Source organism: Crocuta crocuta, unplaced genomic scaffold (assembly GCF_008692635.1).
Source record: "Crocuta crocuta isolate KB4526 unplaced genomic scaffold, BGI_CrCroc_1.0 scaffold24, whole genome shotgun sequence".
NCBI lineage: Eukaryota > Metazoa > Chordata > Mammalia > Carnivora > Hyaenidae > Crocuta > Crocuta crocuta.
In genome coordinates this window covers 1,483,652-1,592,162 of record NW_027530974.1, presented here as the reverse complement: position 1 = coordinate 1,592,162, position 108,511 = coordinate 1,483,652, and the positions used below count along the sequence as shown (strand labels likewise).

The 108,511-nt window shown below is 38.6% G+C and overlaps 1 protein-coding gene and 1 long non-coding RNA gene across 2 annotated transcripts; one reads left to right on the top strand and one right to left on the bottom strand.

Annotated features, from left to right (window-relative positions):
* Window positions 1–12,438: 12,438 nt before the first annotated feature.
* On the top strand, window positions 12,439–90,307 carry MYLK4 (myosin light chain kinase family member 4). The gene is made up of 11 exons (XM_077770005.1): window positions 12,439–12,597; window positions 70,087–70,165; window positions 73,875–73,980; window positions 76,243–76,336; window positions 76,410–76,519; window positions 77,685–77,826; window positions 80,850–80,920; window positions 81,723–81,851; window positions 82,467–82,619; window positions 85,990–86,068; window positions 90,246–90,307. Exons 1-11 carry the CDS (start codon window positions 12,439–12,441, stop codon window positions 90,291–90,293), a joined length of 1,170 nt encoding a protein of 389 aa, XP_077626131.1. The 3' UTR covers window positions 90,294–90,307.
* LOC144236417 (uncharacterized) lies at window positions 40,302–65,516 on the bottom strand. The gene is made up of 4 exons (XR_013336533.1): window positions 65,468–65,516; window positions 64,766–65,042; window positions 62,708–62,843; window positions 40,302–40,544 (listed from the first exon to the last, which is right to left on the bottom strand). It is a non-coding gene; the product is annotated as an uncharacterized LOC144236417 (long non-coding RNA).
* Window positions 90,308–108,511: the final 18,204 nt, after the last annotated feature.

The following is a 108,511-nucleotide window of genomic DNA, read 5'->3' as shown; positions in this document are numbered from 1 at the left end:
AATACATAAATATTTGCACTGGACTTATATCCAGAATATATAAAGAATTTTTACAATTCAATAATAAGACAAAATCACCAGTTTTTAAATGGGGAAAAGGTATAAAAGAATACTTCACAAAAAAGACATATATGAATAGCCAAAAACACATGCCACATGCACAGGGACATGCAAATTAAAGCGGCAGTGAAATGTCACTGCATTCCTGCTAGAAGGACTGAAAAAAAAAAGACTGACAATGCAAAACATTGGTAGACAAGAACAAGTGGTACTCTCATGCATTACTCACGAGAGTATGAAATGGTATGACCATTTTGGAAAATCATTTGGCAATTTTCTTAAAAAGTGAAACATACCCTTTCCCCATGACCCAGTAGTTCCATTCTTAAGGGATTTATCCAAAAGAAATGAAAACATGTCTACAACATGTCCACAAAATGACCTGTATGCAAATGTTTATGGAAGATTTATTAATAATAGCCACAAACTGGAAATACCCCATCAAGAGATGAACGGAAAAACAAAATTTGGTTTAGTCATACAAGGCAATTCTACTCAGTAAAAAATAAACTGCCAATACATACAACAAAATAAATAAATCTCAGAAACATTATGCTTCATAAAAGAAATCAGACACAAAATAATATATATTGTATGATTCCAATTATGTGACATTCTAGACCAGGAAACTAATCTATAGTGATAGAAATCGTATCAGTGACTACCTGGGGCAGAGGGCTGGGGATTACTGATAGTGACAGAGTATTAGGGATTTGGGGGGATATTGATAGCAGTATGGTGTAATTTATTGAGGAGATGGTTACACAGGTGTATATATTTATAAAAACATCAAGCCATACTGGTTTTGGTTCTTGGAGTTTTGTTTTGTTTTGTTTTGAGACAGAATAAGAATGTAAGCAGGGGAGAGTGGGAAAGGAATCTTAAGAAGATTCCACGCTCAGTATGGAGCAGAGCTCAATCCCATGACCCTGGGAGCATGACCTGACCAAAAATCAAGAGTTGGACACTCAACCAACTGAGCCACCCAGGTGCCCCATCAAACTGTACCCTTAAAATGAGTGCAGTCTATTTCTGTAAATTTTCTCTCAACAATGCTGATTTTTAAAAATATGATGAAATCCTATTTCATGCCCATGAGAATGACTAAAATTCAAATGACTGACAATATCAAATGTAAGTGAGGATGTAAAGCAACTGGAACTCTCACATGTTGTTAGTACATTGCTGGTGGAAACGTAAATGGTACAAACACTTTGAAAAACCTCTTGGTTTCTTATAAAATTAAACATACACTTACCCTATGACCTAGCACTTGTGCTCCTAGGTATTCACCTAAAAGAGATGAAAACCTGTTTATACAAAAGCTTTTAGAACATTTATAGAATCTTTATTCTTAACAGCAAAAACTCCAAACCAAACTAAAACAAAACAAAACAAAACAAAAAAACACCTGGAAACAATGTGAATCAGAAGGTGTAGGGATAAACAAACTGGTCAATTCCCACAGTGAAATACTACCTGGTAATAGAACAGGATGAACTACTGATATATGCAACAACATACAAGATTTTCACAAACATCATGTTGAGTGAAAGAAGCCAGACACAAAAGAGCATAGGATATGGTTTTATGGGGTGAGGATGACAGTACTCAAGCTTGGGGTCTGCCCAAGCTGAGGGGTCTACTAGACCTTCCTCCATTAAGCTGGAACTCCCCAAAGTGCAATACCCTGATGGTGAGAGTAAACCAGAAGTAAATCTAACCCCATAACTACTCCTGTGAGACCATGGAGAGGGTTGCCTCAGCACTGAGCAAAAACAGAGAGACGATAATGTTAAAAGTGCCTAGCTTTGAGCAATGTGCCAGCAGGCTCAGTTTTGTGAAAATTTGCAGCCTGGCCATGCATTCCTGGGTTGAGCCTCAAGCCAAAAATTTGTTAACTCCTGAATTTCTGAGAAGTGCTCCCAAGGCTTAGCAAAGGGACAGACAGACCTTCTCTAGAGAAAAAAAAAAACATTTTGGATAACCTATGAGTCAAAGAAGAAATTAGAATGGAAATAAGAATATATTTCGAGCTCAAGGATACAAAAATATTACATTTCAAAGCCCGATAAATGTGTCTAAAACAATATTCAGAAACAAATTTGTAGCCTTAAATGCATATATTAAAACAGAAATAAGGCTAAAAACCCTATAAGGACTTTTCTTAAAAGAAAAACTTGGTTTAATCTTACTCAAGAACCATAGGTGGAAAAATCTTAAAAATAAAATATTAAGAAATCTCATTCAGTAATATATGAAAAGGATAATAAGGAATAACCAAGTTAAGATATTCCAAAAACTCAAGGTTGATTTTACAGAAGATCAATAATGTAAATAACCACATTAATGGATTAAAGGAGAAAATCATGCAATCATCTCAAAAGACACACAAAAATAAAAGCACTTAATAAAATTCAACATCCATTTATTTAAATGGAAAAGCGCTTAGAAAAGTAGGAGTAAAAGGGAACTTCCTTAATACAATCATGAGAATCCACAAAATTCTACGGTGAAGATTAGTCTTAACTGTGAAATGGTAAAATCTTTCCTTTTGAAATCAGAAACAGAAACAGGATGTGTGCTATCATCATTTCTACTCCATGTTACGTCTGTGTTCATGGTTACCCACATCATCAATGTCACATGGTCATTGAATGATATTGACCGTCTCCCTTTTTCCAAAAAATCCTTACACATTTTATTTCTTCCTCTGACTTCATAAGACTTCTAGGGAGAAGGCATCTGTAATACGTAACTGTCAAGCACGGTTTTTATATTATTAAAAACTATTTTAAAAATAATTTAATTAATTAATAGTAATAAGAAGATACATTAAAAAGCTACATGGCAATAAAAAATGATAGCAAATTTAATAAAGAATGAGCAAAGAAATATGTACTTAATAAAAGACAAAGAAAAAATTATATACATATATGAAAATGTTCTCAGCTCTTCAGTAGACAGAAGTGCAGTATAAACAAAAAATGGCATATTATTTACATCCACTAAACCAATAAATATTATTGTTAAAGATGTGGAGCAACAGGAACATTCTTACAGTGCTGGCAGGAGTCTATATTGGTGTATACATTGAAAATATACATTATGCATACATAGTAATATTCATATAAGTCCCACACTGAAAATAGCCAAAATGTTTATCAATAGTAGTGTACATGCATATGTTTTATACTATTTATACACTGATATATTGCACAACAATGAAAAATGACAAAGACAGCTATCCTCAGTAATATGATGAATCACAGACAGCTTTAACTGAAGAAAAAATACACGGTAATACAAAAAGTATGAATACATTTACATACAAATCCCAAACTGGCAAAACAAAACGATGTATTTCTTGTGCACACATAAGTGGCAAAACTACAAAGAAAATCAAATCAATAATAATAAATTCAAATTAGTGGTTAATTCAAGAAAGAGGACAGGGGAGTGCAATTTTGGGGTACTGGTAATAATCTAGTCTTGGGGTCATTTATAATTATTTCTTATCTGTATGTAAAGTTGTATGTAGTTTCTAAATATGTATATTCCAGTGAAATAAAAATATATTTCAAGTTAGCATAACTTCACTTTGTAGTCATAGGCTGGAAAGGCACTAACATACAATAACAGTCAGCGATCTTATAATGTGGCTAAGAAAATTTAGATACTTGTGAGTATTTTTCCTCCTTAGGATTTAAGTTTCAAGTGTTTCAACTGATATCTTTTATTTTTAAATGAGATTTGGTAATATTATTAATAACAATACTACCAACGATAACAATATGAAGTCTCCAATGCATAAGCCTTTTTTATCTCATTTCTTATATCTAAGTGACCCTGTAAGGTAAATGTTATCTTCATTTAACAGATGAAAAAAACTGGGCTCAGAAAAACAGAGCAATTTTTCTGAGTTCACACAGCAAGTAAATCTCAAGCGCAAGAGTAAGCTGTTTTCAAAGCACATGCTTTACTCACTAGGCTGTCTCTTTACTATGGCATTTATTATTTTAATTGCAATTTTTCATATTAAAAAGAAAATACATGTTTTTAGAAAAATTGGCAATTCTTGAAAAGCACAAGCCCTCATTCTCATCCCTACTCTAGAGATAACCATTGTTAATATTTGGAGTAGCAACCTTACCCATTTTTCCAAATTGTGTATCTATCTGTATTACCAATCATTTATATGTTTATAGAGTATCTTTTTTTAGTCAGAATTGGAATCTTACTGCATATTCTATTCTATAATCTGCCCCTCCTCCTTCACATTCATTTTTTCTCATATTGTTAAGCATTCATATTGTTAAACATGTGACTTAATGGAAGCATAATATTCTTTCTCATGGAAGTACCATATCTATTTAACCAGCTTGTACTTTTCTTTCAGTGTTTAAATATAATAAATAATGTCATCATGAATGATTTCAAAGATTTTTTTTGTTTACTATTTTATTTCTTTGGGGCAAAATTCTTAGGAATGCAGTTGTGCGTCAGAGGGTATGGCCAAATTACCCTCCATAAAGATTAGAGAAATTTCCATTCCAATCAGAAGTATATGAGACTGTCCATCCTTCTATGCCCACCCAGAGAATGTTTCTGTATAATGCCATTTTACCATTTTGCCAGCTGCTATGGTCCTTTTGCACACACACACAAAATCAATGCTTTTGAGCATATAGCATAAAACCCAAGAACCTGTTATGAACCATTACATAATAACTACATTTATTTTCTACCTAAAAATACAAGTTTTACCTTTAACAGGAAATAACACATCCCTAAAAGTATGTGACTTTTTCAGCCATCTCCCCATCAGCTACTAGTACCCTCTGTACTGCAGTATTTTTCCCTATGGAAAATTCTTTGCCTGAACCTTACCCTCTTGGGAAAAGCAGGCCAACATTTGGTCAGAAGAGCATGACTTGGGCTTTGCACTTCTGTAATTTCATGCCCTGTTACTATCATAAGCTTCTCCTAGCTCCTGAAATTCACTTCTAATTTAGAAGGTAGAAAAGCATTCCCAAGAATGTAAACATAAATATACTTCCTCCAATTCCCACAACAAAGAAAACGATGATAAATGCTGTAAAATGGAGTTTTTAAAAATTGGGCATGACCAATTAGACTTGCCCTCGTTGTTTAGAATAGATAGTCACACAGTAGCATGAATTTTACCTTGTAACAAGCATTTTATTGTGTTTTTTCATTTTCATTTTCATTTTTTCATTTTCAAGGGTCAAATAATGGGAGGGAGATACATATAAGGAATGGGGGAAGGGGAAGAAAGAATCCTATGGCATTGAATTGGAATTAGAAATATACAGGTATGAACTCATGATTTAAAAAAAAATATATTTCTAGCTGTGTCCATGAAGGAGCTAGAAACAATGACACCCCAGAAGCAAAGAACATTCCAATTGCCTTTGTCTTAATTTCTAAATATCATTCTCTAAAAGAAACCAGGGCTGCTTTGAGAAATGGCAGATTATAGAAATAGAGTCGGAAATATGTGACGTGAGTCTTAAACATCTTGTTATGCCAAAAAGTAAGCAAATACTCAAAAAAATAACAGTGGCATGTCAAAAGTACACAGGAGCTCTCTCAGAAGGGACCTGAATTAAAGAAATCTGGAAAAATCTGAGCATTAAAATGAATGATATAGGGAATATACATTCATTTTTAAAAATCCACAAGTTCATGGTGATACTAAAAAGCAACAGGGACCCAAATGGGGTTGAGCTGTTCTCTTACAAGTGAATACCAAGTAATAAATGTAGAAGAAACAATAGAATCAGAAAATCAGTGCTTAACAATTCCTGTGGTAATATTTGATACAGGCAAGAATAAACACTGAACTCATAGGATGATAGATTGTTGGAAACAGGATATCCATAAATTCTCAGAGTTACTTATTAATTACAAAAAGAAAAAGGTTAAGATTACATTGGAGAAAACTGGCAGATGCCACCTTAATCAGATCACCAAATTACATAACGGATCATGCTACAAGCTGCACCATGTGATGTCTTCAGAAAGACACAACATTACTTGTATAGTTTTCATGCCCAGTGGTTTTCCCAGTTTCAAACATGAAGAAACAATGAAGCAATTAAAATTGAGAGATATTTTGTGAAGAAATTGGTCTGGAGTCTCCAAAAATGTCAATGTCACAAAGGGTTAAAAAAAAGAAAAGACTGCGTGATTGTTCCATGAATATATAAAAGTAGACTAAAAAGACATGCCAACTAAATGTACTGTGTGATTTGTGAATGGATCCTGTTATGTGAGAAAGTGTCTTTAGTCTCAGGAGACATATGGTAATGTATTTAGGGATAAAGGTTCATGTGGTCTGTAACTTACTCTCAGAAAAGAGAGACAGCAATATAGAAAATGTAACATTTGGTGAATCTCTGTGAAGGATATATGGAGATTTATTGTTCTATTCCTGTAAATTCTCTGTAGATTTTAAGTTTTAATAAATAAATCAGAGGATGGGAAAAATATTTAATAAAAATTATATGAATTTCATGTCAGCCTTGGAAATTTATTTATGAATAGTATTTTTACAATGTACTGTGTTCCTATTGAATTTCACATGTATTGTTTTATCCACAATATATTTACTCAGTGATGTGCATTTACATTTTATACAAAAGTAAGAAAGAATATAACTAGATGAACAAATTGTGAATCCATCACAGAAGTAATGAACTAAAACATTATTTAATATTTCTGAAGGAAATTAATTTTTAAATGGCTCCATCTATATTTTATCTAGTTTTTAAAAACCTTCCTGTTTTTTATTTTTATTTTTTATTGCACAGAATTTAGCTACTTATTCACTGTCACTTGGAAATATTAGGGGCCTAATATCAAACTGAGTTGTAATACATTGGGATGTTCCTTTTAGTCTCCTTGCTTTAAGTATTCTGAGTATAAAATGAGATAGAATTTAGTTTTTAATTACCATTGATTTTTCTATTAATTACAAAACCATGAATTTTGTGTATTCATTCCAGGAGAAGAGTGAGAATCTTGACTTCCCCCCCCTTACCATTCTCATTTCCCTTTCTTTGCCCCCAGGTATCCCAACAAATTTGGGTATAATTGGATCCCAGCCTTGGTCATCTGGAAAAGCTTGGTCACCATAAATGTTCAGTGGTACTTTGTTCTTTTTGTCTTTGAACAAGTTTACTTTTTATTAATCATATTACTAGGTTTTCTTTTATAATTACTTTATTGAAGTTTAACTTACATATAACATTCACCCACTCTTAGTATACAATCCAGCAATTTTTTAGGAAACTTCATGAGTTGGATAATTACCACCACAGAACAGTTTTTTTAACATTTCTATTGCCCCAATAAGATTTTGTTTGCAGCTAATTCCTTTTCCTGCTCTCAGATCCAGGCAACTACTAACCTCCTTTTTGGGTCTAGAGTTGGCTTTTCTGGACATTTCAAACAAATGGAACTGTATAGTATGTGGCCTTCATTTCTGGCTTTTTTCGCTTAGCACAATGTTTTTGCTTATCCAGATTGTAGCAGGGATCGGTACTTCATTCCTTTTTATTATTGAGTAGTATTCCATTTGAATGGATGTATCACATTATCTCTTTCTATTCACTGGACCAATTGATGGACATTTGAGTAGTTGCCAATTTTTGGCTATTGTGAATAATGCTGTTATGAACATTCATGAGCAAAACCTTGAGTGTTCATGTTTTCATTTCTCTTGGATAGATACCTAGAAAAAAAATTGTTAGGTTACACAGGAGATAGTTTTTAAAGAAATTGCCAAACTGTTTTACAAAATACCTGCACCATTTTACTTTCCCACCAACCTGTATGATGAGGTTCTGGGCGTTCCACATCCTTGCTAACATTTACTCTTATCTGTCTTTTTAATTATAGCTCTTCTAGTGGGTGTAAAATGCTTTCATTGTCATTTTAATTTGCCTCTCCCTAATGACTGACTTTGAGCATTTTTTCTTGTGCTTTGTAACGATTCATTTATGTATCTTCATTGATGAGATGTGTTTCCAATCAATTGTCCATTTTAAACAATTAGGTTGTTATTATATTGTTGATTTGTAAGAGTTTGTTGTGTATTCAGGATACAAGTCCTTTATCAAATGTGATTTCACAATATTTTCTCTAGGTTTTTAGTTTGTCTTTTCATTTTCCTGTGCTATCTTTTGAAAAGCAAATTTTGAATTTCAAAGAAGTGCAATTTACCAATTTTTGCTTTTAAGGTTCATTCTCAGTGGTGGTTTTTGAAAGGAAGAAATTCAATAGTTATGTATATAACAGGGATATCTTTCATTTGTATTTTGATATTTGTGAAGATTGCTCCACTTTCATGTATAACTGTTCAAGAGGCCTTGTTCTGGAAACATTCAGAATGCTGTGTATAAATAGAAATGATAAGCATTATCCATCCTTGTTTGAATGCCAACCAGTACATAGTCATTGGCAATGCACTCTTTGTGTGGCTCTTTCGACAGTTTAGTTTCTTGTTAGTTAATGAAAATGTCCCTTGAAAAGAATTGCAATTCCCAAGGCTCTGTGGAATGTGGTTTTTCTGAGGTTGGCACTTTTTTTAAAGGATTTATGTCTCCAATATCAAGGATATCCAGGAAAAGTATCACTGAATCTGTGGATAGCCTTACTTTGAACTTTTCCAGGCAGAGGAGCATCTTTAAGAGATTCCATTTATTTTATGGGTATGGACTTAGGGTGCTGAGACTAGGTAGATAAATCATAATGGGCATGCATATATTAACTGGTTTTTGTTTTGTTTTGTTTTGGTGGTCTAGTATTATACCAGGTTGCTTCTCTGTGCTATCATAAGTTGGAGATAGTATAACATAGCAGAATGGACTACTGTCATCTAATGTTAGAAGACAAGTAGCATGAATTATTTTAATTGGTTTTTATTTTTTATGACAAATAGACACCATTTAAAAGCTCCTCTCTGGTAGTCAACAAATATTTATTGAATACGTATTGTGCAAGGTACTATCTACATGTGATGACTTCCACATTTTTATCTCCAACCTGGCCTTCTTCCCTGAAGTCTAGATTTCTATTTCACAACTTATTCAACTTGAATGTCTAATGGACCTGTCAAAAACTGAGCTCCTGATTCCCCTCACCCCACTCAACCACCACCACAAAAAGTTGCTCCCCCTCATGTCCTTCCCCATCTCATTTAATGTTAACTCTCTCCTTCAAATGCTCAGGAAAAAATTTGGTTGACACCATAGACCCAATTCATCACAAGTTCTAGTGGCTCTAAACAGAATATGAAACCCAGGATGAGATTCCTGCATAGAAAAGGGACATTAGGGAAAAAACTCAGAAACTCTGAATGAAGCAAGGAGTTTAATATCAGCGTTAGTTCATTAATTGTGACAGGTGTAAGGTGCTAAAAACAGGGGAAATTGGGTACAGGGCATTAGGAAACTTTTTGTACTATCTTTTCAGTTTTCATCTTTTTTTTGTAGATCTAAAACTACTCTAAAATAAACCAGTTTATTAAGAAAAAAAAAAAAAGAACAAGGTGCAGATTCTGCTGTTTTCTGGTTCCTTGGAACCTGTGGCTGGTTTGCTGGAACAGAGGGGATGGAAACTCTGATCTTGTTGTTTGGATGGTCTAGGTGAAAATTATAGTCGAATCAGCAGAAGGCCACACACATTGTTTTCTTTGGCAAGAGATTTGTCATTTTATCAGTTTATCATTTTTCACAGTTTAACTACCCTAAGCAAAATTGACAGCCTCAAATCAATGGCCATTTCATAACAATTTTGTTGAATAATCTGTCTTTAACAAATGCCTAATTTTGTTTAGTTACTCCTCCAAAAGGACAGTTCTCCAATCCTAGAAAAACACCAGTTTTCCTTTATAAAGATTTTGCTATAATTTTTATGTCCTACTCAAAATGGAAACATGTATTTTTATATTGTATAGAACACATTGATCTGAATTAAAAATAAGAACTTTTTTCCTTTTGGAAAAGTAAGCACTACAGGCTACTGTTGGGCTGGGGAGTGGAGGAATCAGCTAAAACTCCGAAGAGGTGAAAATTTTCCAGGTCTTGAAGAATTGTATGATTGTCTGTATTACTAGTTCTATTTTCTAAGCATCCAAGGTTTCAAAAGATCTCTCCTATTCTAGTTGTGTATGTTCAAAGTATCACATGTACAAACAAAGGTGGCTGTGGGATTCCCACACCCAGAATCCTCTTGGCTGGGAATGAGCACTTAAGTCATCACGAGTCTAAAAGGGGTAGAAGAACAGGGCCAAAGACAAATGCAGTTTGGTAATTCTGAGAGTATTACCACACTGATGAGAAGAAAAGGTGAAGGTGATATTTCATCCACTGTTCCCAGTACATCCTCTCCTTACCTGACCTCTGAAATGGAGCCATTGGCCTTGAAAAGCCTGGTGTCTAAAATTAATATTCTTCCCCATCTGACTAAGAAGGCAACAGCTGAGCAACATGAGATCAAGGACCATATTAATTTAAACAGGGGCTCAAAGTGGCATTTGAGAGAGAGGATACTTCCTTTCAGAGTGGACACTTGTCTTTTCAGAAGACTTATACCGACTGAGAGTAAAGACCTTTACCAGAGAATTGTGTAGTCTTACTGAACTCTGTGAAACTTTCTGTTATCTGCTGGAAATCATACTCTGCACTTGAAGTGGTCCAAACCCTAGGATGTCCTCTTATAAATGGTAATTACTCTATTTTAAAACATTGTTATAACCTCTCACACCTTTTTCTCTTTCTATGTTGCCTTAAATAACAAGTTGTACCAAGCTCCATGTACTTAACATTTAATATTTCTTTGCAAAATTATTATATCTTGTATCTGTTTTCTTTTTAATATGTTAATTTTATGTGGCTTCCTGATTCAATGTGAGTACCATCTGCAATTATATATTATAGTTAAGTCATAGTTTGCCTTAGAAATAGCCATGTGTCTGTCTCTTTATTTTAATAATGACTTTTGTTTCAGAGCAATTTGAAGGAATGCTAGTATTGATCTAGGTTGTATTGAACTCTGGTTGATGCAATTCACATTTTAATGTTTTTGAAGTAAGGTGTTTGTGTAGCTAAGTAGAATTTTGATTTTTAATAATTTGGAACTCAAGGTATGTATAAGTTTTACTATATGAGTTAAGAAAATAAAAATAAGTTTTGTGGAGATAAATGCAGATGATATTAAATGGAGCAAAAGCTGGAAGCAATTTTCAGAACATCTCCAGCAGGGGGCCTCAGCAGTCGGCGGTGGGGTACCAGGGGCAAATTCAAATCAATCTCTTTCTCCCCAAGCCCCCTACCATCAAGTGTGTGGACACATACCTGTGTGTAGATCTCTAGTGTTGAAGTAGTATTAGGTGTACTACTTAATTTGTAATGAAAATATTTCAAGGAAAGCACAAGGACTTGACTCCTTGATAACTAGTGGTTAATGACAATGCAAAGAAAGCTTTCTGGGTATTTTATCTGTGTGAGAGGGCTGGAAGGAAATTTCTCCTTCTTTTTTTCTTATGGTTATTTATTTATTTATTTATTTTGGGGCAAGGGGAGAAGCAGAAAAAGTGGGAGAGAGAAAGAGAATCCCAAGCAGGCTCCTTGCTGTCAGCGCATGAGGGGAGGCTCCATCTCGTGAACTGTGAGATACTGACCTGAGCCAAAATCAAGAGTTGGACTTGGATGCTTAACCACCTGAGCCATATTTCTTGTTTAAAATAAACACCAAACATTTCTGATGTAGGCAGAAAACAGCTCTCTGGAAATGGCTCATTTGGTGGAGATCACTCCCCAGAGGAGGACAAAATTCCCAGGAAAACACGAGAGACCCCTCCCACAGGAAGGAGTCCTTCCCTTCCGAGGGTGGGCTGCAATACCAGTTAACCTCAGTGAAACTTTATATTCTATATTTAACCTGGTCACTTGATATAAATCTTATTTTATGCAATGAGGGAAATATTTAGTCACCCAGTGAAAATGAAGTTTGCTTCTTACTGTTTGCTTCAATAGGAAAAGGTGGGGGAAAGTCCTTTTTTCTTTCTAAGTCCTAGAATTTGAAATTTGATATTAACATTAGCATTTCTCTTCCTAATTTTGGATCTTCTTTCCAGTTTAAATAGAAGGGACTTCAAAATTCTCACTGGTCATTTCCCCCAAAAGTCAAATATATGAGTAAGTGATGAGAACTTTTGTTTCCTTTTTTTTTTACAGTCAAGAGGAAGGCACACTCAGAGCTCATGATTGTGTCTTATTTTACAAATCGGAGACAGAGAGAGATGAAAACCACACTCCAGACAGTAACTTAATCAGTCTCACCACCAAGATGTTAAAAGTGAAGAGGCTGGAAGAAATCAACACATGTTATAACAGTAACAAACTGGAGAAAATGGCCTTTTTCCACTGCATGGAAAAGGTTGAGAAAGTGAAATGTTTTCTGGAAGAAAGTTCTAGTGAACAGGATTCAAGATCCGGAAAGAATGAGGTAATTATGTGCTAATTTAGTCTTGTAAAAAGTATCAGCGCTACTTTATCTATTCTTACATGAATCAGTAAATGTAGCCATTTATCAGACTCCTCAAATTTTATTTTTGTCACTTGTGTGAAGAATTAAGGAACGTTTATGGGTAAGAAATTTTCGTTTTGTTTCACTGAAGATTATGTGTTATAGATGATATGACTGAGTCTGGTAAGTAATCTAGAGGCCTTTGATAATGCATCTCTACTAGCTGGATACTCCTCATTGTGGTTAGTGGCTTTGACATTATAAAACTGAAGTTATGGAAACACATCTTTTTTGAGAAGGATCATTTAAAAGGATGGATTTGGCCATGAAATTCAGAGAAGCACTATGAGGGGCACAATCACTCTGCAGAAGAAGTTTCTAATATCCTTAAGACCTTGAGCTCTTCACAGTATAGGTGACATAGCTTTTGACAGTGATGGTCAGAGACAGGGACAAGCAAGCCTTCCCTGAGGGTTATGCCTGTGTCTTCATTTGTGCACAATGAGGCCCTGAACCTGATTCGGGCTACTTTATCTTTGGCGATCAAGATCTTAGCCAAGCGGCTGCCTCATCAGAGTAATGGGATGATGTCTGTTGAGGAAGTTATGTGTGATAATGTATATAAAGCATGTAGCACAGTATCTGTCACCATGGTCAGCATTCGAGAAATGCATTCCAGCAACAATCTGCTCTCCTATCTTGACTTAGTCAGTTGCCACTCATGGATCCATGGATGTGCAGCTCCTGGCCCAGCCGATGGGCCCTCTCAGCATGTCGTCTGTGTCTTGTTCTAGCAATTGTTTTGAACATCTGTCACCTTTCTCTAGGCACCGCTCTTCAAGGTCAAGACCTTGAATCACTCATACTTGGACTCTCGGTTACTGTCCTGGTAACTAGCACAGAATAGGTCCCCAAAATGCCTGTGAAATGAAACAGATCTATGGAGGTGAATTCTGTATTCTGATGAAAGGCTAAGAATGATTATTTTTAAAAATGAGAGCAGGTGATTCTTATTAGGCAGGATTGGGAAACATCCTTCTTTGTTCAGCTACTGTTCTGAGAAGCACTGTTTGGATAGGAAAGACATTTCTAACTGTTCCATGAATAATGAATAGGGGTGTTAAGTATACAAGGCGGAAGAGTCTTTTCATTGTCAGTGAGTATGGAATGATAGAATGTGCCAGAGAGAAGAAATTAGTTGGGTTAAATCTTAGGTTTTTTGAGACCTCCACTTTCCCTATGAGTCAATATCTTGCTCAGTATACACCAAAAAGAAATTTCCACAGGCAAAATTGAAGCCACATATGAAGGACTTCTTCTTTAGGGCTGTTATAACAGAAATAAATAAACAGAAAGATTCCTTTTTCTGTTCATTAATTTCGGTAGGACAGAGAAAACAAAGCAATCTTCTTGGATAACTTTGAAATAACCAACTACTGGTAATACTTGATAAGAATTTGATTATTTTTCCAGTATTGTTTTTCTCTGGGTTCTGTGCTATAAATTTTACAGGTAGGAAATATCTTTGAAGAGTGAGATAGTGCTAAGCTGAAACAGAAACATTATTAGGTAGAATTGTTTTCATGATAAACTACTCCAGAATATTAAAAATCACATGATTTGGAAATTAAGTATTTTAGGATATTTTTGAGGAAGAGACTGAGAATGTTGTTCTTCAGAAACCCTAAAAGAACATCCTTTGCACCTATTCTGGTATCCTGTGTGACGTGGGCCTCCTGGCTTCGCTTCTGCAGTGGATGCTGTGCAGAAGGTGTAAAGGAATGACTGGTTGCTCCCTATGTCCCATTCAGTTTCTTCTTTGTAAATGGCTGAGGGCCCAGAGATGTCAGCAATAAATTTGCCTGTCTCTCTCTCTTGCTGTGGTGGATGGATGGGACACAAATAGGAGACACAGAGCTCTTCTTCTTTCTGTGGCTGCCAAGACCAGAGTGTTGGAGGCTCTGGTTTGCCCAGTCAGTGAGTGCCAGGGTCGGGAGCAGGTTTTGGCAGTGAGTGGGTGGAGAAGGGCATTCGAGCAGCTCAGATGTCTGCAGATATGTAGACAGAGCTAAATTGACATGTCTCCATCTTCTGCTGTGGCCCCAGTAAATCTTCACAATATCAGTCTTTTCTCTCCAGGGACTGTATAAAAAAATGCCTGTCATAATTTGCCATAAGTGGAGAAGGCCTATTCTCCTTTCTCTTCTTTTCTTTCTCTTTTTGAGGAGATTAGCATTGCTGATCACAGTAGAAAACTTGACTGTGGTGCATTAAAAAGAATTTACTCTGAATTTCAGATACACTAGTGAGGTGGGAGCTTTGTTTTAAAGGTTTGAGGTTAATTTCTTTCTAGAAGACTCTTTACTCCCTAGTCCAGGCTCATTAAACTCAGATTCATTCTCTTTTCCTGCTCTTAACCAGATTTTTCTATCTCACTTATTTTCCCTCCACTAGATTAATTTTCTTTCTTTTCCTCTATTTTTTGTTGAAGTTGCTAAATACCACATCTTCTGCTTTTCTACTATGTTTTGTTCACTTTCTTTTTCTACTTCCCTTCTTATTCTGTTTTCTAATGACTTTTCATATTGTATTATATTCTAGAGGGTATTAAAAATCACCTAAAAACGTAGAATTTTAAAAACTTAGCAGATATACCATAATAAGTCAGTTCTAAACCTACATATTATAGTGTTGAAATCAAGTAAAACAAAAAAAAAAGAATCTGCTGTATATGAGGGATGAGCTTACTAGCTATTGTGTATATAACATTAACTCATAAATGATAAATGACTCTCATAACTCTAAATAGTTTAACTTATATATAATTAAATTCAAATTTTCTTCTTTTGTGAGTTCTCTATTACCCATATAAATAGCCCCCTGCTATGTTTTCCTCAGATATAATTTACTGTTTAGCGCGCACGCGTGCACACACACACCACACACTTTGTTTGTTTAATAAAAGACAAAAGGGCCAGCCTAGCAGAGTTCCACTCTTCTGCTTCATTCTGTCTGCCTCCCTTTGCCTGCCTCTATTTATTATACATACCTACTTTTTATGCCCAAGGTTATCTATGCTCACATCCTTGTCCTTTGGTTTGCCCCTGCCCTCCCGAATAACTCTGGTTCCAATTCTCCATCTGAAAGGCTTTGTCCCAACCAGGGGAGGAAGGCAAGCCTGTGGGTGTAGAAAATAAGAATGGCCCTAACAGAGGTGGAATGTTTAAATGCCTGGTGCAAATGCTCTAAAGAGCAAACAAAATAAAATATTTATTGACAGGATGTGAATAGGATAGAGTGGGTGGGAGCAGTGTGGATCTCCCTGTTTTGATTGCAGTTGGTGTGCTTAATAGCAGGAGGCATTTCCTGACTAACCACTGTGAAATTGTACCATCAGTGGTGTTCATAATGACTTACTTAGATATCAAAATAACATAGCTGAGGGTGGAGGTTTTGTGATTTTTAAGGTTGCATTTCCCCACCCCCATCTCTTTACTCCTCGCCCACAAGGGCAGGAGAAAGCTCCCTGGCAGTGGCCCGGCCATCAAGGCAGATGCCAGTTTCTGTGGTGCTAATCGTCCTTGAACTGGGGACAAGAGAATTCAAGTTGGTGTCAACTGTCACCAGCAGATCTCTCTCTGCCCCTGCAGCTGTTTCAGATCTGTCACACAGGCCATCATATTTTTCCTTTTAAAGAGGCAGATTACCTGTTGATCGCATAACTGGAAACACGTATCGCAGGACCCTACAAGAACCTCTGCAATTTGGCAACGCCTACTCCTCAGAACAGAGCATGTAATAAGCATGTGCTTGGAAACGTGCTTATGCTAGATTAGAGGAGGGAAGGAGCATATAAGCCAAGTGACTGCTATAGCTGCTCCCAGAGAATGGACTTAGCACTTAGAAGAAAAGGCATCTGGATTGTAGGTAGTGTGTGCCTTATCTCATCTTCCCTTCTCTGGCGTGTGTTCCGGTCCATGATGACACGAGAAGGTCACAGACAGGCTCCTGCTCTTGAGGACACACAGGTAGTAACATCACTTTTAACTACAACAGATTCATTTTACTGTTTTATTTACTGTTCTATTTCCAACCAGGGAGTGGTGCTTGCCAGAGGAGACGGAATGCATGTTCCGTCTTAATCCTTGCCCGAGACTACTGCCTTAGGAGGGGTTGGGATAACAACAGTGGCATGTGGCACATTTCAACATTCCAAACACTTGCCCCAACTTTCGGGGAACCTCAAAGCGGCCAGTCCTGGTGCATGTTAAAGTTGGCGATCTATTTTTGTTTTGAGAACTGAATAATGTCAACATCTCTTCATTGCCTTACTATTATATGACTTAATAACAAAATAAAATAACATAAAAGCAAAACTTCCATCCCCCTTATCATGTCTACAGCAAAAGCAGCATCTGAAGAGTGATTGCCTCCCCAGGGAGAGCTAGCTCGCATAGCCTATATGCTCTTTCTTTTGAACTGTTGCCCGATAATGCCTTTCACATGATGCCGCAGCTATTCCAGGAATGGAATTCAGCCAGGAGAATAGTATAATTCTGAAAGAAGAGAAATAATTCAGATTCTAAGGATTTCAGCAGTTCCCAAGAGAGGGTTTCTGCATCTGGGGAAACAGCTCTTTCCAAGGATATAATTCTTTTATCAATTAGCCTAACGTACATTCTTTTCAATGCAGTGTAAACCAGTTTGGAAGATACTGTAGAAACCAGCCTGTGTCATAGGAAGGGGATATACAGCAGTGTCCCTCAGCTTTGTTTCATTACCATCTACTCCTCTTACAGTGATTTCAGGCTTTTCTCCCACTAGTGGAACCCTTCCCGTGAAATCTGAACACCACAGGTATACTATTACCTGTTTACATATGATAGGTCAGCCTGTGCTTTATACATAAAAGGAATAAAGTTTTTTTTCACCCTACCTAAAGATTTATACTCCTTCATTAAGAATGCATGATTTATAGTTTAAAAAAATGTATCCAGGGGACTTGGCAATATATCTGTATACCTGTATGCAAATGCTTTTTTTGTATTTATTCAGTAAGAAAACACCAACTCAGCATCCTGTGGGGTTGGAGGACTCAGAGCACTGGGGGTCAGACTTTCATAATGGCCCTTTGCCTTCTTCTGTGGGACACTGACACAATAAGTATTTCAGGGATCATTAAGTTCACTTTCGGAGGAATTGCCAAACCTTGGAATGGTTTATTGTCTGATCTATCTTAGTTGAAGACAAGGTAAAATAGATGAGAGAAAGATGGATAGACAGGAACTGACTTTTTTTTTTTTTACGTAAGACATCATAAAACATAAGTCTCTTTAGTTCTGACCTAATAGCACTGTTAGGTCTGTGTTTTCAGACTTGGTCACTGTTGTCCAAGCATTACTCAATTTTGGCTGCTTAACAGATTTCCTATGGGAAATACCATGAGGGCTTTCATCTTCTATATGGAAAAGAATGAGTTATTCACCCAAGCTCTGAGAAAGTAGCCCTTATAGTATTTCCCAATGACAAGGTCAACAAGATATATGGGCTAATTGGGAGTGTGGTGGGTATGTATTTCAAAAAGCTTTTGTAACTTTTTAACTGTAAGGAAAATGTCTCTTAAGTCAGATTTTATAACATACCAACTTACTTTTTTTCTCCATTGCTAATGGTTATTTAGAAATATGTACAACCTATTGTCTTAGAAATTTCTACAAGCACAGAAGTTCTAGGAACTGCCTTTTATAGGGGCATCAGAGAAGCCTATCTGTAATATTAATGTACTCAGTCTCCATTCAGAACATAAAACAGTTGAAAGTTTTTTTTCAGTACATTAGGTACAGATACTTGCCCATGTAAAGGGTATCCCATGTTCTGGGTGTCCTGGATCAAACACACAGATGAGTCATATTGTTTGTGTCAGTTCAGGTTCTCAGAATAATTAAAATTATGATAGTTTTATGTTATTAGGTTTAATATGAGAAAAATCTTATTTTCTCTAAAAGCTAAAGTAGTATAGTAAAAAATATAAATATTGCAAATCAAGTCTGTGTTCCTAAGTAAGAAAATGCATAACATATTGATAGTGAAATTCCTAAATACAATTGATCAAGCTTTGCCCTTATCCATTTATCTAAAACATTATAGTTGTAAAAAAGCATATTTATATATTAGTATTTCCTAGATTTAAGTTTTTCACATATTACCTTCATGGGTTTTGCTATATCTGTATACTACTTTAACCCCTATCAATTAGTATTTTCACAATAACAAATCATGTAAAATTTTAAAAAATTTTAATATTTATTCATTTTTGAGAGAGAGACAGAACATTAGCAGTGGAGGAGTAGAGAAAGAGGGAGACACAGAATCTGAAGCAGGATCCAGGCTCTGAGCTGTCAGCACTGAGCCCGATGTGGGGCTTGAACTCACGAGCTGTGAGATCATGACCTAAGCTGAAGTCAGACGCCTAACTGACTGAGGCGCCCAGGTGCCCCTAAAATTTTTAGCAAAAGCTATGATAGAGTGGTTTAGATATTCAAATACACAATAACATACACAGCTCAACTTTTAAAAATGGTTTGTTAGTTTATAACCTTAAATCACCTCAAATCCCTAGCAATGAGGTGATCCCAAGTCAGTCTCTGGACACCTGGGCTCAGGAAGCTATTTCCACATTTTTGCCCTGTGCCACTTGGTACTTTCGACTCTATTTCTCATTTTCTGCTCAGCATGCAGTGACAATAACAAAGACCAGGAAAACCGGCAATGAGTGGACAGCAGTGGAGAGAAGAGAAATCCAAAGTTTTCCCTCTAGATAGCGGATACACAGAGAATTGGTAATAGGTAAAGTTTATGTAGCATTTTTTATGTGCTTAGACCCGTGTTCTCTACATTGTCGCTCTTGAGATCCCATCAGAAAGCAGAGCGAAGACAGTGTGTAGGTAGATGGTTTATTTTTGGAATTGACTTCAGCAACTAAGTGTAGGGGCCTGGAAAGTGTGAAATAGATAAGGAAAGAAGCCCCAACAACCTCACATTGACAAGCTAATCACTGCCGGGTTGGATGACCTCAGAGCTGCTCACTGGTAGGATGGAGGTGTGGGGAGCATTGATGCACTGGGCCATCCCCACTGGTCAAGAGCTGTCCCATGCGGTGACTAAAATCCTGGCACTTTCTGTTGCATATATGTGATTGTCAGTTCCCAGGGGATGTCCCACACAATGCTTTAACCTCATTTATAACTCTGACTTCAGGAATAGTGTGTGATTTGCTAGTCCATTGCTTATGTGGACATGTTTCATGCTCGTTTGGATACCAGCACAAACCTGCAGTAGAATCCATAGCTCATGGCTCCGTCTACTTGAGGATTCTGATGAATGCAGGTTATTGTGGCATCTCCATGATGAATGGGACACTAAGGGCCTGTGTTCTAGTATGGAGGCAGTGACTCAAAGATTAGGGACCTAAAAACATAGTTCTTAAGGGATCTTGGCAGTCAGCCCATCCAAATCCTTCTTTGAAGGGGGGACTCAAAGTCCAAGAGAGGTAAAATGGACTTGCCTAAGATTCATTATGTGGAGGGTCAATTCTTTCTTGAAATCAGAATTACCTTCCAACTGTGTTTTTCATGCTGCGTTTTACATGTTTTGTTTTATTTAAGCCAGCTTTTTGCACAGAGGGGGCGTGCAGCACTTTGCATGGTCACTACTAAGGTGGCCATTTCCCATGTGGACACGGCACAGCAGCTACCTGGGTCAACGGGCCCAGAGCAAGGCAGCGTATCGAGTCCTGCAGGCCTGCCTCAAAGGGTGGCTGGCCATCAGCCAGGCCTGCTGGCATCTTGGCACCACCTCTTTCTAGGCAGGAGCATTCTGCTTCTTAACTTTCCAGAGCCTCAGGCACTCCCTCTACGAACAAGTCTTCCAAAGCTTTAGCTCGGAGTTAGGAATCTGAGCAGCAAGGAGCCCTGTTAGAAGACTCAGGTTGTGGGGAGACTCGGTAGCTCAGTCAGTCGTTGGACTTCAGCTCAGGTCATGACTTCAGGATTCGTGGGTTTGTGCTGACAGCTCAGGGCCTGGAGCCTGCTTCGGATTCTGTGTATCCCTCTCTCTGCCCCACCTCTGCTCGTGCTCTGACTCTCAAAAATGAATAAACATTAAAAAAAAAAAAAAGAAGACTCAGGTTGTGACTGAGCAGGTTTATGCTCCTGTCAGTGGCTAGGTGTCAGGAAATTCTGAAACAAGGCGGAGGAGACCAAGCTAGAATAAATGGTGTATGAGCCCAACCTCAGATTTTTCTACTAGACCTCTAGCGTGTAAAGATGAATTATAGAGACAAGATTTCTAAGTGTTTTTTTCTTGTGTCCTTAAGAAATGACTCTACCTTCTGTGCAGTATAAATGTGTTATAATAGTTTTTCCCCACATCCAGCCATTCAATTCTAAGTTGAGTTCTGCTCTACCGTTTATGGAGTGCCAGCATGCAGGTATACCCCTGGAATTTTTTTTTTTTTTAAACTAAGACTCAGGGATAATCCCCATCCATTTTTTTTTTTTAATTACTAGGAGAGAGAGAGAGAGAGAGAGAGAGCGTGAGCAAGGGAGGGTCAGAGAGAGAGGGAAGCACAGACTCTGAAACAGGCTCCAGGCTCTGAGCTGGCAGTCAGCACGGAGCCCGACGCCGGGCTCGAACCCACGAACTGCAAGATCATGACCTAAGCAAAAGTCGGACACTTAACCGACTAAGCCACCCAGGCGCCCCTACCCGTGGAATTTTTAACTGTAGAGTTCTGATACGTGGGGCATAATAAGCAACCTCTGGCACGTGTTGCTGTCTTACTCAATTCCAGAGCAACTGTCATTCTTGGGGCCCACTTCTGTATTGGATATCTTTGTCTCTAGCATATATTTGGTCTACAGATTGGTTGCAGATCTGAAAGGGGTTTTGAGATTTCTTGGGCACAAGAAGAGGGAGGAAATAGCAGGAGCTGAGTATTTTATTTGGAGCTTCTAAGTGTCCTAGACCCTGCCAGAGGTCTTTGTTTGCCTCTGAGTCCCTTAAGCCCCTTCAGTTCTCTGGAGAGGCTTCAGAAAGTGCTCATTCTCCATTCTGGCCTATACTCTAAGGAAGGGTCCAGCAGCCACGGTGCCCCAGAAAGAGAAGCAAGGGGATGGAACAGGCAAGGGGAACACATGGTGAATCTATACTGTTCAACACTGTCTTTCACTGGAATATCATCCAATAGGCCAGAAGTTCTCAAAGTGAAATTCCTGGACCCCCCTGGGGTCCCTAAGAGTCTTTCAGAGATCTACAAATTCAAAACTATTTTCATTATAATTTGAATATCTGTGCCTTTTTCACTGCATTGACATTTGCACTGATGATGAAAAGGCAGTGGTGGGTAAAAGTGTTAGCACCTCAGCACAAAATAAGGCAGTGGCACCAACGTGTCCCAGGAATCATAGCATTTTTCACCACCAGACACTCAAATGTTTTGTTTTGTTTTATATTTTAAAGAGCCAGTCTTCCTTAAAAATGTACTTGATGAAACAGGAATGTAAATGTATTTAATCAGCCTGTATCAAAGTCACTTAGATCTTCATGCCTATATTCCGTTTTAATTTACTCAAAGAATTGCTGAGTTTCTACCGCACAAAGACACACGATTGATTCTGTGGGGAGTGTCCCCAAATCGTTGCAGGATATGATTCTAGTTTGGAAGGCAGATGCCCGAAACCCAAAGACACACATAGTTTCACTTACTGATGGCTGATGGTGTCAGAAAGAGGCAGAAACTGACAAAACAAGATCATTCATAAGATATACATTTAGGTTGCAAAGGGCTCTTTTCTGTTCAGTCTGCGTTCCACATACTAGAGATGTTAGGATCTCTCTTAGACCACTTGGAAATCTCTAGGTATTTGGAAACTTAAAAATGAATAATGACCTGTGTTAGGTCTTATTTTCTTCCCAACCTTCTAGAATAGGCATGTTGAATTAACATAATAACATAGGTAAGTTTCTCCATTCTTTTCTTTTTTTAAAATTTTAAAAAATGTTTATTTTTGAAAGAGAGAGAGTGCAAGCAGGGGAGGGGCAGAGAGGGAGGGAGACACAGAATCCAAAGCAGGCTCCAGACTCTGAGCTGTCAGCACAGAGCCTGACGTGGGGCTCGAACTCATGCACCGCAAAATCATGATCAGAGCCAAAGTCAGATGCTTAACCAACCAAGCCATCCAGGCACCCCTAGTTTCTCCATTCTCAAGGCTGTGTTTGCATTTGGCAAGTCAGGATTTATTTTAACTTGGGTCTATTTATTTACTTATTTTAGTTAACAAGAATGGAAATGGCCTTTACATGTGTACCAGACCCTATTCTAAGCTGTTTACAAATAAATAAGGACTCATTTAAACCTTGTAGGCACTACCCTGTTTAGCTCTTTGGATAATGATAATGAGTGCTACCATTTATGTTATGTTTATTGTGTCCCAGGCACTGTGTTAAGCACTTGTCATTCATCACCTCAGTTAATCCTCAGTGGTCCAGTGGATTTGGTATAATTGTTACCTCTGTTTTATGGATAAGTAAATTGAGGCTTACTGACGTCAGGTACTTGCCCAAAGTTATGCAACTATATACCATGATATCTCGTGGATTTCCCAATAACATGAAAAGGAAAATTATATTTATTTGTAGAAAATTTAACTGGAATTTAAGAAATTAAACATGAAGTATTTGAACACAAATTGTCTCTGATGAATTTTTGAAGGGCAGTTGGTATTATCTTCACATTATCTGAAATATAGTTCACCTCTGATGACTGTTTTTGCTTGTTTGTTCTATTTCTTTATGCAAATACAGCCAGGCTTGATAAAAACGATGCCCTTTCTTTTGCATGACAGGGAGGCTCTTTTTTGGAACTGTGATGTAACAGTGGCCTCTACTGGAGAGAAGTTGCAAAAGTTACTGCGGCAGTGCAGTGACATAACACCACTTGAGGCTAATCCTTCTGATCCTATGATCAGAAGAAACTGCCTTGTGGCTGCAGTCAGCCATTGTCAGGCATTGGTTCATGAACACAGTGGAAGCCAAGAGAGAGAATACATTGGAAGTATGATTCTCTCAAGCATATAGTAAGGTTGGAAAATCATAATCTAAATTAGCTTACTTTATTGTAAGAATACAGTACCTAATATACAAAATATGTGTTAGTTGGCTGTTTATTTTAATGGTAAGGCTTCTGGTCAACTGTAGTCTATTGATAGTTTATGGAGTGAAAAGTTATATGCAGATTTTTAGTGGTGCAGGGCATAAGCACCCCCAAACCCACATTGTTCAAGGGTCAACTGTATTTGACATACAGAAGGATTTAGTAACATGGGCTTACTAGAACATGAGAGAAGACAGAGCTCATTTATTTGATTGGACACATGTTACTCAATATGTGACAGGAGCCAGGCAATGTGTGACTCATTCAAGCTTGACACAGATAACAATTTACAAAGATTTACAAGTACTATGACAAAAGGGGCAGGAGAGAATTTACTGGTCTGCTGTCCAGTACCCTCATCTCTTGATACTTCAAATGGTGAGTGACTAGACCCATCTTACCTAGCTGTCCGATACCACAAGACAAGCTGCATTCTCCACCTCTCCAGTCTTGTACCCTATTCCCTGAGAACCATCCCTGTTCCCAAGCTCAGAAGACCACACACAGTTTACTAACACAGCTGTATATTACAGTGAAATTATTGGGGGATAAAGGAAGAATGGAAAGTCACCAGGAATAATATCTAACTCTTAAGCTTGTCCACCAGAAGGTAATGACTTCTGATTGAAGCCTATCAGTCTATTTCCAATTATTCTATTTTAATACTGTTTGCATGATCATATCATCTTCTGTGGGCTTATTAATATTATTCCCCAACACATAATGTTGGGAAAATCTCAATGCACATACAGTATTAAAGGCTCTGAGAGGTCCCTTGTTAAAACAACAAAACAGTTTTAACCAGGCAAATGGGAAGCATTCAATAAATGTTAGTTTATATCTGAAACATTAGCATTCTAATTTATCCTGAGCTTTCAAAATTGATCTGACCACTGAACTCTTCTGTTTCCTGACTCACACTCACGTTTCAGGGTGCCCTAAGATGTACCTTGGGGAATGCTAGTTTAGAGAGGACCCATTATTGACTCTGGTATCAAATAGACCCAGATTCAAATCCCCGTGGGGGCTCTTACCACCTGTGTGACCTTAATCATTTAACCAGAACCTCTGTCCTTGGTTTATCAAAGTGGGTCAGAATGCCAACCTTGAAGAATAATTGGGAGAATTAAATTAGCTAAGCTATCTGTTAGCAGATGGATTGGTGCCTGGCACAGAGGTGTGGCCCTCAAATTTAATATCTGTTTCCACTTCTTTATTTTCACCACACCTTGCCTCATTCTTTTTCTTCTATGCCTTTTGAAATCCTTTCTATCCTTCAAGGTCAGATTCAAATCCTCCCACAATTGATTCCTATCTGACATCTTGCCTCCTCCGCATGCCCACCAAGTATGCATTGACTACATCATAGCCTGTGCCATTTGTGTGGATATTTTTGGTGTCCTTTATGGCAATTATTTCACAGGTTGGACCTCTGTTCGTAAAAAAGCAGGGGCTCCTTGCCTTTGGGGATCATTCCTTAGATTTCTTTGTATCTTTCACAGCAACTGTGCAATACATGTCCATTTTCATTTGTGTTCTAGTTATTACCAACACATTTTAGGAACAATTTCATATTTTAAGCCTTAGAAGTAAAGATAATTATTAATATATTTATTTCAAATATTTAAACAAAGTAATGAGTAGAGCCAACCTCCAAATAACAGAGTATTTAGAATAAGGTTGGTGTTGGACATTTTCCCAAAAAGCTTCAAAAGGATGTGCTTGAATGAAATTTTAATCATTTCTAGACTGGCAGAACCAATTTTGAGAGGTCTGTGTGATCTGATGTACTGCAGCATTTTCATTACCCACAGATCAGAGTGTCTGTGATTAGAGAATACCTGCAGTTCTGGTGCTTTTCTGCCTCCTTCTGGAGAAGAAGGCTATCTGCTACCTCTTTCTCTCAAGTCAAAATTGTCTATCAACTTGTACTCTGAAATGCCTCTAGTAAAATTGGGTGAAAATTGTGTATAATTATAACCAAGGGGCATTGCATAGATTCTGAATCCCCTTTTGGAATTAATTATCCAAAAAAGTTAATTTGAATATAGTGTTAAAAATCAATTTAAAACATTTTTTAACATTTATTTATTTTTGAGAGACAGAGAGACAGAGCAAGAACAGAGGAGGGGAAGAGAGAGACACAGAAATCGAAGCAGGCTCCAGGCTCTGAACTGTCAGCATAGAGCCCGACATGGGGCTCAAAGTCATGAACCGTGAGATCATGACCTGACCTGAAGTCAGATGCTTAACTGACTGAGCCACCCAGGAGCCCCTGAATATAGTTTTTATTTTTATTGTTTTCATTTGTTTTATATATTCTATTCTTTGATAGTTGTGCTATTTTATGGATGATGAAGATGGTCATTCACTACAAAACACTATCTTATTACTCAAAACATGATCCATGACTCATCAACATCTCTCGGGAACTTATTAGAGATGTGGACTCTTAGGGCCAACTTAGGCCAACTAAATCGGAATCTCTATTTTACAAAGGTCTCTGGATGCACATGCACATTAAAGTTTGAGAAACACTAGAATATTTGTTACCTCTTGTAATTGAAGAGTTAATTAAAGTTTACCATAAAAAAATTCCTGAAATAAACATTTACTATTGCGCTTATGAATATATGCCTATGTAGGTAGCACATATGTATTTTACATATATATACATACATATATATTCAGGACATATATGTATATATGTGTATCCTCCAAGGGGTCTCTCTGGCTGTTTCTTGGGAACTAGGCAATATCCTTTCTTGAACATTTTAAGAGCACATTTTCCTTGATAAAATAAATATGTCTAATAATAGTTCTTTCCATTTGATTTCCCAGGCAGACAAAACTTGCACTCTGTCCAGTGAGATTCGCTGGGTGAGAGAGCATGTGAAGTGCCAGGCATGGCCTGCCTTCCCTGTGAAGGTCACACTGGTCCTCTCAGAGACGGGTGTGGACATCAAGTTCCTTGCCCACTTGAGAGGTTGTAGCCCTCTGATGAGACTGCGTCATGGAAATTCCTTGGTCTGCTCTTGTCGGCAAAGCAGCAGGCTGTTTAATTGAAAGCCACACATGTGCTGAGTAAAGGACTAATCCGTGAGAATCTGTCTGGTAACTGAGTTACTTCTGCAGGTGCTTTCTAACACGTAACCATGAGCACGTGTGGTGTGGAATGACTAGATCCATCCCATTCTGCTGTTGCCAGTTTTAGGATAGATTTTGGTTCAGAAGCTCTCAGGGTCAAGTGGAAAAGTCATTGGTCTCTGGAGTTTGTGGGTTCATCTGGACTTTGCCACTCATATTAGATAAGTGACCTTGACTCTGAGCATGTTATATAACTCTCTGATATTTGTTTATCTGGGATGACAACCATTGTTTGAAGGCAGAATTTCTCTAACTCTTTTGAAGTTGGGAATCACCTAGGATGCTTGGTGAATGGACAGATGCCTAGCCCCCTGACAGCTACTGGGGCAGGATCTCTGTAAGTGGAATTTGGGAATCTGTGTTTCTAATAACCCTCCAGGGGATTCTTGTAAAAAGTGTGGCCAGCACTGTTTTAGAGAAGATATTTGACTAATATCCAGCTCAATTTCCTCCTTTAATTTCTAAATTTGTTTATATCAGGAAATGCCAATTGGCAACAAAGAAGGTGAGGTTGTATCATTGTTGGGGGTTGGTTAGGCCATAAAAATATATTGGCATTTGAAATATCTAGAAGTGTCTGGGTGGCTCAGTCAGTTGAGCATCTGACTCTTAATTTCGGCTCTAGTCATGATCCCAGGGTTGTGGGATTGAGCCCCGCATGGGGCTCTGTGCTGAGTGTGGAGCCTGCTTAAGATTCTTTCTCTCTCTCTCTCTCCTTCTGCCCCTCCTCCCCACTCATACTCACTCTCTCTATCTTAAGATGAAAACAAAACAAAAAAAGAAATATCTCACTTGAGTACTCATCATCTCTACCTTTTATAGTTAAGTTAGTGTTGTGACCACTTGAGTTTCCATTTCTATAGAATAAGCTGGAAATTATACACACATATTAGATGATTTTTGCTCTGAATCAATACTGCATAAAAGTCAGTTGATATTGAGTTTCCTGACCCCCCTGTTGCTTGTTCAGTCTCTCAGGCACCTTGGTCTCTGAGGATTATAAAATCATGGAAAATTGTGGGAAACTGTAGTTTTTATGTATATATTTCCATTCCACCATAACTCTTTTGTCTTTACATTAGCCACATTTTGTCTAAGATGAAAAACGTTCTGTAGGATTAAAAATTTGGTTCTCTCATACCCAGTGAGAGATTGGAGAAGGCTGGCTTCTTCACAGTTTGGTGGAAGATATAATAGGTAGTTAAGGTAGCAAAAGAGGATTCGCCCAGGATAAAACCAAGAGACTAAAAATAATGAGAAAAGAAGAAATATATAATAAAAACTTTAAAGAAGAATTGAGTTGAAAATTGTTTTGCATGATGTGCAAGCAGGTAGAGGGATCTGTTCCTGTCTAAATAATTATAATAAAGTAAGCCTTCTTTGAATGTACTTGAGACACTGAATGAAATTCAACCCCAGGGTTATTAGCCCTAAACATATCCACAAATAGATTGAGAGAGCATTTGGGGACAGAGGGTCAAAGAAGGTTGTATGTGAAAGAATGTTTGGAAGGAACAGCCAAGGTCAGGTGGAGTGAAGCCCAAACCTTCTTCAGTGTGAGGTCACTCTCAGCAGAAATGAAGCATCAGTGCAGCCCCTTTGGTCATTCCTGCAAAACCCTCTAGATTTTCAGTTTTATGGCATTAGCAATAAAGATTCCACCCACCTCCCAGAATGTCGATTCTACCTCTCCCCAGGGCTCCAGCAACTTCAGGGGTCACTCCACATGGCCTGGCACAGAACAGCATTCCTAGGGTCACTGTGGAGCTGGCCAATAAACTCTGTCAAGACCAGGGTCCAGCTCAGACAGATTCTGGCTGTGTGTGTGGGCCCACGTGGGAACTACTGTCACCAGAAATGCAAGGAAATGTACTGTTCTGCTCAGTCCAACCGGAAAAGATTTATGAAATGCTTCCCGAGTGCCCAGATCTACCTGCTTGGGTCTATAGAGGAGGCCAAAGAAATGGGATTTACAGTGCCCATCATGATTAGCTGTTGGACCTCTATCAATTCCTGTAGCTTGCTGAGTAGGTATTTGAAATATGGGGTTAATAATATTGCTCTCATGCTGGCTGCTATGCAGAATATGTAGGGACTGTGTATAAAACACTTAGCACTATGCCTGATACAACCTGAGCACTCATTAAGTGGTAGCTAACATGAATATTGTTGTTACTGTTACTGTAGAAGCTGATCATTTAGTTGAGATTGAAATGCCTGAGTATGTGAATCAGGAAGAAAACAAGAGCAGGAAATTCAAGTGTGGTTCTTGGGGACTGTAATTCTTGAGGTGAATCCAGCAGGCTGGCCCAGGTTGGCCTCCTGCCGGACGAGCCTGCAGAGGACTGTTTAGGGTTTTCTCTCTTCTCACTTGGGTTTATGCAAAGACGGAGTCACCCACAGGCCACGGGACAAGCTCACTACCACATAGAAGGGACCATGTATTGTTATGATTACCCTCTCTTTGCTGCCACACTCTTTGTTTTACCAATCCCCTTAAAACTGAAACTCCGGGGGTGCCTGGGTGGCTCAGTCAGTTGAGCAGCCAACTTGGGTTCATATCACGATCTCGCGGTCTATGAGTTTAAGCCACAGGTCAGGTACTGTGCTGACAGCTCAGAGCCTGAAGCCTGCTTCAGATTCCGTGTCTCCCTCTCTCTCTCTGCCCCTCCCCTGCTCACACACACTCTCTCTTTCGAAAATAAATAAGCATTAAAAAAGAGAGAGAGAGAAAAGAAAAACTCAAACTCAAGAGCTGAATCTCCAAGTCCTTTTGGAATAAAAACCAATAAAATAGGCCTATGAAACCAGAATCGCAGAGCTTAGAGTTTATTTATTTTGCCACTCTTCACTGGGCACCCCAATGGGTGGGTGTTTGGTGGGTGATGAGGAGTGTGGCTAGAGCGGTGAGTAAAAGAAAGTCTCCCCTCTGCTCCCACAATCTCACAGGGAAGTCATGCCATTAAAAAGAGTGCTGACATGGAGGAGGGCACTTGTGGGGATGAGCACTGGGTGTTGTATGGAAACCAATGTGACAATAAACTATTTGTAAAAAAAAAAAAAAAAGAGTGCTGAGTGTGGAGAGAAGCACGGATGGGGAATTTTACCTAATCTGTAGGTAATTCACAAAGGCCTCTTTGTGTGTGTGGTGCTTTTCAGTTTGCACCTGTAGGATGAGCAAGCATACATTGAGCAGGGCAGCATACAGGAGGTGGTCAATAAAGGTGAATTAAAGAAGGAGGCATAGCAGAAAGATTTGGAGGGGAAGGGCTAAGTGCCCTTCCAGACCCGCCTAACCAAAGTCTAGAGAGAGTAGACCCTCTTAGCTGGTTCAAGTGGAGATACTAGAGGGCAGCCTGTTTCTACCCGTCTGACAGGTCTGATTTCCTGCTAATATCCCTACCATTACTTCGTCACCCCTAAAAGTTAATTCTGGCAGTTCCAGGGCTCATTCCTGGGACTTCTTAGAAATGAAATTATTCTTGGTGCCATTTCCCTTCCTTCTGAAATTACTATTGCTATATTTTTAGTATGTTTTAGGGGAGTAAAAAGCATTACTTACCTCTAGTTTTCCATATAACCACTTCTGATGACTACCCCTTTTAAATGCTTTTTTTTTTCCAGGCTATCCAGCCTGAATTAACTTTTCTTTAAGAAAAGGTCTTTCGTGGTTTATAAATTTTAATGTAAGATGCTAACTGCCAGGATATTTTTGGACCACAACCAGTGATTTAACCAGCCTCCCTTAACAGATGAAACGAGGCAAGCCTGCACTGCACCTGGACACAGTGGCTCTTTCATCATTCACTTTCAAAGTCATGACACCTCCTGGTTTTAACCTCAGGACGTCAAGAATTTTCTTTTAAAACCTGTTTCCTGGAAATAGGTCTTTGCTGTGCTAATGGATAATTTTTCACTTCATATTTTTTTAAGGTGCATAAATTCTATTTTTTTCCTCTTGCAAATAAAAAAAAACAGAGTATGGAGGGGCATGGTAAGAGTCTCCTCTGTATTAAATAGTACAGGCCATCCCTGTCCTGGATTTTTAAATATTTCATTAGCAACAAGGGATTCTTACACTGCCCTATTCATTCCTTGTTCCTCCTCAGACACTGGACTGATTATTTTGATTAAAAGTGCTGAGTAAGAGAATGTGGACTGAAAATTAGCCTCTTAAGCAACCACCAGAGGCTTTAACTGCATAAGGACCTGCTCCTGTGGCTATTTGGTGTCCTTTATTCAATGTCACAATTAAGGAAAACTGGATTTTTGAAAGTTGTCTCCTATCCATGCTTTCTCATCCTTTCTTCCCCTATGCTGGGTAATTCTCCTCAAAGAGGCAGTCACTTCAAGCTGGAAAAGTACCTTTGTGCAAACTTTTGACAAGTGTTCCCTCTAGGGCAGTAGATTTGCAGGAACGTTCTTCTATGTGCCCCATGGGTTGCATCTTGGTCAGGTGACCTCACTTATGAGAGAAGAAAAAGGCATCCCTTCCTTAGGCTCAGCCAAGGGAACACAGTGGCTTTCAGTCCATCTGCTGCCTCCAAGGGCAGCTTTGTCCTGTGTGCAAACCTCTCACTGAACATGGATGTCTTGCTGGAACGTAGAACTTGTTCTTAGTCTGCTGTCCATTCATTCTTGTTGAACTGCAAAGAGTTCATTCCTGAGAATCTAAATCACGCATTTGCAAAAGCTTAGTGGGTTTCCTGGTAAGGCAGTACCTTAGGGAGAAGAAAAGCTAGCATTTGCCAAATGCATCTCCATCTGGATGGAGGTAAAAAGTTGTCTTGGGCCCAGTGGTCCTGATGGGAGAATTGCTTGAGTAACCCCTTCTGGGTTATGTCAATAAAAAAAAAAAAGTCACAGAAACCACTGCCTCTAGGATAGGTTTCAACGGGCTCCTTTGTAGTTTGTCAGAAACTCCTCTCCCAATGGTCTTGGTGGGTAAATGCTGAAAAATGCCCCTGAGGAGGAGCCTCCTAGAAAGAAACAAAATGAGACCTTTGCTTTTCTCCCCAAAGTTATTAAAACACATCTGATGACCTGAAATCTCCAGTCTGGAAAGTATCCAAGGAGGCCTAAAGAGAACCTCCCCTTGAGGGGGTCTGGCCCACTGCTGTAGGCAGGGGCTAGGGTAGGGTTGCCAAATAAAGTTCAGGACCCCCAGTGAAATTTGAATTTCAGATAAACAATGCATCATTTTTAGTATAAGTATGTTCATGTGATATTTGAGACATACTTCTACCCCAAAGTTAGTCATTGCTTATCTGAAATTCAAATTTCTCTGGGCTTCCTGTATTTTTATTTGCACAATCATGGGGTGTGGCCTACAAGTAAAGGCTGCACATGATGTACTTTGTGACTGTGGCTGTGAACAAAAGGCCCTGGAGCCTGGAGAGCCCAGGTGTGAGGGCATTTGGTGGACTGGAACACAGGAGGGAGTGGGGGCACCCAGGACCCATTGCTCGAGGGCACCCATGGGAACCAGCACTGACTTCATTGTCATGCCAGGCACTGTACTAGCCCAATGGGGAGCCCGCCACAGAAAGCAGCACAGCACTAACTTGTAGCTATGGGCACTGTGAATGTTCTCTGGTTCTCTCTCCTTGGAACTGGGTGTGTATGGGTGGAGGAAGCCAGAGAGTCTACTAATTGGGAGGTGGGGGCTTGACTAATTGAAGGTCAAGAAAATACAGGTGTGAGAGGGGTGAGGTACAAACCTCCCACTGTGCAGGTTTGTACCACCTGTGTCTTACATATGAAAAATAATCTTAAAACAAATAGGGGAAGCAAAGCCTGTTGTGTCAGGATTTGCCACCACCCCCAAGTCTGATGCCACTTGTTAGGACTTTGTTGAACTGTGGCACTGGGGTGACTTTTAAAAATCGAGGTATCAGCTCTGCTAATTACTACCCAAGTTGCCTTGGAGTTATGACTTGACTTTTCTGTGCCTCAGTTTACTTGTGTGTGGGATGGAAGAAAAATGAGCATTTAAAAGGCTGAGGAAGCTTGAACAAAGGCAGTGCCAGGCCATTGTTGAGTCCTCAGTAAATGCTAGCTAATAATAACAGCAACAACAAGAAAAAGAGGAGAAGAAATACAGCAACCAGGTCACTTTTTAAAAAAATTTCTTAGCTCTATCCCAGACCCATGAAATCAATATTTCTGATCCTTATGTTTAAGTACAACCCCTAGTGGTTCTTAGGTATTCTAAACTTTTGGAAACACTGACTTTTGTTTTCTATGAAAAAACGCCTGTCCTTGGGTGGCTTCCCACCCACTTATAGGGTAGGTTGTGTCCCTGAGACTCTGGAGAAGAAGATGAACTTTCTAGTGCCTCCCTGCCACCAGCTCTAGGGCAGCCTCTTTCTCTGGCATGCTCCCCACTCTTCTCAATTTCCATTTTTACCCCCAAAAGCCTTGTAGGGCTTCTCAGTGTCTTGCCCCTTCTTTGTGTCTAGACTCTCAGAGTAGTAGAATCTAAAGTTTTGTGTTTGAGGCAGAACAGTGGATCTACTGTATTTTGTTTTAAAGGGTAGCAGTAATTGCCTTTGATTTAGTTAATGGAGCTTGTTCTTCAAGATTAATAAAGACTTCCAAAGAGACCAGAAACAGCCAATTCTTCATGCCCTTGGGGTTCCACCCATCTGCCTACATCTATGCTCTCTAAACCACACAGTGGACTTTACTAGGGCCACATTTCAGGTAACAGAATCTTACATATATTTATAATTCCCAAGTATCATATGCCACAAAATTGGTCTTTCCTGTTGTAAGGTCTTTCCTGTTGTAAGGTAATAATCCTGTTTTAAGATATTTCCATAGAATTTTGTTTTCGCTTGAGTTATCATTTGGTTAATTACATAGTAAAGAAAAGCCAACGATGTGAGATCTACTTTGGTCTCAGGTTCCTTTGAGCCACTCACTCCTACTTTTCACTGTGCTTCTCATCTGTTGTAATGGCCTTACAATTCTGTGCAGGGCTTTTGTGCCCTCTAAGTTGGAGTGAATAATTTTCTCAGTATCTAGGAGAGTGCACCAAGGATGGAATTTACTTAAGCAGATACCTAGCACTGAGATCTGGTTTCACAAAAACCACTCACCTACAGTCTCAAAACACTTACAACTATTTCCTGGCAAATGGCTATGGCTTTGTGTGCCCAGAGCTCCTTCCTTCCTCTCACCTCCTACATCTTCTCTGCTTTTTATTATAGCTGTCTGTAACTTGAAACATTGTACTTTTCTGCAAGTCTATAGTTGTAGAGTCTCAGTACCATTTTTGGACTTTAAAAAGATACAAACTGAGGGCTGATAGGGGTGGGGGGGAGGGGAAGGGGGATGATGGGCATGGAGGGCGCTTGTGGGGATGAGCACTGGGTGTTCTATGGAAACCAACTTGACAATAAACTGTTAAAAAATTAAAAAATTAAAAAAATTAAAAGATACATTTCCTAAATACACTGGAGATGCTGATTTTTTTCCTAGTCTTTTTATAAATGCTTTAGTGTCCCTCAACTCTATGAAACATTTGGTTGTATATGCAACTGATAAGGATAAGAAGTTAACCAAGAGAAGACAGCCCAGCACCCATGGCCTTATTTGCTTCTTGGTAAACTCTATGTCAGTGTCTTGAAGATGAGACCAGAAATGCTGAACCTGGTATATAAGAACAGAATCTTCCAAACACTGAGGTCATTCCATTTTGGAACATGATCATGACATCATGAACCTGTAGCTGGACAAACATTTGTCAGCAATATTATAAAAACAGTTTGAATGAAACACAGTCACATGCCCCTCCGAAGTGTAAAACTCTGATTTCTTAAAATGTTGAATCCTGAGATATGTTGAATTCTGATTTATATTCCCCCAGTACACATGAGATTATTTTTAAAGGTACTTTGAATATCAAGATTTAATTCAAAAGACGTTACGTTCAGCTACAAAGTACATTTTAAATTTTATATTTAGTTTTAGTAAGCTTGAGTTGTGTCATGAGCTTTAACATTAAAAAATTATCTTTCTTAATAGATTATGAGGATTCTCCATGAGGATTTCTCTGTTAGTCTTTATCATCATCAAGACATTAATGAATTTTTCATTTGTCTGGTGCTGTGCTTAGAAAGTTAGGCAGATCAGATTGTTCTCTATGTGTTCACCCCATAAAATGGATTCCCTCCAGATCCCCCCAAAATAATGAACTGTGGAGTAGGTTCAAATGTCTTGGATTACTTAGCAACTGATCATAAAGGTATAAAGGATGGATTTCTGTAGTGTGAGTTTACTTGGCAAAATAAAAAAAAAAAGCTTTATTCTTTCCTCCATAATTTCCTCTATGGCTCTCAATGACCCTTCACACTCCTGTTCTTCAGCCCAGGGTGACTAAGGATCTCTAAATGTCTTTCTGCTTGGTTTCTTCACAGCTGGTTCAAAGTCAGCATACCACTTCACAGCTCCTATAAATCCGAGCTCTCTGGGATTTCTGTTGTTTTCCCTTAACATAACCCTAACCCGGAGCACACCCCACTGGACCCTCAGGAGCAGGAACATCAGGATCTGGGGGATTGTTCCCTTATGTGTCTAGCTCACCAGAACAGGTGTTAGGTGAGAAGGAGAAGTATCATTCTTGGCTACAGGAGGACTAAAGTAGGATAAAGTCACCTTTAAAATTAATGATAACAGAGCCAGTATAAAGAATATCAGGAACTGTCAAAATAACTTTTTGTAGAAGGGCTCAGAAATAGCCAGGTTCCACTGAATGTAAACAACCTAATGAAAGGTGTCTATCTAGCCAGATATGCCTGGAGCCAGAGTCACCCATAGCCCAACCACTTCTATCTGGGTTCTTCTTGAGGATGCAAAAAGCCTGAACTTTATGAGATGTTCTGACTAAGCTATGAATGAAGAACTATGGAAAACTGATTCTAAAACAAAAACAAAAAACATATGCAAACTGTAGGGTGCTAGTGAGAAAGAAAATCTCAGGATAGCCCAGGATGAGGGCAGTCATCCAGTTTTATTGAGATCTTGGCACCTTTTGTACTTCCAAATATTTGAATGCTGAATTGCTTGAGCAAATTCACTTCAAGCTTTAAAATATACTCTTTTTACTGCTTCACATGGATAAGCTTAATTTAAAGCTTTACTTCATCATCTTAAGAATTATCATGTATCACATAACTTTCATTTTTTATTAGAGAGGTAAAAATATGAAAAGTTGGTTTATCATTGAAAAAAATGTGAGTTATTAAATGTAAAAGTGAATTACCAAGGTGATTTAACAGGGTCTCAAACTGTCATGCTAAAACTGGGATGACTCACTCAGAGTTAAAATATTTTATATATAAGGTACATAGAATATTTTTCCATAAAAATCTTCATATTTTTCATATATTTTTATACTTATACATTCCCATAAGAGTCATAAAGTTCTATAAAGTTTTTGGTGAGAAACAGCAGTCCCTACCCTTACTGTCCCCATTTCCCCCTCATCAGAGATAAGCATTTTCATTTGTTTTAGTTGATTCTTTTGTTATTTACCTTCATATGTCCAAATGACATGTATGCTATTTTCATTTCATAGTTAGGTTTCTTTCACTGAATGCTGTAGAAAGATAAGGATTAAGTCTCTCTCATCTCTCACCTCTAACACACACACACACACACACACACACACACACACACACATACACACACCCCTTTTCTCCCAACATAATTATAATTTTTAGTTAAATAAAATTTCAGTGTTTCAATTATTGTGATTTTGAAAATTCTGTTCATGACAGAGAAATGTAGAGCTTCATTGTGTATTTTCATTTCTTGCTCAGCCTTTTCTTTTTCCTGGAGTTATTGGTTGCCTTGATTTCAAAATTTGCTTATAAAAAATGCATTATGAATTCAAAACCAAACTATTAACTTTCTAAATCTTTTCAACAAATCTTTATATATATTAAGTATCCTATCGATTTTATCTTCTTGAAGGAATTTTCCCCAGAGACTTCTGATCAATCTGAACTTTAATCCATTCTACACTGGTTGCCCTCTAAACCTGAAGCACAGTTGATATCCTAGGATTTCTACTCTCCATCACTGTAGAGAGACCCTGTCTCTTAATATTGGGTATCATTTGGTAGATATGCTTTGGTTTTCTTTCTTGTTTTATGACTTTGTTTAGATAGAACACATCTTCTAGTAGTTTCCTGAGAAGTGATGGAGGGATATAATATTTTTGAGATCTTACGTGTCTAAAAATGCCTATTTTACATATGCACTTGGATAATAGTTTATATGCCATATGATTCTAGATTAGAAATAATTTCTTTTCAGGATTTGGAAGACATTGTAATTTGTCTTCCAACTTTCATGTTGCTATGGAAAGGTCCAAGTAAGTTCAGAATTCTGATCTTTTGTATGAGGCATATATTTTTTTCTCTAGCACCTATCAGACCTTCTATTTGTCCCTGATGGTCAGAAATTTCATAATGATAGACCTTGTACACGTGATTCATCCATTGTGCAGGGTATTTGCTGGGCTCTTACATCTTTCAATCTTGGAAACTTTTCTTGGACAATTTAATGTTTCTTTGTTCTTGATCTGGAGCTCCTATTATTTGAATGTTGGATATCCTACTCTAGTCTTCTAAATTTGTTATCTTTTCCTTTCATTTTTATTTTCTATATCTGGTTGCTTTAAACACGACTTCCTTCTTGTGGAAGCTTTTTAAAAATTTTCTTGTCTCCTATATAGTCGTAATTTCCAATAACTCTTTTTAATTCTGAGTGTTTCTTTTTTTATGAATCCTGTTATTTTTACATAGATTTAATGCATTTTCTTATTTCTCTGAGGATATTGATGAGTTTTTTAGAAAGTTTTTTTTTTTCTCTGCATAATCTGTTTCCTCCAATTGATTTGTTTCATTAGTTTTAAATCTCGGTTTTTTATGTTAGGACAGGGATCCCAAAACTTGTTTGCATATTAGAATCACTTAGGAAATCTGAAAAACTTCCAAAATCTAGGCCATATGCCAGACCAATTACACCATAATCTTTGGGAATAGAATTTAGAGATTAGTATATTTGAAGCTTTCCAGGTGATGTTACGGGATTTTGTAGGACAATTTAAGATACTTCTCTATGTTTTCCTCTTTTATCTTAAGATTCAGCTCTTCTGCTTATGCTTGGTTGATTATCATTTATCCATCTGCATCCAGCTTCCAAAAGTCTATCACTGTTATCTCTTTCATTTTTTTACTGTGTATTTGTGTATTTGTCATTTCACAAATCCCTTTACTATTATTTTAATGGAGTTTAAGGAAGGAGCAGAATGTGGGGTTTAGGAAAGAGTATGTTGAAAAGGTGAATTTTGAACGGGAAAGGATAGATTTTCAGGTATATCAGCAGTGATTTCATCTCACTTCATTTATTCTAAAAGGGGCTACTAGTTCAAAATTACCCAAATATTCATTAAATATGACAGCACTGGCATATAGTCAGTTGCATAGTAAAACCTCATGTAGTCAAACTTTGCTAATCTATAATTAGTGATAATGGACTTGGTTAAAGTTTACCTTTGTTCTGTTTGGCAGGAAGAGGATTTGATTTAAAAAATTAGCATAAATAAGATTGTAGATTAGCAACCTAGGTAAGAGAGAAAATATTCGAAGGTATTATTAGAATTTCCATGTGGAAAGAGAAACTAGTTTTTCTGATTACAAATGCTATTTGTTGATGTGAATCTGATATGGCATGTACTTGAATCATACTTTATTAGATATTAAATTGTATTATGGAATTAAAAGAACTGGATTAAAGTTGCACTTCTTTTTAAACAAATTTCATACTTTTTTATTTTTATTTTTTTTTATTTTTTTTTTTTTTTAAATTTTAATGCTGATTTATTTTTGAGAGAGAGACAGAGCATGAGCAGGAGAGGGTAGGAGAGAGGAGAGAGGGAGATGCAGAATCCGAGCAGGCTCCAGGCTCAGAGCCTGATGTGGGGCTTGAACTCACAGTGAGATAATGACCTGAGCTGAAGTCAGATGCTTAACTGACTGAGCCACCCAGGTGCCCCCATACTTTTTTAAAATAAACTTCTCAGGTACCTGAACTTGGAATTGTTAAGAACTTACTCTAATGAAAATAACAAAGACAAACTGTGAAATATAACATGTCATTTATAATTAATAAATCACTAAACACAGGCAAGAAATTCAAGGGCTATAAAATGCCATGCATTTTCACAGTCAATTAATACTAAATTATTTGGCATGTTCAATTCTGTAGCTAGATGGGAAAAATTACTATATTTAATTACTTTCAAATTCACAATTTTACCTGTGAAACGATGGCCCTCTTTTCATACTCTCAGAGATTATTATAAAGTATGGGGAAATTGTGCCTCAGTCTTCCAGTTCCCAAGAATGTTGTTTGTTTTATTTCTTTTTAGTACTACCCATCAATCTTTTCTTCCCTCCCTCAATTATTTTTTTTCTTCTTTCCTTCCTCCCTCCTTTCCTCTCTTCCTCCTTTCTGTCATTCTTCAATGATGAACATTCAATGTGCTGATTTTTATGCATGAAATTGACTAGAGTGTTTTCTCCTGTGAGGATGGATGTAACTCTAGGGTATATTTCAAGATTTAGCTGCACTTGCTGCCCTTTGAAGAGTCTTGTTTGTGAAGAGTTCTGCCTTTCCCTAAGAAGCCCCAACACTTTTGCTCAAAATTAACTTCCCATTTTTGCTCACTCCTTACTAGTATGATCTGTCTGCAATAGCAGTCCACAGTGATGCAGGTGGAACGGTGCACAGAGAACCCCAAGTGGCCTTACAAAGTCACTTTAAGGATTTAATGAGATTAGTGACTTCCAACCTTATTAACATAAAAGAAAAAAGTTCAGACTCATAACAGCAGCTATACTTCTATTATTTCCTGTTGAGAAAATACATGACTGAAAGCTATTTTTATTCAGCAATTCTTTCAAGTAAGTCTGAATTTTACAAACCACACCAGTATAAACAAGCATTTGAACAACAGTCACGCATTCAGTTCATGCTAATTTTTAGCCACTATAACTTAGGAATTTTATGTAGCTTTTAGAAACACAGTTGTAGCTATGGTGGATTAAACACATAAAGATTTAGACCGTCATAATAAAGAAGCCCAGAGGTGTTGATTTATAGCCAAGATCTCTGAAATTCTCTGGCCTTTCCTTCATGGTCCCAAAGTGGTTGCTGGAGCTCCTGCCATGAGATCTGCTTTTCTTGAAGCTTGAAGAAAGACAGGCAATGGAATGGCAAAAAATTTTCTTGCAAGCTTTTTATTCTTTTATGCTTGTATCTCAGTGGCTACCCCATTTGCAAAGGGGGCTGAAGAATGCAGCACATTAGGGGCGCCTGGGTGGCTTAGTCGGTTAAGCGTCCAACTTTCGCTTAGGTCATGATCTCGCGGTTTGTGGGTTCGAGCCCCGCGTCGGGCTCTGTGCTGACTGCCAGCTCAGAGCCTGGAGCCTGTTTCAGTCTGTGACTCCCTCTCTCTCTGACCCTCCCCTGCTCGCGCTCTCTCTCTCTCCTAGAAATAAATAAAACATTAAAAAATTAAAGAAAAAAGAATGTAGCACATTATTAAGCACATGTCTCTGTTAGAAGACGGGAGAGGGATGTTGGCTAAGCAATCGATGACACAGGCTATAGACAACGCTGAGAGTGCATCTGGAATCATGGGCAGTAAGGGAGTTCTCAGTGTGTGGGCTAGATGTACAGGATTTCTTCCATCTCTAATGCTCTTTGATTCTATGAAGCTGACATCTTAGCATTCTGAGCTTAGGGCATTTCTCTGAGGAGACAGCAGATAGTGAAAAGAGCACTGAATGTAGATTAAGAAGGTGTGGATACAAATCTTAACTATTGGCCAGGAACTTGGGCAAATTGATTAACTTCTCAGAAGCTCAGTTTTCCCCTCCAAGAAGGAAATCAAAATGTTTTCCCAGAGGCTCTTTGTGAGGATTGACCGAGATATTGAGAAAGCCCCTTAGTGCGGAGTCTCACACCTGTAGGTGCCCAGTCCAAGTGACTTTGAGTTGAGGAGTGCAAGGTCATGGTCCAAACTGATTTGGGGACAACTGAGGGAGCACGATGTGCTGGAACTCTGCCTTGAATACCATTTAATGGGTGCTGAGGCGGACCCATCAAGAGGCTGTTTCCCAATACGAAATTACTCGACCCCAGAAGCAGGTGTAAATTGGATTGCAGAGGTGTGAGGCCCACTCTATTCTGCATGTCTGTGCTCTGGAGGTCTGTGTAGGTATCTGCTTTATATTTCAGGATTTTCATTTTTTATACTAGTTCGTTTACAGATGTTTGATCAGGTGTGAACTTCTACCAAAAAGACTATAAAAAACCAATTTAACAAGTGAGTCTGAAATGCCATATGAAGGGTCAGACTTTACACAAATTACGTACTGGACTTTAAAAATGAACAAAGTTGCTCTTTCTTTTTCATTTCCTTGAGACACTCCTGGAAGGAAAGTTCAGGAGTTCACATTGCCTGTTTTGGGCTGCTGTCCAGACAGCCACACCTCCTTGCCCTTTCTCATACTATTCTCTTTCCCTGAAGTGTCCTGTTCTTCCTATTCCCCTGGCAAAAACCTATTTATCTTTTAGGGCCTCATTCAAGCCACATCTTTACTTCAAAGCCTTGAACCCAGACAGAAGAAGTTACTCTTTTCCCCATGCTGGTTGCTGTATTACCTATCTTGCATCTTTCCCATAATAACATTAGGAGTTTATTGAGAGCTTACCATAAACCCAGCACTGTCCTAAGTGCTTTACATATGCTCATTCATTTAATGCTCATAAAAACTTGATGAAGTAGCAACTATTATTATCCTATTCCAGATGAAAATTGAGGCACAGAAAGATTAAGTGGTTTATCCAAAATCACATGGCTAGAAAATGGCCAAGTCAGATTTAAACCCAGGTTTTTAAATAATTATAGCACATACATGATAATTATTTAATAATGTACTTATTATCAGTGCCCTTTACTAGGTTATAAAGAATTTTCTATCAGGGGCTCTGTCTTATTCCTCTGAGCATACCCAACATTTTATCTTGAATGAATGGGTACATATTCATATACATATGTATATATACACATGCCAGACTGGGAAAACAAATTCAAACTGTACAGAAAACTCTACAATAGACAGAGATTACTCTATGGGCCCAATTCAGGTTTATCCCTATGCAGTAAACACTGTTAATCATTTCTTGTGCTTTCTTCTAGAAGTTTTTATGCACATTTCAGCATATATACAAATACTTTAAAGATTTATCCAAATAGGATCATGCTTAAACACATCCTTGCTAGTATGTACAAATCTATTTTCAACTTTAAAAAAAAGAAAAAAACAAAAGAAGAGGTGATTCATGATATTTTTATTATAATGCCTTGAAAAGGCATCCACAGACTTAGTGTCCATAAAAATTGTTGTCAATTGGGGCACTTGGGTGGCTCAGTGGGTTGAGCATCCAGCTATGGCCCAGGTCATGATCTCACAGTTTTGTGATTTTGAGCCCCTCATTGGGCTCTCTGCTGTCAGCACAGAGCCTGCTTTGGATCCTCTCTTCCCCACCCCCGTCCCTTTCCTGCTCACTCTCTCAAAACTAATAAATAAATTTAAAAAAATAACAAATTGATGTCATTTGAAATTATTGATCATAGCACCAAATCCAAATTTTAAAATGTTCTAACCACATGATAGTAACCTCAAATTCTTTGAGGAAGAAGAAAAGAAATATGGAAAGAGATCATTATCTAGCTTAAGCAATGGCACTAATCAACAGTGCTCACTTAGAACCCTTTCATTTCTTCGCATTTACAAAGAAGCATTTACTGGAAGTGTTTTTTTATTTTGTTTTTGTTTTTTTGAGAAAAGGAACTGGGGGATGGAGACCTCTGGGCAGAGTGTGAAGGGCTTTAAAATTCATGGCAGCAGGAGTCTTGGGAGCCTGGGCAGTGGGCATGCATTACAAACCATAGGCTCCTGGCTAGTGCAAAAAAGGTTCCATTAATCTTAGATCTGCCAAGGGACTTTAGTTTCACACATGCTCTGAGTTTTTCTACTGTGCAAACGTTTCATCTCCTTCTCTGGCAGGGAAAACGTCTTCATTTTCCATATGGTGCAAACATGTACCTCTTGCAGAAATGGAAAGAGAACAAGAATTTCTGCAAAGGTGAACCAGAGAAGAACAACATATTCGTGATTTTGATCTTTACCTACAGACTGAGCGCTTAAAGCAGGACTAGCTCAGCAGAAAGCTTTGACTCAGATGCCTTGAAGGATATGCTCCTTTCCCCCTTAGCAGAAAATCTCCTGTGCCCAGGCCTCTAATGGAGTCAGGACACCTTAACACAGCCCTTTTCTCTGTTCACGATTGTCTTGTTAGCCTACTTTCTCCTCAGAAAATTACCAAACAGCAAAACATATATTAGCTTTTATGGCTTTAAAAAATTATGGTAAAGTATAACATAAAATATATCATCTTAACCATTTTCAAGCTCTGTGGCTTTTAAGTCCATTTATATTGCTGTGCCACTATCCATCTCCAGAACTTTTTCATCTTGAAAGGCTGAAACTTTGTACCCATGAAACACTAACTCCCCATTCTCTTGTCCTTCAGTCCCCCGCTACCCATAACCACCCTTCTATTTTCTATTTCTTTCTTCTTTTTTTAATGTTTTATTTATTTTTGAGACAGAGACAGACAGAGCATGAGTGGGAGAGGGGCAGAGAGAGAGGGAGACACATAGAATCCAAAGCAGGCTCTAGCCTCGAGCTGTTAGCACAGAGCCCGATATGGGGCTTGAACTCATGAACTGTGAGATCATGACCTGAATCAAAGTTGGACACTTAACCAATGAGCCATCCAGGTGCCCATCTATTTTCTCTTTCTATGAATTTGACTCTTCTACATACCTTGCATATATGGAATCATACACTATTTGTCCTTTTGTGATGGGCTTATTTCACTGAGCAAATTTTCAAGGTTCATCCATGTTATAGCCTCTGTCAGAATTTCCTTCCTTTTTAAGGCTGAACAATATTCCATTGTCTGTATAGACCATGTTTTTTTGATCTATTCATCTGTAAATGGATCCTTGAATTGCTTCCACCTTTTGGCTATTTTGAATAATGTGGCTGAGAACATGAATATACAAATATCTCTGAGTCTTTGTTTTTAATTATTTTGGTATATACTCAGAAAAGGAATTGCTGGATCATATAATAACGCTATGCTTAATTTTTTGAGAAACTGCTACATTATTTTCCACAGCAGCTGCACCATTTTACATTTCCATCAACAGGGTGCAAGGTTTCCAATTTCTCCACATTCTCACCAATGGTTTTTGTTTGTCCATTTTTTTCTTTTGATAGTAGCCATCCTGATGGGTGGTATCTCGTGGTGGTTTTGGCTTTTATTACTTTTCACTAAAAAAATCATTTTTTATTCTGAGTTCTGGTGGGAGTGGCCATGACTTATTTGTGTTTTGAAGAGGACACACAACATTCTCTATTGAATAGTAGCTCAGGGCACATTTGCAAGCCTATCCTTGGGCCTAAATATGGAATACGACCTTTAAAAGGTACTGGCTGGGAAACCCTGCACCACCTGGCTGTGCTGGTCCTTAGTGACCTCCCCAGGGGATTCCTGACAGTTAAAGCTTGTCCTGACTCTTGGGGTGAGGAACTCCCCCTCTCTAACATAATGCCAGTGGCAGCTTTGTGCGAACTCTTATGTAAAAAGGAGAGTGTTCTTCCAAGTGTCAGGGTCATGCATGGACACTCCTTCTATTTCAGCAGTGGCGACAGACTAGATGAAGAGACACACAGAAACCTCCCCTTTGGCAGCAGAGGGAGGATTCAGAGTGAACACAGTTTGTGCAGACACTTGAAAATGCCTGTTGGAGGAAGACTAGATTGAGTTAGTGTTTTTGTTGCTTTTCTTTTTCGAAAAACACTTCCACATTTGTCACTGTATCTTAGTCTCACGGTAGTCTTTGACTCTAGTAGAAAGTAAGCCCATTTGGCAGAGAGAAACATAGTCTTTGAGACATTAAATGCTTTGTTTAGGGCACAGAGTTGGTGAACAGAAATGGGACTAGAACCCAGCATCCAGGCTGTAGACCAATAATCAATTTTGATGGAGATGATCTCATCTAGGAGTTAAAATTTCATGGATTTGAATAGCTTGTTTTCTTCAGGACTTTTTATGACTTGAAGCAAGGTACTCTGTTGAGCAACGGCAGAATAGCTTACACCTGGCCCTTTTGCCATAAAGTCTTGGTGTGAAGGGAGTAGGAATCTGACTTAGTGAAGACAAGCATACCTCAGTGGGGCCTCTTCACCTCAGTGGGTACCACGTAGTACTCCTTGAAATCCTTAGAAATCAGGTTTGGTTAATTATGCTTAAATTAAGTTTAGAAACCATTGCTTATGACATTCATGATCATTAAAATCAACTTCTCAAAATATGAATGCCATAGACTGATGAATATTCTAGGCTTTTGTTGTTGTTGCTTTATATCACTGATGATATTCTTTGAATAACTGGTGGCTTCCTACTGGATTTTAAATGGCCTGAAGTAGACACCCAGGTCTGGGCAGAGCTCATGAGGCTATTTGCAAATATGCAAGCCTATGCATAAATGGTCCCTCTTCTGGAATTTGTCAACTTGAGACCGATGCGACCTACGTGTCAGAGAGAGCGCATGAGTACTTATGAACACAGCAGGTGAACACCATTGATAGACAAAAGGGGACCAGCTGAGACTTATGGCTTCTCTCCACAGAGGTCATCCATCAGCTCAGGTGGCCTCTGATGAATATGAGCCCCAGAACATGATGAAGCTGTTGTTACAGGGGAAGTAGTATCAGTGCTTGCTGGTTTTAGATTACGGTGAGTCTTAGATGTGAATATGGTGATGGTTTTTTTAAATAAACCAGTTAACAGCAGTCCCTCTTCTGCTTTAAAAGAAAAGATGCAGGGTGTCTGGGTGGCTCATATGGTTATGCATCCAACTTCAGCTCCGTTCATGATCTCACCGTTTGTGAATTTGAGCCCCACATTGGGCCTTCTGCTGACAGTTCAGAGCCTAGGGCTTGCTTCAGATTCTATCCCTCCTCCACTTACGCTCTGTCTCGCTTTCTTAAAAATAAATAAACATTTAAAAGAAACTAAAAAAAGATGGAAAAGCTTACTTCATAATGGCCGATTCTGATATGTATTCTGATACTTATTTCTGTTCATAATATATAATCTTTACTTTTATTATTTATGTTGGTATTATATTGGCACAGAAGCACCTTAAATTTTTTTTAACGTTTATTTACTTTTGAGAGAGAGAGAGACAGACATGTGAGCGGGGGAGGGGCAGAGAGAGGGAGATACAGAATATGAAGCAGGCTCCAGGCTCTGAGCTGTCTGTCAGCACAGAACTTGATGAGGGGCCAAACCCACAGATCGTGAGATCATGACCTGAGCTGAAGTTGGACGCCCAAAGGACTGAACCACCCAGGCATCCCCAGAAGCACTTTTTATCAAGGATACTATGTTTGGACGGAAGAGCATTAGTTACTGTGAGAAACAGTATGTTGGTATCTTGCTCTCTGTAACAAAATCTTCCGAGCCTACTTTAACATTATATGCCTTAAATTTTGCCTTATTTGTTTTTAAACCAAAGATATTCAACTTCACGCATTACTTCAAAAATGTTTTTAATTAGTGGATAATGTTACGTGTTGAATGCCTGTCTCAAATGCCATTCCAAAGCATCTTTGCACCTCATAGCTTCTCAGAGAGTATCACCCTAGTAAAGCTTATATACCCAGTTATGTTCATTCCATGGGGCTGATCCCCCACAGAAAATCTCATGCATGACAACCAGAAAACTTTCTTTCTGCATCATACTAAAATGCAGTTTGAAAATAAAAAGAGTCTCTCCCCTCTCATTTTATTTCATCTTTACTGAGACATATGGAAGAGAACATTTGGGAGTAACTCGTAGCAAAGAATATTTGGTATATAGTACCATCTGGGGGTGAAAGCAGGGGTTTGCTAACATATCAAAACACTAACGAAAACCTGTAACTTGCATTCATCAAGAAAATGTCATGCAAAACTCGTTTTATTCGTTTTTCTCCTGGGTTACTAGACTAGCTGGTATGGAAATGCCATGATTTAGGTAAATTCCTGCAATTGAGTTTCTTACCATGTCTTGTGAAAAATTCAGAGGCATGTAAAGTGGATGATGTTGTGGTTAATTACATCAACACCTGGAGATGAGTTAATGCAAGATATGAGAATAAACTTACTACTCTGATTTGAAAAATAAAAGGCTTACAGATTTCCATACCTAGGACATTGTTAGTAACAAATTATTTGTTATGCTGTAAGATACCAGCTGTGATACTATTATAAAATACTCAGCCCTTTGTCCCTTGATTTCATTCTGTTCAACATTTTAAACACCAATTTAAAAAAATACTAAAAAATGTGCTTCAAATCTTCTAAGGAACCACATGGCTTGAGAACTTCTAACAGCACCAAAGTTGAAAGTAGCCTGCAGGAGGGAGGCATCATTTAACACTGGAATTGCCTTTCAGTGTTAGAAAAACCTATAGATGAGGGGAGCATTAACCCAGTGTTTAAAAGTTTATTTTTAAGAATGTACTTTTGATAACTCTATTTAAAGAGTCATTTTCCTGTAAGTGTTGCTCCAAAGGGACTTTTCTTATGAACAGAAATGTCGACAGGATCAATTACTATTTAGGTAAATATTTTTTAAAACTTATTTCTTATTTAGTGAAATATAGTTTCAAGTAGGGAAGATTTTATTTCACTTCTGGAGTGTTCTTTTGAGGACAGGGACAATATCTTGTTTACTTCTCTGTTGTGAAATCCCAGCATGTCTGCAACACATACTACTGAAGTGTGGTGGATTAAACCCAAGTTAACCAAATCTAAAAGAGGAGTCTTGAATGGGGCAACAGAATTCACTTTCCACAAAGTTAAATTTAACTGGGCACCTATGTTTTCATTTGCTAAATCTGACAACTGTAAGCTTTTAGAAAATATCAAAGCGTGGGCCCCACTCGAGAGTCTTGAATACAATTAATCTGGAATGAGAAACCAGTATTGCTATTTTTCAAAAGACTCTCCAGGTGATTCTATTGGTGTTAATTGTTCTCCTGACTTACAAGTGTACAATTTACCTCCATTTCAAGTGAGCTGTTGATCCATAGGTTTGCCGTAAAGTAAGAATCACTAGGCCACCTGGACCTCCCTGCTGTTCCTTAAGACAGTTTTTATTTTAGATGTCAAATACACCAGTAGATGAAAAGACCGGTAGAGTGTTATGAAGGCCAAAGTAGGAAGAAATGTCACACAGATATCAGTTTCTGATTATGCATAACGAATGGGTACCATTAATGGGAGGTCTAAGCTGAAGAAACCAAAGGATCTTCTAAGAGAACAGGAACCATCAGGAATATGATAGGTACATGGCTTACTGAGAGATATTAAGGTTTTAAGATATTTTTAAAAGTGCCATATGAGAGTTGCTCATTTAGAAAGAAACCAGATAGTGTTTTCAAGGTTATGTGCTATGTAGGAAAATATACAGAGGCATAGAAGCCAGAAGGTGAACCCAGGACTTCCTATAAAATAAAGACTGTAGNGGGGGGGGAACCATGGGGGAGGAAACCAGAACTTGTGGTTATGAGTTGGAGTACAAAGTAACAAGCCAAAAGATTAAGTGGACTGGAACATATAGTCCTGGGCATAAACAAAACAACAACCCGTGAGAAGCTGAGAGCTGCCAGAATCCCTAAGTAGGTGAGGAGTAGCCAATTTACCCATGGGCTCCCTAAAGCTAATGAGACTAGTGGCTTAGGTCAAAGCAGGGATACTTTTTGAGATTGGATAATTCCTTCTGTTGTGTTAGCGGAGGAAATGGAAAGGTGAGCCATGATTTTCCCCCCCACAGCCAAAATTTATGACAATAAAGTCTACATTATATGGCAAGTATTTGAAGTTAAACTATGATAAGTAGAAGTCAACTCTTTCATATTGTCTGAAAAATGATCCACAAAACCATTGAAGGAGAATGTATGAAAATATAATGCTTAAAGGCAAATTTTTAAAAATGGAGTTTTCATCCAGGAATATCAATCATAAGCATACACTTCTATTATTTCTAAGCACAAGTATGTTTATATATTCACTGTTAACTTTTTCAGGTTCTAGTTTGGAGCTGGTGTTTGATTAGAACTTGAACTTAGGAAGGGAACTTATTTTAACATTGTTAATTATAAAAATAAAACATTTAGATACTAGGGAAGGATTAATTCTGTCACAATTCCTATTTTTAAGTTTTAATAATGATATTAGATCATCTAGGGGGAAAGGCTATGTACACTCTGCAGACATTAATTTGGTTAAATCAGTATTTAATAAAAATATGGATGATTATGAACTGTATATGAATGGTATGCTATTTCATTAAAATCATTTCATTATTATATAATAAACTAGACTTAGTTATTTAACCACTTGAAAAAATACAGATTTAGGATTTTGAATTGAGGATTTTTTGCAGGTGAGTCTCCATTTTATGGAACGTGGATTTTCATAGGAGTTGTAATTCTCCTCTGGTTAATTCTCTTTAAAATTCAAAGGAAAAACTGCATTTGACTTTGACATTTATTGTAACAGCTTTTAGTAGAGAAAATTTTGAGGTGATTCTGTAACTAAAATTCATAAAATATACTTAACAGTATTATAACATCTACCTGGAACTTACTTATTTTTAAATAACACTACTTCTCTGTTAGATAGGAAAAGTTGGTGCCAATACGAGTAATTTTGTGGGAGTGAACAGAAAATGAACAAGCAAAGTTAATAGCATGCAAAGAACTTTTCATGTTCAGAGTTGACCGATATTGCTGGTACATTATATATTTGTGTAAATGTATTCCACCAGTAATGAGGTCAGTTTGAAAACTATATTGGTTGTAACTGAATTAAATCAAAATGAAAAATTTTACAGTGATTGTTAAATGCCAAATTGAACTGATCTCATTAAATGTGAAATTCAAGTATATTTAGACTATTGCCTAAATTTTAATGCATGAACATAATGAGATTTGATCAGAATAGTTGGAAAAAGTTACTTCTATTTTTTTTCTTTTAGCTGTTTCTCATTTCACAGTTTAGATTTATTTTCTGGAATCTGATTATATAGCTGGGTACGTGAATATAAAGTATGTAGTACCATCAGTGAATGGGGGAAGAGCACACATATATTGGCCTATGTTGTCTCACACAAGTGTTTTGCTCCTGATAATTACTCAAGGTTGTTACATTTGAGTGTAAGTCAGTGTTCACAAAGAAGAAAAAGTTCATTAAGCCCTTGGAGAGAGGTGCAGCTGCATATAGTAAACACAGATGGAGCATACTTTTATACGAGGTTCCTAACTGAAAACAGACTTTCATCCTGTTCTTGGAATACCTACACTTGAACTTTACACCAGTGATTATGCATTTCTGCTGCAGAGACCAGCTGTCACCTCATCATAGGCATTTATTTATGTATTTATTGTTATCTGGGTGTAGTCCAGCCTACAGTCTCCAGGAAGGTAGAAGAGCAAGTCTGCAATTGTTTTTTGCTTCCTATGGAAATACATGGCATGCATAATAGTGCTCTCCTCTCCCCTCACAAAGAATTCCAAGGGGAACTCTTCACAAGCAAAGGAAAGAATGGCCTGTCCCCATTCTCAGGGGATGTCTAGTCTAAGGCTGAAGATTCTCTTGAGATAGTTACTGCAGGTGCTAATAGAGTTTTCTTAATCCTATCCATTATTATGTCTTATTTGAGAGAGATTTTTTCCTCCAAACAAAAGTAATCCTTTAAAGCTTACTTATCCTGACTATATACTTCTCATGATAGCAAACCAATAAGAAAATGTAGATTAGTGCTTATGCCAATACCTAACATAATCTATAGTTGCCTACTTCTTTTAAACATCATAGAAAACTGGTATATAATAACAAATGAAATGCTGAGAACTATGTGTATATTCAAAAAATGTATTGGTGGTGGGTGGATTTTTAATGAGAGAAAATAAAGACTGAGATTGTGTGCCATAATGTCCTATTACATTGAAAAAAATTTTAATGTTTATTTTTGAGAGAGACAGAGCACAAGTGGGGGAGGGGCAGAGAGAGGAGGAGACCTAGAATATGAAGCAGGCTCCAGGCTCCCTGCTGTTGGCACAGAACCTGATGCAGGGCTCACACCCATGAACTGCAAGATCATGAACCGAGCTGAAGTCAGATGCTTAACCAACTGAGCCCCCCAGGCACCCCTACATTTTTAAGGATGAAGGTGTTGTGGAAAAAAAAATCACCTTTCCTTTTAGCAGGAACATTTTAACGTTACTAAAATCTCCTATAATTAGGTGAACTTGGGTAGAATCATATTTATCATCTCTAGTTGAGCTGATTGCGCTACATGTTGTCAATCTTTTAAAAGAGTAAGGTAAATTATTCAGCCATAAAATTCTAGTTTATTTGGGAAAAGCAGAAGAATTGCAATTCAGGACAAGCAAACTGTGGCAAACCATAGACAAGTCCAGAGAACAAAGGAAAAAAGTGCCTCTTCATAGAGAAAAGGAGGAAGTTAGGAGGGGCTGTTTTGAACAAAAGTTCATTGGAGAAAGATGAGTTTGAAGTGGTGGCAGCTTTTCATTGGTTACAGGCAATTGAAGTGGTGGTGGCCCTTCATAGCTGCAGGTGAGGGCAGCTTGCTGTTGCCAGCGGGGAGGAAATCTTCCTTCCTCTTGCTGGATCTTGCAAGCTGTGACAAGGGCCATGAGCATGAGAATCGACCCTTTCCTGGTCTCCTGGCTCCAATTTTGAGTTAGGTTTTCCTTAATACATTTCCATATTTCCCCCTTTTGATAAAGATCTTTCTCTGGATCCATCTATTCCTTATTGGAATCGTTTTTGTCCTTTGGTGTCAGGAAGGACCTTTTCTGGATGTCATATCCCATGCTGGAGGGAAAGTATACAGACTGGAAGACACTGAGGCCATATTTGGATAACAAGCAAGGGTGGGGAGGGAGAGCTTTCTGACATTTCCCATTTAAGGTCTACAACTTATCAAAATTGTAAGTATTGGAGACCATCTTGAAGCAGGGCGTCAGCATCACTGTATTGGGTACTTTGTTTCTACAAAGTTTCAACAGGCAACAGGTACAAAGTTTTAACAATGTTTACACAAAATAGATGATCAGAACAGTGACCCTAGCTTGTATTATAGTCCTAAACCAGAACCCCAAACCTGTTAAAGAGATCAAAGGACCATAGATCACCAAGTGGAATTTTTTGTGGCCAATGTGCTTATTCCCCTAATATTATGTAATTGGAGGAATTTATCCATGTGCAACAGGTCATATTTATTATCACACGAATGCCTCCCTCTTCAGCAAGTAGGTAATCAAGGGCTATGCAATTTTTAAAACTACTTTAACATAGGAGATAAGTGATCACTGTTGGCCTGCTATTGCCATAGTGGTAGAAACAGTAACTTTTCCCAATTCCAGAGAGAGATTTCTAATCGTTTGTTCATTGGCATGAACACTCACAGAAGGGATAAGTGCCCTTCCAAAGGAGGCAAATTCAGAGTCAATGTATATCTCCTGTGAGTTCCCATTCGAGGTGGTGATAAAAGCTTAATGGAAAAGACCAATGGAGGACCATGGGAGGCTTCCAATTTATTGTGGATGTCCACAGGAACAGTTAGAATCCAATCTGCCAGCACATTCATAGGCCCATTTGGAAGCCCATTCACCACACTAAACGATTAAACCAGGCAGTGCACATAAAATTCCTATTGGGGCTTGATTATTAATAGTGCCATTACTTGGGATTATTTGACTAGTTCTTCCAAGTCAAGGGTCAGTGCTGTTTGGGGAATGATTAGGGAGAAACCATCCTTTTCTTTGGACTTTATTCTTGATGGCCGTACAGAGGGAAGTTCTTTTGTAACAGCACACAGACCTGAAGTAGTAGTGAAAATGGGAAGCTGTATGGGTGGAATAGGTACAGTTAGTTGCATTGGGAGTTATAATGGGAGAGGTTAACGCAAGGTACAGGAGAACCTGGTTGCTGAAGTTTGACTCGGTGAGAAAAACCTGGAGGGGTGCAGATATAATTAGGAGTCACATTGGAAATGAAGGAAAAGTTTGCAATGGGGAAGACTAAAGGATCATGTCTGTCATGGCAAGATCAGAGTTTTCCCAACAATCAGAAGTTTCCTCCTTTTGCAATGGATTAGGAAATGAAAGCAAGGGCATTGTCATTCCAGAACAGAGAAGGAAAAAACAAGGTGAGAAAAAGCAGAAAGGAGAGAATATACAGGCCTGATCCTGTCATCTTGGGAAAGCTGTCTGCTTCAGTTCCTGAAAATCTTTAATTTGAAGTCACCAGCTGGTGTGTAGTTCTAGTCGGGGCTTTCTTTAGATGAAGCACATTGATCCAAGAATCAACTCCTTGCAGTTTGATGGCCCAAGGATTGGTTAGTAACACTTGATAAGGGCCTTTCCAGCGTGATTGGAAAGAGGTTTTTTGGAGATGTCTTTTCCTATAAGTGAAATTCCTAGGTTGCAGAGTGTGGTGTTTGATGTCTTTGTCTCTCGGGAGTGTGCTGTGAAAAGATTACCCTACTGGAGTCTGATTATTTTTAAGGGATGTAATTAGAGCTTTGCAACACTAACATATGTCTTCTTTATTACATGCAGGTCAGAAAAAGGAAAAGCTAGATGCATGAGGCACCCAGTATTTGTCTCAAAGTGTGAAAGTTTACAAGTTTCAAAGAGGGTGGATCTGAGATTTAGAAGGCCCAATGGCAATACTTTTGGCCAAGGTATTTGGAGGGTTTCCATAAAGTGTTCCAATTTATTTTGATTCCTTTGACTAGCCTTGAAGACTGAGGATGATAAAGTAAAAATGCTATAGAACTGGCCAAACAGCACAGACTTGCCATAATATTTGACCAATAGAATGGGTTCGTCAGTTGCTATGGAGCTCAAGAGGCATTTCCCAGGAAGGGATGGTTTTATTCTGACAGGATTTTAGCTGCTAAAGAAAGACAGTAGCTTGTCTACATGGAAGGGCTTTGTCCTGTGGGAAAACATACAAATCATTACCAAGACCTATTTATATCCATGAGGTGGGGGTAGCTGAATAAAGTCCATTTGCCAAAATTTGAATGGCCCGTTAGGCAATTTAAAGCGTCCAGGAATAGTGTCGACAGGCTTCCCTGGATTGTATTTCTGGCACATGGGGAAAGCAAAGTAGGTACTTTTTGCAGTCTTGTTGGTATTTCCCTACAACTATTGACTTATGAACATGATTCTATCTTTAGACCAGTGGTTCAATGCATGTTGGTCAATAGTGGGAACTTTAGTATTTCTGGTAGGACCAGGTTTGTATTTGGTCCAAACAACAAGTTTCTCCTCTTTTCATACTAACAACCATTTGATTGCCAATACTGTTTTACTGTTGGGTGTCTCTAGTCAGTTTCTCCAAATTATCATCTGGAGGTGAGTTCCTTTGGACCACGATAGAGATTTGACTTCTGGACCCTTTGAGGGTAGTGTTTTTAAATGGAAATGTCAGTGAGATGATTTCCTTTAGCTTCCAGAAAGTCAAGTTTATAATGCCCCAGGATTTTAATAACAGCCGAAGTAACAGGTAAGAGTATAGCATCCAGTAATTCTTGAATGTAAAGACTGCTTTTAATTTTATCTTCACCAGAAGTAAGGAAGCCACACTGTTTCCATAACATTCCAAAATTGTGAGCCACTTCCAAGTCATATATAGTGTTGGTGTAAATGTTGGCAGATTTGCCTTTGGTGGGAATATAGGGCCATGTGTGTGCTTATAGTTCCTGTTGGGCTGAAGTAGCCAAAAGCAAGGGTGCTGCTTCAGTTACTTCAAAAGGAGTTGATGTTGCATATCCAACACAATATTTGCCATTTTCATCTTTAACTAAGAACCATCAGTGAACGATGAAAAGTCAACTGTTATCCAAAGAAGTTTCCTATAAGTCATCACATGGGTCAGAAGGTGATCTGTTAGTATTAAGCAGTTGTGGGTAGTTTAATTGGTAGAGGAAGTGAGAAGAGTGGCAGCAGGCAAAAGTAATATAAGGGTTGGTTCACAGTAGCATTTCATAGGAAGTGAGATGGCCTATTGAAAGACACTTAGTGTGATGAAAGTTAAGGAGAGCTTTGACAACACAGAAGTGGTTTAAGGGGATCCGAAGACTATTTTCTCAGTGGCCTTTATGAAAAAGGCAGTAAATAACAGGTGAAGCTCTGAGGCACGGGGAAGGTATATCCCTAGGCTGCAGGATCTAGTTGTTCGGGGTCCTACGGCTTGGTGGCAATCCCCATGGTTTTGGGTGAGTATCCCAAGGCATTTCCTTTCCTTCTTTCTTATATGCCAAAAGGAAGAAAAGGAGCTGATAATTTAGATGTTCAAGAGCAAGGGGGCTTTATTAAACTTTTTTTAACATTGGAAAGTCATGTTATCTGGATCTTCCTAGATGATAGGGTCAGGTGTATAAAGGTTTGGTCATAAGGAGAAGTTTGGGATACAGTTGCAATAATAATGTGTTAATTCAAGAAAATCTCACAGTTGACATTTGGTTTGAGGCTTTGGGAAGTTCAGGAAGCCATGAAAACCCTCTGGATCCAAAGGTAGTCCTTGTTCTGAGATTATTTGTCTTAAATATTGAACTTGAGTTTGAACAAATTGTAACGTCTCCTTAGAGATGCTGTATCCCTTTTTGGCTAGAAGTTTTAGCACATGGATGCTATCTTCTTGTGAGGGGGCTTGGGAAAGGAAGCTGAGAAGTCATCCACATATTGTATTAGCCTTTACAGGGAGTCTCCAGGGAACTTGATATCAGCCTTTAATGTTTGTGAGAAATAAGAAGGACTTTCTGTAAAACTCTGGCATTACTGCCCAATAGCTTTGCTATCCTTCCCAAGTAAAAGCAAGAAGATATTGACTAGCTTTATCTACTGCAAGACTAAAGAAAGCACTACATAAATCAATCATGAAAAAATTGCTCTCAGTAGGGTTGTAGGTTAATAAAGTGTGAGAGTTGGGGACAACAGAATGGTGAGGGATGATAATATTGTTTATGGCTTGGAAGCCCTGGACAATCTTCTATCTGTGGCCATTTGGTTTCTTCACAGGTAAAATTCAAGTGTTGCAGGAATAGTTACCAGGGTTGCTAAAACTCCTAGCCAAAAAGGGATAATGGGTCCCTGACCCTTATGGTCTTTTTTTTTATTGCTTAATGCCTTGAAGGGCTTCTTTAGTTACAGTGTATTAATTATGAGGCGAGGTTTTGGGGGGTCTATTTGGATCTTAGTAAGAGGTACACTGTGGATTCTGTCAATATCACCTGAGGGTTTACCCGTAAGGAGGATGGTAGCTAATCCAAAGGGGACAAATGGTTATCGTCCTTGGAATTAGCTCTAGGGGCCATCAGGGACAGAGCAAATAAAACATACTGAGGGTCATACGATTTACCTAGTTGGCTATTTTGGTTGCTGAAATTCTAGAACTATTTCTCCTTTTCAGGAGAAAGAACTTCAAGCATGATATATTTTTTAAAAATCTTGGCCCAAATTAAATAATATGGTAGAGGAACTAAGGAGAAAAGGGTAGGTATATGTCTGAGGGTCTAAGCAAAAGGGAACCACTGAGGTTTATTGGAGACCTTCACTATTTGAACTGCTTTAGTACTCTGAGGTAGGGGCTGTTTAATGGTAGTGAGGTTGTGAATCACTGAATTTTACTTCTGAAACCAATATTGTCTTATATATTAACTAAAATATAAATAACAATAAATTAAAAAACGTGAAGAAAATAATAGTAGTGAGGTTGGGCATCTGAAGTGTATAGCTGCAATGTCAGTCAGGACAGAGAGATTCATTTTCAGCCTGGAGAGTAGTTTTTTCAAGTTCACGGTAAGTACAAAGAACAAAGCAGGAGAGTGTCCTTTTGTTGAGAGGAGGAAGTTTAGAAGAAGTGGTGGTGACCTCCTATTGGCTGCAGGTGAGGCAGTTGCCAGGTTGAGAGGAAATCTTCCTTCTTCTTGCTGGACTTGCAATGAGTCGGGTGTGGGTGACAGCTCTCCCTTCATGGCTTCCTGTCTCCAATTGAGAGTTAGGTGTCCATAACACATATCACAATGCTCCTTAAGGTCTCTCCAAATTCACAATGGATTTTATGATTTGGTAAGTTTTCTATTTTGTTGTCTTACTTGGAACACTTAGGATATTGTCTTTGTGTGTGTGTTGGGGGGGGTAAATGGTGCAGCTGAGAATACAAAACAGTTATGTCTCTAACCAAGTGGATTGTGAGGCAAACTCCTTCTGTTATCTTAATTTCTTTCTAAAATCTAATTTAAATCTATGATGTTAAATCTAAGGTGGTTTTTCAGATTCCTTTTCACCCTGCCATCAGCCATCGTGGCCAATAAATAACTGATTTCCACAACAAAAAACTGCCCCCCCTTTTTTTGCTTTGTTTTGCCTTTTGTTTATTGAAATAGTAATCCTTACTTTTGAGAGTAAGAACATTGTCATCTGAATCAGCAAATGAAGCTCCCTATTTAAATAGGGAGGAGGGTTCACTGACAAAGCTGCTTGAGACCATGAATTTGAAAGGGAACTGGAGGGCATGTCTTAGAAACCCATCCCCACATCCCTTGTTACTACCTTGGAGCAGTGCTCAAGAGTACACAGTAGAGGGGCACCTGGGTGGCTTAGTCGGTTAAGCGTCCGACTTTCGCTTAGGTCATGATCTCGCGGTTCGTGGGTTCGAGCCCCGCGTCGGGCTCTGTGCTGACTGCCAGCTCAGAGCCTGGAGCCAATTTCAGAGTCTATAATCTCCCTCTCTCTCTGACCCTCCCCTGCTCACGCTGTCTCTCTCTCTCTCTCTCCTAGAAATAAATTAAAAAATATTTTTTAAAAAACTAAGAATACACAGTAGAACTGGGGCACTACTCTCATTGCCCTCCCTTCTCCTTGTTAGCAAGGGGCAAATTGGAAAGCTTGTTGATAAAACCCCCAAGAGAGCTCCTTCCATGTTGACCATGCCTAATGCTGTTGAAGCAAAGCCCTCACCTGCTTTTTGGGAGAGAACTGGAGAAATGTAGACCTAAATAAACAGCACAATGCAAACAAACACACATTAATTACATTCCATGATCTGCCATAAAGACACTTTTACTTAGGGTTCTGGCTAATACTAAATCATCACCACAACAGAAAACAGATGCTGAGAGTGAAGCTACTTGGGAAAGCACCCGAGAAGCAGTCTCTCATCAGCATCTGAAGTTTCAGAGTGTGCTCTTTAACTGTGCCAAGCTTTGTTCTCAATTCTGTGGCATCATAGAGCTTTAGAGCTAAAGGGACATCAGAGTACTGGATGTGATGTATAATTAGACCTGCTATTGTTATACCCAGATCGCAGTATCCTCACCGACCAGAGACCACCAGGGAGACCGAGTCACGCATGCAAAGGCAAAGGGCTTTATTACAGGCTTGAGCTCGGGCTCACAGACTTCACCAGGGCATGAATCCATGCTGAGAGCCCCGAACAAGGGCAGAGTAGGGTTTTTATGGGGTTTGAGATGGGGGAGTTATAGAAGTTGTGACATGGGAACAGTGATCCAATCATAATTATTCAACATCGTTGACAGCGGGTTTGACCATACACATTGTCTAGAGTATTCGTTACTTTTGGCGGGATCCAATTACAACATTTAGAGTACCTTTAAAGTCAACCAATTACAGAGCGAGCCTAGGGTCTTGTTCGGCGACTAACGGGTTAACTTTAACATTAGGTAACAGGGTCCTATCTATCGTTTCTATCTCCAGGCCTCTCCCTTAACAATGTGGAGGGTGGTCGCTGGCCTTTCCTGATTGGGTGTTGCAAGGGTGGTTTCTCCTGCCTTGGGCAATGTGTAACTGCCTGATAGTTTCGGGGAAGCCGAAACTCAGGCCTTCTAGTTTAGAGGGGAAACTTAAAGCCTGTCATGGAGTCAGTTTGGTTTAGACATTTAGACTTGTGGCCTTACACTACTTAATCACCATTAGAAATATTGTGAGTGCTTCAGCTGTAAAATGCAAAGGCATTTATTTAGCTCCTATTTTAATGTTGAGTTAGGCGATATACAAAGAAATTCTATCAGACATTTCAAAGGAAATGGCTACTGCTTACTCTTGTCTTCTGGCAAAATTAAGTTCTATAATCATAATGAAGTAAAATGTGGCAATAACAACATCTAACCTTTTTTCATTTCTAGCATCAAAAGTATTTATTAAGCGTCTCCTGGGGCAATTGGCTGGCTCAGTCAGTACAGCATACCATTCTTTGTCTCAGGGTTTTAAGTTTGAGCCACACGTTGCTTGTAGAGATTACTTAAGAATAATAAAATCTTTTTTTAAAAAAGTATTCATCAAGTGTCTCTCTGTGCTAATGAGTTAAAGCATGTTTAAAAAATTGCTGTAGTTATATGAAAAATGGATCTTAAATATATGCATTAAGCAATGTTTGATGAATGTTTATAGTACATGTTCTGATTTTTATTAGATATAAGATATTTATTGAGAAGGTAATTAAATGGTAAATTACCTCAATAATCTAAACTGAGTGTGGAGTCTCAGATGTTACTGGTAACACGAACCTTTAAAACTTTAGACAAAGTTCAAAGAAGACTCTGAGATTTCTCCTAGAGGTTCAGGCCAACAAGTTTCTCTACATAAAAGTGGGAACTTCTAGGTGCCACAGGAGCCTGAGGGTGAGAGAGCAACGCCTGATACTGAGGAAGATATTATAAAGGGTGTGCGATAGGACCCCTTAAGGAAACATTTTATATAGCTGGTTGAGATGCTCAGTAAATATTGCCCAGCATCAGCCCCTACCCCTACTTTCTAACCAATCAATTTATCAATCGGTGTCTGTCTGCCACATGTGCCATATGCTGAGTTAGAAGCCAGAGATACCAAGATATCCAGGCAGAGTCAGGCAGGCTTGCAAGCAAATAATGCAAACACAGTATGATAAATACCTGATGGATACATGGTCAATAAAGGTAGAAGAAAGATTGACTCTTCTTTTGGTAGAAGGATGTGGGACCAGAGTGTTTCAAGGAAGAATTCACAAAGGGAAACTTCTTAAGGTAGAGGCTTGAATAACGAGGAAGAATTTCATACATTTCTGATAGTATGAACTCTGGAGCACTTACAATATAACCACTCCCGAAGCTTTTAAAATATGGTTTTGGGCTCCAGCCCAGACCTACAGACTAAGAATCTCTGGCACAGGAGATTGTAAACTTCAGGATCACTGTCCCAAGGTCTAAATTGGGCAAAGCTGTTGCCAGTAGAGACTCCCCTACCTTCTTTTGACTCATCAGCCATTGCTTTTTACTTGAGTGTCAAGGCATACCTTTCAATTCCTACTAATAATTAGCTCTCAGGGGCAGCACAGATAATTTTAAAAGTTTTTAATCCAATATTAAAAATTACATGGCCATGAGTCTACTATTGTGGCCAAGTACTCTCATAATATATTCATGTTTACTGACGTAGAACTGAATTTTATACCTGGGAGTCCATGGTCACTTATGTTTCAGAACAGACTGCACTGGAATAGGTCCCTGCCATGCTAAATATCGACACTCAAGTTATTGCATCTTATGAGGGTCCTGAGGGTGTTTATGTCAGGAGTTGGGAAGGGAGGCTCCTGGAAGTCTCAGGACTCCCACTATTTACCAACCAGTATGGAAGTATTATTTCCCTATTTTAATAATTGGTAATGGTATTAGTGTGCTGCCTGAATATTCTCCCATATGTATATAATAAACAAAAGAATGAGATAAAACACGAAGAGTTCAGTAAGGTGTTTATGTTCTCCATAAATTGAGGGTTTAAGATGGTATCAGAGGTTATGTATGATCTGCATACTTTAAAATTTTTCTCTCACAAGAGCAGGGCTAAATAAAATTACTTTTGTTCCTTTTAAAGTTGATAGTCCCCTTTATAGCAACCAAGTTATAGCACTCCTATTAATAATCCTTACTATGTTCTTCTCATTTTGGAACTGGTCAGAATATATTCCAAATTCTCTAGAATTTACTTTTGTACCTGTCTTAGTTCAGGTGATTGTAGCAAAATACCACAGACTGGGTGGCTTACACAGTAATTTCTTTCTCACAGCTCTGGAGGCTGGAAGTATGAGATCAGGATGTCAGCATGGTCTAGTTCTGATGAGAAACGTCTCAGTGTCTTGCAGACAGCTGCATTTTTCCTGTATCTTCCCATGGCAGAGAGACAGAGGAAGGCCCTAGTCTCACCCTCTCTTTCTAAAGACACTGATTTCATCATAGAGACCCTACCCTCATGATGTCATCTATACGTATTATCTAAAGGCCCTGCCCCCTAATACTATGCTACCAGAAGTTAGGGCTTCAATATATGGTTTTAGGAGGGTCACAGTCAGCCCATAACAGAACCTTTACATCTTACTGCTGCCTTTCTGTGAGGCCTCAGTTTGGCAGAGACCTCAGAGGTTAGTGGAACATTCTAGACACATGATATCAAGCCTTGCATACTCTTCTGAGATCCTGACAGGACTCCTGGGGCGGTGTCAATATTCTGAACAGTCTTCAAAGATCACTGATAATTCATTTTTTTAAAATATTTTTTAATGTTTATTTTTGAGAGAGAGAGAGATAGCACAAGCAGGGGAGGAGTAGAGCGACACGGGGACAGAGGATCTGAACCAGGCTCTATGTTGACAGCAGAGAGCCCAAGGTGAAAATCGAGCTCACAAACTGTGAGATCATGACCTGAGCCAAAGTTGGAGTCTTAACCACTGAGCCACCGAGGTGCTTCAAAGCTTACTGATATTCTATACAGTTCTGGACTTCCACTGGCCACTGCCCTCAAGTCCAGCCCTCATCTGGACCAGCTGAGCATGTTGGTTTCTTCCTGCTGTCTCCATGATCCTCCCTCAAGAGCTTAACCAAGTATGACATTGGCTTTTCATGGATGGAAGAAAGATTCAAATACAAGCAGCCGTGATGAATATTTTGTGACATATTTCTTCACACCAAATCATTATGGATGTTATCTGTGCCAATGCTTCTCAAATTCGTGTGTGCATGGGAATCACCTGCGGAGTGATTAAAGAGCAGGTTCTGATTGGATAAGTGGAGGGAGGGGCTGAGCAGCTCCATTTCTGACAAGCTCCCACGTCGCTGCTGTCCACCGACCTACTTCGAGTAGGACGGACTAGACAACAAAATGTTTGGGGATAGTCATGGATGATTAGTTTATATCTACTGAATTTGGATTGCAGACCCCAAATTCAGAGACTTTTTAAGAGCTTTGCAGCTTCTCATTGCTTCTCAGAGACAGCTTTTTAAAGCCACTTTGTAGTGTGCTCACAAAATTTTGCCATGTGGGGCAAGGTACAGAAAGGCAAACTATGAGGAAGTTAAATGTTTTTCTCTATGAATCTAAGTTCAGATCTCTGAACTTCCGTAACAACCCATGGGACCACGCATCACCTCACCTGAGGAACACGGAGCCCCAGGGAGCCTCTGCCCCCAAACGCCACCTCCATGAGCCAGCCTGTGGCCAGAGGCTGCACCAAAATGCAGATTGCTTACTCAGAACAGGAGACAGAAGATGGAGTGATAAAAGTGAACCTAAAATAAAAATTAAAAAGCACACTGAGAACACCATGTGAAACGAATGCTTGTAAAACTGTCTGCGGCAGGAAGAAATAGAAGAGTTTTATTAGGTGATGAAAAAACACTGTAAACTTCATGTGAAAACATTCCAAGGTTGGGTCTTGTGTAGTTTATATAAAAGAGGAAACTTAGTAAGACTCGTTTTAATCAAATGAACATCAAGGAGCTATAATCCCATTTATACCTGAATTTGAAATTGGTTATTCTCTCTCTCTTTCACACACACACACACACACACACACACACACACACACACTGGTGCACTTTCTTAGTAACCTTGTTGCACAGTTTTTGAAATGCTCAGGTGCTTGCTTTTCTGGTGGCAGAATCCCAAGAAGGCAGAGGCATGCCACCATTTATGGTTCTCAGATATGCTTTTGTGTAAAGTGCTATAAATAATTCTACACCCTGTGAAGTGGTGATTCTCCACTTAACCTCAGTCCTTTCCTCTTCTGCTCACCTCTGTTTTGGTGGAGGAGTTAAATCACTTTCAATTACTAAACTCTGACCAGGAAGCAAGGCAGAGGATTTCAGGTGTGGTTGGAAATGCTGGCTTTTTTTTTTTTTTTTTTTTTTTTTTATTTGGCTTGCTCTCCCTGGATGTGCCTGAGATCACTTTTGGAGGGGAGCTTTGTGGTCTCCAGGGCAGTCTACCTGAGACTCATTTCCACACATGAGTCCCTGGGTGGTCGGCAAGGAAGAGGCAGTGGTTTGCTGGATAATCCATCGGGGAGAGGATCAAAGACCCTTGCTGATGAGTGGGAGGATCTGGGAGTAAGAGAAACATCACATCTCCAGGGTTATTACTATCATTCAAAACTGTGGCACAGCAGTGTGGGTGGCAAGAAGGACTCAAGGGAAAAAACCCAGGGGGAAGCTCAGCTAGAGCAGACAAGGCAATGCCTCCCAACACCTGCAGAGCATTGGAGTCACTGAGGGGTGTACCTGTGATTGTGGAGCTGGGGGAGGAGGGGATATTAAAAAAACCCAAAAGTATCCAGCCCCACACCCTCTTTAGGGGCAGGACCCAGGCATCAAATGTTTTGAAACGCCTAATCCCCTCCAAGTTTTGACCTTGTAAGAGCAAAGGGGAGTTTGGGTCTGGAAGGTGGGGGATAGCATGTGTGGCCAACCATATTGGTAGTTTGAGTGGGACAAATGAGCAGTTACAAGTGAGAGGGCTCAGCATTTTCTATCTGGGGATGACAGAAAGGTGGCAATGAAAAGGAAATAAAAACATATGAATCTGTTTATAAGATGTTTTGGGTAAGCTTATCCATCAGGCATAAAATGAGGAAAAAACACAATCTATATGATCAAAGTGCTGAAGATTCTTAACTTGTTTGAACTGGTTCTAAAATTGACAAAGGCAGGCTAGATAGAAGAAAGGAGGAGAGCCAATGTTTTTAATGATTTGTATCTCCCTTCCATAACCTGGCCCCTGAGATCATGGGGCAGATATTAGGGGTCCACCATTCCCTGACCTGCTGGCCTTTGTACACCTGTTTAGGACTGAACATAACACCTGCATGGCCTTGGCAAAACAAGAGGGTTATTGGAGTAAGAAAACCTGAAGGTGTATTTAAATCAAGAAAAGTCTGTAGTCAATAAGGAACAACTTGATACAGTGCATTTGACCAGTGCGATTCCCTATTCAGTCTTTTCCTGTTAGAGGAGATAGTGAAATGTGGTAGCACACCTTTATATATAACTGCTCAATACATCTTAAGATCGAGTACAAGTAAAATAACCCATGTATTTTCAACTGAAAGATAGTCCAATTAGACTTTCCTGAATGAACTTTTAATTTCAGGCACTTTTTTGGATATATATCTTTGAGGAATTTTATTTACTTGATTTCTGAATGAAGTACTTACCATGTAACAATGAATCCATCAGAAGACTTTAATTTTCCTGGCAGGGTTATTTTCTTAGGTGACTGATTATCCTTGATGTTCTCAGCAGCACAGGGAGGTTCTGAGGCCGAGGTTAACACTTCGGATTCCTGGATCCAGTCAATTGGATCCTGTTCTGCCTTATTCCACCCCAGTTCCCATGGACCATTAAACAGGTTATTGCTTTGTGAACATTCCTTTTTTAACATTCAAGGACTTTAGGAAGTTTTCTCATTTAGTATAAGAATTTGGGTGTGCCCTGAAGATGAAAAGAAATAGATTTATTTTACAAATGATCCCTAAATTATCTTCTATACTTGAGCAAGGATATGTAGTTTTGATATTTCTTCTGAATGTTTCATTCGTCTTTTTGCATTTCTTTTAGTCCCTATTTTTCTCTCTCCCTGATAATGAGCCTAATCAAAGTTTAGCAAAGTTGGGGCGCCTGGGTGGCTCAGTCAGTTAAGCATCTGACTCTTGGTTTCAGCTCAGGTCATGATCTCACGGTTTGTGCATTCGAGCCCCATGTAGGGCAGAGCCTGCTTGAGATTCTCTCTCTCTCTCTCTGCCTTTTTCCACTCCCTTTCTCTCAAAATAAATAAATAAACTTAAAAAAAAGTTTAACAAAGTCTGTAAATTGTTAAAATTTTGTTTTTGTATTTCTAGGCACTAGGTTAAGCTTACCAAAAAGTGTTAATCTCAGCGTCTCCACAAGCAGTGAGATGAAAAGCCCTCAACTCAGGGTAGGCAGTTAGTGTAGTCCTGTCCCATTGTGATGTTCAGAAAACAGTTTTCCATGGCAACCATAATCCCCAAATGCAGGGCTGTGGATTTCACTCAGCACCAGTTAAGTGATGCAAAAGGATATGAGCATCAGTGACAGGGATGCATTTCAGATGGCACCTCGGGTAGTCAGGCTTTTCAGTGACGCAGCCTGATAAAAGAATGTTCTCAGACTGAGGGCACTGGTCCTGCAGGCACTTCTTTCCTTTACTGCACGTGGGTTCACCATGCATATTCAGAATCTGATACTCATGTGGTGCTGGGGAAACAAGAGTGAAGAGAAGGGTCCATGCCCCAGTATGGCAACAGGCATGTCAAGTGACATACAGTAACCTGGAATATGATCACAGCATCGTGGACATCCAGAGAAGGCTTCAGCTGTTTAGCTTTTCTATTCACAGAGCCCAATGCAGGGCTTGAACTGAGGAACCGTGAGATCATGACCTGAGCTGGAATCAAGAGTGGATTGTTTACCCAACTGACCCACTCAGGTGCCCCGGATTTTTTAAGTAGGCTTCATGCCCAGCACAGAGCCCAATGTGGGACTTGAACTTATGACCCTGAGATCAAGACCTGAGCTGAGGATCAAGAGTTGGATCTTTAACCCACTGAGCCACCAAAGCGTCCCTTGGAAAGATTTTTTAAAGTTGACTTTTATTGAATGAAAATGAAAGAAGGATAAGGCAAAGTTGTTCAATGGAACTAATTTTCCTCTTGGTTGTTCCACCACTTTGAGGGGAGGGAGAGTTGTAGCGTAGAACTGGGACAACTTCCTGTGACAGGAGTGAGAGACCCTGCAGCTGGGAGTGTGCCCAGGTAGGTAGGCACATGCTTCTAGATGAATGTTGCCTTCCTGCTCAGCTCTTGATTCTATGGCACTCAGTGAAACTGAATGAAGACAAGAGTATAAAGTGCATACAGTTGGTCAAAATTGTCAAAATAGTCATTAGCAGTGAATCTTGACCTCTTGAAAGCAGTTTGCAAGAAATGAGCCGATTATTCTATTTATATACTTGTCCTTGAACCTGCTCATTAGAATGATTCTTCTCTAAAACACGTATTTCAGAAAATCAGAATGTAAGAAATAGTGTTATTTGGTAGTAAGGTCTCCAAATTATTTTGATTTTGCACTGTTATCAGTAACATACATTTATGCGTATTCCAATAGGTTTATTTATAAATTATGTACATTGATAAGCAATACATGTATATTTATTTTTATGAATAAATTTAATATATTACTGATACTTATAAATTATATATGTGTTCAATTTTACTAATACATGTTTTAAAAATATGTAACATATAAAATTTAAAAGAATGGAAAACAAATAGAAATGAGTTCTGACATTTCCTTTACAGTCACTGAAGACTACTTTGGACACACTCTGGGTACATACTCTGCACTCAGGACACCAGCCTAGAAAACTGTACAGAGTGGAGAGAGCAAAACTACATTTTTAATACTTGCCCGTTTCGGGTCCCCTTTCTTCCCTATGTCATTCTAAGTGCATCGATGGATTATTATAAAAGGAATCCATATGCACATACACAAGTATTTATTAAGTGAAAGAATAATGAGTAAATTTGTGTGAAATGAGGCCTTCCTGCTCATCTTGGTAATCAGTGTGAATTTAGCAGGGGAACATAGTCTCTGACATGATTTTTATCCATTAACAGAGGGGGATAGTAATCCTCACAGAAACATCATACTTGATAGCACTGTTACGTCCTTTCTCATCAGTAGAAACTATGTTCATCTCTGGACAAGATGTATCTACAGACTTGTGTTTCCTATTTTAACAACTTCTATGCATAATACAGAAACAAAGTGAAAACTCTTTGTACTGAAGTTGCTGTCCAAAAACAGAAAAGGAGAAATACAACTTCTGTGTTTTGGAAACTCTTCAGTTCAAAGTTCCTCTAGATGTCAGTATTACATAGAGAAATGAAAATATAATGGCCTGTGGCAATGAATAAAGGCCTTCCTACCTTATTAAAATGATAAAACATATGTGGCATGTAATTGACAAAGAAAAAAACAGCCTCATTTGGAAGCTTGTTTCTAATATCCTCAGAATCGACAGCGTCTGTTGGTCAACTCAGACTGTTCCACCCAAAGAATGTTAGCACAATTGGTGGTCATTTGCCACCAACACCCGGATGACCTTAGAGGCAAATATTCATCAATTTGGCACTCCATGGAGTCTCACCACCAAATTTTCAATTTTACATATTTGATGAACTGAAATTGATCGATACATAACCAGTTTTCACTATTAAGTCCACCTATGTTCGTGTCATCGAGAATAAATTCAGAGCACAATGCCTATCCACCAGGAGTTTTCATTTCAAAAGAGAAATACTGAAAGACACTGAAAGACAAAATTATACAATATCTTAAACACAATTTGTTAAAGTATCATATTTGACTAATTTGACTTATTTTCTAAGTTGGACTTAAATTCTCTCTCTCACCTCTCTTCCATGTTAATTCTAATCTTTTGATGACAAATATTTATTTTTTTCTCTCTGCTAATTTGTTTCAATTTTACACCCTGTCTCTTAATTGTCTTTCTTATCTCTTGTCGTATTGCTGTGTGATAGATATTCAATAAATACTAACAACATATCTTGCCTATAATCTATCTTTTTTTCTAAGTGACAGTACAATGTAGTAATTAAGAAAGAGCACAGAATACAGTTGGCTTCGCGTCAGACTTCAGCTGAGGTCACAGGCTGGCTTGTGAGTTCGAGTCCTGTGTTGGTCTCTGTGCTGACAGCTCAGAGCCTGAAGCCTGCTTTGGATTCTGTGTCTCTGTCTCTCTGCCCCTCCCCCACTCTTGCTCTCTTTCTCTCTCTCTCTCTCAAAAATAAATAAATATTAAAAATTTTTAAAAATGAAAGAGCACAGAATGAAGTAGGCAACTGATTGATAATCCTTGGTTAAACTATTTCTGAACTATATAACCCTCAGAAATTACCCAATTTCTTACAAAATGGGGCCAACAGTGTCTCTATCCTAAAGGGTTGCTATGAGAATCAACAGAATTAATAACATGCTTAGAAATGTGCCTGGTATGTAGACAGGGCTTAGTGTATATTAGCCACCATCATCATTAGCATCATCACCACTATCATTATCATCGTCGTCATCAGCAGCATCATCATCACCACTACCATCATCATCACTGACATCATCACCACCACCATCATCACCACCATCATCATCACCATCAATCACTATATCCCAGTGTCTGGGCTAAGTGCCAGAGACTCAAAGATGAATCAGTCTTTTTGCCATTTAAGGCCTACAAGCTAGTGGGAAATTGACAGGAAAAAATGTTTAAAAGTGTTGGAAGTGATGCTGGGATGGGCATGTAAACTGAGTGCTGTGTGCAGAGGAGAGAGAAACTGGCTTTGCCTGAGGAAGTTGAAGAACATTTTTCCTGCTCTTTCACTTAAAGAGGAAGTTACAGACTCCAAGGCTCTCATCTCTAATTTTAGTTTTACACAAATTACTAAACATATCTCTGTGTTTCCAGGTTTCTGTCTGAAAAATGGAAAAGCTCTGAACCTATGGGACTGCCCCTTGGATTATTTAAAAGTACATTTGCAGTTTGTCTTGAAGACCCCAAGCTATGCTAATACAGCAGCTCAAGCTTGCAAGTTACCCTAAGGCAAATTTTGTTCTCTTTCCAAAGAAAAGAAGACTGATTCTTTAGGCATCCATAGAATTTCATTAATTTACATTGCATAACTTCAGAATTTGTGATAATTTGGGTGGATTGGACTAATATTTACCATTTATGTGGTATTTAAGAAAAGTTTGCTATGCAAATTCAGAGAAACTAGCATCTGAGAAGGATGTTTATCTGCTTAAGAAAAGAGCCATCTATTCTAAGCAATGTGAAAGCTCATTTATGAAAGTTTATTTCAGTCTTCTGCTTTCTGGCTTACAAAACCTATTCAGACATATCCTCTCATTTTCATTTGATTTATATGTGAACCATATCAAGACAATATAAACAGAGGTCAGCAGTGATATATATATTATCAATATCCTTTAATCTATTCTTGAAGATGGGCCTTCTTTTACAAACAATGCCAGAGTTTAACAGAATTTTTTTTCCAAATGGTGAATTCATTTGTTTTCAAATATTGTAGTCTATACATGAAATGAAGGATTTCATTAATTCAGACTGTCCTGCTCTCTAAATTACTATTAATTTTAGTGTTTTTTTCTTTTTCTGTTTTTGAGTCAGTTGTTTTTAATCTGGGATGATTTTGCCTGGGGGGTCACTAGGAATTTTTGGAGACATTTTTGAATGTTACCACTGGGAGGGAAGATACCATCGTCATCTGGTGGGTAGAGGACAGAGATGCTGCTAAACATTCTATAATCCTCATAACATTTTCCATGACCAAGAATTATCCACCCCATGTGTCAATAGTGCTGCGGTTGAGAAACCCTGATGTAATTAATATGTGACTTCAGTTACTCAATTGTGTATCCACAGGCCAAGGAGAAGTCACGGTCACACCCTGGCCTGAAGGAAATGACACCTGTCAAGGGCAAAAGGACATCGGCCCTCACAGGTAACATCTTTAGAAGACTAGATATTCATGGATCAAGAAAGCTCTGTTATAACAGTCTGTTGTCAATCTTCTTATCCTGAGGGAGTCACAGCCCAGTGTCGGGAGCAGTGCTATTAGAACATCTTTATTTGATTGGCTTTGGGTCCTACTAGTTACTAACTACAAAATCTTTGGGAACACAACTGTCAGTCAATTGGTCATGTTCACTTCTACTTTGCATTTCAAAAGCTTGTATCTTCTAATAAAAAGAAACCTGAATAGAAATGCCATTATGTGAAGACAAAATTATACTGATCACATGCGTCCTCCATTAAAATATTTTGTGGCTTTTAGAGAGATCTTCCCAGAAGAACCAGCTCTCCTCTGAGAAAGAAAAGGTTAATAAACTCAACAAGAAAAATTCTGAGAAGACCAATGCCTCTCTAGCTCAGAGAAGTTTTGCCAAATTTCATACAGAAAGACTACAAGACAAGGTAGAAGATTTGGCCCTAAGAAATTCCATACAGTCAAGAGAAAATATAGAAACAAGAGACATTTCAAGCACAGAGAGACTGAACAGACAAGAAAATAATAGTTCTGGAGATGATAAGCAAGCTTCTGTGGATAAAAATGAACGTCCGGTGTTCCAAGGAGAGAAAAGTGGGCTTCGTTCTAAGGAAGACACTAATGAAAGAGAAGTTGAGAAAAAAGGAGAACCAGCAATTGCAAATGAAACAGTGTTGGACAAGTGTTCAAATAAAAAGCAGTATGTTGATAAAATTAATGGTGATCAATTCCATGAAAGGTAGGGCTTAAAGCATCACCCACCTACAACTCATATTTTTGGTACATCTATGTGCTATTGCAACTTAAGGCTATATCAAAAGGATAACTGAAGTGAGTTTTTAAAGCAATGGTTTAGAAAACAGTTTCCCAGCTTCTGTGGGTTTTTCTTGGCCATGTTCTCTTGCTATTACTTTTTCTTCTTGCCTGTGAAATTTTCAGACATTTTTATTATTTTCTCCTACCAACTGATAGACAAAGATAATGATTATTATCAATCAATATTTTCTAAAGATCAAGTAAAAAGTTCTTATTTTTAGCATTATAGAGCACATCCTTCCTAAGATCAGGAATCGAATAGTGTTCAGATTTTTCTGTAAATTAAAACGCTAATTCTTAAAAAGTTTACCCACCCCATTATACAAAATAAATTGGCTATTTTCCTTGAATATTGTGAGGATTGAGTAAGAAGTAGATTACTGAATGACTTCCTCAACTGCAAAGTTTCACATGTAAATACAGGTAATTATTCAGCCAATTATAACCAGTTACTCTATGTTACGATGGACCACAGAATCTATTTGGAACAGAGTGTCCAAATTATCTGTGAGGCTTTTAGAGAGTTACGATATCATTTTTATTTCATTTATTAATAATATATTTGGCATCTAATTATGGAGAAAAATCTAATTTTGTAAGAATTAAACATAATGACTATTGTTTATTAAGAAAGTCCATCGCTGCAAAGACGTGCTTGGTAAGGTCTGGAGCTGTTAAAAATATTGTTGGAAATGGCTTTTGTTTCAGCCTGAAATTAGTTCCATTCTTTCATCAATAAAGGTTTACTCTCCCTGCTGTTAATATTAGAGAAATGATTGCTTCTTTTATTATACTTTAATTTAGTAATTTCTCTCTTCTATAAGAAAAGTAAGTGAAAAAAATGAAGATTGAATTAGCTAGGTATCCATAAAATGACTGCTCTTGTAAAGGGCCAGTGGACAACTTGCCCTTGGCACAATGGGGTCATCAGGGAGAGTCTCTGGGATCGTAGTTATCTATACCTGTTCTTGTGCTACTTGGTTTGATGGGGAAGCATACTGCTCTATTTTATCCCAAATGCTGAAACAGCCAACTCTCTATCATGAAGCTTATGACCCTTCACCAAAACAGCTTGTTAAGGAAGCTTTAGTTCTAAGAATTTTGACCATCTGAAAGTTATCTCCTTGAATCTTTGAGAGCTGCAGCTGGATTTTATTTTCCAGGTGTATCAGCAATGTAAAAGCCATTTCTACATCACGAATCTCGGAAAACTCAGCAATAGCACCCATTTTCCGGAATGCTGAGCAAGCAGAGCACATTGGCAGCAGCAAGCGGCGGGTGACGGAGGAGTGCTTCATCAAAGAGGACAACAAAAAGAGCAGAATAGATGTAGCAAGTACAGGTGAAGGACATGCATTTAGGACACAGGAAACCAGACAAGCCCAGGGGAGCTTACAAGGCAAACCCCTGGTATCCGCTGGAATTAAGACCTCCAGACAGCAAGATCTGGTGACCCCATTGGGTAGGAAATGGCTTTTGTGTCAGCCTTTTGAAGCTTCTTAACCCTTTTCCAGCAAGCATTTCCAACTAAATTTCACTTAGCCTAACAGCCTGAAGGAGACGTAATGCCATACTGATGCCATTTGTGTTTGTAACTCAATCACCTTTTTTTTTTTTTTTTGGTTTGAAGAGATGAATGCCACCAAGAGAGTTCTTTCATGACTTCTTTAGTTTCCAGCATATTTATGGTGTGAGAGATGAATGTCTATATCAAGTCAGATTCCTGGAGACTTCTATTATCTGAATTTTTTAAAAATATTAACACTTGGCAGAGTGCCTAGCACAAGATAAGTGCTCAAGAATTATATGTTGAATACATTTAAAGTTCTGAAGGCCAAGTTATTATTTACTCACCTCCCTTTTTATCCTTTGTATGCATGTAAGAAGCTGCCTGCAGTAGATGCTTAAATAAGTAATAGATGGAGAAATGAATAGGTTCATGGAAAGCAAGCCATGGAAAGTAGAAAGAATACTGCAAGAATATTACTGAGTATGTGTTTTAGACCCGACAGGGATGTGGACTAGAGTTTAAACACTTAGGGGAAATTTGAGAGCTGTAGAATATGTCCTTAGCAAGTTTTACTGGTTCTTTTATTTCCAGCCAGGAAAAATTCATCTTTGGGCCTTTAATGTACCTTAAATAAAGGCTAAAATACTCTGGAAAGTAATATATAATAATATTAAACATTTCAATGATGTGAGGAAACTTTTCATCTTTCTCTCCTTGCTTTAATTAAAATAATGGATATTATCAGTGGTGCCTTTTTTAAAAATGGATCAAACAATTTCTCACATTTGAATTTTCATTTTCAGGCTTGAGAGAATCACCTGTGTGAACAACATTAGGGTTAGAGATTTTCAATTACTATGACATTTTGAAAAGTTGTCCTGAAGATGGTATAAACCATCGTTTCGTGGTCCTGACATTCTTTCTCAGATGTCAGGTTTACCTTCATGAATTATAGACCATAATATGAGATAAAAGCATATATCCCCAGGATTATTAGGAATAAAATAAATGGTCCATTTTATTATTAAATGAGCAACATTTTATTCTAGTTTTTTAAAATGTTTATTCATTTATGAGACAGAGAGAATGAGGAAGGGTCAGACAGAGAGGGAGACACAGAATTGGAAGCAGGCTCTAGTCTCTGAGCTGTCAGCACAGAGCCCAATACAGGGCTTGCACTGATGAACCATGAGATCATGACCTGACCCAAAGCGGGACGCTTAACCGACTTAACCATCCAGGCACCCCTTGCAACATTTTATTCTGAGGCCCAACTGTGGTGCCAGAAAGAGGTTTGACTGCTTAACAAATGGCCCTTCTTTTCCTCTTATCTTCTAGATGATGTCCCAGCTCCTCCTGCCCCCTTTAATCACCGTATCGTGACAGCCAAACAAGCAGCAGTCAACAGTTTTTACACTGTGAGCAGAACGGAAATTTTAGGAGGGTAAGTAATGCTCAGTTTTAATCCTCTTTCAACAAAAGAAGAGTGTTTTCAAAGAGACAGATCCTGAGGATTTCATAAGTGTTTTCCACTTTTGACCTGAGAACGAGAAACATCATAAACAAACATTTTAAGAGATTTTAACCATTTCTGAAGATCACCACTGATGTCAGAAAGGTTGATGTGGGGACAGTGACTAAACTCCACATTTATTATCTGCTTTACTTCCCATGTTGTAATGTCTGAAAGTGGGACAAACCCCATGTGAGTCACCAGAAGTTTTAGAAGCTGTCCAAAACTTGAAAACGGAGACACTAAATGTAGAAATGAGTGAACACAGTGTATTTCTTGTGGCATATATTAAATCTTTTTTATCACTGTTGTTGGTTTTCCATTTACGTTGTTACTGGATTAATTACTATTATTCATTTAAATTGATTGCTTCCCTCACTGAAGAATTTATTTGAAGGACATCTAAATGCACACTCTCTCCCTGAAGAAGGAAGAGTAAAGTCCACTAGGGACCAAGTTTATTACTAGGGGATATTCCTCTTCTATGTCAATCACAATCCCCCTTTGAAATCTTGTCATTTAAAGTCTGAAGAATAAAGCTTACTGCTGTCAGAATATCTATGTGAAATAGCAAGAGGAAGCAGACCATTTATAATAATAGACACAAAATTTACTTACCAACACATAGAAAATATGCATAGTGACTATCATGCATGTTTCTGTATTTGGTCAGTTGGGGTTGTGGTCAATATTTGTGAAGTCTCTTCTTCCTCTTCCTGTTCCATATTTCTTCTGCCCTCTGCCATGGAGAACCACCTGAATATTTTACTCCACAGCCTGCTTAGAGAGAATGCCCCTCAAGACTGCAAGGAAGGGCAGAGAGAGAAATGGGAACTCTAACATGTGAATAGGTGCATGGGAGTCTTTAGGATGACTGCACGCAGTCATTTGGGTATTCAGGGACGTCAATGGCAAGCGAGCAACTGTTTCTCTGAAGAACAGTTTTTTTGCAGAAGAGGCTTTGTGACAGTTCCCAGGGCTTTTTCTTAATCAGTAGCCATATGTGAGGTACCTGGGGCTGTGTTTATGTGCTCCAGTAAAGAGACTGCATCTGGAACAGTAGTTGGAATTAAAGTCATCACTTGGTTTTGTTTACAGTAATACCATTCTCTAAGACCCATCTGTTTCTGCACAGGTGTGTAGCTGAGTTGAATCGAATATGGTGGCAGTCACCACCCTGCCTTGTCAGTTATGGCCACCACCCTCACCTCTGCAGTTCTCCAGAACTGTGGTGGACCTTAGGTTCATAGTGTTGTTCATGAAGCTTCCCCTTTCTCCCCTGCCATGATAGCCACATTGCACAAGCAGACACCTGTGTTCTATTTTACTACATCATGAATCAAAACAAGAAGTAAAATTTTTTTTAAATGTTTATTTATTTATTCTGAAAGAGTGGGAAAGAGAGTGTGTGCACATGTGAGAGGGGGAGGGGCAGTGAGAGAAGGAGAGAGAATCCCAAGCAGGCCCCACACTGTCAACGCAGAGCCCAGTGTGAGGCTCCATTTCACAAACTGTGAGATCATGACCTGAGCCAAAATCAAGAGTCAGATGCTTAACCGACTGAGCCACCCAGGTGCTCCAAGAAGTCAAATTTTAAAATTGTTCATGAGTGTGCATTTCTGTATGTGATCACATTTGTAAGAAGCTGTCCTTCATAGTATATATAAATTTATATCCAAGCTAAACTGTTGAAAATATTATAGGTGATTATGTAATAATGTATTTTTATTATATTTATCTATATGCAATATTGTTATTACTTTATTTGTATGCAGTTTCCAAGAATAATTTTACATTCCTCACCTGTAGATTTTATTATTCATATGCTTACAAAGCCTAGCTTATTACATTCATATGTATTAAAAAAGATTCCATTTTTTTCTATAACAGAAGTTCTCAAATTTTAGGGGGCATATGAATCACCCAAGGACTTTGTGAAAATGTAGATTCTGGGGCCTCACCTTGGATTCTTGCCTCAGTAGTTCTGGGTAGGGTTGGGAAACCCCTCAGAAGAGTCTGATGACTATGACCTATAGACACACCTTGACATTGTTTTACAAGTTTATTGGCTAGTAATGCATAGTAGATGCATTAATACGTTTGCTCATTCAAACCCCAAAAGAGAAATTCCCTGACAACCCCATCTTCCACTTGGCTTCACTTCATACTGTACCACATGCTTTTCTTTGGCAGGGGACGCTTTGGTCAGGTTCACAAATGTGAAGAGAAAGCAACAGGTCTCAAGCTGGCAGCCAAGATCATCAAGACCAGAGGCACCAAGGATAAGGTAAAGGCCGTGCAACATGGATCTCTCCTTACCCTCAGCTTCACTTCACTAAAGCACCATTCCTTCTTCTTAGGATGAAGTGAAGAACGAGATCAACATCATGAACCAGCTGGATCATGTGAACCTAATTCAGCTCTATGATGCCTTCGAGTCTAAGAATGACATTGTGCTGGTCATGGAGTAGTAAGTGTTCTCCCAGCCCCCTCCCTCCCCTGCACCACTGCTTGCATGCATCCAGAGCATACCTTAGAATCCATGACTATGTGGCTGCAGCTCTGTCCTGCTTCATAAGTCACTAGATCCATGCTTGGTGCACCCCTGATTCTGACTGGTGTGTATTAGACAATCACATCAGTTTCAGAAGGAAAATTCTTAGGAACACACATCTTCATGTGTGATTTTACTGAGATGAAGTAGAATGACAACATAGATGTAGCTTTATATCTAAGTTATACTGTCAAATATCCAGATTAAATATTATTCTGGTTAACCTGGAGGAAAGTGATTTTTGACCTATATTTTATTTTCAACCCAACTGTTAATACAAGGTTCACATCAAATTATTAATAATTAGGGCTAAGAAACTTCCATTTAAATTCACTTTATTTTTTAAAAATATTTTAATGTTTATTTATTTTTGAGAGAGGAGGAGGAGAGAGAGAGGGAGACACAGAATCCAAAGTAGGATCCAGGCTCTAAGCTGTTAGTACAGAGCCGGGTGCAGGACTCAAACTCACAAACTGTGAGATCATGACCTGAGCCAAAGTTGGGGGCTCAACTGACTAAGCCACCCAGGAGTCCTTAAATTCACGTTTATAGAAAATTAATACATATTTAAGTTAGAAAATGAGTAGTTTTAATTAACGCTGAATTAGTATTGTGATGCAGTTCATTCTTTTCCTCTGCTTGGGGTTTTGTTTATCATTGTGCAATAGAAATTTTGGATAATAAAAAGTCTAGCATCTGAAGCACATAGAAGCACTTTAACACTGAAATTAGTCTGAGAAGACCCTGTTTGACATTCATTTGGTATCTGGTTTACTCTCCCTGCCTTTATAGTGTCTTCTTTATCTTCTATATGTTAGAGAATGGCAGATGTGGACTCACTCCAGAGCTGCAGCCACTGGATGACAGGGACCTTGAGACTTTCCAGTTGTGAAATTCTTGGTAGCTAAAATTAAGGCCTTCAGTGTAAGCATCATCTAACTGAGATAGCGATGGAGGTGGAGAAATCACTGTGTGCACACATCTGTTAGAAGAGTTAGGGGAGCTTAAACACCCAGCTGCCACTACAAGAAATGGCTGTGTACATTAAGGACTCAGGACTTTGATCCTCTTCCCTCTGCAGCGTGGATGGAGGGGAGCTGTTTGATCGCATCATCGATGACAACTACAATCTGACTGAGTTTGACACCATTCTGTTCATCAAGCAAATATGTGAGGGCATAAAACATATGCATCAGATGTACATTCTCCATTTGGATCTGAAGGTAGAGCATGTTTTGTATGGAATGAAGTATAAACCCCTCCTACCCCTCTCCTCCTGTGGATCAGTGGGCCCTGTCAGATACTATATGCCAGCTTGGGAAATTAATGCTATTATGAGGTGTTATGTTTGGGAATTAATAAAAATCTGGATTCTTAGTATCAGCTCCCCATTCCCAATTTTTGTACCCCCCAATATTTGCATGTTTCCATCTTCAGAGACTACTATTCAGTTTCTTATAACTTGCCTGTGTTAAATGAATCCACATAGGATATGCTTTCCCTAAAAGTTTGGAATTAAAACCATCACTATCACCACCATCATCACCCCCACCACCACCCGCCAGCACCACCACCACCATGGTTTCCTTGTGTCTTTCTCATTTTTACAATAAGTAGGTGGGAAGATTTTAGCTAACTCAGAATTCACTAGTGGTAGCCAAACTTTCCATTTCCCCAAGCATCCCAAGCAGTCTCAAGATTTTATAGGAGGTTCTGAACTTTAGGGATTTTGTTTTCCTGTGGGCATGCTAAAGCACTGAGTAGAAACCTATGGCAGAATGGGGTACAGGGCAGCCAGAAAGAAAGGAGGTGCTAAAATGCTAAGGAGCAGAGAAGGCTGGTGGCACCCCGATGGATATAGTAGGGAGCCTATGTGAGTGGTAGGGAGCCAAACCACCTTCATTTCTCCTCTTATTTAATGACCCTTCCCTTTTGATCTCTTTCATTATGAAGTGCCTAGAATTGGACAATACATAGTTACAACCCAGGCTCAATAACTCTGTTCAGCTCTAATATCAGGGCTAAGTATCATAACTTGCCTCTTCTTATGTGGCTCAATCATTTTCTCATTTCCCTGTTTGCACAGCATGACCATGAGATAAAATACATATTCTATAGAACATGCCATCTATTGCACGTCATAGGGGATTGTAGAACTAAATAAATCTAACATTTTTAACAGGCTTCCATGGTCCTCTCGTCTTATAACTTGGCTTCCCTCACTGTCTTGATTTATATGCATTACCTCTCCCATTCACAGGGAAGGAGGAAGTGATCTATAAAAGACAAAGTCATAGGTTAAAAATCATTAGCAAAGCCCTTGGCTACAAACTGAGTTCAATAATGTGTATTTTCATGGAGCATTTTCAATGAGTGTAGATATTCTGCAGATATCCCTAAAGGGATTTGATTGGCAACTGAAACTAAGACTTGACCTATCATAAATCAAATAGCCTGTATGTGGCTTCATAACATTGATTGAGGACTTCCAATGGGCAATTTTAGTTATGGCTTGTAGGTAAAGATAATAGTAAAGGCGAAAGCTGAATGGGTCATTAAGGACCACTCATCCCTTTCAGAAGTCTCCTTGGAAGGAAAAGGGCCAAAAATATTAAGAGTGCTTGTCACTACAGAGGATAGATTAGAGGTAACTTAAAAATGGTATCCTTTATATTTTTCTGTATTTTACAAATCTCATTCAATCAATATGCTCTAATTTCATAACTAGAAAAAAATTAACTTTTTGAAGTACCCTCAAAATGGTTTCCTTACATTCTGCAAATACATTTTTATGTCATAGTATTCTTTGACAATTGAACAGCTTTATGTATGATTGATCAGTTATTTGAGCATGAAACTAAATGTTCTTATACAGCATCTACTTCTCTATAAATAGCTTTTACTTGTAGATATCAGTTTTAGAGATATTTTAGAAAAGGGCTTCCAAAGACATGCCAACCAAACGGGCTATTGAATATTGCTAAGGAGACACTATTACATCATTTCATAAAGTGCTTAGTTTCTGATCTCATTTGAACTTACTCTCCACCGGGACAAACAGGGGAGGACAGCCATGATGCCACCTAAAGAATAAGACATAGGATCCTAGGGATTCAGCAACTTAGCTAATGCACCCCAGCTCTTAGGGAAGAGTTGGGATTAGACCTTGAGAGTTCCAAGCAATTATTTGAATACTTTATTTCTATTTTTTAATGGATGACTTTGACTTTATTACTTTAAAATTTTTTAATTTATTTTGAGAGAGAGAGAGCAGCAGTAACAGAGAGGGAGAATCCCAAGCAGGTTCCACACTGTCAGTGCAGAGCCTGATGTGGGCTTGAACTCATGAACTGAGAGATCATGAATTGATCATGAATTGAGTTGAAACCAAGAGTCAAATGCTTAACCGACTGAGATACCCTGACAGCCCGGATGACCTTGGCTTTAAATGAAATTCTTTATTTTTCTCAGACCTCAGTTTTTCAGACTTAACAAATACGGTACACTTGTAAGACATTCTATAAACACTGAGTTCCATGCAGTGCTACTATCTACACTTTTCCCCCTTCACTTCAAGACCATTGGATTGGCAGAGCAAAGTCTATCCAGAGTCAAACTCCAAGGGAACACTTAGTCAAGAGTTTAGGTATTGAGAACAAACTCAGCAAAACTTTGGAATTGCTGAGAATGAAGAATGAACATGGGGGAAGCCTTCCTCTTACACATGACTTTCCCAAAGACTAAGCGCAAAGGGAAAATCTGGAGGTCAGGAACGTTCATGTTATATTGCATACTCAGTGTGGCTGTTTAAATGAATCAGACCATTTCTCCTGGAACTCATAAATCCTTGGGAAAGATATTCCTGCAAGAAGGGGAAATTCATACTTAATAATTTTACGGGGGCAGATGTCAAGTCTGAGACAGCCTCCACCAGTCAATTTGGAAGGTACTGAAGCAGCCCCCTTGTCTTTCTTTCCTCAAGGAGGCCTCTGCCTGAACTCACACATTATGGTAAACTGCAGAACCAGTTAGAGGGACAGGCAGGGTAATGCAAGGTTGGCAGGGTACCCACAACCTCATCCACCACATAATTAAAGGAGAAAATACCCACACAGACAAGCCAGACCCAAAGTGAAAGGCCTGATATGTTTTTCCTGAGCATCGTTGTATTTTTAGTTGTGGTTCGAGGACAATTTGAGTGAATGATGGTTGTTTTCATTGCTAATGTGTCTCTTTCTCCTGGCAGCCTGAGAATATCCTGTGTGTGAATCGGGATGCTAAACAAATAAAAATTATTGATTTTGGATTGGCCAGAAGGTATGTGTATTTGGACATAAATATGAACGAAGGTAGAGAGCATGATGGGTGCCCTTTCTTTGCAAAGATAAATCTGATACACTTCTTGGTTTTATACTTTTATTTAGAATTAACTTAACAAAAATCATATCCCAGTCTTACCTTGCTGATTTTGGAATTGAAATGTTTAGAAGTTTCTACAGTGCATCTAAGAAAAAATTTTTTTAAAAACTTAAAATCTAATACAGTGAAGTTATTAAATTTGAAGACATTAATTTAGAATTTGTAACTTGGTCTTAGTCTTTTATAATTGTTCTATCTGTAAAGAGAAGATTTACTTTTAAAAAACAGTGTAAACAAGAAGGCAAACGGTTCTGGTATACATAAGCTTCTTAAGTGAACAGAGTTTACGTGTACTTCAGCACACTAATGTTGAATATAAAATGGATGTAAATTATTGCATTTAATTTGTTCATTAATATGGGCTTATTTAAGCCTTTGACATGTCAAAGATTGTATTAGTTTTCCTTTTGTTATAATCCAGGTGTTCTAATTATTCTGACTGGCTTTTCCCACCACTGTCAGATTATTAAGGCCTTAGAGTATGAATTATGACTCTTAAACTCCTGGAATTTCTTTTTTTTTTTTTTGCAAATTTTTAACACTATCTCCTAAATATGTAATTTTCTTTAAAGTCTGTGTATTTTAAATTTGCTGTATGACTGAGGTTATTTTGTCTTAGAAACTGCATCTTTTCAGTTTCTAGGATTGTTGACTTTTGATGGACCTTCTCTATCCCTCCATTCTATTTCCTAAATTCCAGATACAAACCCAGAGAGAAGCTGAAAGTGAACTTCGGAACCCCAGAATTTCTCGCTCCTGAAGTTGTGAACTATGATTTTGTTTCCTTTCCCACTGACATGTGGAGTGTGGGCGTCATTGCCTATATGCTGTAAGCAGATCTCCAATCTCTCTGACACTCACAAATATGAATAAAATCCCTAAATTAGGTCTTTTAAAAATAAATAGCACCATGACATATTGAGTCGCTTTCTAGGCTCTGTGGATCCTGTGGGTGGAAGGAGTAAATTCTTTCCCTGCACATCACCTGAAAAAGTAAATGTGTATCTACTTGTAATCACTCCAACCCTCAGGACACCACCCAATACCATAAAAACAATTAAAAAAAATTAAAAACAACTTGCGTCCTGATCTCCTAAATGACTAATGCTAGCCTTATTCCTTGGGGTTGACACTTTGGTGTTTGCCCTCTGAGTGTGTGGCAGACTTTAGCAGCTGTAAATGCTTTAAGAAGGAAGTTGTGTTGCCCTTAGAGATTCATATTTCAGTGTAGCTGCTGACTCCATTGCTGCAGGTGTTGAATTAAGAGCTAGGGTGGGGGAGGTAGGCATTTTCTTGGTTGCAAAAATATATTACAGAATTATGTTTAATTATCAGGTTATTTGCCTTCTCTCAGTTTTAAATGACAGAACCCAAAAAAGCAACCTATTTGTAAAGAGTTTGAAGCTATTTAAACAATGCCCACTCTGGATCCTGTGTCTTACAGACTGAGTGGATTATCCCCCTTCCTGGGTGATAATGATGCTGAGACCCTGAGCAACATCCTGGCCTGCAGGTGGGACTTACAGGATGAAGAATTTCAGGACATCTCTGAGGAAGCCAGGGAGTTTATTTCCAAGCTTCTGATTAAGGAGAAGAGGTAACCCAAGTTTGTTCCAGGCTCTGGAAGAAGGAGAGATAATAGGGAAGCTTGTGCCACCACAATTCATGTGAGATAATCCCCAAATTCCCTTAATGACATCTCCGATGCCTGTGCAAAGTTGTAAATGGAAGGAATTTGATGCTCTTAATCTTGTTTTACTGAGATCTGGGACTGGTTTGGTCCTGAGGCTTGAAAGGGGCTATAAAAACTTCCCTCCTTCTGCTTTTTGCAATATGGCTCTAGCAATTAGGGGCTCTTGCTAGGCCTCAAAATGAAGGGTTTAGGATAAGTTATTTCCATAACCCCTTTCACATCTACAAAGCCCATATCTGGCTCTGTGTAGCTGAACTTTTAACTATCATTTCATTTGAGAATCTACTGTGGGCCAGACTGTGCCAAGTGCTTCATAGACATGTCTTTTAGTTTTTTAAGTTTATTTATTTATTTTGAGAGAGAGAGAGAGAACATAAGGAAGGGGCAGAGAGAGAGAAAGAGAGACAGAATTCCAGTCAACTCTGTACTGCCATGCAGAGCCCAAGGAGGGGTTGGATCTCATGTCCCTGAGATCATGACCTGAGTCAAAATCAAGGGTCAGATGCTTAACTGAGCCACCCAGGTACCCCTAGACATGTCTTTTAACCCCCATCCATATCCAAGAGGTGAGAATTATCATTACTGTTTTATGGATAAGACTCTAAGTAGTTTGCCTAAGATCATATGGCCAGTAATTGGCAGAACTGATAGTCAAACATGTCAACCTTCCCCTAAGGCTGCACATTTAACTGTTATATATTACATGGCCTTCTATTTCCACATTAATTCAAAATTCAGAGGATGAAGAAGAGTGATGTTGAAATATAAGGGGTTGCATTTTAGAATTATGGGTAGGGGAAGGACATTGTGATTAACCAGTCAAAAAACAGTTCTGATTTTTTAAAAGTTTATTTTATTTATTTTGAGAGAGAGAGAAAGATCACAGCAGGGGCAGAGAGAGAAGGAGAGAGAGAGAATCCCAAGCAGGCTTTGCATTGTCAGCATGGAGCCAGATGCTCCATGTGAGCTGAACTCACAAACCATGAGATCATGGCCTGAGCCAAAATCACAAGTAGGACACTTAACCGACTGAGCCACTCAGGCGCCCCCAGATGGTTTTATATCTAAAATATATACTAGTAACAGTATTTAAGATTTTCAAAGCTAACAATACTTGCTTTGTTGTTTTATTATTTTTAAGGCTTTTAAGTTATTAATAAACGTGATCATGAACAGATAGGAGGGTGTATTTGAGGAGAGGGGATTAAAGAAATATCATGAGCATTGGGTCTGGAGAAGTACCTGACACAAAGGAGGTGCTTTATCTATAATCTGCCAGGAAACGTATCTGGGGCATTAAAAACAGATGTATAAACTCCAGTCCCTGCCTTTAGGTAACACGTGATCTAATAGAAGAGATAAGTATTTTTAAAAAGATATAACCCAATGCAGTTAATGCAAAGTTAGAGTACATTGAAAAGAGTCAGGACTGAGTCCTAAAGTATAAGGAGGACTTAGCTAGGCTGGGGGTGTCAGTCTGAGGACAGGGGAAATAACAGACATTGGTTTATTTTTTAATGGAAAGGCAGAACAGCTGGTGTTACTATTATTATTATTTGTAGATTACTGAACACCAGGCAGTGGACAAATGGAAAGTGTCAACTCTGTCAAGTCTTTGGTGGCTGAGACCCACATTTACTGAGAATCTATTTTATGGACATATATTTTTTGTGTTATTTGATTCAATCCTCTGGATTAAATGAGGAAATTGAGGCTGAGGGCAGTGAAGCAGTCACACGGCTAGCACCATACCCTGACTACTCCTTGAGTCTGAGGGTCGCATTAATACCTTAGGAGGTACAATTACACATTTGGGCAGAATGACAACTGGCTGATTATTATTGGATGGAACTAAGTTCAACACCTGATACCACTATCATAGAATACATTTCTGGATGCAAAACTAAACTTGAAATTGTATTAAGAATTTAATTATTAACACTATGTTATTGCTAACTTTTTAATAGTCAAGTTTCAGAAGTTTGACATTACAGTGCAGAAATAACAATTTTTGGTCACTATCAGCTATTGGAATGCTTCTGGGGGTCCACTACTGAAAATTTAGGATATTCAACAAAATAGCACTTCCCTCTGAGGTTGGTGGAGTTCCAGAGTTTTAAAAAACATTATATCTGCCTGCTTATGGTCCTACTAATGGTGATGTTGTCACCAAGTTATTAAACTTCATGGACTAAAGTAAAGATTTATCATCTCTTCAAATCTTATACTTAAATATTTGGTATCTGATGAAGCAATTTTATTGAAGCAGTCTACAAACTGAAGCTCCCTGGCTGTTTGAAATTACTTTCTTGATACAGTTTCAGAAGTAGACTCCAGATAATTATCCTCACTTACAGATTTTATTTTGAAAGGTTATTTAGTTTAATGTGATAAACATTAGCACACAAGACAATTTTACCAAACTTAGAATTAGAATATAATATAATCTTTATAATTCTTTCCCATGTTATTTTTTTTAAATTGTATAAACATTTGCTGGCTCAGAAAGGTATAGTTTCTTTGTAAAGGTATCTAATGTATTCTCTCTCAGTGCTTATATTACTCCCTATTTATTTAAGTCTTCAAAATTTATTTTTTAAAAAAATTTTTAATGTTTTATTTACTTCTGAGACAGAGAAAGAGAGAGAGAGAGAGCAGGAGAGGGTCAAAGAGAGAGGAAGATACAGATTCTGAAACAGGCTCTAGGCTCTGAGCTGGCTGTCAGCACAGAGCCTGACACGGGGCTCAAACCCACAAACCGTGAGATCATGACCTGAGCCGAAGTCAGACGCTCAACCGATTGAGCCACCCAGGCGCCTCTAGTCTTCAAAATTTCTTAATTCAAAAGTTTGTGCTACCATATTATTTGAAAGGTTTAATATACAAATCACTTTTGCAATTATCAAGAATCATTATAACATTTTGCTCTTGCAATAGTAAGTATACATTTATTCTTCCACTGACTGATAGAAATTCAGTTCATGAAGCTCAAACATTGCCTGAGAAATGGTTACTTATATTTGAAAGTAGATGTTCAATTAATAATAAGAATTTTGAATTATTTGCCTCAGTTGTCTTACCACTGTTGTTACCCTGACTGGTGTGATGGTAACCTACAATCATTAATAATAGTTCCAGACAAGGTAGAATTGCCTGTGAATTTGACATTTGGCCATCTGGTCTCCCAAAGGCAATGGCCAGAGCTGAGTTTGAATGACAGATTCAGGCCTCGTTTGGTGTGTCTCTGCTAAAAGCCTTCTGAATCTCCCTTTAGTTGGAGAATAAGTGCAAGTGAGGCTCTCAAGCACCCATGGCTGTCAGACCACAAGCTCCACTCCAGACTCATCTCACAGGTAACCAAGGCTTGTTGCTTTTCCTCTCCTTTTCTAGCTGACCTCTGTCTTTGGATGATCAGAGGCTAGAAGCATCCTAGCCTTATATGGGGTTCTGATTCATTCATTTCTCACAGCCTTCAAATCTTGTGCTAGTGTTGAATTGCTTAAAATGCTTTTATTGAGCAGTTTGTGTTTCATCAAATACGATGTTTAGGAGAATATTGTTTTCAGCATAACTATTATGTTTATTATTCAATCATTATACTCATAAAATAAATTACATCACTGTACTATGCACCCATACTTATATACATACATAGCCTAGGATATATAAACAAATAATATGTTGAAGAATATATGCTAGTGTACTTCAGGATAAATAGTACTCCTTAAAACAGAACTCAGAGTTTTAACTTTTATGTTTACCTGGTTCAGTCTGCTCTGGCACCAAAAAACTGTACTACTCAAGTTGATCCAGATAGCAAAATAAATATATGTGAAGAAAATTCTTACCAAGACTGAATCAAGATGACCTAAGTACTTGTGTGAGTTTTTTTTTAATTAATTAATTAATTAGTTTATTTATTTTTTACAAATAGTTTATTGTCAAGTTGGTTTCCATATAACACCCAGTGCTCATCCCCACAAGTGCCCTCCTCCATGCCCATCACCCTCCTTCCCCTCCACACCCATCAGTCCACAGTTTGTTCTCAGTATTCAAGAGTCTTTCATGGTTTGCTTCTTTCCCTCTCACCCACTATTTCCCCTCTTCTTCTCCCGCATGGTCCTCCGTTAATTTCCTCCTAATCCTCCTATACANACTTTGACTTGTGTGAGGTGGTATCTCAGTGTGGTTTTGATTTGTATTTCCCTGATGAGGAGGGATGCTGAGCATCGTTTCATGTGTCTGTTGGCCATCTGGATGTCCTCTTTGGAGAAGTGTCTGTTCATAGGGGTTGTTTTTTTTGTTTTTAATCTTTTTTCTCTTCAAGGTTCTATTTAAATTCCAGTTAATTAACATACAGTGGAATATTAGTTTCAGGAGTAGAATTTAGTGATTCATCACTTACATATAACAACCAGTGCTCATCACAAGTGCCTCCTTAATGCTCATCATTCATTTAACCCATCCCCTGCCCACCTCCCCTCCAGCAACCCTCGGCTGATTCTCTGTAAGAGTCTCTATTAGAGTCTGTTTCCAGATTTGTCTCTTTCTTTTTTTTTCTTCCTTTTTTACTAAGTACTTGTTGACAATAATGGAGACCACACTCTGTGACAACATAGTACAATAAAATCCCTAATCTACTCTTATTGCCTTAATTCCCATTTATGTCCCATAGCTCATCTATCCCTTTGGGACAAATTCCTTTTCGAAGCTTCAGATCCATATATCCCCCTGTGTAACTTGACATTTCCACTTGGATCTCCTCAGTCCTAAACTGTTCTCATCTTCCCCACCTCACCTTGTCTTCCACCATCCTCCTAGAATGGCCCCCTACTGAATGACCTAAACCAGACCTGAGGGCATTTTTGTTGTTTCCTTCCTCTCCCCCAATCGTCGCATCTCATAATTGATTTATCTCCAAGTTATGTACATTATTTTCCCTAATTACTTCTATAATCTGTCTAACCTTGTCCATCTCCTTGGTAATCCTGGCCTACGACACCCCTCATCTGAATTACTACAACAGCCTCCTCCAGACTTTCTCCACCCACATCCCTATGGATTATACAAATAACACAGAAGCAAAAGTGTAACATTAAGTAACTCGACTAAACATTCAGGATGTTTAGCTGGCCGTGTATAGAGAGTCAATAAGCAATGTATGCCTTTGGGCCTTGTCAGGGAAGGTCTGACATAAGCACTGTTAAGATGGCTGTCGTCGTGCCCTGGAGTCATATGCGTTTGATACAGTTTCATTTCCTCTATCTCTGCACCCCATCCTCCCTACTCCCCAGGGTTTTGGAACAGAGCTTTTTCAGTGACCAACAAACCTTGGAATGACTATGCTTCAGGTACTCATTTTTTCCACATTCAGTTTTTATTGAAATTAACTTTACTTCTAAATTCAGCATCAGTACTAAGTTTTATTTGTGTCTGAATATACCTTTCCTTGATAATTGGTACTGATGTCAAGTAAAAATAGACTTTTTACCTAGTTGGTACCTCACCCAGACTACATAAACTGCTTATTAGGGTTACCAGCCTATTTTAGGCCAATTTTCCACCAATGTATTTTTATCCAAGCTTATTGGTGTCCAAATAACACTTTGACGTGGTAGAACAATATGGAAACCACAACAGATAATTAATGACATTATACAATTTAAAAAGTGCTTAAAATATTTTTTAAACCATATAATAACAAAAATCACCTTTTTGTTATTCTATCCAACTGCTGGTACCTAGGTGAACTGATATTTCGAGAATGATGGCGATTTGAAAAAAAGACTAGAAATTCCACTGTCTAAATTCAGTTAACCATCATTAAAGTTATAATTATGTGGCACTGTGCCAGGCACTGTTCTCTCTGCTTTACAAAAATTAATTCATTAATCCACATACCAGCTCTCTGAAACAAGTACTGTTATTATCCTCATATAGATGAGGAAACTGAAGACAAGGGTACTTGTCCAGGATCCCACCAGGAGAAAGTGATGGAGCTAGCTCCCCAGTGTAGAGAGGCAGGCTCTGGAATCTGGGCAGAGTTTCACCACTCTACTATCCTGTTGGATAATGGGCTTTTGGGCAAAGGAGACCTGATGATGTTTCCAGAACTCTTCATGTACAGTACATTTTTGGTGTTACTGAAAGCCAGTATTCAAGATTAATGTATTTTATTTTTCAAGGAAATATTGAAACTAGATTTTTCCAGTAGATTCATTTTTGGGATAATCTTAGTTCTGATATGTTCTATAAAATCAGAATATAACTTTATGTTGAACATTTAACTCCTACCCAAAACTATTTACTATTTAAATTGAAATTCTATTTTAAAAGCCTTTTACAAACTTTTATTTATCCCTTTTAATTGTTTCATGCTTAAAAGCACTTACCATTTCTTAACCACTAAGCATGCCTATAATCAGTCAGTAAATTTAAAAGGGTTTTTTCCTTAGGAATTAAAGCCCTGTAGCTCTCTGCCTTCTGTATTATGCTCTGACATTGCCAACCATCCGTACATAACCCATCTTCCATCAGAAACAGCTCTTGGCTGGAGTGGAACAAAACATTCCCAAATTACAAATCTATTAGAACTCATCAAGTGCCTACTGCAGGCTTAATAAATGCTTTGGGCCTGGAGGAAAGAAAAATGAACAAATATGACATTGTTTCTTTTCTGCCAGAACTAATAAGTCTCTACCTTTCCTTCCCATTCCCAGTGTTAAGACCTCAGCTCATGCCCTTTCTCTAATTTACTGACTAATAAAATGCCATAGGAGCTGATATTCCACATCTATCCATCTCTTTTCTAATTCACCAAATCATTACTTCAGTAATGACAACTCTGATCATATTACTCCCTCACCATAAATTCTTCCAGTGTTCCCTAACGTGCACACCAAACTAACACACCCATCAGTTCAGCCTGCTCTGATACACCCTGATCTCAGCTGTCCAGTCCTGTCTCCACTACTGCTTCTAGATCAGCCCAAATCCTAGTGAGTGCCTGACACCTACTTTAAATGCCACCTCCTTTAAGATGGTTCTTCTCAATCCCCAAACCGGAGGTGCTTTCTTTGTCTTCTTGAACCTCTCTTGTGGCACTTAAATAACTCTTGGAAACTTTTGGAAGAAGCAAAAGTTTCATTGACTCATTTTTGTCCTTATCTGATCTCAGTCTTGACTCTTAGGCTTTGTCAACATGAATATCTTGGAAGTGCATTTTGACAAAACACGTGCATATAAAAATGAAGTGTCATTAATTGCTCAGCTCCTTCTGACTCTGAAAGGAAAGGTAGTAATGACAGTGGAAAGTGGGGACATGCTCGAGCCAGACCTTGAAGGTGGGTCAATGTGTCTGCCAGAGGGTTATAAACAGTTTAGGCTTCTAGAACATCTCTTGAAGAGCATTTTCAACTCAGTAGCAAGTTATTGATTCTTCAGGTGTTCTCATATCTTAAGTGAGGAATGAAATGATAAAAAAAAAGTAAAAGTTTTAATTCTTCTTGAAATGTCTTCTGGTTTCCCTAGAAGAGGAAGAATTGCTGCTCTAATGAGAAGGACCTTGTGACCAAATAGTCCATGGAAGGCACCCATTTGAAAGGTTGGTCTTGGGTCTTTTTCTGACGAGATGTTTGTGCAAGCCTTAAGAGAGAGTAGAAAGAAAAAAACCAAATATGCATTGCAGTGACTATGTGGGAAGCAGGGCAGTGTTTCTGCTGAGAGGGAGGGCCCCAATTTTAGACTGCTGTGTGTGTAGCCTGGCTCTGCCATTTTCTAGCACAGAAACCTCTGTTTCCTGATTTGTGGGTTGGGGATAGTCTTACTTCCTATGCTTGTTGAGTGGCTCCAACAAGATAATCCAAGCAAAGCCTGGAGACTGGGGCCTGGCACATAGTGGGTACTTGATAATTGGCTCAGTAGGTGCCAGTAATTGAACAGAACCATCTCTGGTAGTCCTAACAATTGTGTGGAATCAGAAGAAGTAACACTTCTTTGGGGTTGATGGGAAAACCAGTCTCAAGAGACCCAGAGACTAAATAACTCCCCCAAAGCCATGTAAATGGTAGAGCATGACTTTTCAGGTTATCTCTGAATTTAAAGCCCTGGGTTATTTTTCTTTCCTGAACCGCCTCCTGGTATTGGCCCACTCTTGGACCTGGAGGAATCACCACTTGATAAACAGCCTCTACCCTGCTTAGAATTTTGTCAGAATTATTAAGAGATAGCTTTACACATGAATACCTTTGATTAAATAAAAAAGCTAGCTTAATTTATGCCCTAAAAGAGAAGCTTAACCTCTTATACTTATTACAGAGAACTTTTAGAAATCTCAACATATATGTCCTTTTTGGGGGACCACTTACCCTCCAGGAAGCCAGTTCTCTGATTTGGGGCAGTAAGTCTGTGGCCACTGATGCAACTCAATTTTAACAAATGCATGAGACTGATGACTTGTGAGTCTGCATTTTTGCTGCCCACTGGTCTTATTCTTTTATTCTGATTTGTATTTACTCTGGCCCTGAGGTTTTTGTTTGTCTGTTTGACTCTATATTCTTGCAAGCTGCCTTGAAATCTTTTGTGGAATAATATCAGGTAGACATATATCAGTAAATCATAATAAAAGTCACAGTCCAGAGTTAGGAAAGCACTCAGCCTTTGGTGTAAGGGTCATTCCTTCCCAGTCTATCACTTATCTAGAAACCTATGAAACATCAGCAGGAAGGCTTGTGCTTCCCACTTACAAAGACCACTCTCATGTGTCGGTCATAGCAAGGATGGTAAAGTTTTGGGAAGAATAGAAGGTAGCTGTGTGCCCTGTGACAGTGTGGAGAAAGGAAGGACACTCCGTGCTCCCAAGCCTGGGTGGTCAGGCTCACCGAGGTGCAGCCTGGCCTTCACCCATGAGTGGTGGGCACCAGAGTCTGCAGGGAACTCTCCCTCACCCTATTCCCCAGCAATTTCGTCCCCAGTGACCACAAACCTCAAGGGTTTGCCACAAACTGCCTTCCCACCCTAAGCACTGGAGTCACTGTTAAGGCCTGGTAGGAATGAATTCATTGGGTGACTGAAGGTTGCATTGCAAGGCAGGCCTGTCGCCAGGGTCTGGTGGGGAGAGAAAGAGGAGGAAATGGTAGTAGGAGGTGGTAGAGTCCTTTCATGTCACATTGGTGCTTTGAACCCAATGCAATGCAGGCCAATAGCAGCCCAAGCAGTGAGTTATGCCGAGGACAAAGACATTGGAGCTGGTCACAGGGGCACAATTAGATACCGTCTTTGTTGAATTGCTTGATGAGACCTTTGAGTGTGGTCAGGTCCGCCTCCGGACAGTCCCCTGGGCTGGCTGCCTTCCTCTCTGGAGCCCTCAGCTCCAGTTGGGCCACAGAATTTCACCTTGGTTGCACCGCAGACCTGGGAAGAGTTGTTTAAGGTCCATGGGATGTGGGTACCTCCTGGTTTACTTTTTTTACTCTTTTTTTTTCAAATTAAAATGTAAGCTTAAGATATTAACTCTGAGAGCAGCCTCATTTGAGAAGAATTTTTTTTAAAAGCCATTTTTTAATAGTATTTCCTGCCAGGATAAGATGGGGTTTTTGGCAAGCTCTATTAGTGAGTAAAACCAACTTTGTGATAATATTGATTTTTAAAATCTGGTGGTTGAAGATTATTCCTGTGGAAAAAGAATGACTTCCAGGCCCTGTGAATAAGGCAGGATCCACCATGTCAATTGAGGCATATAAATCTGCAATTTGTTAGAGGTTTTTTGATCCATTGAGGAAACACTCTAAAAATCAACCCGGTGGCATTTGGTTTCGTGTTTCTGTTCCATCTTTTGCTAACCTGTGAACTATGAATTTAGGACACCTCCTCAGAGCCATGGGGATGATATAGGGCAGAAAGCTGCATGCAGGCCTGTGTCAAATGTGGTCATAAAGCAAATGAAAATCTTATCCATGCACGATCCGCGCCCTCACTTTGTGTGGGGTCAGGCTGACAGAATGGATGGTATGGTAGCAGCTGGGGAGTTGGCTGTGCCTCACATGAAACAAAGAGGCCTTGTCCTTCCATCTTGCAAATAGTACAAAAATATCTTGCATAAACTGAAAAAAAAAAAAAAAAGCCCAACTAGGGTAAGCGGTGGAATCCTGCAAGGGGTTTCTTTTTTTCTCTCACATGCACACATACATTATAAAAAAATCATGTGTGGTTTTCCTAAGGCGCACAACCAACTAATTACAATTTTAAAAGCCCTGCTGAATTAACAAGAGTCATATTTTGTTTGCTTTGCAGGAAAACTGCTGCGGTTGTGCTGCTTTGAGAAGATTTTTGGAAAAATCAGCAGTTCTGATGCCTTGACCCCTGTGATGACGGGTGGCCCTGGGGGGTGGTGGAGCCACTGAACTTGAACTCTGAGCACCCAGTTAAGGGGGATGCCTAGTCCTGGGGTCCCATGGGGTGCATTCAAGCCCTGAATCCCTTTCCTCACCTCCCCACATCCCATGGTAGTGCACAATGGGAAAGATGTGTCCTGCCATCTTGAATTTTCAATTTTTAATTTTTGATTTTAGTCACTGGAGCAATGGGTACATTATTTCTGCTCTTTCTCAACTTACTAGAGCAATCACACTGAAGATTTATTTGAGACATTTAAACCTGGTGGATACATTTAGAGTGAGAAACCTGCTTCCAGTCCTTAAACTATGCCTTTCAAAGGGGCGAGCGATCATATCGCCAGAAAAAAATTCTGTCTTTTGCATCCTTGAACATTTAGTTTCTCAGACTCTGTTATTTTGATTTGGTATGAAATCAGGTGAATCCAATTGATAAATAGTTTGCTTTCTGGAACATAAACCGTTTTTGAATCCTGAGGCAAGAGGCACCAGACATTATATCTTCCATTTATCCTAACTTTTCTCCAAGTTCATCAATTTCTTCTGAGTAGCCAGTTCTACTTTCAAATGAGTGATGTGCATTTCACAAGGCACTCCCCGCTCTCTTCTGATTGTACATTCGCTTGCATGAAATGCACTAGTGTTCCCAGGTGGAGCAAGAGGTGTCTGTTTATGGTTAGTCTTTGGAATTACAACCTTTGAAAAAATGTTGATAGTCACGAGAGCTTTCCTCATGCTGCCGTTACCAATGAGACATGGGCTGTGTGCATGCCAAGGAAGGACAGTGCTTTGCTTCCAGTCTTGAGTGACTTGGGAAATAGCACTCAGGTTTCTGGGTAAATTCCAACATTTCTGAAGACCAGTGATCTCACTGACGTGGAGTCTCACATGGCTCAGTGGTTGTGAAGAAAGAACATCCAGAAACCAACGGTGAGGGGAACGCTGCTTCTCACTCTTTGGATATGAGAATGATTTCCAGTTGGAAGCTGCTTCTTGTTCCTGAGTTCATGTGCCATTTCATTACAGATATTTAACAATGGACATGAACCCTACTGTATATAGCACAGAAAAGCATTGGGCCTCTCAAGAGTGAAACATGTGCGTCATTTCTTTAGGAAGAAGAGGCCATGTGAAGCCACACTAAATTCCTATTATACATCCAGCACCAGGCTCACCATTCAGCTTCTTAAGCTTTCCCCATATTTCCCATTTCCAAATAACTCCTATGTTGAGATAAACTATAATAATGTCTTTATTTTTAGCTGTAAATCATTCTAGACTCTGATAGCCACAATAGCAGTGACATGAAATAAGAATGACTTGATGGCCATGTTAGTGAGGGCAGTTTTAATTGGCATTGGCTTTTCTTCATTATTGCTCATATGCACCTAGTGGATCCTTATAGCATGCCCATGAATAACCATATGTGCAATGTTCCTATTCTCATGTGAAGGTAAAGGGGAAGTAGACACAGAAGAAAATGTGTAATTTAGTTAGGACCACATGCCAATTTAGTGGTCATGCTAGCTATAAAACTGACTCCTTTCTAGCTTTGCTCTTACATTATGATGCATTTCTTTTTTCCTTTGGCCTATGCATTTATCCAAGGTTGGTTTTCTCCTGTTCCTGTTATGTGACTGTGCTTAAAATGTTTAATTTGGTTTCCTTAAAAAAAAACACATACAAAACACACACACACACACACACACACACACACACAAAGCCCTGTGACTGAAGTGTTATATTACTGTGCTATCTTTAGCTGATGGTATTCATGGAGGCTGGAAAAATACAAGCCAGTGCATGCATTAATACTCAGACCACAGAGGGCTGGCATTCACTCAAATGCTAAATAAGACGCAAGGGTCTGATTTGAAACCCCTCATGGAAGGGCGTTTTCTGTCCTGTGGTGTGGAATCTCTACCAGATAGAGCAGGAGATCTTTCGCATCCAGTTCCTATCCTGATTCACGCTGGCAGAGAAGCTTTCACCAGACCCCAACACACGTGGGACAGGCAGCTTAGGCCAAATGAAGGAATGATTTCTTTGTCAAATTAATCCACTAATGACCCTGCATTCAGTGGGTGCGATTTTTTTAAAAAAGAGGTTTAGGAAGGAGACTCTACTGTAAAAACGAATCTCCTTTGAATCTGGAGTTGAATTTCCACATTAGGATGGGGAGGCATCCCCGTGCCAGCGGTGTGCCTTTTATATGAGAGCTGAGGATAGTTTGCATTGCAGAGTTGATTATTACAGTCTAGAGTTACAGTGAAATGGGAGAATTTCAGTCTCCTGCTCATCCTGTTCCCTCCCTCCACGCCCATGTGTGGCTGTTCCAGCAAGCACTGGTAACTTGGTAGATTGCCACTCTGATGGAAAAGGGAGCTTTGCAGAGCGGAGGTATCAAACCAGATCCAAGCGTGGACCAGAGAAGCTGAGTCTGGCGAGACTTGGGCTATTGTGATCAATTTTTCCAAGAAGTCATTAGGATTTGATAGCCTGTATTTGTCCCCCACCCTCTTAATGGACTTTATGGCTTCACTCACTTGCATTAGCCAGTAGCCATTGCTTTAGAAAATGGAGGAAATTAAAACACTGATGTGGCACTTCTCACTGCCTGGACAGAAATAAACCTCATAAAAGATTAAAGAAAAAGCATGTCCCCTTTGTAATTTGTAAGATATCAACACTTACCCACAACCTGTGGCTATTTCAAAAAATGAGAAAAGAGCTCATGTCCTAATTTGTGACATAAAATCATCTGAAGTGGATTCTCACCTGAACTATGTTGGGGAAAGATTTCTAGGTCAAAATTGGGTAATTCTCATGTTTGAGAATTTTAGTTACTTTTTGTCTGACTTGATATTATTTTGCTTTCTTTCCTCAAAAATGTAAATAGGCATGCGGCTATTGTTGCGGCATACTTGGATGTGAACGTGTTTTGAAAGATGTGCGAATTATTACATTTTCACTATTTTTATGTAAACTAGTGTAGACAATTTTTTTCTTGTTTTAAAATCAAAATATATTTGATATTAGGGAAAAGAGGGTCTTATTCTTTACTTCATTCCTTTATTCTTCCTTCTGCTCCCACTACCCCCACCCTAGGCATTAAGCAAATGGTGTCAGATGCCTACATGTGCTTGCTCAGTTAGGATTACAGCCCAGCTGAGGGGACCTTATTTGGAAAGTTCATCTGTGCAAGTGAGGCAAGAGGGTGAGGTGAGGATCTGAGCAGGCATGCTCAGTGATCTCAGTTCCGCTCTCAATCCTTTGGCAAGTTCGGCATGGGCCTAGGCTGCACCCTCGCTGTGGCTCACTTCTCAATAGCCATGATGCTCCCTGTTTTGCTTTTGCTTTGTCTTTTTAATTTTTTTTTACTTCCTTCTCTTTTCTTCAGTTAGAATCAAAGTCCATCTTCTTATCCATCACAATGATCCCATAAAGACTTTGTGGGATGAAAATTATATTTCCAAAAGGCAAATATCTTGCTGTCCTAAAGGAAACTTGAAGCTGGACTATTAGATGGTCAATTTCTGGATGAAGGCAACTTCCTTGCCTCACACGAAGTCAACTGTTTCTCACACTTGTCTACATATGTCTCCTAGATACATTTCAGTCAGGTGTACTTTCATAAGTGATATTTATGTGGGTAGTTTCACCTTCCATGAAGGTTTATAACTCAACTACTACTTATTCAAAAGAGCAGAGAACATCTAGTACCTGAGTGTTTCGATCTTGAATTGTACGTATTTTCTACTTGTCCCGGCTGATAGATGTCAGTGAGTCCTTTTGATCAGGTTTAGTAGTGTAGATAAATTAAAATGGATTCACAATGTGACTGCATTTGTTGTGTATATTTTTTATTTATGAACGTAGTTTCATTCAGCTGTATTTCTTTGCCTTATAAGGATGTATAACAGTCATATATGTATTATATTGACAAATAAACATGGACCTTATTTATCCTTTGGTTGATGAGCTAAATTATTCAAAGAAGTGGACTTGGTAAACGCAATACAAACTCTGTCCTTTATGACAAGCTTAGACATGTTAAAAGTCCTGTGACAGTAAGAACCCATACCTTAAAAGACTGATGCCATGCTATTTATTTGGGGGCCCCAGAAGCATTCACACACTGGCCAGCTCCAAGGTGAAGAAACAACTCTCCCAGTTGAAAACATGGTGGTTGCAATGTACTCACACAGATTTAAGATTTTTTCTCCTATAAATAGAAGACATTGAGATATATGTAAAATGTATAGTGCCAGAACACTGTTTAATAAATTATAAATTAATTAGCATTCAATCCCTTTAATGTATCTTAGTGAATATTCATTCCTCAGATGCCTGTAAGGTGCCTGCTTCAGAAAATCTGCTACTGAAATATTTCAGTATGTAATGGCCACCCAGTCATCAGCTGCCATATTGCTTTCTGGGGGCGGCATTGGCTGGAAATGCTGCTGGGACTCTTCAGCATCAAGCATGCCTGTGTGCCTGAGGATGACATCCGTACCTATGTCAACATTCACATGTTAACCCAGCAGTGATCAACACTGAGAGACTCAGTGTCAACAAAACTTCCCACCTTTACCTGGCTTGAGTCATCCCCATTGAATTTTCTATTGTCTCACACAATGCAATCTTATCCCTCTCTTTAGAATGAACCCCAGTTTTTTCCCTACTCTGACTTCAAGGTGAGGTATTCTTACTTCTTCCCCAAAGTGGGGAAAACTCATTGATCATCTGTGATATTGTGATATTTTAAGAACTATATATTTGGTCTCATCCCTGGTTCCTGGCACAGAGCCCCTAAAACCCTTGGAATTTCCTGAGTGACAAGGATGAGAAGAGTGAGTATCTTTTGTTATTCATGATCTGCCCCTTCTAACCATACCTCAGTTTATAGCCACTGAGGTGACTTAGAGGAAGGGGCTGGTTGCCAAGAGGAACCAACCAGGTGATTGAAGGTTAGAACTTCCAGCCTCCTCTCTCCACCTCCAGGAGGGGAAAGGAGCTGGAGATTGAGTTAATCACCAATGGGCAATGATTTTATCTATCATGACTATGTAATGGAACCTCTATAAAAAACCCACACAAAGAGGTTTGGAAAGTTTCTGGGCTAGTGAACAAGAACACATACATGTGCCAGGGGAGTGATTTATCCCAAACTCCAGAGGGCCAGAAGTTCTTGTGCTTAGGACCCTTCTGGACCTTGTTTTGTGTACCTTCTCATCTGGCTGTTCATTTGTACTCTTATAATGCCCTTTACAATAAACTGGTAATTGTGAGTGAAGTTTCCCCTGGATTCTGTGAGCCATTGTGGCAAATTATTGAGCCTTAGGAAGGGGTCACGGGACCTTGATTTGTAATCATGTCATACAGAAGTGGGGGGTAACTTGGGGACCCACCACCTGTGATTGGCGCCTGAACTAAGGGCGATCTTGTGGGACTGAGCTCTTAACCTGTGAGGTCTGTGCAAACTCCAAGTAGTTCATACTAGAATTGTTTAACATGAGGAAAATCTCCATGCATTTGGTGTCAGAAATGTTATGAGCAGAGAAACAGTTTTCCTTTACCCTCCAATACTGGCACAATATAGGTCCCAATGGCCATCTCCACCCTTCTACAGAAATAAATCCTTAATGCTAGAGTTTCAGGGCCTGGGACTCAGAGATAAAAACCAATCATCTTCCCACCCTTCTCCTTGCCCTTCCCTGAAGTAAATTAAGTGGGTCAATCTCCCTCACTTTCTGCACAAAGGGAGGGGACTGAAACCCACTTCATCACTTTGTCTGACCACTCCTTGCTCTGAAAAGGGACACCAATCCCACCTTAGGATCCACACCCATCAGCAGGATATGTGGTTCTTGATGCTCCTCCTTCAGTAACTCATTTCTCTTGCTCCTCACACAGGGCTTCTCCAAGAGATTGTAATTTATGTTCCACAGGCATTGCTGCAGGTGCAAATAGGGTCTCATGAATGGTACTAACCTGTATTTAGCTGGCTCATTGCCTCAACTGCAGAGTTTAGGGCCTCTGAACCCCCTCAACACTCACCCAGTTATTTGTAGAGACTTCCAAAGTATTCTTACACAAGTTTAGGAATTGGCATGTCAGGGAGAGTGGACTCTCCTGGAAGATCACCACCTGAGGGCACCTCCTTGCTGCTGCTCCAGCCCACCCTGAAACAGCTGCCCCTGCCAAGTGCTGCCTCCAGGCTTCCCTCAAGAGGACAGCTCTCTAAGTACATGGACTCCCCATCACACTATGTTCACAGTGTCATGAAAGTGCAAAGAATGCTCACTGCCCTGTCAGCCTCATTCTTTGTGCCGAGACAGACCCAAGCCACCACAACTTAAGCCTAGTCACTACAGCTATCAGGATCTTCTTGGGAACTCTTACAAGCTTCTAATAGGTAGAGATAAGTGAAGGCAGAAGTCTCCTCCCCCATAAGCCAACTACTAGGTAGTTCCTCAGCCTAGTTCCTGCCCAAAGAAGTTTGAGAATTCAAACCTCTTTCCTCTTTGTGCTCTCTCTGCCCATCTTAATCCAAGCTGTTGGTGCACCTGGTGACATAAATCTTTTAAAAACTTTATAGGTTGCCTGTGAATTTTATTGGGATTGACTCCATTAAAAAAGACCACCCTGAGAGATCTCTTTGAGAATCACTCTTCTCTGCCTCGGACTTCTGCTGAGCCTAGTGAAGGACAACACCTTCAGGCTTCTTAGAAGTCTTATTATTTGACTGAATGGTTCTCTGATGTACTGTCTTGGTTATTTCTGAGGTCTTAACAGAGAATTTTAAATACTTGGCTTCATTATTGGACCACATTCTCTTCAGAGTGCCCTGGATTTGTTCTTTACCTGGCAGCCTTTTCTTTCCTTTTCCTTTCTTCTCTGTTCCTCTTCCTTCCTTCCTTCCTTCCTTCCTTCCTTCCTTCCTTCCTTCCTTCCTTCCTTCCTAAATTTTATTTTTTTAAAGTAATCTCTACACCTAACATGGGGCTTGAATTCACAACCCCAAGATCTAGAGTCCCATGCTCTACTGAGTAAGCCAACCAGGTGCCCCAGCCATTTCTTAATTTTAGTACCATTTGTTGTCTGGAGAGGCTGGAATTTTTAACTCCCTCTTTGTTTAGAAGTCCTTCCTTTAGTTACCTCTCTCTTCTCACATTTTATTATAAGCAGCAAGAAGAAACCAAGAAGTACTTTCAACAGTATCTGGAAATCTCCTTAGCTAAGATCACACAGTTCATTCCTTAAGTTTTCTATTCACTATATCAAGTGACAGGGTTGCTAAATTTCTGCCACTATATAACAAAGATCATTTTCCTCCAGTTTCAAATAACATTTTCTTCACTTTCTTCCTCAAGCCATCACTCACAACCCCCTCAAAGGTTATTAGGATTTCATGAAACACTCTTGCAGGCTCTTCAAGCTTTCAAATCTGCACTCTCCCCAGAGTCTTCCCAGCTTCTTCCCATAACCTGCTTGCAAAGCCTCTCCCACCTTTCAAGTGTTTGTTACCGTCATGCCCTATGGGGTCAGACAGCACCCACACAATAGACTTGCTTAGAATTCTGCAGCTTTATACAGCCCCTCCTCTGTCTAAAATGTTTGCCTCTATGGGGCATCTGGGTGGCTCAGTAGGTTAAGTGTCTGACTTTGGCTCAGGTCATGATCTCGTGGTTATTGAGTTTGAGCTCCATGTCAGACTCTGTGCTGACAGCTCAAACCTGAAGACTGCTTCAGATTCTGTGTCTTTCTCTCTCTCTGCCCCTCCCCCACTCATGTTCTGTCTCTCACAAATAAATAAAAACATTAAAAAATAATAAAATGTTTGCCTCTAATCTTGACTACATGACTAAAACCCAAATCCCACCATTCTTCCTCCTCCAGGGCACAGTCTTCAAGTCCTTATCCCATCCTCTGTTTCTCATGGTAGTTCTCACATTATTTTCTAACTTTCTGCTTTTCTGATCTGGCTTCCCTCCTCCTGGAAGCTTCTTGAGGTTGGACTTGGGTCATATTTTTGGCATAATTATTCTTTTCTCTCCAAGTTTCAACAGAGATGCTCTTTGAGTGCACGTTTTGCTAGATTTAGAAGGAGACATTTCAACATTATTAGCAAAACTGATTGAATAAACTTTCAAAAATTTATAACATTTCTTTCTTGGTTTAGAGCCCTTTTTGTTTTCCTTCCATGTCTCAATAAGTGATTAATGGCAAAAGCATAGAGTATTATGAATAAGTAAGAGTTCATTTTCTACGCATATTTGTAATGAAAAAAATTCTTCTATACATATGCTTAAAGATATGTCAATGGAGAGAAAGCAATTCAACAAGGATATTCATAATTCTTGCTAATTAATGTCTGAACTTTTTCCCCCATCAATTACTTCACACACCTGTTCACTGTAAATTTCCTGAACAATTTTTATAACATGTTAATATTGCCCAGAACTTGGATGTACACCCGAGATTTTTCTGAATTTTAATTATTTTCAAATTAATTTTAATATTCTGAATAATTTGAAACTTACCCATATGTTTAATAAAAGTGAACTTTACATTTCAAGAATTATGAAGTTTCCCTAAGGTTTCAAAAGACAACGTATGGTCTACTTTTATAAATACTTTAAAAGAGTTTTAAAAACATCTTTTCACCAAAAAGCTTCCTATGTCCCAAATCTTATCATCCATAATTAGCAGCTTTTGTAGTGTGCAGTGCCTCACAGCTCCCCAAAGTGAAACACGGCTTTGTTCCCCTGCCAAGCCTACCTTCTAAGTTCCCTATAATCAGATTCCACGGTTCTAGTCAGTTTTTTCTGCAATAGCTTTCACTTTCTTTATGTCCCTCTCACCAGCTCTTTTGCTCTAGCTTGTGCTATCTTACAAATTTGGCTAACATCCAGATGTTTCTTAAAAACACTGGATGTTTGATTAAGGTCCTTTACAATATTAGGACATTACTACTAGCATAAAGAGGAACAAATCAGATAATAATTGTTTCTGGTATGGCAATCTATATTGGAACTTGTAATTTTCAAAGTAATAGCTTTTGAATTAGAGGATAAGAGGAGATCTTGTTCATATTGGCAAAATGAGGTTTCCATTTTCTCATAGTAAGCCATAAATAGTGTTTACTGTTTAGCCTTTATATAGTAGTTTATGTTGTACATAACTTAATAGCCATTTTTATTAGTTATTGGCAGTAATTATGGGATATTGGTAGCCTACAGAGATAGCTAGGGAAACAAAAAAAAAGTAGGTTTAGATGGGTATATATGGCACATAGACATTCTGGCTTTGAAAATAGTCTATCATGTTCTGTATGGGTATATACCCAAATGTGCACACATCTCTCGGCTTATGAACAGATGTTCAATTGTCAAAACAATGGAAAAATCAAATTAAGATCAAATAGGAACTCATTTAGTCAATATAAACTTAACTTTGAAGACCAAACTCCTAGACCAGTATGTCTATTGGCCATTTCCAATTTCTCTTGGAAAGGAACAAAACAGGGGCAGATATAATGGTAACCACCTGGAAATGGTGGGATACATAAAGTAATGAGGAACTGAGGATACTTACATTAGAAATGTGCCTTAAAACATACATTTAAATTACTGTTGTACTCAGGGCGCCTGGGTGGCTCAGTCGATTAAGTGTCCAACTTCGGCTTACCTCATGATCTCATGGTTTGTGGGGTCGAGCCTCGCATTGGGCTCTGTGCTGACAGCTACTCAGAGCCTGAAGCCTGTTTCAGATTCTGTATCTCCATCTCTCTCTGACCCTCCCCTGCTCATGCTTTCTCTCTCTGTCTCTCTCAGAAACAAATAAAAACATTAGAAAAAAAATTACTGTTGTACTCAAAACAGTCATCCTCTATAGATATGAGTTTATTCTAATCTTTTTTTTTTCTTCATGTGTGTTTGGAATTCCTCTTCAGGAACTGCCCAGTGTCCTGTTTTGAAAATGCCTTCATCAAAGTAGTATCACTTCTTTAGACTAACAATAGAATCTTTAGCCTTACCACTCATTTTATTCAGTAATATGACTTCTGTTTTCAAAAATTAGATAACACCTTTAAATTTAAAGAATTGCTATCATTGAAGATATCTTTTTAAAAACTATAATGAGTATCCTACATACTATTCCACAAAAGTTCTAAAGTTGTTTTGGGATATGCTGGTACAATTGAATAGGTGTAATTCTTGTTATTTCCACAATAGTGATCAGACCCACCTGTAATACAAATGTTAACAGTTATATAAATTAGGTATAAGCACTGCTTTTCCTGCATCCCCAAGATTTGATATGTTGTGTTTTAATTTCATTCATCATAAATCATTTTCTGATTTTATTTGTAATTTCTTCTTGACTTATTGGTTACTTAGTAGTTTGTTTTTTTTAATTTCCACATATTTGTGAGTTTCCCAAATTTCTTTGTTACTGATTTCTAATTTAATGCTATTGTGAGAGAACATAGTCTGTAAAATTTTCCTTCTTACAAATTTATTGAGGCCTTGTTTTATGACCCAACTTATGGTCTATCTTGCAGAATGTTCTGTGGGCATTCTATACAATTAGTAGCGAGTGTATATTCTGCTGTTATTGGGTGTGAGACAGAGCAGAGACTGGACTAGGGTCCCCTCAGTTCTAACTGCAAAATATAGGATTCCTTGGCTATCTTGATAAAAAGAAAAGCTAATGCTCCATGTCTTTTGAGTAGTATATCTTGCAGGAATGAGGAAGCAGGAGAGACTTAGGGAAAGGAGGGACTCTACTATGAAGACTGGAGAAGACAGGACCAAACCAGTCTATGCTAAGATGGACCCCACACTGGCCTTTCACTGACTTGTGTCCTTGTTGTCATACTAAAAATCACACCCAAGAGTGGAGGTTAACTTGCTGATTAGACACGTGACACATGAAGAAACACAACCTTTAAGTGCACAGAAGCCAGGAAATCTCTACCTCTACATGCTTAAATGTCACCCTTTTCCCACCTGGGCCTCTTTAAAGTTCTCCCCACCTCTCCCTGGGGGCCAGCCTGAAGCACTTTTCCTCTGTGCTCTGTCTCTAGTGCTTGATCATAAGCCCCAATAAAGCCTTGCCTGGAACTCCTGTTTGGCCTCCTGTCAATTTCCATTGTTTAGAGAGCCCAAGGGCCCAGTTCAGTAACAGGTGTTCTATACATGTTTGTTAGGTGTAGTTGGTTCACACATTCTCAATTCTTCTCTTTCTATGTTGATCTTCTGCTGTGTTGTTCTATTCATTATTAAAAGTGGGATATTGAGCTCTCCAACTGTTACTGCGAATTATCTATTTCTCCTTTTGATTCTGTAAGTTTATGCTTCATGTATTTTGAGATTCTGTTGTTAGGCACATGTGTTTATAATTTTTGACTTCCTGATAAATTGTCTCTGTTATCATTTAAACAGTGTCCTTCTTGGGGCGCCTGGGTGGCTCAGTTGGTTAAGCATCCAACTTTGTCTAAGGTCATGACCTCACAGTACTTGAGTTCAAGCCCTGAGTTGGGCTATGTGTTGACAGCTCAGAGCCTGGAGCCTGCTTTGGATTCTGTGTGTGTGTCCCTCTCTGTCTCTCCTCCGCTTGCACTCTGTCTCTCAACAATAAAATAAAAGCGTCAAAAAATTTATGAACAGTGTCCTTTGTTGCTAGTAACTTTTTTTTGTTGTCTTAAAGTCTATATAATGTGATATTAGCAGCCATTCCAGCTCTCCTTCTGGTATATCTTTTTCCATGCAAACTATGTTTGTCACTTGTAGATACCGTGTACTTAGATTGTAGCTTAAAAAAAATTAATTCTGCCAGTATCTTCTTTTTAATTGGAGCATTTAACCCAGTTGCATTTAATGTAATTATTGATCAAGTAGGATTGACGCATTCCATTTGGCTATTTGTTTTCTATATGTCATGTCTTTCTCCTCTCTTCCTCTTTCATTCTTTTATTTTGTGTTAAAAAGTATTTTCTAGAGTGCCATTTTAATTCTCTTTTTTTGTTTTTTTTTACTATGTTTTTTAGTTATTTTCTTAGAGATTTTTCTGGGGATTACAATTAACATGTTAAGTTAAAACAATCTACTTTGTATTAATACTAAATTTAAATAATAAATAAAAATTTGCTACAAAATAGGTCTATTCTTACTCCTTTCTTTGTGCTCTTATTATCATACAAATTGATTCTTTATATATTATCTTGTCATCAACACAGTTTTATAATTATTGCTCTATGCAGTGTCTGTAGGTCCAATAAAATATGCTGTATTTACCTAATGTTCCTTTTCTGGTGCTTTTTCTCTTCATATGGATTTAAGTTACTCTCTGTTGTCCATTTCAGCCTAAATGATTCATATTATTATTTAAACTGCTTTATTGAGGTATTTATTTTACTTTATTGATGTACACATGGACTTCCTTTACTATTTCTTATAGGAAAGTTGGCTATAAATGTATTCTCTCAATTTTTGTTTATCTTAGAATTGCTTTTCCCTTTATTTTTGAAGTATAGTTTACTACGTATAGAAATCTTGGCCAACAGTCTTTTTTCTTCAGCCCTTTAGATACACCATTCAACTGCTTCCTGACCTCTATGGTTTCTGGCCAGAAGTCAGCAGGCCTTATTGAGAATAACTTGTAAATAAAAAGTTGTTTTCTCTTGCAGTTGTCAAGATTCTTTGTCTTTTGGCAGTTGTTTCTAGACTCTGTTTCTAGCTGTGGACTTCTTTAAGTTTATTCTACTTGAAGTCTGTTGAGCATCCAATGTCTTTCATTAAACTTGGAAAGTGTTTGGTCATTACTTCAAGTATATTTCTTTCACCCCTACCCAACTTTCTCTGTCTCACCTCTCGTTCTTGGTCTCCCACTGAGTATATATGATGGCATGTTTGATGATGTCCCACAGGTATCTGAAACTCTGCTTATTTTTCTTCATTTATTTGGGGGGTGTCACAGACTGGATAATTAAATTAATATGTTTTCATTTTTAATGATTCTTTCTTCTACAAAATAAATAAGCTATTGAGCCCCTCTAGTAAAATGTTCACTTCATTTGTAACTTTTTAAGCATAGAATTACTAATTTTTAAACATAATTTCTGTCTCTGTTGATATCTCTTGTTGATATTCTCTGCTTGGTGAGACATTTTCATGTGTTCCTTTAATTCTTTAAGCATGATTTCCTTTAATTCTTTGCCTAAATTTGTAATAGCTATTAAAAAGCATTTTTAATAAGTTCCAAAATTTGGCTTTTTCATGGACAATTTCTATTAATTACTTTTGTTCCTTTGTATGTGCCGTAATTCCCTTTTCCTTTCAGTATCTCATAATTTTTTGTTGAAAATTGGACATTTCATTTTTATTTATTTTTAATTTTTTTAGTGTTTATTTATTTTTGAGATGGAAGGAGGGACAGAGACATAGGGAGACAAGAATCTGAAGCAGGCTCCAGGCTCTGAGCTGTCAGCACAGAGCCCAACATGGTGAGATCATGATCTGAGCTGAGGTCAGATGCTTAACTGACTGAGCCACCCTGGCACCCCCAAAATTGGACATTTTAGATAATAATATAATGTGATTACTCTGGAAATAAGATTCTTCTCTCCTTGTGGTTTGCCACTGTTGCTTTTTTGTTGTTGTTTTTGTTGTTGATCGTGTTTAGTCACATTCTTGAACTAATTTTATAAAATCTGTATTCCCTATTATGAAATGGCACTTGAGTCTCTACTCAATGTAAGTTTAGAGATGAGTTCATAACAGTGATTTTTATAAGTGCTTTAAACATAAAGCTGATGGACTCTCTCTGTGTGTTGGGGCACTTCTTCAATGCAACAGCAGTTTAGAACTCTGCCTTAGTTTTCATTTTCTGCTTTATATAGGGCCTCAAAGTCAGTCAGAGTTTGATAGATTAGAGTCTTCTCAGTTCTTTCCTAAGCATGTACATATCCCTGCACATGTGCATGGCTGTCTAAATCCCCAGAAATATGTCAAAGTTTTCCCAAACCCCAATGAATATCTCATTCTGTAGATCATTCTTTTAAGTTTTTGGTCAGTCTCTTGTTTGCCCCAACTGGTAATACCGACTGAGGCAGCTGAGATTTTAAACAATTCTCATTGCTTGTTTTTGACACATGCACTGGTGATAGAGCTTTTCCCACTGAACAAGATCTGAGTCAGTTCAAATAACAACAAGCCCTGAAATTGGGGATTTCTCAGGAAGCTGTTACACAGGTTTAATACAATGCTCTCAGGATGAAACTTTTTGAGGGATTTCAAAACCAGCATACAGCCCCTAATGACTGCTAAGCTGCTGATTTTTAAGACTACCACAGTGCTGGGGAGGAAGCAATGAAAATAGGGCATGTTAAACTGTTGCAAAACTGACTGTAATTATGATATTCAGCCACTTGAATAAATATTCCTCAGATTGTTGCAAATCTTTGATTAATTTCTACAGTTCTAAAAAAGGTTGATTTGGACATTTTTTTGGTCAGTTTTGTTTTCCTTTATTGTTTTGTTTTGTGTTTTTGATGGATATTGAGAGGTCCCTTACCCCACCATTCTGGGCTACCCAAATTTTGATATTGTAACTTCAGATGTGATAAAAATTGGTTGCTCCCCTTTCTTTCCAAGACTCTCTTACTGTTAGGGCATGACCATGTGATCTGATCCTGATTAATAGACAGGAATTATGCTAGAGTAGCGTTTCTCAATCTACAGGTCAACAAACACCAGGTGTTTTGGATTATTAGTTTTAATTTTCAAGACTTTAATAAATCAAATAAAAAGAAGACAGTTATAAAAATCTATACACACTCTTCACTGAAAATGTACATATGGACAATTAGTATAGAAAATGGCTAATATACTCATAATTTAGCAGCTTTATTAATATATAATTAACATACAATAAATTGTACAAAATTAAAGTGTACACTTAGATAAGTTTTGAAATATGCCTATACCTGTGAACCTATCACCATAATCAGATAATTAGCATAGCCATCACTCTTCAAAATTTCCTCATGCCTCTTTGTAGGACTTCTTTCCTGTCCCTTATATCTCACTCCCACATTCCAATACAAACTATTTTCTAACAAATCTAAAGTTTTGCATTTTTTAGAATTCCATATAAACATAGTATATGTTATTTTGTCTGGATTTTTTCATGCAACACAATTATTTTAGATTCATCCATGTTAGGGGCACCTGGGTGGCTCAGTTTGTTAAACGTCAGACTTTGGCTCAGTCATGATCTTGCAGTTGGTGGTTTCGAGCCCCACATTGGGCTCTGTGCTGACAGCTCAGAGCCTGGAGCCTGCTTTGGATTCTGTCTGTCTCTGTCTTGTCTGTCTCTCTGTCTGCCCCCCACCCA

Bases quoted from the DNA above. Each gene is read 5' to 3' on its own strand.
- MYLK4 (XM_077770005.1), top strand. From the start codon at position 12,439: ATGTTAAAAGTGAAGAGGCTGGAAGAAATCAACACATGTTATAACAGT. The intron at 70,166-73,874 runs GTAACATCTTTA...CTTATCTTCTAG, and splicing joins AAGGACATCGGCCCTCACAG to ATGATGTCCCAGCTCCTCCT. The intron at 86,069-90,245 runs GTAACCAAGGCT...TGGTTTCCCTAG, and splicing joins ACTCCAGACTCATCTCACAG to AAGAGGAAGAATTGCTGCTC.